Source organism: Pelecanus crispus, chromosome 8 (genome assembly GCF_030463565.1).
Source record: "Pelecanus crispus isolate bPelCri1 chromosome 8, bPelCri1.pri, whole genome shotgun sequence".
NCBI lineage: Eukaryota > Metazoa > Chordata > Aves > Pelecaniformes > Pelecanidae > Pelecanus > Pelecanus crispus.
In genome coordinates, this window is record NC_134650.1 from 11,930,523 (window position 1) to 12,073,984 (window position 143,462).

At 43.4% G+C, this 143,462-nt stretch overlaps 5 protein-coding genes and 1 long non-coding RNA gene across 12 annotated transcripts; 1 reads left to right on the forward strand and 5 right to left on the reverse strand.

Annotated features, from left to right (window-relative positions):
- Window positions 1-4,591: 4,591 nt before the first annotated feature.
- BNIP1 (BCL2 interacting protein 1) lies at window positions 4,592-9,413 on the reverse strand. Of its 2 annotated transcripts, XM_075715534.1 has the most exons (6): window positions 9,330-9,413; window positions 9,097-9,189; window positions 8,778-8,869; window positions 8,213-8,314; window positions 7,325-7,443; window positions 4,592-5,216 (listed from the first exon to the last, which is right to left on the reverse strand). In XM_075715534.1, exons 1-6 carry the CDS (start codon window positions 9,411-9,413, stop codon window positions 5,020-5,022), a joined length of 687 nt encoding a protein of 228 aa, XP_075571649.1. In that variant the 3' UTR covers window positions 4,592-5,019. The 2 variants fall into 2 exon arrangements, with proteins under 2 accessions (XP_075571649.1, XP_075571651.1); XM_075715536.1 differs by lacking the exon at window positions 8,213-8,314.
- Window positions 9,414-10,586: 1,173 nt separating this feature from the next.
- CREBRF (CREB3 regulatory factor) lies at window positions 10,587-45,861 on the reverse strand. Of its 4 annotated transcripts, none has more exons than XM_075714897.1 (10): window positions 45,836-45,861; window positions 28,493-28,670; window positions 27,389-27,514; window positions 25,444-26,527; window positions 24,815-24,916; window positions 20,959-21,153; window positions 17,720-17,909; window positions 17,221-17,294; window positions 16,697-16,819; window positions 10,587-16,455 (listed from the first exon to the last, which is right to left on the reverse strand). In XM_075714897.1, exons 2-10 carry the CDS (start codon window positions 28,499-28,501, stop codon window positions 16,340-16,342), a joined length of 2,019 nt encoding a protein of 672 aa, XP_075571012.1. In that variant the 5' UTR covers window positions 28,502-28,670; window positions 45,836-45,861; the 3' UTR covers window positions 10,587-16,339. The 4 variants fall into 4 exon arrangements, with proteins under 4 accessions (XP_075571012.1, XP_075571010.1, XP_075571011.1 ...); XM_075714895.1 differs by lacking the exon at window positions 45,836-45,861 and adding an exon at window positions 37,908-37,946; XM_075714896.1 differs by lacking the exon at window positions 45,836-45,861 and adding an exon at window positions 37,432-37,463.
- On the forward strand, window positions 38,442-49,244 carry LOC142594092 (uncharacterized). Of its 2 annotated transcripts, none has more exons than XR_012831243.1 (3): window positions 38,442-38,511; window positions 45,094-45,151; window positions 46,404-49,244. It is a non-coding gene; the product is annotated as an uncharacterized LOC142594092 (long non-coding RNA). The 2 variants fall into 2 exon arrangements; XR_012831244.1 differs by lacking the exon at window positions 46,404-49,244 and adding an exon at window positions 45,558-45,828.
- ATP6V0E1 (ATPase H+ transporting V0 subunit e1) lies at window positions 39,715-53,781 on the reverse strand. Of its 2 annotated transcripts, none has more exons than XM_075714899.1 (4): window positions 53,637-53,781; window positions 51,257-51,304; window positions 45,836-45,963; window positions 39,715-41,151 (listed from the first exon to the last, which is right to left on the reverse strand). In XM_075714899.1, exons 1-3 carry the CDS (start codon window positions 53,738-53,740, stop codon window positions 45,870-45,872), a joined length of 246 nt encoding a protein of 81 aa, XP_075571014.1. In that variant the 5' UTR covers window positions 53,741-53,781; the 3' UTR covers window positions 39,715-41,151; window positions 45,836-45,869. The 2 variants fall into 2 exon arrangements, with proteins under 2 accessions (XP_075571014.1, XP_075571015.1); XM_075714900.1 differs by lacking the exon at window positions 39,715-41,151 and adding an exon at window positions 45,160-45,208.
- Window positions 53,782-55,189: 1,408 nt separating this feature from the next.
- Window positions 55,190-59,465, reverse strand: RPL26L1 (ribosomal protein L26 like 1). Its single transcript, XM_075715515.1, has 4 exons — window positions 59,428-59,465; window positions 58,160-58,332; window positions 57,262-57,402; window positions 55,190-55,361 (listed from the first exon to the last, which is right to left on the reverse strand). Exons 2-4 carry the CDS (start codon window positions 58,325-58,327, stop codon window positions 55,233-55,235), a joined length of 438 nt encoding a protein of 145 aa, XP_075571630.1. The 5' UTR covers window positions 58,328-58,332; window positions 59,428-59,465; the 3' UTR covers window positions 55,190-55,232.
- Window positions 59,466-65,069: 5,604 nt separating this feature from the next.
- ERGIC1 (endoplasmic reticulum-golgi intermediate compartment 1) lies at window positions 65,070-102,246 on the reverse strand. The gene is made up of 10 exons (XM_009485931.2): window positions 102,170-102,246; window positions 100,794-100,855; window positions 93,907-93,979; window positions 83,120-83,214; window positions 82,345-82,469; window positions 79,721-79,825; window positions 75,696-75,756; window positions 74,381-74,481; window positions 71,651-71,773; window positions 65,070-65,853 (listed from the first exon to the last, which is right to left on the reverse strand). The coding sequence occupies exons 1-10, from the start codon at window positions 102,244-102,246 to the stop codon at window positions 65,746-65,748; spliced, it is 930 nt and encodes a 309-aa protein (XP_009484206.2). The 3' UTR covers window positions 65,070-65,745.
- Window positions 102,247-143,462: the final 41,216 nt, after the last annotated feature.

Below are 143,462 nucleotides of genomic sequence, written 5' to 3' on the forward strand. Positions count from 1 at the left end.
TCAAAAGTAGGACTTCAAATACAGACTTGATTTCCCCTCAATTCTTAGAGGGGGAAAAGAATAAATAATATTACACTCTTCATTTGTTTTCCCACAGAGAGTTATCCTGTAATATTTCTGTATTTGCTGACACTATAACCAATAAATAAGTCAAATAAAATCAGTCTTTTCAGCACAGTTATGCCATATGTTAAAACTATTTCCAATTCTTTCCCTCAGGTCCATGGTTTTTTGCAGTCACTAGAAGTTGACCTTCCTTGAAAACATACATCTAACTAAATGCTTAGGAAGTGACCTTCATGCCACACTTCAGGGATGTACTGGGGAGATGCCCACGATCCTGGCTATGGCAACACGGCTACCCGGCAGATGCCTGCTCCCGCCCACAGGCTTTCCACCATGGCCACGTAGGAATGAAGACCAGGATCACATCTGCATTCACAGCCCGATAACCACATGCTGGCAACACAGCTAAATATCCAACAGTGCTGTCTGGCTTCTGACACACTGAGGGCCAACTTCCAGGCATTTTCCCCTTTTCCACAGGTGTTCAGAAAAAGAAAACTGATCTCAGTAGGTTGGACTCCATAGGCAGGACCTGACATGGACTCTCACAAACCAGCAAGCTCTAAACCTCTAAATCCACTGAGGCATCAGAACTGCCTCATCGATAAGTGGCTCCAGCTACACAGCAAAATACCCACAGCCTTTTAAATGGCTTCAGCCCACTTTGCCAGGAGGACCCAGGTAGTTAACCACCACTCAGCTGACGAGCAGGAGTTCATTATCCCACAGCTGCTTGATTGCTACCAGCTGCCTGTCTCAGCCCCTGAACTCCAAACTCCAGGGCAAGGAGATTTCAGGCCCTTTTTAAGCTCATAGTAGGTCCTTGCTGCTTGTTTTAAAGGCATGTTATTCTTTGAAGCAGAAAGATTTTCACTGCAACTGTTTTGCAACAGTGAATCCCACTATCAGCTTGCAGGACCACATCTGATACCTGCTGCCTGGGGGGGGGAGGAACGGTCCAGGTAGCAACAGGAGCACTCCTGTTTGCCTTCACTTGTGTATGAACCCTCCGGCACAGCCCTGAACACTTCTTCAGAGCCCTCCTTCTTCCTCTAAAGCTCCCCAAACACCTGCTTCTGCAGTCTTGGAGCTCCTGGTCTCAGGAGGGCTCCAACCCTCGGCCCCCAAGTCACGTCCGAGCCCAAAAGTGCAGAGGGAAGCAGAGGCCATCCTCTTCTCACCATCCTGATGAGTCTGCTGCACTTACCAGGGCAAACTTGAAGGGTGAAGCACCTAGGAAAATGCTACTCCCTTTGAAATAAATTGGTGTGACACCAGTTTTTACCCTTTACAACACAACTTCAGGCATGCAGCAAAAGCAAGACCCTGAGACACACCATCCTGCGCGATTCAAACCCCATCTTCATATTCAGAGGTAGCCACAGAGACCAGCGGGCTACCCAAAAGGCAGAAGATGCAAATGTAAATCCCCCTGTAGACACGGAAGAACTGGGCAGGTCCAACTTTCCACACTCCCTGGATAAACATTGCAAGCATCAGACAACAAAAAGCCAGGCACAACCACCTCCTCTTCCCACGGTACTGCTCCCGCTCACTTATGCAAAAGATCAGATACAGAGACCTACCTTCAAGCCAGGAACAAGATCTGTAGGCGAGGAGCAAGCCAGACACCATGCTGCAGCCTAGAGGTACGATGTTTGAGCACACCCACTCAGCCATCCCCAGCTGCAGGCTGTATGGGCTGACTGAGGCATCCCACCGTGCCTAGAAGGGATCCAAGACACCTGCTACCAGCTCTGGCTCTCCTCTGGCACCCAAACACCAAGCCAGGGTGTACTACTGAGCCACCACTTGGGGTGCTGGCCCCACATGTTAGAGATGGTGCTTCACCAAATTGACCTTCTTACCCCAAAGAGGAAATAACATTTATCTTGCTGTCTCCACTGATTATTTCTTTTTAGGTCTGTGGCCCATCAGGAGCCTGGACACTTTCTGGCTGCCTATGGAAGGAAACAGTTCAACTACCAAGTGCTGCAGATCGACCCATTGCATCCTGGGGCGGATTTCTACTCTTCCCCTCTCCCAAAAGGTCCAGTTGTCCTTGATCTTTCTTGACTTACTTCCTTTGTCTCTCAGGACTGTAAATTGACAATCAGTTTATACAGAGCAGGTAGGTATGTTTACAAAAGGACTAAATTATTTTTTTAAATGAAATCCGGATGCAACAGAAAGCAAATGTCATAAGGAAGGTCCTTAAAAGTTATTTTTTGCCCTCAGAGTGTTCCAGCAGGTCAAGGTCTGAAAGCTAACACTTCAGTAACAAGACGAGAACAGAGCAAAAACCAAGACATTCAGGAACAGACCTTTTATTTTCCCTCAAACTGCTACATTACAATCCCCATCCAAAAAGATCACCCCTTTAAAACAAACTTTACTGAAATTCTCAGCACTGTGAGAAAGCTGCTGTTTTTTTAAGGTTGATCTACGTTCTGACAGGAGCACATCGCATAGATAAACCCAGTGAAACTTCCTGCAGACAGTCGTGCTGCATCACTGCTTACAGCAGAGCTCTCTCCTCTGCTTAGCGTCCCAGTATCTCAGAGATTAGCAACAACCTATTTTTATATTGCATCCACATGAGGGAGGAAATACTGAGGCAGCTGATGTTTGACCACCTGCAGGCACCGTGTTCAGAAAGACGAGACTGTTTTCAAGCTGGCTGAAAAAAATAAAGCTGCACGGCTACATCTGGCCTAGGAGCAGTACGTAGTCCATAAAAATGCTCTGAAGTTGCATAAAATGGCGCTGCACTGCTGATTTGGAAAATAACAACTGCTGCACAGCAATTAATTTGAAATGCATTTATAATCTAAATAATCTTAATGTCTTAAATATTATTTGTATTTAAAGCCATATTTTCCGAGACGGGGGGAGAAGCAGACACACTTTTATCACCCTTTGTATGTTTGTACAGATCTGTGCAGAGGGGCACAGGGCCGACTGGGCTCCAGAGAGGGCAGGAGCCTGACACTAGCGATGATACGTGTGAAATGCAACACTACTATCACTGAGCTGGATGGAACTTGCTCCATTGTGGTCCCAAGTTGCAGACTACACAACGCTCTCCTTGGTTAGCAGCTGCTCATCAGAAGACTTCTTCCAAAGCAAGGTTTTTTTTATTATTAAAAAGCACACATGCGTTGACTTTGTGAAACTTACCTTTTTTAAGCCAAGTAATTTCTCTCTTATTCAAAACCAGAACATGCACATTGTCAATTTATTTCAATCTTTGTGTAATTCTGTATCTCAGGAAAGGCTATTAGGAAGGCTGCACTGAAATACGATGAATAAACAGTATGGGAAAAGCCACATCCATTCTGTCCAGTCTGCTATTACAGGACTTCCAGGGCAAGGAAACGCTCTCGACTCCCGTGCAGTAGTGCCCTCTGCGGGATGTACAGATCCTAGTGCAGAGGTTTCCAAATCCCTTCTTACTACACCAGGAAGAAAGGCTCAGGTATCAACTCTTCAGACAGAGCCCCTGATTTTGAACTCGATTACAAATTCCAGCTTTTCTTGTTTATGCACATAGCCACACAATCACCACTTCAACTGTCCTGTACTCCGGTTTGGATTACCACAACCTACTGCCACTTCTCTATTTAACCAAGCTTGTAGCAGCTGCCAGCAAAAGGGTAAATTATGACTACTGATAAGACCCAGTAAATTAATATTACAATGACAAGATCATCAACTGGTCACCTCTTCTCTCTAAACATACTACTGAGTACTAATTAAAAAGGTAATCTAGCCTGAAATAACACATAAACTTACATACTGCAATTTGCTTGATGTCATATTTCTTAGGATATATGTAGCACTGCCTTTTAATTAAAAGTTTACTTCTAAGTACTAAATTAAGGCAGTATTTAACCATTCTGTGAGAATTTCCTAAACAGAATGTTAACTTTACCAGTCAGCTCTGAAGAAGCAATGAAACAATTTCCAGAGGGGAAGGCAACATCAGTTTTAAGAATATTGCAGTGCAGTTTTTGGTACTTCAAGGTACTACATGGAGTGTGGCAAGTTGGTATATATGCTATTAAAGGAAATCAACTCCCATTACTAAAGCACAAGAGATAGGGAAGGTAATCATTGCAAAAGATTTTACTAACTGAGAAAATATCAACCATATAAGCAAGAAAAACTTTCAAACTTACAACTTGGCAGTATTTTGCAAATATAAAGTATTAAGTGGAATTTTGTAAAGACAAGGAGCAAAAAGGCTGTTGATTTCAACAGATTGGCAACATAATTCTCAAATACATTGTGTGAACTAACAGTAACAAATGGGGCTCCTATTTTTGCTTTGGTCAGGGCCCTCCCAAAGCCAGAGGAACAGAGCCCAACTGCACGTGTGCTATGCTCCCAGAAAAAACAATCCATAAGCAACCACTGCTATTAAGTATTAAGCAGAATTTTTACCCTGGAAGTTATTCAGGCTCTTTCAATCCATTAGACTTTGTTTTTAAACAAAACTCAGTTTACATGGATACAATTATTAACGGAATGCATGTGAGTTTCTCTCTTCCATCCTTCCTCTTACTCTCAGCACCTTACACACAGATGTCAAAGCAGCTTCCAGTCCAAGCCAAGGACAAAAGTTCATTTCAAGGCAAAACAAAGAGAGAAAGTTAAGACTGGCACGTTTGAGTGCCTACCTCTTCAAGTGTTTGTCTGGTTCCCCAAACCTACAGGCAAATTGGTGTTTCTTCTTTTCCACACCTTGATCTACCTGCTTCTTCCTGACTCGTGCTCATTTAAGCTCTTCTTAGGCAGGTCACATGCTCCATGGGGACAGTATAAAGTCATGCCTGCTCTAACGCTCTTTCAGCTATTGCAATATCCCTTTATTATTTTATTTAAAAGCCCTACCGTTATTGTGCCATCTCTTTCTGATCTTTCGTAATAGTTCAGTTCAGCTTTGGAATTTTACAAAAATGGAAAGAGTCTTTTTTTCAAAATATAGAGCACTGTGGCCAGGAATAAGGCAAGGGCAAGAAAGATTAGCAGCTTGTCCGTCAGTTCCCTGCGATTGTACTTTGTTATTAGCTTTCGCCCCAGCTGAATTGTCCCAGACATGGACTTAAATTCTTCATTTGCTTCCAGGATGGTTCGTGAAGAATTGGCTGAAATTAAGGGGAAAAAAAAAAAAATCAGCTGGTTGCGCTTCAAGAATACATGGCAAAGGATATAAGCATGCAATATTTGGCAATACAGATAGTGCCTGTGAGATCCTCCTGGGTCAGACTGACTTATGGGTAAGACAAATGCAGACTGTGTTCTTGCAGAAGCTTTCACAACTCAGTAGTCCTGATGTGCTAAGGAAAAATGCAAAGCAAAATAAGAGTACTGAATGGCTTAAAGGCCCTACATCCTGTTCCTGAATTTTTAATTTTTAGGTTACCAGATCAAATCTAGTTCACATTTTTTATGAACAAAGTCAGTGCTACCTGAGGGCTCGCTGGAAGCACAGTGAAATAAGAACGGTGCTAGAACCACCAATTTAAGAGAAAGAAATCACCATCACTATCAGCATCAGTTCTAGCAGCAGCAGGACAGGTCAATATTTGAAAATATTAATTGCACAAGTGAAACTGTTCCCCCAAGTCAGAGCAGTAAATCAGTGTGATTCAGATGCGGCTGCAGAAAGCGAAAAAGCAGCATGCAGCAGTAAGAGATCCTTAATTATTCAGTTCAAACAATTTAAATGGTTTTTAATAGTTAATTTTGACAAACATACTTCAGGGTTTTTTTTTCCCAATAAAAAAGAGAAAATCGACTAGAGGAAAAGTGTGTTAATCAGTCTCAACAAAAGACAGAATTTGAGAATATGCCAGAACAGCAAGATGGAACATCGGTCCCTTTCAACTTCTCTTTCCCTGAGAGAAAACAAACAAGCAAACAAACAAACGCCCCAAACTCCTCAGCCTTCCTCCTTTCAAATTACCAAATGAAAGCAAAAACCCAGGAGTACCCTTTTTCTTGTATTATAGAATGCATACCCTGTATGACAGTGAATGCTGGTGTATCACTCTATACTGAACTGACTGATTAGAAAAGGTCAAACTCCAAGCATGTTGTCTGGTTCACAGAAACAAGCATAGTAGAAATATGTCTGTAATATTTTGCAAACCATTAAGTCCCATCTTAAAAAGGCATTTTGATCCAGGTGAAAATAGAAAACTTGTTTCCCATCATTAATGACAAAGCAGAGCTTCCCTACTTCACAGCCGCATGTATTCACTCCATACTAGGAAAGTACTTGCTCAGAAAAAAGGAAATTCTAACTACTGATTCAGAATTTGCAGCTGGGTTTTGTAAATGAGCTTTGATAGTTTTTTCTTGATGAACTCCAAGTGCTGTTCAGTCAGAAACGGGGTGAAAAAGTGTCTGCCAAACTGTCTTTTTAATGGGAGAAGAAACATGCTACTTTTGCATGAACAAACTGTGCCCAGCTGCCATCCTCAGATGGGGGCAGAAAACGAGGAGGGCAAAAGTTGTGTTATTTATCCTTGTCTTTAAACTGTTCTCTCTTCTGCCCAAAAGCACAGCTAGTAAGAGGCCCAGGCAACACAGATCCGACTTCTAAATGCTTCATGAATCACCAGTTCTGACAGGTCACTTGATTTATTGTCTTAAGAGTCTAAGCCAAAGAACTGGGTGAAATCTTGGTTTCACAGTCCCTGATGCACTGCTGACAGAGCAAGTGACCTTGGGTTCAAGTCACTTGATCTCGTCGTCTCTTAGTCATCCCAGCTGGAGACTGGGTGAAAACAGTCTTCCAGCCATACTAAGTTTCCTCTGTGTATGGACTTGTACCTATGCTTTTATTTTCTCTGCTATTACCAAATGCATGCCAGGACAGCGGCACAGAGTAACACCAAACACTCTCTTAGCACCGTATGAACTCACATTGCTTTTACAATTGCTTTTATATGAAGCTAAAACAAGAGCTCCTCATCCTGTCCTCTTTTCCTTATTTACTCATCATCATGAAACAGAAATTCTAGCAAACAGCTCCACACAACTTACGTTATTATTTTCTATTTATGTCCAACTGTTAGAGGAGCTCTGCTGGACAGTCCTTTATCATTGTAGTACGTTCTCCTACAGCAAAGCAGGTTTTTCACTATGCTCCACACCATGTCAGTTTGCCTCTCCCCATCCTTATAGAACTGGAGAAAGTCACTTCAATCATCCAATCCATACCCAAACACCCAAATAACATCTGTACCTAGGGTTTGCACAGTCTCCTCACTCTGCTGGACTTGCTGTGACATCATCCTGCTAATGCCCATCAGGCTCTCCGTGATGTTACTTGCACTCTCTGCCAGACTTTCCTTTGTAGTCTTCCTGAAAAAGAAAGGGAAAAAGTAAAGCAGGAAGGGATAAAATTATGTCTTTGGGTACTGAGGGGAAAATGCTGCTGCCAGGGAGCTTAGATCAGAGCTTAGCACCAAACATCTCTGCCGATGTACAAAAGACACAAGTAGTTTTTACTGCATGAGAAATTCAGGTTATCTTCACTAAATAATCAAAAAAAATGATCACAAAATATTAAAGTCATGAGCCAAAACAACTGTTAGTGGCTCAGAATCTCACGGGGGCCCGTATTTCACCACTTATTCATCCACGACTGTACAACTTCATGAGCTGGTATGGAAGCACTGATACAAACTACCACTTTATTATCCTGGATATCCCATTTGTTGCTTCATGATACTAAATACAGCAACTTTTCAATACAGAAATTATTTAAGCTTGCATCCACTTTTGCATGTGAAAACAGCTTGCATAATGATCCATTACTTGTTTATAACCCTGATTGGAATTAATGTAAAAGACAGTCAGAAAAACTATGAAGGTGAACTTATCCCCTTTTCCGTTTAGACATGCCAATGCCAAGAAAACCTGAAATTATCACAATCCTTAGTTTATATCACTAAAATGATTTAAATCATAATCGTCAGTTTAAATCTCCACAGAAGGTAAATGCACTCATAAAAGCTATGTTCCAGATACAATTAAATAACTTATAAACATGATATCAATTTAATTTAAAACTAGTGACTATAGCATATGCTGTTTAAACCTCAGATGGTACAGTGGGATGGTCTAATACCTTTGTCTTAAGGAGTCTCCTCCCTGCAGCAGTTGATCTTTCTCAGAGTTGTCGATAGCGATTTTGCAAGCTAGATTTGCCTTTCTCCAAGCTGCCTGATTGCTGAAATCACAAGAGTACAATGTTGTGACACGATGGGAACACCTTGCAAGCAGAAACAATTTTCACAAAGCAATCACCGCTGTAACTAAGCACCCTGGATAGGTGCTTGGACTTTCCCTATATTACATCACAGAATAACAATATACCATCCTATCATTTCCTCTCCTAAGTGTATCGTTTATGGAGCAAGGGAAGAAGAAAACTGTGCCAGCTGTCAAAAGACAGACCCTCAAGCCACCTCCTTACATGCTCAACCGCTCAAAGGGACAGAACATGGTTAGAGAGTCAGGACAGGAGAGAAGAAAGGAGAAGGGAGTCCTACCCTTTCCATCCCTGATCCTCTTTCAGTCTTGGGCAAAACAGCATCATGTCAGCAACTGTATTTGCAAAACAGGATCCGAAAGACGCTGTACAGAAGTCAGATTATCTCTGGTTACAGGGCAGCACCGGCTGCCCGACCCACCTGAGCATTTGTTTCTTATGGTTTTCCACTTCCCGCAGTAAGGCTTGTTTCTCCGACTCTTTATCTTGCTCCTTCGCCATCTGTTCGAGCTCCTTTGGCAGAAAGTAGAAACATGAAAATCTGACCAACAACCGCTGCCACCTGCAACTCGCACAGCCCACCCCCGGCCAGGGAGTGAACCGACAGCTGACTGAGGCCATAAGCTACCACCCCACAGTCGGCACCCCCCACCGCCCGCAGGCAGCCCGAGGGCAGGCCGCACGGTGCGGGCCGGGAGCCAAGGCCGGTCACCGGAGCGGCCCCCGGCCGGGAGCCTCACCTGGATGCGGCCGCGGAGGTGGCGGAACTTCTCCTTCACGGCGGCGTTGAGCTCCGTGAGGGCGCTGAGCGGCCCCGGGCAGTCCCGGATATCCTGGAAGACAACGGCCCGGTCAGCGCGGCCCGCGGCGGGCATCCCCCAGCCCGGCCCAGCCGGGGCTCCCCGCGCAAGGCGGCGGCGGTGGCCCCGCAGCCCTGGCAGGGGGAACCCGCCGCGGGGGCGGGCGGCGGTACCTGCACGGCCGCCTTGATCTCCAGGTCGAACTTGACGATCTCCTGGTGGCAGACCCGCACCGGCACGCAGGCGGCCGCCGCCATCTTGGGAGAGGAGGCGGAGGCCGAGGCCCCGCCGCCCGGCCCGCGGGCGCCCCCTGCGGGCGCCGAGGAGCGGACAGGCGGCAGCCGCCGCCCCGGCCAGGGCCTCGGCCGCCGCCCCGGGCCTTCCCCGCCCGCCCCGGCCAGGGCCTCGGCCGCCGCCCCGGGCCTTCCCCGCCCGCCCCGGCCAGGGCGCCGGGGAGCCGCCCCGGGGAGCCGGCCCGGGCACTCCGCTGAGGGGCCCGGGGGCGCTGAACCTCCGCTGTGCGGCCAGCGGCTGTTCCGTTCAACAGCGGCGGTTCTGGGCCGAGTAGCGCGTCTCGTGTTCTCTTAGTGCTGCCGGTGTTGCAGATTTTCTAGTTCTAAGGGTAGCGAAACGTTCTTTCGTGCGCTGTGTAAAAGCATGAAAAGGCGGTTTATGAGCTGATGAGGGCTAAGGTGGGTTCCTTCGCCCTCATCGGCTGAAAGAAGGGCCCAGAGCAGCACCGACCGTGACACCCAGGAGAAGCAACGGTAACACCGGGGCTGCACTGGCCTCAGAAGCTGCACGGTTTGACGCCCGGCAGCCCTCCCAAGGTTTCTGGGTGGACAGGCCTAGACCGGTAAGGTCTTTGAGCCTCAGCAGCAGGGAGGATGGCTGCTGTCAGTGAGGAGGCTGGGGGAACAACATGAGGTACCTTTTGTAGCCCTGAAAGGAGGGGAGGCAACGCAATGGCCCATTTGCTTTTTCTGCAAACTCCCCTGGTGCTGTCTTCCCCCCTCCTGCCCTCAGGCCGTGCTGTGTGACAAACCAGGTTGGCCAAAGCTAGGAGTAGTTGTCATGGCCATGGCAGAAATCCAGTCAAAGGACCTGGTGGGTTGTAGTCCAGGTTCTCCTGATGTTCCCACCATGCTGACCCAGCAGGCGTGCCAGGCAGCTCTTAATACGAGTGCTGACCGGGGTGGGGGGAAACCAAGTTATTTCCTTACCTACCTATGATCCCTTCCAAAGGAAGGTTGCTGACAATACCAGCAGACCAAGGGCAATTGCTTCAATGAAGCACACGCCATTCGCTATCACTCCACACGTATAATGATTCGAGACGATATTTCCTCCACAATTTTTATTTTAAATTACAAAGGATGTTGCATACATTGATGAATTTGTATCTGAATAGAAGTGCTAGGGATCAAGGGTGACAGAGTAAACAAAGTCAATAGTTTAATTGTGCCTCTTTTCAAAAAAAATAAAAACTGCACAACTATTAACCAACATTAAACATTGCAACTCTTAACAGATCATGCTTTTAACAAGGTAAATTTATTTTCTAACAGAGACAAGACTTTCAGTAAGTTTTTCTGAGCTCCAGTTGGAAGTTGATTATAGAGTATCAAGGACAGCATTACAATCATGACCCCAAGCATAGGCAGAACAGGATGCCATGTTTTGTTTAAAATGCCTTTTCTTTTTGCCTGTCAACTACTTACGTCCGCATGTGCCATCAGCCTTAAGAGTTCACCCAACCACAAATACTGAGCAGTAAGTTTTACTTGGACATAATATTCTGGGAGGATAGATGACTCAAATCAGAATGCATGAACATCCATCGTTGTAAGAAAGATTAATAAAATTAAGTGCTACTACTAGGTTCTGTTTCTTAATCAGAAGATTTTCATAGGGCAGAGTGTGCTTTTGCCAATACCAAATCCAATCCAGAAGTTTTCCTTACAGTAGCTAGCTAACTCACCCAAATTTGACTTACACAGATAGCCAACTACAAAATATTCTTAACACAAGAAAAACTCTGAACACTGATGTTATCTACAAAGTTCGGAGGGTTTTTTTTTTAAGGGGAGGGGGGGGAAGTGTGGCTTAAAATAGCTCTGGCTCCACAGCTCATTAGAAAGACAATAAATGCACAGTCAGTATTTGCTCTTGTGGAAGTTCATGAATGTCTAAGAGGCTGAGGATTATAATTCAGTGCGCACACACACCTTCTTATCATGCTAGAAGCATTGGGGGAAAAACCATGGCATGTTGTGAAATGTAAATTGTAGAAAGAGAGAGACATTTTTGTATGCTGCAAAGAAGATATAACCTAAAAGTGCCATCTTTCATTAATGACATTTAAGAATCCCAATTTATATTGGGAGATATTAAAGAGTGGTGTTTTCTCAACATACTAATGCCCTTAACACAGTTACAAGAAGAATCAGTCACTGAAGCAGTAACTGTTTGAAATGTACTTCACATGATCCCTGGGGTAAACACAATAAACCTCGTCTGTGTGCAAGGCTGTGTCAATAAGCCAAGACCACACCTAGCAGCACACTTGACTAGATGATTCCAACTGAAGCCTCCAACTTAAAAAAGAAAATAAAATAATGATTAGATGCATTCTTGAAATTCAGGTCTCAAGGCCAAATACAGATCCTAACATTCGCGGTACATAATTGGGTTATGCCTCAACAGAATTTCAGGAAGACTAGCAAGCACATTTGAGGAACAGAATTGCATTTGCTGTTTCTGCTGAAGGCAACTTGTATACAACCCTTTGAAATTCTCCTGACAAAGCCTTTTAGAGCTTTAAAAAAATAGCTATGTTTAGATGATTTATGGAAAAGAAAAGCACATCCAGTCTTTATATTTGTGAATTAAGCTAACTGTTTTATTAATGAAGGCAAATATCAGGTAAATACAGGGGGGGATTTTTTTAAAAATAAAATCAAAACTGACACGACTGTATTTCAGAAGTGTCTGGTTGCTTTTATGTTAGTTAAAAGACCCTTCATCCATTTTAGGGTTTTGGTTGGTTGGTTTTTTTTAAAAAAACCCCCACTTTTTCCTGGCCCTCTTAGTATGGAAAGAAGTCTATAAAGAATTAGGAACTGAACACAGCTGAGCCTCTCACATCAGCTTTACAGCAATGCAATTTCATTAAATCACAATGATTTCAACTGGTATGTTAAGAAAATCCAGCCCATCCACACGTAAACATAGCTTTAGTAGTAAGTCTTTGTCATCCAAAAAAACCTACTCACCAAGTATCAGTAAATGTGTTCAATAAACCATAAAAGGAAGATTAGCAAAAGAGGTTTAGGGCTAAAAAACACCCTTCATGAGCACCCCCACATTTTGCAAGGCCATTCAAAAACTGGTCGTCCATATAAATACAAAAGGACTATTATTGAGAGAAACTGAAATCAGATCTATCCAGACTTTCCTCAGGATGCTTTTATCAGTTCTGACTCAATTTCAGAAGGGTTAGGTTTGAAGAGTTCAGAGGGAATGAAAAACATTTAGTTCTAGATGTACAAGTAAGGCACAATATAAAGCCACATCATCATCTGTCATGAAGGAAGTAGGAAAGGATGCGAATCATACATGGTACAGTAGAACAAGCAGTCCATCAATTCAAAGTGTGGCACCTAAGTTCAGACTGACGAGATCTCAACAAGAGCAGTTATGACAGCATGCTTATTTAATATGGAAACAAATTCTAGAGAATCCAGTGTATCAGAAAAAGGAAGAGCTTTTGTCTGTATTAAATCAAAAATGTATAATTGTTTTTGGATATAGGATTAAAAGTGAATATTCACAATGCCTACACTCAAAAACAAACAAAAAATCCAGGACTTCATTAAGATCCACATACCATGTATGAACACTGAAAATCTTTAGAAAATGGTCTTCTCTAAAGATCATCCAAAAATGCATGCCACAATTGCCAAAAAACAGAACATGTACATTTGTTGGTTTTTATACCCTTATAAGATTTTTGTTTGTGATAAGTATACACTAAATGTATATATTTTAATGACACTAGAGGAAGCAGATTGTTACTGGCATTAAAGTACAACCATTTCTAGACGGTTTAAATGCCACAGAGTCCCCTGGTTAAAATGTAAAGCTGCACAGCTTGCCTATGTCACCTTTATGATAAAGTTATACCAGCAAAAGGTCTTATCTTTACTCTACATTTTACTGCCAGGTTTTATTTATATCAAGTATCGCTGCAGCATTCTGACCAGCCCAGAGTTAGCAGCAAGTGGCAGGAATCATATAAAACGCAGTTTCTTTTTTTTTTTTTTTTAAACAAAGTGCTTTTCTAAGATATACATACATATAAATAGGTACAAAATAAAGTGTCAACATTAAAAAGCTCAACTATTTAAATGCTTTAACTTAAAATAATACATAGAAAACACTGAAATGCAAGGGTATGGAATTCACTAAAGATTCAAAGTCTACTTTGAAATGCGAGACCAAAATCATATTCTGGTTTTCAGACAAAAATAAAAAGCTATAAAGTTGTATTTGCCCAGTATTTCTGAGCAGTAAGAAAGGGCCTTTTTAATACCTTGTCAGTTTAATTTGTCACAGAGGTTTTTACCTGATTGCAAAACTGCTCTCTCAATGTTTAGAAATGCTGCCTTGTCTACACAGTTTGGATACAGCATTAACGACCTCTCGTATCCGAGCAGTGCGTTAACACCGTTCATCAGAAAGGAACAACAGTATTCAAATCTTGGTACAGACATGGCCTTAACTTCACAAGAGACATTCTCTGTCGGGGTTTTATGGGCCATATGCATCTCCGGAACAACTGCAACATCGGCAATAATTACAATAGGAATACATCTGACCCACTGTGTAAAGCAGCAGCCAACTCTCGCCTCACCCTAACGACAAGAACACCTGAAACAAACCCACCCACATTCCACTCAGATTTTGCAAATCTTCAGTGGATTTACAAAGTTTTGCTTAAATTGCCCTGGGTATTTGTTCAGTCTCTTGTAGGAAAGATTTTCTGTACAGCTCAGTAGTGGTATTTTGGCCTCCTCCTCCCTTTTGAGTCTTCCAAAGGATTTAGATACGAAGTAAGCTGTGTGCACACTCACAAGTATGTAGCAGGACTGCCACCTTCATCGGCCACTCTTACTGCACTATTACTGATTCAGACTTTCTTTTTATAGTACAAGCTTGGATATAAAAATAATCTACTTATAAACAAAAAGGAATCACAGTACAAACAAACTTAGACAAACTAGAAGTGGAGAAATTCCCCAAAGGGAGTGGGGAGAAAGCCTTCATGGACTTTTGCATTTTTTTTCAGCAGCTACATTTGAAAATATTTGGTATTTCTATTTTCAGTAAACAGTGTTTTGTCATCTTTAAATAGGGAGAGAAAGAACAGGGAGGAAAAGGGGGGGGGGAGGGGGTCCATGAAACCAGAGAATGATCTTGCCTTGAGATAAAGGACTTTCTCATCAAAGGCTAAAGCTTTTAATCTGTACGTTAACACTGACTACAAAGCCAACTCTTATTAGCAGAAGAGCAAATAAGAACTGTGTGTTAATATTCCTCAATCATAGAAACTACTGAATTAACAAGAATAAGTCACATATAAGTTTGAAGAAGCTAGTTTCGAAATACCTGTACAAAAATATAAAAGTCTATAAATTTTTTTGTTTTGTTTTGTTTGAAGCCTGTGTTGATCCTTGGAAACATCACATGCATAATAATACATCAACTGGAAAAGTGGCAACTAAGGAATTAGATATTTGTAGCTCTTTTTTCTCTTTACATATATACAAATTACAATAAAAATAATTTTATTTTGGTTGTTTGGTGGAAGTATACTACAACAAACTAAATATTTTTTTTTAAATTCTCAAAGTTGAAAACTATTTTATCAATAGCTTACTAAAATCCAAATATATTAAAATCTCCTACAGTAAGTGCAGAGAAAAAAGATTTTTTTAAAGACTCCGAGACGGCCACCAACTTATCTACCATGGAAGCGAACTACAAGAACAGCAAAATAATATCGTTATGTATGAATGCTCCTTCTGTAGATAATTGGACCCAAACAAAAAAATTCACAGTTCAGTAAGATCCCTAACCCTGACCTTTAATTTTTTTTTCTTTTTTCATTTGTTTTTACATTCAGTACAGTATCATATAAGCTGTGCAAAACTTTACTTAGACTGGCAGTTCGCCATATCAGTTGCATTTGTCTTTGGTACAAAAATAAACAATCGCATTAATGTGCAAGTATTTGTTTTCTTCCGGCCAAAGTACCGAAATTGAGTTTTCTAGAGCCATCTTTTATACAATACATAGACTCTGTGGCATATATCTACATTTTCAACATATTCCTATATACATTCAAAAATTTTAAGAGCTGGAACAAATACATTAAAACCTATAATCTTACCATCTATACATCTTGGTTTTTCCCCTCAGGGTTTTCTTCATACAAAACTTTACCAGCTTATACTGATAGCTCTCCCCCCAAAATACAAGGCACAAAGAATATACTTTTTTTCTCTTGCTTGCACAGACATTTAAATACTATATTAAGCTCAGAAAATTAAAGTCTTATATGGCACACTAGCTCTAATGCCACGTGTGCTATGTACAAGTTAATGGTTGCAAAGAAAGCTTACTGGTTTTTTTAAGAAGACCAAAAGAAAATTCAATTATTAAAAAAAAAAAAAAACCCCAAAAAACCAAACAACCCAAAAAACTCCCTAGATTGACAGCTTTACCAAAAAAAACCGCTTCCTCTTATTTTACTTGGAGCATAAACCTGTCACAATGTCTGGCATATGCTAAAAACTTTTACTAGCAAAACCATGTTTTTTCTTCTAAAACAAAAGTAATATATTCTGGTCCTAGATAACTTAATTTTTAAAAGAATACTCATCTCTGTATTTAAGCTTAAAGCAGCTTTGAAACTATCTGGTTTATGCTCCAAAAATGCTATTAAGCATTTTATGTCATGCTTTGATTTGTTTTACTACATTGTTATTTAAAAACAATGGAACCTAATTGTAAGTGTTTACATAATGCTAAACTGACATGCAGACCAGAATGCAATTTACAATGAAGTACTTGACAACACAGGTAGAATCTGACCAATGAGAACAGCTGAAGTCATATCTTAAACTTTCGACATTGGTATTCGTAGCCCTACAAGGCCGCCGGTGGGGTCTCCTTCTGCAGTCTTCTCTAAAACTTGATTCACAAATTCTGATGTCTGTCCAGCTACAGGTAGTCCTAAAAAGGGAGGGTAAGAAAACATGCTGTAAGGTTACTATTCATTGCACGTATTTGTACATTCCTTTAAGTAATACAAAGCCAATGAACGCTTTGGTTAGTAACTAACCAAAAGGCACAGACAACTGAAGTTAGGAAGGGCTTCTTTCTTTTCTCTATTCCAGAAATTGTTTGCAATCTAACATATCATAGATTATATGTCTCTTCACATACACGCAAATACATTAAGTTTACTGCTTACCAAGAGTGTCTTTAATAAGTACGTTCAACTTTTGTTCCATGTTGACTCCTCTATCATCTTTAGGTACCTGCACTCGATTAACTATTTCTTGTTTAATGGAGTTGATCACAAACAGTAAGTTATCTGCAAAGAAAAAAACCTGGATTAGATTTACAGCACATTCCCCCTGGAGCAAGAGAGATCCACAGTTGTCCACACTGTTATCTGTAAGTGTCAAAGGTGTCACATCACACTTACTGTAAAATTAAGATGTAATAGTTTACATCTGTAAACATATTTTCAAAAATTTCTACATTACATGCATACATTTACATAATTTACATCTGTAAAGTAGCTCAACACTGCAGGTAACCCAATTTACGTACACTTCATGGAGTGGACTGTTTTTGTACCAACAAAATTGTTGCGTTTGTACCAACCCTGTTTTCTCTATAAACTGCCAGGTATGACCCAGGTTACATGATGGTGCAAAACACAGACTTGTCTGAACAAAAGAAAATTAAGATGTGAAGAGTTGTATTTACCATATTCCGTGTTGAGACCCCAGAGTTTTACTTTATTGGCTTCATACTGGGCTTTCTTTTTTAGTCTACAAGCCCTATAGTAAGAAGAGGGGAAGAATTAGAACACTAACAAAAATTCGAGTACTAAGAGCATCTGTTTGTTTGCCACACGAACTTATCAACCAATACTCCCAGAGCTGTGACGTACAAGTATCTACTCACTCACCTTCGCTGAAAGCACTCTGCTACCTATATTTGCTTACATTTCACACTTACAGATTTTATTACTGTATCCATCATTTGCCCTGCAGCTAAGTAAGCCAGCTTCCAGTGGAAATACATTGTTATCTAGGGAACAGGCAAAACTACACCTCTGAAGGGCCAGTTGCCCTGCTTTTTGATAAACTGGTAATTAGCCCATTGCAGAAGAAGGAGCTAGAGGCAAAAATTAGTTAGATCTTAGCTGTACAGCTGTAGTAATCCAAATTTACTCCTCCATGTAGCGTTATCCAATATATACCTGGAAGCCAGCTTGTTCTTTTCTTTTCTTGACCTCGGTCTAGCAGTTAAGGGAAGTTCACTGACTGGCGTCAGGTCACTGATCACCTTATTCAGCTTCCTCAGTTCATTACCAATCTGTAGAAGTTTTCTGGGGTTGGGAGTCAGGTCTTCTACATCAGTCCTCCGTGACTTCTTTGCTGCATATTTTCCTGTTTTAAACATCCAGAAAATTGGGTTGGAAAGTGACACAATATGTACACAAACCTGAGAAAAAGTATTCTTAAATATGTATTTTTTTGGGTGCAGTTTAAGTTCCTTTGTTCGTTACAAGAGAATGGACTGGAATCATGTGATCCCTATGGGCTTTCACAATACAAAGAGCATTCCCAGACAAACTGCTTTGTACAGTTCGTATCATATCCAGATCAGATAAGAGCAAATACTGCTGGCCAGGCTACTGGATGTGGTAGACAGTATACACACAACTGTGCTGAAAAATGCATGTCACAAATTCAAACCCAGTTGTTTTTCCCCAATTGTAACTTGCTAACTCATGTGTTCAGCCAATATATCCTCTTCCACACTCAAGTTGATTAAATTCCTAAATAATCTTATTGCTAAAGTTCTGTAGTAGGAGTGTCAAGGCCTGGCACTGAAATGATCTTCAATGATACTGAGCTTAAATAAGCCACATAAAGGCTAGTTAACCCCTTTTACATGTATTTGAAGCTATTTAAGGTCTAGTTTTCCTGAAGAAATACACATATTCAAGACAAAATCTTTATTCCTTAAGATTCTCTACCACTGCTATGTGTCTTTTTCTAGATTTCTATTAAAAATAGCAGTTGTTACAGACAGTTGCATGAAAATTTTAATAAAACTAACAAAACCTGTTCCAGAAATATTTGTTAGAGTGCTGCTAATTTAGTGTGATTTATCTGAGGTAGTAGATGACCTTAGTACATGTCTGTATGTGAAAATAAAAAAAAACCCTTCTTGTGTTATATTCTGTAGCTTCTGGATGTTAAGTAGTGTTTGATCCTACAAATGCCTTGCATACACACCTGACTTAAAAGTCACTTGCTCCTCCAAGTGTCTGGTGGGACCCAGTCCTTGTATTGGGTTTGCGTGGCAAGGTTTTGGCAGCAGGGGGGCTACAGGGGTGGCTTCTGTGAGAAGCTCCTAGAAGCTTCCCCTATGTCAGATAGAGCCAATGCCAGCCAGCTCCAAGATGGACCTGCTGCTGGCCAAGGCCGAGCCAGTCAGCAACGGTGGTAGCACCTCTGGGATAACATGTTTAAGAAGGGGGGGGAAAAACCAAACAACCTGACACAAACTGCAGCTGGAGGGAGGAGTGAGAACATGCGAGAGGAAGGACTCTGCAGACACCAAGGTCAGTGAAGAAGGAGGGGAGGAGGTGCTCCAGGCACCGGAGCAGAGATTCCCCTGCAGCCCCTGGTGCAGCCCATGGTGAGGCAGCTGTGCCCCTGCAGCCCATGGAGGTGAACGGTGGAGCAGATACCCACCTGCAGCCCGGGGAGGACCCCACACAGGAGCAGGGGGATGTGCCCAAAGGAGGCTGAGACCCTGTGGGAAGCCCGCACTGGAGCAGGCTCGTGGCAGGACCCATGGAGAGAGGAGCCCAGGCTGGAGCAGGTTTGCTGGCAGGACTTGTGACCCCATGGGGGACCCATGCTGGAGCAGTCTGCTCCTGAAGGGCTGCACCCCGTGGGAAGGACCCACGTTGGAGTAGTTTGTGGAGGACTGTCTCCTCTGGGAGGGACCCCACGCTGGAGCAGGGGAAGAGTGTGAGGAGTCCTCCCCTGAGGAGGAAGGAGCAGCAGAGACGATGAGTGATGAACTGACCACAACCCCCATTCCCCATCCCCCTGTGCTGCTCAGGGGAAGGAGGCAGAGAAAATTGGGAGTGAAGTTGAGCCTGGGAAGAAGGGAGGGGTGGGGGGAAGGTGTTTTAAGGTTTATTTCTCATTACTGTATACATGTTCTCGCTCCTCTCTCCTACTCAGTTTTGATTGGTAATAAATTGAACTGATTTTCCCCAAGTCAAGTCTGTTTTGCCTGTGACAGTAATTGCTGAGTGATCTCCCTGTCCTTATCTCGACCCACGAGCTTTTTTGTTACATTTTCTCTCCCCTGTCCAGTTGAGAAGGGGAGTGATAGAGCGGCTTTGGTGGGCACTTGGCATCCAGTCAGGGTCAAACCACCACAGTCCTCAAGGCATGTTTGGTTATTTGTTGTTTAATAACAAGGATAGATATAAGCCTTCATAAGAAGGAGCAGTGGTAGGGACTTTAGGTACTGTATTTCACTACAAGATAAATAAGCATATAAAAACTAAGGAGATTAAAAAAATAGTTTTCTTCCCTGAATAAATCTACAGGTAACAACAAAAAAAATCTTTTGGTTTAACAGAAGGTAAACTGCCACGTTAAAGATAGCAATTTTCAGCTGTAAGGGAACATTAACGTTACAACCAGGAAAGTTGGTTTCATTTTCTCCTTCAAAGCCAAAATCAAATGGAGCAGCCTACCAAAGAGGTCCTGTGACAAAAACTCAAACATTACTCCTTAGAGTGGTTTGTTCTGTGTGATGTTAGTCATGCGTGAGGTACAGCAAATTGCTCATCAAAATTTATGGGAATAAACCCCAGTTATTAGACCAATTGGGTTAAGTTTCTAAGAGGGTATTTTAAATAAATAGTTTATTCACAGAAGAGTAAGTGCTTCACTGTGCTGCATTCACACAGGTGGGAGAAACAAGTAGGGAGGAGCAAAAAGAGACAGTTGCGCCTTACTGCTTGTCCTTTAGTTCATACTGCAGTTAACGTGAATTTTGCATCTCAGATCACTTCCAGCTTACTTCTAACACAAGCAAGACTGAAACTAACAGCTACGAGGAGCAAATATCAATCAAGTGACCCATCCAATATGTTTACAGCATCGCACTGAGAAAACTTCGAACTCTTGGGGTTTCTACTGAAAGCCCTTGGAAGTTAAAATTCTCAATTCATCCACCTTCCTCTGGAAGAAACCACACTGAAAGTTACTACTGTATGTTCACTGTGCCTTCCTTGGACACTGCGCAGAACTCTGCTAACTGAGCAACAGACTTGCAGTGTTTTAATCATTTATTTTCATGGCCAAAACACAACTTCTCAGCACTTGCAAAGATGGGAGTTTGGCTACTGAAGGTGTCAGAATGAAAGGCATTCACTCGTAACTAGGACTCCATTCTTACCATGATGGAGACCATTCTTCTGATACATGTTACTTGGTAACGTATCTCGATTCCACTCGGATGGCCTCAGCATTCTTTCTTGTTGCGATGGTGTTAGTTGCTCACTGTACTCCCAGAAGTATCTTCGCTTGCCTCTTTTCCGAGAAGATATTGCAGTCATTTCTTTTAAATCCTCCACAGAATCATTTTCATACCCTAAAAGGATGCATTGCATTGTTTATATAATGTTGACAAAACCGTTTCTAGCCCTTTAACAGTAGACTGAGTGTTCAAGTTAAGAGCAAAACCACAGACAAGGCCTGTTTTACATTATCTAATAGACTTGGTTTTCAGCATCAACTACTACTGGGTACTTGTCTTAAATCCAGGGATAGACATTGAGCCAGTGATGGTGCTTCATTAGTTGAAAAGAGACAAATTATTTATGCAGTGAAAGCCCCTTTATGTTCTTTTACCCCTTAAGCTCTATTGCTCTTCTCCCCCACAATCTCACCACTGCAGAGTACAGACAACAGCTGTTGGAGAGTGTTCTTCCATCCTTAACAATTTTCTCCATGAATTTGCAGGAACATAATCCTAACTCGCCTCCACATTTTAATTAACCTCTAATCAAAAAGCATGGAAAGAGAAGCAGATAATAAAGATGGATTAGCAAAACACTAATAAAGAAAGCAAAATTATTCAATCATAGAATATTCTCAGTTGGAAGGGACCCATTAGGATCATCGAGTCCAACTCCTGCTCTTGCTTGAGTTTGAATACCTTCGGGAAATAAATCAAACCACCCATCTCTATTAGACTAGAGGAATGGGGCTCTGCCATCAGGACAATGACCTAAAGCCCGTAAGAAAAGACCATCTAAATTGAAGGGATCTGGACACAAGCCGTTCAATCTCTTCCTCACCTCTTTAGTGGGATGAAGAGAAGTGATCCGCAGTAAAGCTACGCAGTATTTTAGAGGTATATTATGATGCACTTGATATGATGAACTGTTCATGAAGTACATAGAAACTGTAATGCCACTATCCACATTGCATAAATATTTATACCATAACTATGTAAACACAAACCACAGTTTTTAAAATCCTACATATGCTTTAGAAAATAAAGACAACCTATACTAAGGTTAAAAAAGCCACAAACCACTGCATTTTCTTTTGTACTAAAATGCTATATAATAGTTTACATTTACTTATAAAAGAATGCACTTCAAAACATCACATACACTGATGAAGCTTAAAGAAAAGCCAACCACTGAACAGACTGTAAGCTTAACAAGCCCTGACCCCATATGCTTGAGCTCTGCTTCATCTTTTAACAGTAGCACAAAGAACACTTTCTTCTTTTTAAAACAGTCCATTCAATTAGTCTGTTTGCACTTGAAAAAACAACTGAAAGAGGAAAACCAAACTTTCTTGCTTTGGTCTGACTCTCACCTCATAACTCAAAGTATGAATAAAAGTTAGGTGCGCAGAAGGATGAAATCAGTTCTAAAGTTCTGTTTCTGATCACTTCATCAACTCATTTACTTTGATTCTCTACTTTATTAAAAAGACAGTATTTTAAAGGCAAATCAAACAATGAAACGTGCTTTATAAAACTTTTTTCTTGTATAACCAAAATGATTATGACAATTTACGTTATACTTTCAAATACCATATTTTAAACTGAACTTCCATTTTACCCAAATGCTGTTTGACCCAAGTATCAAAATACTCTTAAAAAAACCACTTACTTTCCACTTGAAAAAACATGCCAAGATATGTAACTCATTATATAGATATGTATAAATTTAGCCCATCTTCATGATAACACAGAATTAAGCCAACCGATGAAAACAAATCTTTTTAAGAGCTGATGTGTACAAACGACAAGGTTAAAATCAAGACTTCCTGTTTGCTTATTTAAACTATAATTAAGTTAGCAACTTAAATTACGTTGACTTAATGCATCCTGCCTTGCAATTCTAACATTGACCTCCTATAATTTTAAAGTTACAGAGAATAATCTAGTGCACAATGTCCTAACCTAGTCCATAACATACAGGAGTGCAACAAATCTGTTTAGCTTTTCTGCACTGTATTCATCTTCCTTGAATTCTTCTCTTAGCAAAGATCATATAGCAGTCTCACTTTCTTTGGCGGGTTTCTAAGAAATCTGAAAGGGTTCTTGTATTTACCTTTCAAGCCCTTTGCAAGTCCCTCCTAAAAATCTCTGTTGACATCCTATGGTTTTAGGTTTAAATTCACCAGGGTTAAATTAATAAAACAGAGAACAGGATAGACATGACTTCTGCATCTTACTAGATTAAAAACAAAACCAGAAAAACCCTTCTCTTTGCCATTTAATCATACTGACTTCTGTCAAAGCATTTATGAGTCTTTTTCCCCCAGCTGATGGTCCAGGTGCTCAGAATAGATGCAATGCAACTTCTTTAAACAATCTCCATGCCTCTACAAGCACTTTTCCCTTTCAGCTGTTTCTTCTCCAGTGCTACTGAAAACTGAATCAGTTGTTACAACTCCCATTTCTGGACTCTCTTAACTACTTAATGGGAGAAGAAGTCATTTACAAATATTTCTATTAAATGAGATAGGTAAAATATACTAGTAATGGCAAAAAAAGTCAAAGTGCTAGAACAGGCCTGGGCTAGTAATTCCCGTAATAAATTACCTTTGCAGGTGACAAAAATTGCTAAATCTGTATCATGATGATAATAAAAACACTGTTGCCCAAACTTGCCTGACAGCCAGCGACATTTTTAGTTATTTCTCCAAGTTCCTGAAGTTCACTACATCTTAAGTATTTCCTCAGACAACACTGACACTTTAAGAAAGCATTTCATGCACTCCAAAAACATACATGAAGAAGAATAAACAAATGCAAGCTGTGTATCAAATATATCAGAGGGTCAGCGATAACAAATAAGTTTTTGTCCTTTCAGTAAATTATATCTTCACTCTACATTTATCAACTGATTTTCCTTTCAGTACTATGGAAGGTTAAATCTTCCTGTACCATGCCTACTTTTAGTAGCTTTATCCACACTATTTACGTTTACTCTAAAGGTAAAAAAGCAACATAAAGTACAAGAGTAACATAATTAAAATACCTGCAGACATTACCTTCTACTATAATCAAAACATATGGTGAAACTTTTAATATCACCATACTCGAGGTGAATGGCTTCATTCACTTAAAGTTCTAGTAAGCTTGTATAAGCCAAGTTCCTCAGCTACTGTATTGCACGACATAGCTGTATTTAGAAGGTGACACTGATTGCTTGCCAGTAAAATTTGAACAAACGGCAAATAGTTAATGTAATTCCACCAACTGAAATCCCAGCTTTTTAATACAACATCTTTTTCAGGGTTACCAGGCTTTCTGTGCAACATGTCTCCGTGGGCTGCACAACACTGTGCAGTACAGCAATCATTACTGAGCTGTAATAGCTACTCAAAGCCCCAGAAAGTAGCGGGAGTTCAGTTCAGGAGGAGGGAGGAAGAGATTTTAAAATGCTAATAAAAATGTGTTATGTACATGTAAAAGTAACATAAAAGGCATAATGCTTAACAAGTTTAATGCCAACTCAGGAAATCTACTTAGAAAATAATTTAATCTGAGAGTTCATTATGACAGACACTGACAAGCTTTAGGGAAGCCACTGTTTTTAAAAAGGCAAAATTTCATCTGCTTTCCCCCCGAAGTTACGTATTGCATAATGTCTGAATACCTTAATTCTTATACTCTACTACAAAGTGAATATTATAATACTTTCTACAATAAAACTAATACTTGGTTACAGTCCTATCCCTTTCCCTTCAGATTTTATTTTTAAATGTTACCACTTTGTTACCTTCTAGGTGAAGGTTAGTTCTTATTTCTGTTGTTAAGGCTCCATTTCTACATGCAGAAGACAGGAATTCAGTATCCTTTGAAGACCCACTAAGTGTTACTGCTGCAAACCACCAAGAAACAGTTCTATTAGTTTCAGTGGTAGGTATTCTTTGGATTCTGTGGAAAACTGTACCTACAGTAGGACTTAAGTGATTATTAAATTATTTCCCTCAGGCTCTGATTTCATAGCAGCTATTGAGAGATACAACTCTGGATAAATTCAAAGCAGCAACCTACTGAGGCACTAGAAAGCTCTGCACATCCTATCATCAAGCCACAAAAAAAGACAACAATTGCAGGTAGTTGCTCTATGACCTGAGGCTACAAGCTAGGTTTCCTGTATTCTCTATTACTATTTTTGTTGCATGACCACAGTTTATGCAGTTTTCCTCAAAACAGGGCAATAGAGATCTTATATAGTTTTCATTAATTACATTTGGCAAAGCACTTAGAAAATCTGGGATGAAAAATCATAATTTAAGATCAGCGTTCCTCATCTGTAACTATAAAGCATTGAAAAGCATTCTTTCCCCCTTGGCATACAAATCCATTAACCTCCATGTTAAAAAAGCCCAACATTGCTGGTACCTGGTTCTGAGAAAGTATCGCTAATGTCATCATCTTTATCATCCTCATAATCTTCTTCCTCATCATCGTTTTCAGACAGCTCATGTTCACTGCCGAATCCTTCATCATGGTCCTCATCTTCAATATCGTCCTCATCGTCCTCATCTTCCTCGGGGTCTCCTTTGGCTGACTGTTCACCCAAACTGTCTGTTACAAAAAGAGAATAGTTGTGCTCTTCTTTCTTCTGTGAAGAATCTGACACCGAAGTGCTGGCAGAAAGACTGCTCTCTCCCACAACAAGCCCTGGGGTTTCCTGGGGTGGACTGAGGAGCAGTTCTTGAGTCTCTTTAAAAGGCAAAACAGGAGGCGTACTGTGACTATGCGGGGACTCTATTCCTTTTCTTTCTTGTCTCTTTGCTACAGCACCACAATAGCAGGTGTTCTCCTTTGCTGCATCAGCATGCGTCTGGCTCAGCACTGGTCTGCTCTGTGGTAAAGGATTGATCTTTACTTTTGCCTTTTTAACATAGTCTTTACATTCAACATGAATGTTCACCTTTTCATTATTGTACACATTGGTCTTCACCATGATTTGTGTACTGGAAGCAGGCTGAGTTGCAGGTTTGCTCGCCTTCTGAACACAGTCCGACAGAGGTGCCTCAGCCTGAACGTTCTTGGAGGAACAGACTGGGGCTGCTGCTCTGGTCGCAATTTTTTTGCCAGGTAACAAAGAATTTAAAGGGTTTTGCTTTACACTAAAGAGCAAATCAGGGTAATAGAGTGAATCAGAAACAGGTTGGGAGTCCTCACTGTTAAGCTGAGCCAGTGTTGGTGTTTTGCTTATCACCTCTTCATCTTGATATGGGCTTGAAAAGTCATCAAGGCCCAGGTAATCCACCTCTTTTGTTCCCCAGATGTCACAGCTGGTTAATTTAGTGTACTTAGTTAAGTCTTCACAGTAGGTGTCCCACTGCTCCCACTTTGAGGTGAGAGCAGCTTCTTTGTCCAAGATGTCCGTAAAAGACTCCAAGTTCTCAAGGTCCTTGCAGTCCTCCATTGAAAGTAAGTTGTCTCTGGAGCTTTGCTGATAGTCCATTTCTCTGTCCTGTGCATAAGACGACAAGTTAAAAATTAGTACAAAAAAGTATCAATCATCTCTGTCCTCTACTTAATCTAGTATGGTGAGCTTAATTCCAGTGAAGTGTAAGGCAGTGAAGATACCTCAACTTCCACCTAAAAGCTTCTTTTGAGGGTCAGAACGAAGTCCAGCTTCCAAGCTTCAACAGCAGATCCTTCTGAAGAGATTGCTAAAGATACAAGTCAAATGCTGCTGGATTCTTTTTCTGCTATTGCAAATTCATCTGGTCATCAGGAACTAGACTAGTACCAATATCCATGTATTTAAAATATGAAAGACATCACAGGCAAGCTGTTCTAGTCTCTATTAACCTAGGTCAATCTTTGCTGTGTGCTTAACAGAATATGCTCAAGTTCACCAGTCCCTGGAAAACCTCATTCTAACATGATCAATTAATGACTGTGAGCTACCTTTCTCCTCTGATGCAGGGGAAAAAAAAAAAAAAAAAAAAAAAAAGAATGCTAGTATAAGTAGCTCATGAGTCAACTTTTATTTTGCTTCCCCTGCATTCACAGCTTGGGTGAAGTAGCATATAGCTGCTCTTGCAGAAAAGATTGTAAGGAAGAGTCTCAAGCACCATTACATAATGTCAACACAGCTTTATTTGAGACTTGTATATCAAGCCTCTCCTGATGGCCAGCTTTAACAAGCGTCTATTGAGGAGGCATCATATTTGCTGGACAAGCAGTTAGGCTCTTCCGTAATCAGTAGCTAGAAGTAATGAATAATCTTCTAGCATTCTTGAACAAATACCCCTTTATTACTGCACGAAGTCAGGGTATTAGTCAAGGAGAGGATGTTATGTACACACACAGAAAGATGACTTACCAGTTCATACATGAAGTCTGGATCTGAACTGCTTGCCAGGAGATCTGTGCTCATCAGAGTCTGCTCTGAAAACACATGGCTCCGAAAGGCGTCCCCAAAAGGAGGGTCCATTCCACTCACACTGGGCTACAACAAATTGATACTGACATTTGAAGCATGCTATAAAAAGGCATATTCTTTTCTTCAACAAAACATAAAGAGTATTGCCATTTCATCCAAGTCTCTGAACTTGTGCTATACTTGCATCTGGAAGGTTTTACCTACACAGATAAGCATGTAATTTCTCAGAGCGAGAGAATGCTTTAAGAGCAGCGAACAACATGCAGCTCTTTAATCAAAGGACACATTTGTATTCATCATATAGCTGCAAGAGCATTGCTCATTCATTCTTTTTTTGTTGGTTTGAAATTCTCATGCGTTTGCCAAGTTTAGGGATACGTTAGCATTTTTAGAAGAGGAGAGCAAGTACTGGCAAGATCCGTGAGTATCAATAGGCGCTACACGCTTGCAGGGCCTTCACCCTAATACAAACCATTTTGTACTAAAGCAGAGTTGACTGTTTTTAGAACCATTAGAACTCATAAAACTTCCACCTGAGATTGTAACAAAAGCAAAATTTATTACAATTAAATCAAGAGTGTTACATCTCTCGAGAACGAAGTGGAACTTTGCAAAAAAACATTATGCAGGATGACTGGGCATGCAGGGAATGGGCAGCAAGGCTTTCTGCTACATTTAATTCCAGACCTCTATTTCTCTTCTAGACACACTTGCCCTGAGGGCTGGGAAGGGAGAAACACTGCACTGCTGAAAGTCATTCAGTGTGCTGATGTGTGAATCACGGCAGTAATAAAAGGCTGCTCTCCAGGCACCCACCCTCATCAAGACGACAACTTTGCTGAATCCTGCTGTGTGAACAAATACAGTACCAAGATCAGCAACATAGCTTCCACCACAGACACTACTGGGACCCCAAAAATATACACCACTTAATCTCTTATAAATTCTCCCTGCTAATGCCAGTCACATTTGCTGTTAAACTTTTTTTCTTAAATAAGGAAGCAAAATTATTTACAGAAGCAAATAAAATCATAACAGACTTACCTGAGGCATTTCCAAGCCCAGATTCCCCAAATCCAATTCCAAACTTCTTGTTTTAGTCACTTGTAGATTCCTTTCCAGCTTTACTTCAGTCTCAGTGAGTTTACACAATCCATGCAATTAAATTTTTCCTTAGGATAACTTCAGTTCACCCTGATGGAGCTCTTCTATTTGTAGACTTCTGTGTAGAATAAACACAGCAAAACCCCAAGGAGGTAAATAATCCTTCACCAAAAGGTAGTGCTTCGAAAACAGCCAAAGTGAAGTAAAGACAAAAATTTCCCCTTAAAAGTGATTATTCCTCATGCTGGAATGTACAGCAATTTTCTTCCCCTGCCATCTTTCATCGAATGAAAAGCCACAGATGTCACAGAACATAGTTCCTACAAAAACCTTTTTGGCTGAGTTACATTTGTTGCCTTTTTCCTCACTACCAAGACCACGAGCTCTACAGACATATGAAAAGAAAAGCCTGCCTAATTGGAAATAATGACTAGCATACTGCTGGGTATACAAGAGAGAAACAATCTTTATGACTAATACAACAGAGCCAATAAATTTTAAAAACGTCTCAGGCAAACATCTCCAAGTACTAATTTCAGAATAGGCAGTAATACTGTTTCAGCAGTTCTCCTCCTTTTCTTAAGAGATTAATCCATCCAGTATCAGATAAGATTATATCAATCACTCACACAGCAACATCTAGTGGTAGAGAGATTACAGCAAGCATGCTCACCGTCCAGCAGTAGAGGAAGGGAAGAGACAGACTTCACCAACGGAACAAATTAGAAATTGTGCCAAATTCAGAGTTGCCTAACAAAATATTTCTCCATTAATTTCAAGTAAGGCCATGTTGAAATTGGCCCAATTTACCTGTTAGTAATTTACCAGTTTAGTATTTTCTATAGACCCACTGCTACTTCAGATGTATATCTAAAGACTTTTCTGAGCCTCATATCCTGCTCAATCCTGCAGTTTTTAACAACATAAGGAAAAACGGAACTGTACAAAACCAAGCACCTTAGCACAAACATCAGTAACTGTATCTACACTAAAAGTATGACAAAAGAAGACTCATAAAATAAGCAACAGGAAGTAAAAAAGAACAATGATATATCAAAAACAACAGTAAAAAAATAATCCATGGTATCAAACCTCAGTATCTAATGTAACTACATTGTCTTCAAGTATGCTGCTTTCTTACTGTCTTGCTTGCCTGCAAGATCCCTACCCTTATATAAAAAGTCTCTTTAACAAAAGAGCAGCATTAGAGGAGCATAATCAAAAAAATGAACTATCATACTTGTAGAGTTTTTCAGCATTTTCAGTTAACATGTATTTGTTTCTTTGAGCAGAATTCTTCACTCATGGCTCTTAAGTCAGCCTTTGGTGCAATCTGCTCAGGCTATGTTTATTATCTTGTTTTGAAAAACAAACAGTAAAGTAAAAAGTGTTCTCCTGCAGCAGAGCTAAGCTCAGAACCCTCCTTCCCCCAGCACATGACAGCATCCCCCTGATTATTCCTACTTTCAGATACTATCTCAGCTATTTTGTTATATTCAGCATATATACCATCAGACTGTGGTAAAAACAGACACTATGCAAAAAAGTCTTCACTTATCAAAACATACTTCTTTTCAAATAGCGGCTAGAACATAAAGAGCAACAATTACAAGTCCAGTTATACACAAATTCTCAGTAAAACTATGCTACCACTGCCAAAGCAAGCCATTCCTTGTAGGGCTCTGTGTCGAATAAGAGAGTTCCTTCTGAGAAAATTTTCTTTATGCTCTAAAATTTCCGGGAAACTATTTTTACTCACCTTAAAGTGACATTTAAAGTGAAGTTTGTGCCCCAGGGCAATGTGCCTCAAGAACCCCTGTCTCCCTTCACCCAGCAAAGGCCACACCACAGCAGAACTAGTCCTGCCCATGCTGTTAAGTGGCACAACCAACCAACTCACTTTTCAACCTGGCCTGATCTAGGAGAAAGGGCCTGTTCTTTAAAACAAATAAACAGACAAGAAGGATATAATCTTTAATACCAATCTACACCTGAGTAGTATCTTTCTGTCTTTCCATACAGAGTGGCAGAGACTGATGGGTTTTTTTCAACAGAACACCAGATTAATACTTTGACGTCAACACCAGAACACCACCACCACCATCTGCGTTCACATGGGAGACTGTCGAAGTTCTGCCCCTGCACGATATAAAGGGGAAAGAAACAAGACGTTTGCTGCTTCTTCACTGGCTATTCTTTGTCATGTTTTTGTTGGAACACCTACCTCAAGCCATTCCACTGTCTTTCATACACAACTAGGAAAGGGGGAGTGAAACTTAACCTGTACTGACACTGATTGGAGTAACAACCGACCAATGCTTCCAAGTGTCATGACCAGGGAACTTCTGGAGCATTTACAAATCCTCAAAACAGACCTTAAACATTCAAAATACTTTTACCATCTCAAAGACTGGAGTAATCTTTTAGCTATGAACTTATAGCACCATTTAAGAATGACAGCGTATGTCCTCCCAAGTCAAAGCAGTATATCACCTAATCTGGTTGTTCCCCTAATTCTCCTTATATTTAATTCCTGACATTTTATAATATTAATATTTAAATGCTATATGAATCCCATTAGGATCTATTCAAGTATTCTACAACATAAGGTTTTTCTTGGTAGCTCTATGGACGGAGGAAACATGGTGAGGCCATAAAAAGAAAGACGCTGCCTCAGGGAGCTGCACAATCTAGGCATGCTTCATGCTCCCAACAAAGCAGACCTACTTCCAACTGCTTTCTGAATTTCCTAGAATCATCAAGATCTTCATTAAAAGACTCCCAGTGTTCACACTTAACTACCGGTGTTTTTTCATGAACTGGTAAATTAAGATGTATAGTAGAAGTCAATGACACATATGGAAGCACAGATGTAAAATCTGAACTCATTGTGAAGGAAAGTAACTTTGTAGATCACAGCTGAAGTCCCATTTTTACAGAATTTATCATTATTGGCACCCTCATCTCAAGACTGAGTTAGAATAGAATAGTGCAGTTGTTACGTTATTTATAATGAATACAGATTTGAATGAATTGAAAGATCTGTGGCAGAGCTGAAGAATAGCAGTATAAGAATTACTGAAGATAAATATAGCAGGAATTTCTGCTTTAGGACAATTTTCATTAATGCCTTACATCAGCCCTTCCAAAATGCAGAGATACAGAGGTGAAGTCCTGTAGTTGCTTCACAGCAACTGAACCGCAAGTGGAATACACAGCCGGAGGCACTGGGCAGGGTGCCGCCACTCCTTTTGGCAGCAGCCTGCAGTTAAATCAGATTAAGGTGATTAAGGAACCAGTCCCTGAGTTGGTTCTGTGTCTGCAGATTCTTGAGTCACATCAGTGCAGAGCTGCGCCCCCCCGCTCCTGGGAGAAGGCTCGCTCGTTCACTTGGGCGTGAGGAAGGGCAAGCCATCTCAGGAACTGCTATACTCACCTAACATTTAAGAATTTGGGGTACTGATGGAGGCACGCAGATGTACGTTGGTTAAAATCCCCATCAGTCATCACTAAGTAACCAAAAACTGTTGCATAGACTTAATAATTAATTGATCTAATGACAAATCCTAACAGAAATCCTCTACATCTATATTTACTTTTTGAAAACGTGCATTTAGAATAGTTTAATAGGGCCCTAAGGCACCCAGGAAGACTGAACTTCAAACAATCTGACGGCAGGCTTATTACATGACATTATTGATGCAGCAGTACATTTAAATTGGCAGACAGCAGGACCTAAACTCAAAATGTGCAGCATTAAGGAGACGCATGGAAGTGAACATGCACATGCCACTTCCCTAGACTAGGAAAACACCCCTCTGTGACAGTACATTATCTCCAAAAAAGTCCCTATAAGAGAAAAACCTAAACTGCCAGTTTTCAGCTTGACAACTCTGAAAGTCTTCCTCAGTCACCTGTATGAATCATTTGTACTGTAGCTATAACTAAAGTTGCTATTTCTGTCTCAATTCAGATGTATTTTGTACAATTTGAAAAGCACACAGAACGTCGCTATACCATTTTGTTGATTGTACAGTGCTTATTATCACAGCAGCTAAATGCCTATTATAAATACATTACATGAACCATTACACTTTTCATGATGGTTACTGTGCATCATATACAGCACAGTCTGTCAAAGTTACATTTTTGATACAAATAAAAAAATAGCATGTCACGAGACCCTGCCAATACTAAAACTACAAATTCAGGCTAAAACATTCAAAATGCCAAACTCTGAATTTCAGAGAATGCACAAAAAATATGCCACATATTTTAAAAGAACCATTATGCAGCGTTTGCTGTATCTGGACATTTTACGAAGTACTACAGTTAGAGATGCAAGAAGCTGTCCTACCCCTCTTTTAAAACTTTTTTTTCCTTCCACAGTTGTGCCAATTTGTTTCCTATGACAGAACATACTCTGCTTGAAGCGCAGAACGTATTTTTTCTTAGTTTTGTTTCTGAGTGTAATGTTCTTTTTTTTTTTTCTTCTTTCTACACGATTCTTCAATTATTAACCAGACTTAAAAAAAAAAATCTTTTTACTTTTCTTCCCCACCACAAAGACACTAAGTTTTCTTTTGTGGGTGAAGTGGGTTGGTTTTTTTTTTTTTTTTTTTTTTTTAGTTTTTTTTTGGTAGCAGGTGAGCAAAGACACTCTTGTAAAAGGTCTTCCTCTTCTTCCACCCACAGTAGCCTCATTCACCTGCTCATCTAAAGAAGCCAAGTCCCTCTGCCTTCTCAGTGAGGCATTTGTATTAAAATGCCAGCATAAGCATCTAAGGACATTATGCCCTTTGCTTTCTCTATCCTGGAGACCAAACAACAGCTGCTTAAAACACCCAAATCCTAAGTTTGATGGAGCACTGCCATTTGAAAGAACTAAACACGCAAAAACTGTTTCACTTCTTTTAAGCCTCTTCCCTTCAGGAGAGGGAAACTGCTACTTCACTGTCTTTGTTCCTTTTCCTCTGCTGACCTTCCCCTCCCCCCCCAATATTATTTTTCTAATCCTACTTGCCCACAGCAGACAGACTGCAAGATTTGGAAGCCATACCACTAAAGAGAAGCTCTGGTCTCGAATCACACACGCAACACCTCAGGTCAAAGAGCTGATGAATTACCAAAAAGAACACAGTACTATGTTCTTTGTTTGAATTAATACCCCTACACCTCAATGCCAGCTACCCAACTTTGGAGGGGTATTCCACTTCAGCACGACTGCGTAAGCAAATAGGCAGATGTCAATAACTAATGCAAGAGGCAGAAGAAAAAAAGATTGTGGTTGGTTTTTTTTTAACCCAACAAACAACGTATTGCATTTACATATTTTATAAAAACTATGCCCAGAATAATATATTCCTACTAGAAGCACTAGCTCTTCTCTACATTCTGGAACAAAGACTGAGATTTTATTATTATTTAAGTGCCAAGAGCAGGACGCGCAGCATGTTAAACTTATTAGAACTCTATTAAGACACTTCAATTAATTTAAAAAGTGTTTTATAGCTAAAATATGAATTGCTTAAACCTTTATTAAAATACCACTGTAGGGTTAGGAGAGTTGTTCGCACAAGAGAGTTAGCAGTAAGACTAACATTCAAATTTTTTTTGAGCCAGAGATTTCCCATGAAGCAGAATGCGGCCAAAGCAAAGACAGGAAACAAAAGCAAAACTAGACAACTATTTAGCTTACGATCTCCAGCAATATTCTACATCCCTACATGACAGTTGTTTCTGTATTTTTTTTCTGACAGTGCAAAGTCTTTCAGGGTAAGAAAAAAATGAATTTTATAGTTCCCAGAAAAAAAACCTCTTATGATGAAGGAAATGGTACAATCTAGCCTACTCTTCATACTGTAAAATTACATTTTGTTATACTTTGTCAGAAATGGGTTAGCAGTATAGCATACTTCAAAGCCAGCAACAAATCAGAAAAACCCATCAGTCAAAATAGTCCAAGAAGTATAAAAAAACCCCAAAACCTACATAAGAGTTCAAAAACAGGAGGGTTTTTTTATTTTAATATAACAATGTAATCAGGGAAATTACTATAGCAACGTCTAAACGGTAAAATCTATGATTTTCAGAAAACTTTTGGCTTGACTTTCAAGCCAATGCCAACTTTCAAGCACTTCTTATGAAGAGCCAAATATCCTTATCAAACTTTTATTTTCATTTAATTAGGCTTCACAAACCACACAGCATGGACATGCAAGTCATGGGAATCTAAACCAGTGTGTTTCTTTATTTATACCACACTATCTATCTGTTAGTCAGACAGAAGCTTCTATTTATTCCCAATTCATTCCTGCTAACACTGAAGGGACTTCAAACCTTTGTCCTTCAAAAAGCTCTTTTTCCACTCATTATTTAAAACAAACATGGCAAGGATGTTCAATGGCTGGATACCTCTGCTGCAGATTTCTCTTATCAGTTAACTCTCCCATCAAACACAGAATAATTCTTTGCTCAGGTAAACTACTGGCTACAAAGCGCTGTATGAGTTCTCCGAGTTATTATTCACACCCCTAAAAAGTACTAACACTGAGCATTGCTATTTCTACAAGAAACCTTTCCAGCTAAAACAATCACCCAATATATTTCCTATAGAAATTCCAACTTCTCATTTAAGTTGCCAACAATAAAAATCGACCAAGTTTCTAAAACACCTGTGTCTGCCCCTCTATAATTCTTACTATGAAAACATACGTGTAATAATAATAATAATAATAATTAACCTTCCCCACGAGGATGCTTAGAAGCCACTTGGTTAAGTCACCTCAGCCCAAAGGCTAACCAACATTTTATCACCATCTTTAAAACATTTTAAAGCGTTTGAAAGATAGTACGAGAATCTGATTCTGTTTTGCAGGTTATGTATTGCATGATTATTTTATATATATAATAATAAGTTACCCTCAAGTGGCAACAACATAAAGATTACACTTATTTTAAACGAGAAGTTAACATTTCAGCTAGCATAGCTGAATGACTGAAACTGTGCAGCCTGTTGCGTAGAGAAGCCTGAAAAAGAACATGTTTTATATTGCTACGTGACACTGTGAATTCTGGTCATTAAATTATCTTTGATACCCGATCAGCTACCTTAGGCGATGCCCTGAGAAACGCTGCGGGCTGGCCTCGCCGTGCTGCGCGGTTGCATTAAGGCACTGCCAACTCCCAGGGATGAGATCAGGGCACACCAGTAACACCGCGGCATCGTTACATAAAACAACGTCCAAGCTGTGGACCTTCAGGACGGAGGGGAAATAAAGTTGCAGCTTTGGTCCTTGGTGACATGAGGGGCTTTCGGCAAGCTCCCCCCGACTCAAAGCCTGCGTGAACTTAATCCAGACCCGGAGAGGCGTCAAACACCGTGCGGGGACCGCCCAAAGCCAGAGACACACCCGGAGGCAGCTCCCGAGGCGGCCCGGGGAAGTTCCCGGTATTTTCTAAGTACAGTCTGTAGGAACTGGCTCACAGCAGGAGGCGGGAACGCGCCCCGTCCTCCCCTCGGAGGAGGGAACCGGACCGCCTGGGTGCGGGCACCGCCGCCCCCTCTGGCTGCGCACCGGCTGCCGGCCGCCTTCGGCCGCGCCTGCGGACCCCGGCGGCCCGACCCCCAGAAGCGAAAGATGCCCCGAGGCAAAGCGCTCCGGAGGGACGGGGCCGCGGGCACCCTCCGCAGCCAGCGGCACCGCTGCAGCCCCGTCCCTCCCGCGGGCAGCGGCAGGGCAGCTCTCGCCCGGCCCGGGCCGCCCCGGCCCCCGCCGCGCCCCCGCCCCTGACCCACTAACACACCTCCCAGCCAACATGGCCGCCCCGCCAGCCACCGCGGAGCGCAGCCTAGCCCGGCCACCACCTCCTCGCCCCGCCCTCCCCGCCCGCTCAATGGCTCGCTCCTCAGCCACGCGCGCTCCCATTCGCCACCGCCCACGCCGCTCACCCGCCCAGCGGTCCTTTCAAGCTAGGGTGAGGCGACATGTAAACAAACCCCCTTCCGCCGCTCCGGAGGGGACCGGCGGCGGCCCCGGGCCCCCCGGGCCGCCCTGAGCGCAGCCCGGGCCGTGGCCGCCCGCCTTGTGGGGTGCTGGGAGCCCGCGCCGGCCTCCTGCCCGGCCCCTGCCTGGCCGAAAGGGCGCGGAGGGCTCCCCTGCCCCGCGGGAGGCAGCCCCCGCCCTGCGGCCCCCGGGAGGGCTGGGGCGGCCGGCGCGGCCTGTCCCGGAGCGCGCCCCCCGCTGCCGGGGACAGCCCCTTCCCGACCGGCCGGAGCTGCCGCCCACCGTCCGCCGGTGAACCTCCGTGCCCCCCCGCCCCAGTCAGTTACATAAAGCGCCGGGCCGGAGCGGGGGGAGTCTCTCCCGCCGCCCTGCCCCGCCACTCACTGACCGCCCCGCCGGCCCGGGACCCCTCCCCGCCCCCCCCGGCCCCGCAGCCTTCCCTGCGGACCGGAACCGCCCCGCTGGACGGCAGCACGCCCCAGGCAGAGAAGCCCCTCCGCACCCACGGGTCACCCCCTGGCCGTCCCCAGCATTCAAACAGGTCGAAAGCGCAGGAGGCGACTACGACCCTGAAAAAGCAACAGAGCTCAGGAACTGCCGAGCCCTCCCGCACCCGATCCCCGAGGCGGCAGCGCCGACCGCACCGGCGCCGCGTACCCGGGCAGCACCTCCACCCGCACAACCAGCACGACCGGTCTCCCCTGGCAGGACGGCGCTTTCGTTTCCCTGGCGCTCGCTGCGAGACTCACTTTCCTCGCAAAGGCGCGGGCCGCTCCCGGGGGACGGAGGCTGGAAGGGACGCTGACAACTCGCCGCTAAGCCCGCGCCCCGTCCCCTGCGCAGCCTGCCGCGTCCCTCCCCAGCCCCTCTCACCGCGCCCTCACGCCGCATCGGTGCAGCCCCCCCAGCCATCGGGCCCGGAACGTCAGCTCCGGGAGCCGGCGGGAGCCGGCCACCCCCCGCGCCCAGCGGCTCTCCCGCAGCACCGGCAGCCACACCCCCGGCGGAGCGAGGGCAGCAGAGGGGGCGGCGGGCTCCCGCCGCTCCGCTCCCCTCCGCTAGGCACCGGCCCCGTCCTCCTCTCCTCGGCGCCCGGGAGCCGGGCAGACACACCCCTTTTCCCGCGCCCCGCAGCCCCCCGCCCGGCGCGCACACGCTAACACCGCCTCCTCCCCGCCGGGGCACCCTCCGCCCGCCACCGCCCCTCCAGCGGGGCGGCGGGCCGGCAGCCCCGTCCCCGCGGGCGGCCCGCAGCCCCCCGCGCTGCCCTCCCGCCTCCCCGGGGCGCAGCTGCCGGCCGGGGCCGCTGGCAGGCTCGGCCGCCGCCGCCCCCCGCGGCCCGCACTCACCGGGCGGCCGGGGCTCAGCAGGGGGCGCCGCCCCGCGCGCTCCGGCCCGGACCCTCCATGCGGCTTCGGGGTTTGTTTTGTTTATGTCCCTTCCTGACGGGTTCCCGGAAATCGCGTGACTCGCCCCCCTCACGTGGGGAGGGCGGGCGGGAGGGGGAGGGAGGGCCGCGCCAGCCAATCGCCGGCCGCCGCCCCGCCGGCCAATAGGGCGCCGCCTCGGCGGGGGCCTCCCTCGTCACGTGACGGCGGCGAGCCGCGCGGGTGGTATTTAAGGCAGGCGGCGGGGCTTCCCCTGCCCCTCGGCACGCGCCGGCCCCGCTCCCGCCCATTTTCGCCCCCGTCCCAGGGGCCGGCGGCTGGCCTCCAGCTGGAGAAATTAGTAAGTAAAAAAAAACCCCAACCAACCAGCCATTCTTATCTTACTCTTCCATTGTGTAGACGACTTTCTGCCTTCCACCCCTCTGTGATAACAAAACTAAAACCCATCATGAAAAAATCCACTTTTTTTTTTTTTTTTCCTCCCCCCTGAGACTTTGTAAGATGATTCTGGAAACAAGGGACCAGCCACCCACCTCTGACAACTAACTTAAAGTCCTTTGCAAAGGTAAAATGCTTCCATGATTTCCAGTAGAGGAAAAGCAAACTTCTATAAACTTTTCAGAACGATTTCCTGTGAGGGGCACAGATGCAGATATTTGAATTTCCTAAACAATACAAACAGAGGAAGTTAAAAGCATCTGAAATGACCCTGACCTAAACACTTGCTCTACATGCTGCCACCATTTATGACTTTGAGTCTTCAAGACTTGACTATGGAGCCAGTTTCTTTGATCTTCCTCACTTTTTACCTTCCCCCAAAATACCAATCCACACGCAGAGATCAGGCTGTTTCCCCGCAGACCCAGGCTTTCTATCCATTTCAAGCACCAGCAAGCTTCCTTCATATATACTTTAACATTTTGCATTCTCTTCTGTTGTTACGAAGCAAGAGGAAACTGTTAAAGGCTTTGATACCTGCATTGCTTGTTAAGCACCAGTGGCCGAATCTGTCTGCTCTGATTTCCTGCAGTCATGCAAAAAGAAAAAGAAATTATCTGAAGCAGTGTTAATTTCTGGCACACATGGAGCAGACCATTCCATAGTCACAATGCAGACAGCAGGTCACACAACATTCAGCAGAACAGAAACAAAACATTATTTTTTCAGCTTCTTCAATCATGCCACTACCTGGTTATCTGTTTCAGAGAAAATATTAACCATGTGGATAAAAGGAAATTTCTTTATCTGTAAAGCACCTAAACAAAAATTGAACTATGGCTTGTTTGTCCAGGCTTTGAATAGCTCTTCACTATTAAATTCACCACAGTGAAACACGCCATGTGAACTCTGTTTCGCTTCTCCTCCATCTTCTACAATGATCGATAGCTTAGCACCTAAAATAGAAAGCTTGTTAAAGAAAGTGATAATACCAATATACTAATACCACTATTTGCCACTGGATGTTTTCTTTTTTGATGCCTCACTTTAGGGTCAATATGACAGGCAGATCAATATATTTTAAAAACTGTTACATATTCAAAATTATCAACAATGTCTTGAAGCATTTCTGCTCCCCACCTCATACAATGTCAACATATATTATCTTCCACACGCTTTAAAAAAAGCCAACCAAACAACCTAAGCTTCTATAAAATCATTTGGTTTCCAATTTTCTTAGGAATTATTTGCCACAGTATATAGTGTACAACTTACTGCATGTTAAAATACAACTTTCAGTAGTAGGTAACTTGGGGGGAAAAAAAAAAAAAAAGCAGCCCTATTCCAGTCCCAACAGTTGCTATGCTTATTTGTAATAATGGACGCATTCTTAGTTCCTTTGCAATTCATGCTGTCCAGTTTTTGAACACTGCAAGTTACAGCATTTTGTCAGGATCTTGGAATTTCCTGTATAGTAATGAGTACTATCCCACTGAGCAAGTTAACAGTGCTATCCAAAAGGAAAAAGAAAAAATTAACCACTCCATTATGTCCTTGCGCATAACAATAAAACACAGTAAGGAATAATTACAATTTATCTGGACATGATGTAAGGAGGTAAGAAAGTATACATGAAAACTCCTGTGCATGCAGCAGTATTTATATCCTTTGAAGCTGTTCCTTAGCATGTGACTTACTAGATTCACTCCCAACCCCGTGGACTCAGCTGACATTGAGAAGCCTCAGCAATCTTTCATCTCTGGCCTACACTGTCATGTGCTTTATCAGGTCTACAATTCCATGTGCAAGTCAGTGTAAAAGAATTGCTATGTTTTCTGTTCAATTCAAATTGCTTGTTACTGTATGTAGCCACCAAAAAGGCCAGGGAGTAAGTCGATCTATCACAATTACTGTTTATGCCTCAAACTGGGCATGTTACCTCTGCTGCTGAGTCCCACTAGTATCAGACAATGGGAAGTTCCTGGAAAAGAGGCTCTCGAGCTAAGCATTCATTTCTTCCTGCAGACCTTTCAGCAATTTTAGATTACAAACTTAGTCCTATTTTAGAACTACCTGAGAGGTCTTGTTGCAGGCAGCAAGAGTGCTCATCTCATCACATTATATGACTTTATTACAGGTTATCCACATCATCTACATTTCCTCAGCTCAACTCTAGCTAACTACTGTCTGACTAAAACCACAGAAAAGCACATCATAACGGTTAAACATGGCACAAGAACATTTTGTATAATGCAGAGGATTAGTTTTATTTCTAGGCATGAGAAATTTACAACCAAATTTCCCAAGAATACAACTCATTTTAAAAGTAAATGCCATCAATGTGCGGCACCACTGTTTCTCCTTTCCTCATACAGTTTCATTGCATGCATTTTTTTCAAGTGCAGTCAAACAGAACATGGGTGAACAGCACAGCAACAGACAACCTAAGATCTGTAAGATACACACAGTGTTCCTATAGAGCAAGGAAAATGAACAGGAAAGCTGACTCTATGACCCATAAAAACTTTAGAAATTTTCATCACATCTCAAGTTAACAGACAAAAATTTACAGTACCAAACAGGAGTATAAATTGCATTAGGCAAGCTGTTAAACAGTACAGTAGGAAAAAATATAGGGCTTTGAACAAGCCATTTGAAACACAATAGAAAGATTAAGGCATTAATGCAGGCTTGGTATCCAACCAACTATGTTAAGGGCATCTTTGGGTCAGTGGAGTTTTTCATCTGGATGAAATCTCTTCTTTACCTGCAAAGCAAGAGGCAACTTAATTATTCCTTTCCATGGAGACAATTTACTAATTGAAGACCTGGTTGCTAACCACAACTATTTCCATTCCACAAATGCACTGAGAAATGGTCAAGAACTGTAGATAATTCATTTATATGGAGCTTCAAGAATAATCTCTTTAGCAGTTTCATTTCTGAAGTTACTGCAAGTAGTTTTAGTTACATTATAAGCTGGCAGAACAACTATTTTACTAGAAAGTTTTCAATGCTGCAGCAGCATCCAGTCATCTGGATGATAGCCCTTCTTGCACTTGAATGAAGGAAGTTCCTGGTCTGAGATCACAGACTGTAAATTGACAAAGTTAAGGAGAAAAGGCAGTGTTAGACCACATTGCTTAAAAAAGGCTACAGCCCGTATTTCCCAGAACGGCCACAGAAGTTGGCGTATTCTTACATACTGCCATCCAAGCCATAGACTTGATTATATAGACATCATCATCACTTGAATTGGGAGGATACTGACCGAAAAGAAAGACCTAACTTCTCTAATTTGGCATAGATCAACCAAGTCAGCATCTATAGAAGATCCTCTCTAGAATGCAGTAGCCTCCTGCATGCATTTTCAGCCTGCTCCGTTGGTCAAGTAAAATGGCTTTGCTTAGACTATTGTCATTTTTAAACAACATCTCTCCACTCTGGGAGTTAGCATTTAATTCTCTTTGCTTTAACTCTTTGCATTTCCCATACTAATCCATCCAAACCTCAACTGAAAGAGAAGTGGGAAGCAGAAAAAAAGTATAGTACATGCACCTTGAGTGCTGGAAAAGCACATCTTAAAAGCCAAAAATAACTGGTCAAACAAGAAATGGTAGCTGTATTTATGGGATTCCGTGCAGTGTCAGAGATATATCCCAACTCTTTCAGACAGAGTCTAATTCACAGCTCCTGTCTAGTGACAATGTGGTGGGTTGACCCTGGCTGGATGCTAAGTGCAAACCAAAGCCACTCCATCACTCCCCTTCTCAACCGGACAGGGGAGAGAAAATATAACAAAAAAGCTCGTGGGTCGAGATAAGGACAAGGGAGATCGCTCAGCAATTACCGTCACGGGTAAAACAGACTTGACTTGGGGAAAATCAATTCAATTTATAGAATCATAGAATCGTTTAGGTTGGAAGAGACCTTTAAGATCATCCAGTCCAACCATTAACCTAACAGTACCAGGTCCACACTAAACCAATTAAGGGTAGACTAGACTAAACCATGTCCCGAAGTGCCACGTCTACCCATTTTTTGAACGCTTCCAGGGATGGTGACTCCACCACCTCTCTGGGCAACCTGCTCCAATGCTTGACTACCCTTTCCGTGAAGAAATTTTTCCTAATATCCAACCTAAACCTCCCCTGGCGCAGCTTGAGCCCATTTCCTCTCGTCCTATCGCTAACTACATGGGAGAAGAGACCAACACCCACCTCACTACAACCTCCTTTCAGGTCGTTGTAGAGAGCGATAAGGTCTCCCCTCAGCCTCCTCTTCTCCACTAAACAACCCCAGTCCCCTCAGCCGCTCCTCATAAGGCCTGTGCTCCAGACCCTTTACCAGCCTTGTTGCCCTTCTCTGGACACGCTCCAGCACCTCAGTGTTGTTCTTGTATTGAGGGGCCCAAAACTGGACACAGTATTCCAGGTGCAGCCTCACCAGCACCGAGTACAGGGGGACAATCACCTCCCTGCTCCTGCTGGCCACACTATTCCTGACACAAGCCAGGATGCTGTTGGCCTTCTTGGCCACCTGGGCACACTGCTGGCTCATGTTCAGCCGGCTGTCAACCAGCACCCCCAGGTCCTTTTCAGCCAGGCAGCTTTCCAGCCAGCAATCAAAACTGAGGAGGGTAATGAGAAATAAAACCAAATCTTAAACCACCTTCCTCCCACCCCTCCCTTCTTCCCAGGCTCAACTTCACTCCCAATTTTCTCTGCCTCCTTCCCCTGAGCAGCACAGGGGGATGGGGAATGGGGGTTGTGGTCAGTTCATCACTCATCGTCTCTGCTGCTCCTTCCTCCTCAGGGGAGGACTCCTCACACTCTTCCCCTGCTCCAGCGTGGGGTCCCTCCCAGAGGAGACAGTCCTCCACAAACTACTCCAACGTGGGTCCTTCCCACGGGGTGCAGCCCTTCAGGAGCAGACTGCTCCAGCATGGGTCCCCCATGGGGTCACAAGTCCTGCCAGCAAACCTGCTCCAGCCTGGGCTCCTCTCTCCATGGGTCCTGCCACGAGCCTGCTCCAGTGCGGGCTTCCCACAGGGTCTCAGCCTCCTTTGGGCACATCCCCCTGCTCCTGTGTGGGGTCCTCCCCAGGCTGCAGGTGGGTATCTGCTCCACCGTTCACCTCCATGGGCTGCAGGGGCACAGCTGCCTCACCATGGGCTGCACCAGGGGCTGCAGGGGAATCTCTGCTCCAGTGCCTGCAGCACCTCCTCCCCTCCTTCTTCACTGACCTTGGTGTCTACAGAGTCCTTCCTCTCACATGTTCTCACTCCTCCCTCCAGCTGCAGTTTGTGTCAGGTTGTTTGGTTTTTCCCCCCCCTTCTTAAACATGTTATCCCAGAGGTGCTACCACCATTGCTGACTGGCTCGGCCTTGGCCAGCAGCAGGTCCGTCTTGGAGCTGGCTGGCATTGGCTCTATCAGACATGGGGGAAGCTTCTAGGAGCTTCTCACAGAAGCCACCCCTGTAGCCCCCCTGCTACCAAAACCTTGCCACGCAAACCCAATACAGAGAAACTCAACAGGAGGCTCTGAATGCAGAGGCACACAACAGCAAAAGGCAGAACACTGCAGCCTGAACAAGGTAGCCACCTCCTTGCTGCCCAGCTCACTCAACACTACAAGAGTAGTTCAAACAAGATCGTGGGGAATAGTATGTCCTGGAATAGCACATTTCTAGCAAGAAAGAACATAATATTTAACTATGATATTTGAGGATTATTATATGCTTTTACTTTTTTAAAGCATTCTTTTCCACAAAGACAAGAACCTTCATTTTATTCCAAAATTAAGCCAATTAAATCAGGTGTATCAAAGGTTAAAACAAACTGCTTCATATAACACAACACCGTGCACTATATAGGTCTCAAATTCTCCGTTAGTAAGTTTAAAAATGACAGGTCCTCACAAACTTTCTAGCCATCCTAGAACACACTGGTTCCCTCTCTTCCTTGGTACAAGTTTACCTCCAGTTCTCTAGAAAATCCTTCACCGAAAGGGAGGGGGAAAGCCCTGAGTCTTTTAGCAGGTGCCTAGAGTCCAAGAGTTGTATCTCATCTCCAGTTTGTCCTTGCTAGTTGCAACACAGACTATTTATCAGTCAGATACAAAAATTGGGCTTCCTTCTTGAGGTGTTCACTTGTCCAGATAACTACATTTCAGTTTCAAATCCCAGGCAACTGAATTATCCTATGGGATTCAGGGATCTGTATGCCCATTAACAGAATACACTGGTCTCTGTTTTAGCTAACTAATTATGTGTTAACACAAGTGAAAATGCACCTAGGAAATTCAGCTTGACTGACTTAGCTAATTACAGGCTTCCACTTGAAGCAGGGCCAAGTCTACCTTTAGCTTCTGCTTGCTGCTTAAGAGAGACGATACAGACACACAGACACGCCACAGTCTGACACCACCACCACAGTTCAGATGAAGCCTACTTTGAAGCAGTGGAGCTTTGCTTCAGGGTAAATGTTCGGGATGCTTTGCAGACAGCATTTAACTGAGCTGTCTCTGTCTGCTGCTGTTGGACTTCTGTAAACAGAAGTTAAAGTAATAACAGCAAGGGGGTGCAGCTAAACCTAAAAGGACACCACCACCACCCCTCCACCCCCCCCACCCCGGTAAAAAACTAAGCATGTCTAATTATTCAGTTACCAGCATAAAAACTAAAATAATGGGTACTTCTTTCCACAGCTATCCTTCATTTGAACCTCCAAATGCTGCCGTTCCAGAGAAACCTGAAGTCTTCATGGTACATTTCGTACAAGACTGTATTTTTGCTGGTCATGTCAGAAAGCATGCCTAAGAACTGCAACAACAGCATTCCAATAGCAATAGTTACCCAGATAGCAACCACAGGCTCATCTATGATTAAAGTTGCACACAGGCTATCATTAAAAACAAAACAACCCAAAACATTCAACTGTAAGCTCAGTGTTAGTGCTATACATTTACAGGAAATAAAGAACCATTCTAATTGCAGTTCTCACTCTGACTTCCCAGATGAATGAGGGCAACTGTACATTGCCTTGGAAATCAGGACAAGTCTTAGATGAAATGGTAGTAGGCTTGAAGAGAGGTTTAACAATTGTTAAAGATTAGGAAATCCACTTATGCTAGTTATTAAAAGACACCCCAGCCCGATTTTTTTTTTGTAGGAATAAGAAATGTACTGTTCTCCTTACAAACACCTGCTTACTGAACACAGCACCACATGACATGACAGCAGAGAAAAATAACTGTACAAGAATTCAGTCCAAGCTTTTCACAGTATCCAGTCAAGATTAACATCCAAAACATGTTTTGTTGCAGCCTATAGAAAGATAATTTCTCCTGCAAAACAGCTAGCAATTCTGAACACACTGCTTACACTACTGTTCAATTTCTCCTGAAGCTTTAACATACTAAATATATTAATAAATCTGATCATACTCACCTAGTCAATAAATTGCAGCAGAGGACAGACATCCTTAAGGCCAGTGAGATTTAAGATACCAAATTGTTTCATTGCTTAACTGCGGCCCAAAGAGAGGGTTGAGTTGAGCCAGAATCGCAATCAGCCAACTGCAAGACAACCCCCCCCAACCCAAAAGAGAGAACATCAGCCAAATTACAAACCTTATGACAATGGAAAGGCTTGTCCAGAGCACAAGTACTATCAGAGAAGAAAAGACAATTTTCAGGAAGGTTGAGCATCAAATAAAAATCTTACTCAAGCTCATACATGAAGACCAGATACCAGCAACAAAGACATGTTCCAAATCATTCCACAACTGAAACAGTAAGTTGTCCTGTTCAATTTAAAGCAACACAAAACCACTTGACACCATTTCTCTTGTCCTCTTCCTTTGACAGGAAAGTGTTTTGAGGCGTATGAAACTCAGGTATTTGTGGGCTCAGAAGATAGACACATAAGAGACAGACCTTTTCTCTGTGCCTTTGAAGCATCCTTTAAACAAAAACCTCAGAGAAACATACTTTCTCTCATTTGCTCTTATTTTCAGTGTATGACAACCTCCCCTGGCAGACATGGTATATTTTTCATCCGAGATTGAACAAAAGTGAATTTAAACCTGGCACAGAAGTCAAGAAACAGGGACCTGAAGCAAAAGGGTGCACTGCTACAGGAATACACACACAAAAAAATGTTAAAACCCACAACAACAAAACCAATATGACAATAAACCCCAGATCATCAGCAACAGCAGCCTTGTCATCAGAGCAGTTCACAAACCGGCACTGCAGAAGCCATAGCCAGAACCGAGAACAAGAGGAATGTAGTTTGTGGAAAATATCCAGGAAAGCTAAACAGAAATAAATATTCCACTGTTAAAAGATGTATTTACTTTGTAAATATTACAAGATTCAGGAAAAGCAATGGATGCTTCCATGGATTTAAATCTATGTTAAATACTAACTATATAAACACATTTAGTGAACACACGGGCTCATCTGTCTGCTATTTCTAGAATGCTTTGTAAGGAGGAGAAAAAGCAAAGCAGCTTTGTAATGGGAGCTGCCACAAATGTATCAGAGTGCTTAGGCAGTCATGGAAAATTCCACAGAAACCTTGATGCTTTGACCAGCCAACGAAGTGCAAGTCTGCTGTAAAATGGCTAGAACAGCCAGGGGCAAAAGATGTGAGCCAGACTTAAAGAAAACACATCAATCCTCCTAAAATTTACAAACATTTATTTTCAATGCCGCTTTCAGTTTTGCACAAAGTACGACTCTAGTTAAAATGACATGCTGAGCCTGCAGCAGTCTATCAGTCATGCAAGCCTTGAAATATGTAGCAGGCTCTACAAAGCAATTAAAGCATCAGCAAGACACCACCAAGCAAAGCCAATAACCTTTTAGGTTGACATGTTTCTACTTTGCTATCCAAAGTGATGACAACAATGTATTTTGAAACCATGTTAATCATTATGTTAAATTTACTTAAGGGAAAGCAAATTAGCTCTTAAAAATACCACCGAATTTATGTTGCAACTGGTAATTTTAAGATACAAAAGACAGACAGAAGGGGTACCAGAGCACTGTACCATCTGCCTTTAGCACCCTGAACTAACAGAAGGGGGAGGAGGGTAGGAACACTAAAAGCCTGTTAAAGCACATTCTTCTCTTTCTCACTGTACAGAAGGAACTCTATGCACAAATATCTCACCTCTCTATGCTTCCCGAGTTCAGACCCAGCATGGCTGTGAATTAAATGAGCTGGAAGCACATTCAAGATATTGACGTGTCCCAGCTGTATAACCATGCTTTAGGCAAGCACTGTGCAGTTTTCAAAAGCTATTTGTTGGGACCATGCTGGATACCCAAGCTCCGAGCCATAGTGGCATTACAGGTCAATAGTATATTCCTCCTCCTTGCTCTGCTAGGGCCTAATAATTTAAAGCAGTAGTTAGGCGCTGAACTCTATGACTCCCTTGCATTCAAGATAAGCCATGAAAAAGCTTTTCCCACGTTTTGCTTAAGCAATGCTGCTTTACACAATAATCTATCATGACAACGCAAAACAAAGCGTGGCATTCAAAGTAAAACAAAGCAAGCCTCTGTATCCAACATGTAATTTCTAGAGTTGCTAAAATCAGGTATGGCACTCGAGCCACCCACAGGTCCTTAAATTCTACCAGATACCGCTTACAACTGTTAGGGTTAATTACCCAGCTCAGACAAGGAAATTAAAGTCCCTCATGTTCTACCAGGAAGATTTTTTAAAAGGTCTTTCTACCATAACTGCCATCTGTCTATGCTGCCTATTACAAATTAAGGTCTTGCTATCTCTGTTTAAATGTCAATTTGGGCAACCATATTTTAATCCTTTTAGAATCAGTAGCAAATAATACCATTTTTCAAGGACCCCGTCCTCTGTTAGAATATCACAGTACTTTTCAGGAACTGCTTTCTAAACAGCAAAATACATTTAAACTTGGACAGTACCTTACAACATGGTGTAACCTGTAATTTCTACAGCAGTAACTCCTTATACTTTGCATTATATTTGAACAGGTTCCTGAGGCTCGTGTATTCTCCCTCAAAAGGCTGCTGGGTACACTATCTGTACAGAAATTATGCACTTACCCATGCAAAAATGTTCCACAGAACAACCAAATTAACACCATGTGATAAATATACTTATTCAAAATGATCACTGTTAAATCTAAACACAGAAGAAACAGCTTTAAGTTGAAATGCGATTGACTTCAAATTTAGTTAGCGCAAATTCAGTTTTATGCAAAGCAATTTGTCAATCAAGTGGTGTTTAATGAAGACAGGAAATTGTTTTTTCCCTATTTTCAACTGGAAAGGTAACTCAAAGAGTATGAAAATAGGTCTAGCAGAGTTCTGAACTCTAAAAAGAAGTAGGTAACAGTACAAGCCACCTAGTAAGGACACTCAAAAACAGAAGACCATACCTGGGACAACACAAGTTATTTTAACCCTAACATATCCAACAAAGAATCCTCAGAAACCATTCTTTCAGACTTCCTTCAAGACTGGTATGAAAAATTAGTCTCTTTCTTTAGTCTCTGAAATTTTTTTCAACACCTCCCCCAAAAAAGGATATGGGAAGAACAAACTTACATATGCTTGAATAAGAGGAAAGAAAGATTGGACCAGATGATCTTTCAAGGTCCTTTCCAACCAGGGCTGTTCCATGACTTTATACAGAATTCATGGCACGGGGAAGACTGTGTGATGAGGCAAGTTTTATCTTAGAACATAAGGAGAAAAATCTGCTTTTTGTTGTTTTCTGGCAAGCAGACACTATATATGTAATTTATGTTGTTGTGTGTAACTACTGATGGTTTAAAACATAGTAAGATTTTACTGCTTCTTTTTTCAAGTGTAATTGGAGAAAGCCAAAGGGAATACAGGAAACAAGTTACAGCTCATAGAATTACAAAAGAACCCCCTCACTGGACATGCAAGAACAGACTATAAATCATGTTAATGACACTAGATTTAGGTCTGTTTTGGTACAAAACCCACTAAACTTACAAGTGAAATACCACTATGCATTTGAAGAGTTCACAGCATTCAGTCAGAATTAAGAAATTCTACAACAAATACATTCCACCATAGTCCAGAGGATTCTGTAGATGCCACATGGCCTCGACTTCAAGGAAACTGTCCTTCTTCAAACAATAAAGAAAACAAAACCTGAGCTTCAAGGATTTTGCAAGAGTAGGACATTATTTCTGTTAAAATACAGAGTAGGAAGAACTTAAGTGAGAACCTCAAACTTAAGCAAAACCAAACCCAAAACACCACTACCCCACCAAAAAAAACCCCGACTTACTGTAACTTAAACACAGTAACCTAGTAAAAATGAGCATCCAGTTGCTCTTTCTTAGCCAGCATTTAGGACCTGCCGTGAGACTGGGCTGCTACATACTTTATGTGCAGGTAAGGACGCCTTCAGAGCACTGAGATTGCCAAATTTCAATCCCAAATTCAAGTTGCTGGCACCACAAAGCTCTTCTCCAGTTTCTACATCTGCTCAGCAAAACTTTAATTTAAAAAAATGTCATAGATACAAAACACAGAACCATGTTTGCTGTACTTTTACAATTATCCAGCAGAATGTTTTCTTAAGACTTCATGTGTCAAATACTCAAAAAAAAAAAAAAAAAAAAAAAGGCCTCACCTGTATAAAACCTGAATATCACATTATTAAACTAGATCAAACCTGTGGAAGCCTGTGCCACAGGCCAACTCAACATGGAACCAAACGGCCCCTCCTGGAACATGCTGACACTGATAACACAGCTTTTGGCTGCCAGTTCTTACAAATGAGTCTTGAGATTAGAGATGCATTTCTCTAAATATTCATGTTAAGCTCCTTAGAGTAGCATAAATAATGTCTAAATACTTCAGGAAAGTACAAGTACTATTCAGGTTCAAGTGGAACTCTGAATAATGATTTTATTACAAGTTAACCCTAAAGATCTAATCAGCCTTTTACCAATATACTTCCCATAACAAATTCTTCCCGAACACCTTCCAAAGTTATTTCTGCATAGCACTTTGACAAGATCATTCTCTACAGTTTTAAAAAAAAAGAAGGAAAAAAAAATAGAGATAGAGAACAATAACCATGCTTTCTCCAGTTACAGCTGGCTTACTTCTTGACAAAAAAAAAAAAAAAAAAAACCCACCAAAAAACCAAACATGGTATGAGGAGTTCCTCAACTAGTCATTTTGTTATTTCTACTAATTCTCTTACAGAAAAAAGGCAGCCTCAAAATATGCTGTGCATTTAAAAAGAAAGTTTTAATATATCAAAGCATCACAAGTTTGTCACAAAAGTTATTTGTCATATATAAAAAAACCCCACGTATTCGGTTTTCCCTCCACTACTCTACCAGGTTTTGAGAATATATTCAGCCAAACTAAGTAAGGCAAAACTCATCAACAGTTTTGAATTAGTATTACCTTAGAAATAAAGGTAAAGGTATAAAGAATGAAAAAGGCAAAAAGTCATTGCTCTAATGTGAATCAGAAAAATTCTGATGCCATTATACTTGTGACCAAATAAGCCAGTGAATTGGAAAGAAGTAGTATCAAGTCAACGCAGAGCGCTATTCAACAGTTACGTGTCAGAAGACAACAAGAGGAATTCAGGTTTGTTTTAATTCAGGATCCACCAACAGGAAAATGTTTTCATCAGGTTGAAGGTCTGTAGAACTAAGAATTCTAAGAGCTGTCAAAGAATACCATGTTTCTAAATCTCTGTGACACATTTGAAAAGCTTCTTCCTAAATGTCTTGAAGATATAAAAAAAAGGAACTTTTGATTATATCAGAACTGTGCCTTGATTAAGAGGCAAGACATTATTTATACTTACAACAGGTAGCAGCAAACAGCACAGGTCACCAGCATTGTGTTGATAACACTGCAAAAAGGAAGGAAAGAGCTGATTAGATGTCATGTTATGACTGACCACAAGATACATCGGAAAAAAAAAAAAACCAAAACCACCCAGCAAACAAGAACGAGTTCAACTTTGATCATATGGAAGGTGACTCAACATGAGTGTTCTGACTTCTTCCAGCTGAGTAAGTTGCAGAGGCACAGCTAAGACTCTGCAAAAGAACTGACACAACTCTGGCAAACAGAAGTATACAGCTGTTATTTAACAAAAAAATCACTCCGAAGAGGAGCAAAGTCTTATACAGTCAGTGTCCTTGCTCCATTTCACAGTCACTTCTACCAGCAAGTCAGTAAACTACTGAAGCTGGATGTTCTAATGCTAACAGTAAACAATAAACATTTTCTCCATTTGCAAAATTCTGCTTACAGAAAATTTCAGTATCAAAATGTATCTTTTAATTCTACATTATGAATGAGGATTTTCCAAATTGAATAGAAAATAAAATCTCAAAGCCACATGAAATTATCTGTAAGATAAAATTTTCCTTTCTTGCTGAAAGAAGACTGTGTCAGAAACCATAGTTAAACTGAAAAGAAGCAAGAACCAAGCAGCTCTTGAAATTGAAAATGGTAAGAATGCAGCTATACACACACGATTTTGAAATGGGAAGAAAGGAAATTAGATTTGCTAACAGTGAGTGATCTATGCAGCTCACGGAACTTGGTAGCAAAGTGGAGGGGTTTTTTTCCCTTTTGAAATTATAAAAAGGCATTTTCCTCTATGTATCACCCCCCACCCCCCCCCGAGAAACAAAAACTCATGCTAGGTCAGTAACTTCCAACCCTTTTGTGACATGGGTAACATTCAATATTTTTCATCAATACACACCCACCTTGTCAACTTTCAATGAATGCTATAAAGCTAACATAGCCTGGATTAAGCTTGAGGAATCCCTCCTTTCCAGGGAGGCCCAGAGTCATTGGGAGCTTTAACTTATGCAATATGAATTATTAGGTCAGTTAAAGTTTGCATTGACTTCTTTTGTTAGAAAAAGAGCAATCCCATTCAGAAACAGGCTTTGGGTTTCGGTTTATTTTTTAAGAAGATGAGACATTAACAGACTACATAGTGTTACTGTAGACATGCTATAGAATCAGAACACAGCAGTGCTCTATTCATATTTGTTAAACAATCACATTTTGGAATAACAAGAGAACATCCGTTGGTGACCCACATACTTTAAGGACATGCCTGGAAGACATATTTCCAAGGTATTTTGGAGGACGGGCAAGTTTTCAGGCACAAAATGCACTTCAAGTTTGAAACTGAGGCAGTAAATGTGAGAGCTAAATAGAACTTGAGGAAAATTCCTCCAAGTTTAGATAAACAACTAAGAGAAAAGACAGTTGGTACCTGTGGAGTGGAAGGGATGTCAGAGAGAGGAAGAGAGATTAAGAAGTCATTATCTCCTAGGGAAAAAGAGAAAGACAAAAACTTGTCTACTTTTTAACCTGAGCAGCTAGGATCACTGCAGGAAAGACGTCTCTGCTTAGATGCCCCTGCTTTTGTCCTCAGGCCACCACAGCTTCAAGGCCACTAGCATACATTTAAGCACAGAACGGAGATCTACTCCAGCAACTTTTTCAGTCTCATCCAGCGTGAAACCAGAGGATGGTGGAATAACTTTGAAGAAGTCGAGTAAGAAAAGAAAAAGGAAGTTATTGCTCAAACGCCATCTAACTTAACAATGGACCTCCCTGCCACAGGACGCTGTGTACGCAAACGTTTACACAGGGGCTTAAGGGGAAAACTGAGAAAAGGGGAAAACTGAACACCGTGACGGATTGTTAAGGCACGGAGACAGCGCTCCTGGCTCCAGCCCCACGCTCCGGAAGCCTCGCAGGCGTTCGCTCCGGCCTTCCGCCGCTGGCTGGATCTCGGCTGGCAGCGGCACCTGGGCCCGCCCGCCCCCCGCGCTGCGCCAGTACGGCGACGAGGAGCCCGCAGGAACACTGCGGCAGGAGGCGGCGGCTCCCGGCCTGGCGGGGCGGCGGGCACGGCGCTGCGGGGCGCCGCGGCGGCCGCCAGGCCTCGACGGTGGGGGAAAGGGGAACGCGAGAGCGCCGGAGCCGGAAGGCCGCTGCTGCCCGGCGGGCCCGCAAGGGCACGGCACGGCACGGCACGGCGCGGCGCGGCGCGGCGCGCCTCCGCCTCGGGGTACCGGGCCTGCCTCTGCCGGGGGCCTCCTCACACGCTCCCCCCGCCACGCCTGAGAGGGAAGGGAAGGAAGGGGAAGGGGCCCGCCGCCCCCCTCAGGGCGGCCCCGGCCTCCCGCCGCCCCCCGGTCACTCACCCGCGGTTAGGCCCCTTGGGTACGAGCCACGGCAGGACGCCGCCGACCACCCCCCAGAAAACGCTCATGACGATGATGGGCACCGTCAGGCCACCGTACGCCATGGCCGGGCTAGCGGGGGCGGTGGCGGAGCGAAGCTGCTGGGTCCGACCCGGCGCGGCGCCTCCCCGCCCCTTCCTCACGGCCAGCCGCAGCGCCCCGCCCCGCCCACCCGCCAATCAGCGTCCGCGACGTCACCGGAGCCCGGCTCGTACCTGGCAGCGCGAGGGGCGCGAGCGCTTGGCCCCGCCCCCGCGGTGGTCGCCGGCAGCCGGGCCGCGGCCGGCCCCGCCTGACCCCCCCCACCGGCCCCGCCTGAACCCCCCGGCCCCGGCGCCGCTCAGAAAGGCGGGGAGAAGAACCAAGCTTGCGGGGTACGGGGGCGGCTCCTTCCGGGCTGCGGGCTGGGGGTGAGCCCGGCGAACAACGGGAGAGGGCTCCCGCAGGAGCGCATCGGCCCGACGGCTGGAAAGGCGCCGGGAAGCAGCGAAAGGCCACCTCGCCTCGGCCGGAGGCAAAGAAAAAATCTTACCGAGCAGCATGTGCACACGCGTGAGCTGCCAGGGACAAAACCTCTGAACCTACGTAAAGGAAGCAACGCTCAAAGCCCACCTCCTAAAGCGGCCTTCGTATCCATGCCTATGAGTGACTTCAAAAGTGCAGTGTAATTTTCCTCGACTCCCAGCATCCCATTCTTCCGATTGCAGTGTTGTTCGGGCAGGAGCTGAATTTTTTTTCCCCTCTGTATCAGCAATTAGGGGGCCATGCACTGAGCCGGTAGAGTCACTTCATTGCAGGGCCGTTTTCAACACACTGCAGCACCTCTCAATTATCTATGTATACAGTGCTAAAAACCTAATTTCCTCTTACAGGAAAGTTCATCCAAATAGTGTTAGCAACAGCACTGAGGCTGCCTTCACTCCCACCCTTTTCAATCCAGACAGCTCTACCTCACCAGCACAGGTGAGGTAAACCCCCCATCCTCAAGCAACTGCATTAGTGTAAGACCCGGAGACATCACACAGCAAATTCAGTGCTGTGGTTGGCCACAACATGCCCAGGGAACCTCTAAAATGTCATCCTTTTCTGTCAAATTCTTAAGACAGTTGAAAAAATGTAATTTAAGAGGTTTACAGAAGGAGATTCATGGCCAGAAATCGCTTACTTCAAAGGTCTGATAAAATATTAAATATATACAGTGCACAGAATTAACATGTTCATTTAAACCCATGAACACATCTAAATAACACAAAAGATCAGTGGAAGAGACAAAAGTACAATGGTCACTGGATCCATGTTTTCAGGATTGCACTACTTTCTACATTGGTTAAAACATTCCTGTATGGGGAAAAAGTCTTTAGTTTTCCTAAAAGTAAAAAAAGGTATAAAAAGCTTTTTAATTTAGTGGAAGTATTTTTTTTACACAGCCAACACCAAAACATGAGAATGAATATTTAAACACTAACCAGACACACTGTACCAAGACTTTCTAAAGGAGAAGACACAACAATAGATTTAATTTTAGCAGTTCTTTAATGGTGTCAAATAGGAAACCATCTATTCTTGCATCTTTTCGATTGTTTCTTCCTTGTATTTGCCCTTCTCCTTGCCAACCTGGCGAGATTTTGCTTTACGCTCCAAGATCTTTTTGCGATCTTTGTCCAGTTTTAGCCTAGTGATCACCACCTAGAGAAAAGACAAAAAAATTAGTGTCTCTTCAGTGTTGAAGTACAGCAACCTGACAGAACTGTGGTAACAGCACGGCCCAGGAAGATCAGCTCTGGCACACAAGTGTTATTTCCATGGACTATCTCATTTGGTTTGAGTAGAGCCGAGGTACTGAATTACCTCCGTATTTCACAATTTTCCCAGGTACGCTCAGGGATCAGAGGATATGCACAGCTGCCAAAACATCTGCACAAACTGAAAAGCAGCCAAATTTCAAGTAATTACTTTGAAGTAAACCTAATTTCCATTATGCTGCCCAAACACGATGGACACTACATCCACCTGAAACACAGCATATAGCTGATCCCATGACCACAAATGCAAGTAATGGATCACTATTTTAATTTCTCCATGTTTTAAAGAATATTACCTAAATTTTTGAACACTGGAAAACCATGCTGCTGCCGCTGACTACTATCCTATCACTGCTGTACCATTTGGAATAGCCAACGCATCTGGCTGAACTATAGGCAACAGTAAAAGTTCATGCACCATAGCGCGTGACTCACAGACTCATATACAGACTCTTTAAAAAAAAAACGTGCTATTGAACAGTTGAGAAGTGGCCAGGCAATTATCAAGTATTACTAACATGGACACATAAAGGTAAATCGTGCAGACCATTTGCTGCCACAGCCTTAATGAGATTTCTAATAGAGCAGCAGCAAACTGAAGCTCTGATTTTCAGCCCATAAGCAGCCTTCAGCACTCTCTGTGCCCCCTCAAACTGGCAAAGAAATGTGTTAATACTACTAACAGGAGTACTTTAAAAGTACAACTGACAATCAAATCCTAGAAAAACCATATAGGCTGCAGCAGGGCTGCACACTCCTCCTTGGTTCCCCTGTGCATTTAGGTGTCTCTTAACGGTAATCCATTCCTATCTCTTTATCTAGGAGAGGCAGAAACCGTTCATCCACCCCACCACAAGTTTGCAACAAACAAAACATTCTTCTGTTCCTTTTGCATTAATAACCAGAATCTTTATGCAAAGCTTTATCAAGGTCCGATTCCCAATTAGAGACAACTTTCACAGAAATAAAGGACGAGCACAAAATTCAATTCCTTTTACCACCATTGGCCATTTACCACACAAGTAGTATGTACACTGGCTCAATGGCAATGTCACCTTGCCCATCAAACATTGTTACTGCACACAAGTCATTATGTTGTTTTGGAATAATTCTGCTCTGCCTCTGCTGATCGTACCAACCATTTAGACCAGAAAACCTGTTACAACTGGATTTCTTCCACCACCAGTTCAGTATGTGTGCCCACATGACAAGGCTGAAGCAGACTAATTTCACCTGCTTCAAACCAGGTGTTGTCTAGTTGTTCTGTTTAGCTTGAAATGTTTTCCTATTATGATCTAAACAGGCTTTGCCTGGTTTTCACAAACTCTAAACATTGTAAGTCACTTCAGGCTAAAACCAGATTCAGAAGAACTTAGTTCACAATACCCCACAAGAGCAAATCACAACTCTGAGCACCTATCTAAACATTTCTAACACCTCCTTAACCAGTGCAAATGCCACATAGCAAAGATGAAGGGTTGCTCTAAACCACCTGATTTGTGCTTTAAAAACACCAAGCTCTTCAAAAACTATTTTTGTCAAGACTCTGTAAAGTCTCTAGCAGCTTCTCCACCAAATAAGCCCTAGAAACATCGAGGAGTTCTTGGTTTCAACTGTCACTTCTCTCCTATGACACCATAACATTTCCTTGTTTATTATCCCCCCCGATGCTGTAGTATCTCAATCCATGTGCTATAAAAAGGTTCCACTCATGCCAGCAGCAGTGTCTTCATTTGCCAACAAGCTCTCCTCATGCATTTCAGATCTCACTTTGTGCACCGTACCTTGCTGGGATGGATCCCCACATGGACAGTTGTGCCATTAGCCTTCTCACGCTGAACACGTTCAATGTAGATGACGTATTTTTTTCTGTACACCTGGACCACCTTGCCGATCTGTTGTCCTTTGTAGTGTCCCCGGACAACCTAAACAAAGATGTAAGAAGCACACTGTCCCATACTTCAAAACTACCCCTTAAACAATTACCAGATCTTAAAAAACACTATCTCATTATCCCAACAGAAAACCAGAACCACACAGGTTGAAATCCCAACTCTGCTCTTTCTATACACATGCCACAAAGACATCAATTACTGGACCATTTCAGCAATCACTACAATGGAAAATATAATGGATCAGAACTGTACTTTTCCCTCATTTTCCCTGCAGTAAACCCTAATGAAGGAACTCCATATGTTTTCAGAAGGCTAATGGTCAACTTCAACAGTTTTTCATCTTATTTTTTTCACCTACCGCTGCATTTTATGTAAAAAAAGCCACTTAGCTTGTATTCATTTATAAACTATCTTTCAAATATCACAGGTAGCAAACAGTCTATAAAAAAAGAAAAACAATTCTTTGTTTTGTGCTTTATTGTTAAAAGCCTTTAATCCAGTGCGCTAACCAATACATGTAACTAAAGTGCAGTAAAGTTGCCCGCACACTTGTGCTCCTTTTATTTTCCCTGTCACTGATGGGATCTCAAGAAACACTGAACAGGCTAAGTCCATAGTCTATGACTACATTAACTTGCATTATTTCTGCAAGACTCACAGCAAAGCTCCAGCACCAATTTGAATCTGTCTAGCCCTTCCCTTTTGCACAGGCTAAACATGAAAACCAAAACACAGACACAATTTCACATGTGAGAGCGCAACTTAAAAGACAAGACAGTGCAGCTACCTGGACTTCATCATCCTTTCGAATGGGCATAGAGCGGACGTTGTATTTCTGCCGCAGCTCCTTGGAGAGCGGGGAGGACATTATTTTTCTTCGAATGTGAGAAGGCGCATTGAAGTGTCGTTTGCGGTTCTTGCTGCGGTCTGAGGTCACAAATGGATTGAACTTCATTTTGGCTGCATGAAGAAAAACAATAGTTTGAGGAATGCTTATAACTCATAGAAACTGTGCTTTATCATCTACCCACACAAAGTATGCTAGGACACAAAAAACCCAATTTTAACTATTTTTAATCCCACCCCCAGTTAATATACCCTTACAAACTGGACTTCAAATAAGGTTTAAGCCTCTTCCCTGATGATGGCCCTGTGATTGACAGATGTGCCACACGTGCACATCAGACCATTCTTTCTAATCCAAAGCTTGCTGTTCTCAGAAGACACCTGACTGACTAGTCCTAATTTTGCACTGTAGTATACACTGCCTTCATTTATAAAGCAAATGTGTATTTTGGACTCGCAAAGAAGGCACTCATACTGCTTAGGTATCTCGAATAATGCACGCCGCCAGGTTGGTACACTCAGCAGATCTGCAAACCCAAAATACCTTTGGCCTTCCTGAAATCTTAACTGCACTACAAGATAGTCTGTCATGGCACGTTCATCCTGATTGACAAAGGCACGTCCATTAAACGACGCTTTTGCTCAACCCCACAACTTCCAAGTACCACACACTTGCACTTCCTGTGCATGCCAGCCTGGGCTGTACGGCAACTCAGAACACCATACGCTGCCTGAGCTTTATTAAGCGAATAATCCATTACCGAACAACAGACCAAAGGAGCCTGAGCTCTCCACGGCACGCCCGAAGGCAGCTCCGGGGCAGGCCCGCCCCACCAGACGCCCCTGCAGCCAGACTCCAGGGCCGGGCTCCCCCCGCCCCTGCCCGACACACGAACGCCAGCAGCGCCCTCACCCTCGGGGCACACCCGCCTCGGGGCCGGCGAGCCCGGGCCAACCCCGCTCCCCTCCCCGGGCAGCGAGCAGCGAGCAGCCCCCTCCCGCGCGAAGAGGGCCTGGGCCGCGCCGCCCCCGCCCCGCAGCTCCGGGCGCGGCCGCGCCAGCAACGCCCGAGCCCCCTCCGCCCCCGAACAGGCCCCGCCGGGTGCCGCTGCAGGGGCCCCGCCGCGCCGCGGCCAGCGGGGCACAGCGCAGGGCCGCCCCGCCCGGGATGGCGGCAGATGGGGACAGGCCGGGCCGCGCCGCCCTTACCCCGCTGCTGCCGCCGCGACGGTCGCCCGGAAAGAGGAGCGCGACGCGCTTCCGCTTCCGCTTCCGCAAGCCGCCGCCGGGATCTCGCGAGATCCTGCGCGCGGAGCTGGGGCCACCTGCGCCCCCTGGCGGCCGGCGGCCACAGGTGCACCGGGACAGCGCGGGGCGGGCGCCCGCCCGGTACCCACCGGGTATCACAGCCCCGCTGCCCACCCGGGCTCCCCCGGCGCCCCCCGGGTATCACAGCCCCGCTGCCCACCCGGGTGTGCCCGGCACCCACCGGGAATCACAGCCCCGCTGCCCACCCGGGCTCCCCCGGCACCCCCCGGGTATCACAGCCCCGCTGCCCACCCGGGTGTGCCCGGCACCCACCGGGTATCACAGCCTCGCTGCCCACCCGGGCTCCCCCGGCACCCCCCAGGTATCACAGCCCCGCTGCCCACCCGGGCTCCCCCGGCACCCCCCGGGTATCACAGCCCCCTGCCCACCCGGGCTCCCCCCGGCGCCCCCCGGGTATCACAGCCCCGCTGCCCACCCGGGTGTGCCCGGCACCCACCGGGAATCACAGCCCCGCTGCCCACCCGGGCTCCCCCCGGCGCCCCCCGGGTATCACAGCCCCCTGCCCACCCGGGCTCCCCCGGCACCCCCCAGGTATCACAGCCCCGCTGCCCACCCGGGCTCCCCCGGCGCCCCCCGGGTATCACAGCCCCGCTGCCCACCCGGGCTCCCCCGGCGCCCCCCGGGTATCACAGCCCCGCTGCCCACCCGGGCTCCCCCCGGCACCCACCGGGTATCACAGCCCCGCTGCCCACCCGGGCTCCCCCGGCGCCCCCCGGGTATCACAGCCCCGCTGCCCACCCGGGCTCCCCCGGCGCCCCCCGGGTATCACAGCCCCGCTGCCCACCCGGGCTCCCCCCGGCACCCACCGGGTATCACAGCCCCGCTGCCCACCCGGGCTCCCCCGGCGCCCCCCGGGTATCACAGCCCCGCTGCCCACCCGGGCTCCCCCCGGCACCCCCCGGGTATCACAGCCCCGCTGCCCACCCGGGCTCCCCCGGCACCCCCCAGGTATCACAGCCCCGCTGCCCACCCGGGCTCCCCCGGCACCCCCCGGGTATCACAGCCCCGCTGCCCACCCGGGCTCCCCCGGCACCCCCCGGGTATCACAGCCCCGCTGCCCACCCGGGCTCCCCCGGCACCCCCCGGGTATCACAGCCCCGCTGCCCACCCGGCTGTGCCCGGCACCCCCCGGGTACCATACCCCCGCTGCCCACCCGGGTGTGCCCGCGTCCGCTCCCGCACCCCCTCCTTTCACCGTGCCCAAAGTCAGGACTATTTAGCAGCAGCTACTTCTTCCCAAATCCAGCCCCTCCCCGAACGGGGATGCAAACAAAGAAACCGCCAGCGAGCGTCCTCCTCCCCAGCCCGGCCCAGCCCAGCCCGGCCCGGCCCGGCCCAGCCCCGCCCAGCCCAGCCCGCCCAGTCCAGCCCAGCCCGGCCCGGCCCGGCCCGGCCCAGCCCCGCCCAGCCCAGTCCAGTCCGCCCAGCCCAGCCCGGCCCAGCCCAGCCCGGCCCGGCCCAGCCCAGCCCAGCCCGGCCCGCCCAGCCCAGCCCAGCCCAGCCCAGCCCAGCCCACCTCCCTCAGCCAAAAGCGGACCGGTTTCCTTTTCCAAGCGCCTCAGCCCAGCCCGTGCTCCTGCGCCCGTGTGTACCGGCACCTGCATCCCCGCCTCCGCAAACTGACTTACCTGCACAAACTGCTTGCATTTCAGGTAGATTTGGGGCTATTGCATTTTTTTCAGGACACGGATTCATTTATTCTCAAGGAAACTTATTTATGGCAGAATGTGTTATTGGCAGAAATAAACCAATCAGCCGGGTGACAGACACTTGATTGGGTTTTGGGTTTATAAAGATAGGCTGGAAAAGTTTCTGGACTGTTGAGTTGCAGCAGGCTGAGAGTTGCACAAAAGCCTTTCCCAGCACCTTTAACCATCTTCTGTGCAGAGTAAGGAGCCTTCAGCACCATCCTGGCGCTTCTGGAAATCTGAGTTCCGTTCTGTACTTGAGTTTAATTGGAAGCGGGCAGGATCTGTTCTTTTGAAGATGTTGTACAGCAGACACCAACTTAAGTAAGCAATACCAGAACTTAAAAGGAATTGGTTTCTTAATATGGTGCAGATATATAGTGCCCAAATTCACTGTGTTGTAACCCTTTACTATTTAATCTTTAATAACTGCCTCAGACACTTATTTCTAAATACTTAGTGAAGTAAGGCTAAAAGGAAATTAAAGAAGGGGGGGAACAAAACCCAGGTTATTTTATATACACCAAGCGGAGCAGTGACTAAAGCCAAACCCAGCAAGTGCCAAGCACAGTCCACTCACCTCTCATTAAAAAAAGGGAGGTTAGGACACTTGGTACTGTTCAAAACCAAGCACTGAATGTCCAGACATGACTCAGTGCTGATTACAAAAGAGCCTCGTGTTAACTTTCTACACAGTGACCTGGCTTACAGTGATTTCATTGTGTGATAACGCTTAGTTCACTGAAATAATAATTATAAAAAAGCGAAAAAAGCCCTTTTAGATTGATTTTGCAATAGTAGTGCAACAAGAAGCCAATCAAAACACACGAGAGTTTTATTTTTAATTATAGAACTAAAAAGGCTAATATTTTATTAACATAAGGTTGCAAATTAAAAGAGAAATGCCAGAACTCCTTAATCATCTCCACTGTAAAAATGCAAAAGACTTGTGCTTTTAACATCACCATAACGTACTACAGGACTACGTCCTCCCTCCCCTGCCCCTCTCCCTTCTTCCAAGGACTACTGAAAAATAACTCATTGACATATTTAATCTGAAACTTCAGACAACTGTTCTAAAGCAGTTACTCATCACAGTCATTTTCAGCCTGAACGATTTGTGTATCTCACAAATAAAAAACAACTTTAAATGAGAAATATTCAGAAATTATTACCATCTACACTGCAGATTTCACTTTTTACAGAGCAGTAGTTGAGTGCAAGTATTTGATAAATCATTCATAAATGCACGTCTTCCAATCTATTCTTACCCCATTTCCTTTTTTTTTTCCTTAAAAAAATAATCTTCAGCAGTTCACGTACTTCCTAGAATATACCTAAGCACAGCTATCCCTAAACCTAAAAATTTTAACTCCACCATTGCAAAGCATCCTATGCCACAAGTTCTCACCATAGGATGGAGTGTACCTTTTTTGAGGGACTTATTTAAACTGGAATATATACAAGTTCTAAATGTTTTACTTCCTACAGGGATGTCTGTCTTGGAAAACCACAAATACTTCTGTCAAAATACCAACTTGAAAGAGCAAAGTCAGGAATATGGATGAACACCTACAATCAATGGTTTTCCTTCCACTATGGCTTGAAATTATTTTGTTTGCATTGATGTTTAAAAGCATAACTAGGTTCATTTTGTCTCTAGAAAGTGTTTGAAAATAAAAGTGAAATCTAATGAGATGTGTATGCACGGGGCAGGACTGCCGTAACAGTAACTACCTCGCTTTCACATTTGGAGAGATGAAGAGCAAATTCTTCTGTAAACACATGATGCAGCATCATTACACGACCCAAGCCAGCCATGTCTGAAGGACAAGCTCGCCACAACTTACAGCAGGCCCAGAAGGTAGCCTTGGCTGGGCAGTACTCGAAGGCTTAGACCTGGTTTAAAGAACTAAGGTGCAGACTGTTTCTTCAGCAGAGTTTTGCCAGAACTTGAGTACAATTTGGTTTCCACATCTAGCAAAAAAAATGTGATTTATTAGGTTATTGCAGTGGACGTTTTGGCAGAGAAAGCAGGCACACTGAAGTATGCATCTGTTATTTCCAAAAAAAGCCAAACAATTTCACTGGTCTGGTTTAGAGAACTGGCCTGGACTGCCCAGAAGATAGCGTTTAATTCAGAGGATGGGGAGAAGGTCAGAAATAACATGCCAGGGGACACAAGGAATCTGCAAACAGCTTTGCTTGTTTGTGTCCAAGAAGTTGTACCAGGGAAGAAATTTCAGAAAAAAGTAACGCTACAATCCATCACACTACAAAGACGTTCTCTTGCAGAGCTCAGGATGCATTGCTAAGATATTAAAAATGACATCCTTGTGATCCACTGGGTTCACAAGCTGTGAGCAAAGACTCAGGAAATTCAAGAGGAAAAAACTAGGACATTTTTGCTGTAAGCTTCAGCTGGCCACAGTGGATTAGAGGAAATCCTTCAGCCAACGAGAGAAGCAACTCAATGGAAAATCCCGGCTCCCACCGGGCAGCCACCGCCATCCAGTGGGTACTGCTCACAGGCGCATGGACGCACACACTGAAATGAAGACAAGCATCTCATTTTCAAGTTGATTTTTGTAAATGGAAAAAAAAAACGTATAAAATCTATCCATACATTACAGATACAGGAAGTTACGCAATCCAGTTTACACCTAAAGTAATAGCAATCAGTCCATAACAAAAACAGGGAAAAAATTCCAACACTGTAATTTGTCTGAAGTCACCACAGGGCAGAGGACGTCAGGGGTAGGGTGGTTGGCTTCTTCTTTTTGGTGTGTGGATAAAACTGGCTACCTTCCCTACTTCCAAAGCAATGAGACAATTTCAACAGACATGTATTAGGAATACTTTTGAAATGCATCTGACTCTAGCATTAACACTGAATATTCAAAGATTCATATTATTACAGCATAATAGTTGGATACTTTTGCCTCCAGGAAAGGGCAGTGGGCAGTAGATATTATCCAAGAGAAATCCTGCACCCGTCTTAGAATTTACAGCATTGATTGAGTTAAAGATTTTTATTTTATGATTCTTATCCATCCTGGAACACTTAAAATTTGTGTATCCTCAGCTCAGACATTTACAAAGCATGCAGAAACTGTTACTACTCAAGGAACTTTTAGGAGGCTATGGAAGATGTGCTGGTGGGTATTGGTCTAATTTTAGTGAACTCATGTCTACCATTACATGCAAGCCACACCTGGCAGTAGTTCTCCCCTCACACCTCCATTTATTGGAGGCCTCAGAAGACAAGGCTTGAATGAATGGGCACAGAAGCTCAGGTACCATTTTAAGGAATAAAACAACTACGAGCAGGGGGCAGCTTGTGGGAATGCCTGCCCTGCTACTGGTGTACCTGTGGGTGAACAGTGTCAGTCTAGGGCTCAGAAAAGACACCTGACTGAATTTTAAAGGAAAAGGGAGACAGCTTAAACCCTGAAAAGACAGACTTCCTGTGTTTGACAGGTGTATTCAATATACACACACAAAGCAAGACAGTCAGCCGTGCTCATCATCCACCCAGAAGACTGCACCGTTTTTCTGAACACATAGAATATACAGCCCCTTTTCAAAATAACAACAACAACAATAATAATATTAATAAAGCAGAAGTGCAGAATCCAGACTGTTGGGTGGTCTGTTTAAAAAACATAAGAAAGAATAAAAGCTAATGCTGTAAAGACAACTATTCCCTTTCAAAGCAAAGGCCACATAAAACTGTGTTGCTCAGTTTGGTTTTTACTTCATGCCACCTGTAAACACAAGACTGGATATTCAGTTTCTGGGAAGAAATGAAACCACTTTTACATCCAGAGTAAAAGAAAGGCCCTTCACTGCCTGGATGACAGATTACCCAAGAAAAGGTAGCTGGGGGAATGCTTCCTCTTCTCATTTGTTCATTTCATTAGAAAGGTCATATCTGAACAAAGGAGCTTTCAAATAAAAGCACAAAACATTTCTTGATGTCATTTCTGCCCTCTGTCTCTAAAGTGTGCTACGGGGACTAATACTTTCCATTCCTCTCCAACAGATACATCACCTTTTTGGCACCACAGGTGGAATTTCTTCCTAATGTGTAATTCTGCCTTATACAAAAGTGATTGTCTAATCATGCAAATCCAACAGAATTCCAAAAAGTGCCACAAGACAGCTCAACTCTTTGCAATCTACTATCTAGTTTGTACGCTGCCATAGGAACCTCCCAGAGAACAGACTGTCATCCTTACTTAGAACTGATGGTGTATTTCATATATGGCATTTCAACCTCTCTGGGGGAGAGAATCGAAATCCATGTCCTGATTCCATTGATTTTTCACTCTCAGAGCTCTGAAATGCATGGAGATTTCTTTGATTTGTTGAAGACGTCTTCACTGAACAGCCTGATTAGAGAAAAACTTAACTGATTCAACCAAATAGAAAATAAAGACAAAAACAGGTAGTGGTAGATTTCTCAATCTTTGCTCCTGTCCTTGGAGACTAGGGTGGAGTTTCATCGCTACTGCATTTTCCCTAGCTGGATCTTCTTCCAGGCCTCTGATGCTGTGAAAATGCAGGAGTCGAGGATCCCAGCTACAGTAAATGTTCCTCCAATGATGGCACATATCTGAAAAGTACAGAGAGAGGAAACAGGTTTGTCAGTGATGAGGGAAACTTTTACACAGCTTGAAACTGGGGGGAAGGATATTATTGCCTATTGCTAGGGTGTTTTCTGGAAGCACAGTAAGAACTGGGTGACAGTACTGGCGACGTAATTACATGACAATCATTCAGGAAAACCATTCCCTACAGTGGAATAACTTAGTGCTATCCTGAACTCATTATAGCCTGAGCCAATCATAAATCCCAGCTCCTAGGAGCCTACAGCATGTATGCTGTTCCGTTCTGGGCTAAACTCCACCTAACAAAGCTTTCTAGAAGCTCTGTGTTGCTCATATCTTCCTACTACTGTTTTCTATTATAAATACCACGGCCTTGGAGTGTTTTCCCTATTTCACAAGATACAGCATTTGCAAACAGCAAAAGACACTTAAATAGCATGTGAAGGACAGTGACTAACAGAGAAACCTAGCTAGCAGTGACACCTACAGCTAAGTCTGTCTAACACTTTCCATGACAAAGGCTGCTTACAAAAGCACTGCCAACTTAACTCTTCGTGGGCCAAATTTTTCCATGCAAGACGTCTCGGGTTGAATTATTTAAACACCAGTAAAAACACGTAATCATTTTCAAGAACAAAGTTAGGGAAAAAATTAATCTCCTGATTAGCATAACAGCCTACTTCAGTTCCCAAGTGCTAGAAAAACGCAAAAGTATTCCGACATGTTAAACCAAAGGTACTTTGGCTTAGAGCACCCAAAATCAGGGGGCACCAGTTATCGACTTTGCAACACATTGCTTCAATTCCCTTATCTATGAAATGGGGACAATGCCAAACTTGCCTCCCAGGGAAACTGTGAAGGAAAACACATCTGAAGGGTTCAATACTATGACAATAGCCGTCTCTGAGTCCTTGTGGAAACATATCACTTGTACTCAGGACCAGGTTAATACAAGCCACCTGCTAGTAACAAGACAGCAGTCAAATACCGTAGGATGGGAAGAATCACCACTCACAGGGTGCCAGCCCACCCCGTGCACTGTTCAAGGCAGGGTTCACATGGAAAGTATGATACACAATAATGTAACCTAGTAACATTTAACAGCCAAGTTATAATTACACAGGACCTGGCATTTCCCAACTCCCATATTTTTTACTTCATAACTGTGATGCTCTTTTAATTTGGTCTTTTACGTTGCGCAGGATTAGGTGGTTCTGAGAATAAGAGACACCGGGTCAGTGAGAAGAGGACAAGATACAGAGCTTATCTTCTGAGAAGGGCCTGCCCAGGAAAAGGGGGATTTTGCTGTGAGCTAGAAGCCAAGAGAGAGAGAGGAACCCCAAATCAGTAAGCCAACGTAGCAGGGCAATGCAACTGACACAGAAGGGAACCGGTGCCACACTGGACCTACTGTGCCATGTCTCCTCTCCCACACCCCATAGACAAAGTTACAGACAAGAGAGTAACATAAGAGCAGCAGCGTTCAGCTCATCAAGGAGTTAGCGGTGGCAACAGAACAAACAGTTCATTAATGGTGAGCGAAGGCAACAAGAAATAAAGCACTCGTTTACATGAGTATTTATAACCGGGATATAGGCGTTTAGTGAGCTCAGTGAAATGAGGAGCTGCAGTAAACGTGGCTTTTGCAGGACAGTTGGCATTCCAGCAGATAAAGGCTTCAAAAACCAGAGTACCAGCCTGAGGCAAAGTTAGTATTTTTAGTGAACAAGTCCAGCTCCTGCCCTCTGTGCCCCCCCCTCCTTGCTATCCCTTGGAGCATGACGCAGGGTGACTTTTCAGGGAAAATGACCGCAATGGAGTTGGGTTATTTTCAGTCTACAGCAGCTCAGCTGACAGGAGATGTTACACCACAAACAACAGAAAACCCGTCCAACACTAAGATTTTGCATCATATGGTAGGAAAATCTGATTTCAGTGCAGCAGTGCAAGGGGTTGGGGAATAGAAAAAAAGTCTGCATTCATCTGCACAGCTCTGTACTGCTGAGTGTTTATGAGTCACACACACCTGGCATTTGCTTGGAGCCTGCCTCCCGGCACGCACACAGCCCTCTTGTTTCATTGTGACAAAAAAAAGGCAGCACCAGGGTTGGTCTGTAGGTCAGCACAGAAGCTGCACCACTGCGTTTCTTTATCATCACAGTTCTAATATGTATGGAGCGTTGCTCCTTAGCAGCACTGAAAGAAGTTAGGCATCATGCACTTATTTATATTTAATGGAATTTTACACCGGGAATGAGCTGCGTTTGGCTCCATGAGGTTACAGTTTGACTCGGGCCCAACCATTAAAGCAGGAAGGAAAAGGAATACAGAAGTGTAATAATTACAGCAGTGAGAGACCATGCAATGTGGAGTACATATGAGGGTTTTAGAACAGAATATGATTATAGGTTAGTACATGCAGGCTGAAGTCTAAAGGAAAACACAAGTAGATATGTAAGAAAAGGCGAGGCTGCAAGGAAAAATGACAGAAAGGCAAGTGTCAGATACGTGAGTGTGGACCTCTGGGATGTCTTAAAATCTGAAAATTACTTTTTAGGATAGAGGGGACCACTAGGACTCCCAGGTAATTCCTAGTAAGGTAAGCTGCAGAATCCCACTCAGAGGTTTCTGGCTGACCTGCAGCACAGCTTGTAGAACAACACTCTCTTGGTTTTAAAAAAGCCACAGGACTGAGTCTATGATACATGTTGGTAACAGGTTCCATGGCTGAAATAATTCTCCCTGCAACCATTTTTTCCAGTTTAATTTTTTTCACACCTAGAGGGCACACGAGTCCTCTTGTATCAGGAAAAAAATTCTATTCTTTTCTTTGGATTTTGAATACTTCACCAGAACTTCAGCTTGTTTTCTGCCTGCTCTCCCCTCCCAGCCCCTAGACTGAGCTCATGATAAAACCTTCTTTCAGTTTTGCCACTTAGAGGAACTCATAAATTTTCAGCAGTGAAACTTTCCCCCTTGCTCCATCACCTCAACCACGAGGCCATGAATGGCTTCTCTTTATGGGGAGATGCCTTGATTTTAAGCAGTACAGTTTAACAGGCAAAAACTACTGTGTTTAACACTGTGCCAGGTGTCTGTGGTTAACCCCGGGATCCATGGCAAATTCACAGCACAGTGACAGTGGCAGCACTGACCCACAAGCAATACAAATCTTATTTAGTACTGATTTTTTTGAAGCGTGACATGTAAAGTAAAATCTGTGCTAAACCAATGCCTTTTGTCCTGCACAGGAAGCACCTCTCACATGGTACAGAAAATTAGGATAATTCTTCATACCACAAAAACCCAAGGAGCAGGCATGAGTTAGAGAGGGTTCACTGGGAACACTGCTATGGTGTTATAATGCTGCTAAAACCAGCGCTGAGGTTTTTGGGGGGCACACTCATTACTAACAAAGAGTATCAAATAACCTTCTCAGCAGCAGAATGAGATTCCTTTGGCTGTCTGCTGAACAGCCAAAACCCCTCTCTCATCTGACCACTCCACATGGGATCGCCCCTCCGTAGCGTATTCCTCCCTCCAACATGGACACCATTTCCCTGACAGGTGGCCATGCTTAGCCACACACTGTGTTACATGTCTAACTGCTAAAAGTGTCTTTCAAGCCCACAGGATCCTCCTCCATCCCCAGGACATGTTTAAATTTACTGAAAGCCACATGGGTGCCCTAGTAAACAATCTGCTCACTAAAAGGAGTCACAGGTGATCCCCCCCTACCCTACAGCCCCTCTTGTGGTTTTTAAATTAAGCAGCTGCTGCTCAGAAAAAGCTGATGCTTTCCTTGGCTAGCCCCGTTCGGCAACAACTCCAGATGCCCCAGCACAATCTCTGTCTGGACCTCAGCCCAGTGCTGATTATCACTAACTGGTATCCAGAGCAACTGTGATGCAAAAGGCCACGCTGGAGATACAGGAAGGGGCTAAAGCAGTGGAAAGGACAATGGAACAGATCATGTCATCAAAACAGAGCAAGGAAACCTAGAACAAAAGGTGTTTTGATCCTCTGCAGCACCGCTCCCCCCCTCCAACCTTTTCAATGCCACCTTGAACGCTGTAAAGCTTTAGGTGTAGCACATACACAGCCAAGGCTGCACTACTGTAAAACATTCCTAGCCTAAATGAGAGCAAGAGCAGGTCATCTGTACCAGGGCCAGATGGTCCAGACCAGTAGCCACAGTGCAGCATCTGCAGCAAGGTTCTGCCTTTAAGTCAGCCGCATCTGAAAAGGGTACGGCACACCTGTCTGATGTACTGCATAACAGCTACTGCAGATATCAGTATCATCCACACATCTCCATAGGAGGGACATTCAATTGGAATGGCCCCAAGTGAGCTGCTTGAGACTACAGCTATTTATAAGACCAAAGTAGACAAAAATCAATTGTAAAACTCTTCTTCAGCAGTCTAGCAGCCAGCACGTGCCTGGCTAACTTTACAGACATGATGGGGTAAAGCTCTAGCTGGGCTCATGTCAAATCCAAAAGGTCATTGCGGCAATCAGTGAGGAAAGCCTCTCCTGTGGACTCCTTATGTAAACTCTGAAGTACGGCACCAAATTCCACAAAGATGCTATTTATATGCATTAGAATGGCATATTAGCAGTAAATCAATGCTAGCAACACTCATGACAAAGAATAATGCCAGCTATCGATCCTTTCCAAACACTGTTTCCTATTAAAAACACCTCCACACACTCAACCCCAAGATGCGTAAGAAACCTATGCATATGAGAGCATATTGTTAGGGAAAGAAGTAGAGACAGTATGAGATGCCAAGTCATAAAATGCTGATGTCTGACCTTTTTTAGGATTATGTTTTGAAACCAAACAGACGTGCTAAGAAGAGAAGGTCTTAAACCATGACATTTAGATTTTGCTTCAAGTCCCTTTCTCTTGGTATTTGTGTATCCTAAGGGATCACACGCATTTCTGAAGTGAAAGGAACTTCGTGTTCATCAGAAGCTGCAAAATCAAAATCTTTAAGCGTAACACAGCCACACTGTTTATGTTACTTCCAATTAAAATATTCAAACAGTTTAAAAATCAAAATCTGAAGTCTTCATTCCAGCCAATTTATCAACCACTTCGCATTCTACCATGCCTCACTGGTACAGCAGACTGCAGCTTAAATTTTAAGCCAGCTCCCCCAGGACACATTTTTTTAAAGTTCTGGAAGATCTTTAAATAGCTCTTTGCCTAACCAGCAGTTTGGACAGTACAGCTGTGTTATAGATGCTACTATCAGTACTGCAGGATGTTATCTGAATAGATCAAAACATAACTCGTCAGGAAAACACCTCTGGAACTTGGTAATGCAGCTCTTCTCCACTTCTACCCAGGAGTAAATGACTGGACCCAGCATACCCATATTAAGCCAAGCAGCAGCACTGAGTAAAACAACTGCCCTGCATTCTCTGCAAGTTAGATCTCATCATTAGAGAGACAGTTTATTGTAGCGTGCTTTACTACATACCACATTAGCTTTACTTCCAAGTTTCTGACATGCTGCAATAGTGCCCATCCTGCCTAGACAGAGTTTGGCACTTCTGGAATAGGATAATTTTCTTTCTTCTTGTGCCTAGCTATTAAATCAAATTGTCAGAGCATAGGGCTTACCAGTTACCTCACTTGCACTTCAGTACAATTGCAGTAATGTACTGCTTTATTTCAATCATGTCACGATGCTCTGAAGCAGAAACTCAATTCTTCTGGACAAGAAATGCTCAGAAGAGAAATGAGAGGCAGGCAGGAGAAGGGAGAATTAGAGGTTTAGAGTAACTCACCGATGTGATAAACCTGTACAAAGGCTGCCGCCTCTCTGTGTATTTCACTGTGATGGGACTCAAATCATAACGAAACCAGATAGCTGGGATAATGCGGCCAGTGTGACTGTAGGCTACGTACTCCTAGAAAAGAAAGTGGGGGAAAAATGGCAGAAAATGTGAGCAATCTCGTTCCAGATAGAGTGTCTGCAATAAAACTGCTTCTGTGGATCTGGCCCTTACTGCACTGTTTTGTACTAATGATCAGACTGAAAGAAGCAAACAGTTAATTCCTGTATGATTTCTCTAGCTTAGATCTGTTCTATTTAAATACAAGCAGTCTCTAAGGGGTTGCAGGTGAAGTTTTTGTACTGTCAGTATGTAAATCATATACTGGGATATTCATCAAACAAACAGAATTGCGTTTGCAAGAACCTGAAAATCCCTTCTTGTCCATGCACTCAGAATAGCAAGCAGCAGCTCCTGTCTGTGAGGCCCCCTTTGCATTGGGATCAACAATGTGAATGCTTTGCCCACTCAGTATGAATCACGTAGAGCCATGTTTAAAAATCATGCTGAAAGCCAAAATGAAACTGTATACAGAAAATTAGCGGCAAAGGTTCAAAAATATTCCAAGCTTGTTCAGGAGAGACATCTTCAGATTGCCAGTGATAATCTCCTTTAATGCATTTCTTCAATAACAGGTACAGTGCAATCAGTCAGTAACAGGACAACACCCCAATAAGACATACTGCACAATGCAATGTAGAACAGATACTAAAATCAACTTAGTATCAAAAGTCACATCTTGTTGAGCTAATATTTTGCCTGTGCTCTCAGTGGAAATATGTATCAAGTTTCAAGGATCAGGACATTTATCTTGACAGACTGAAGAAAAATCAAAGCAAAGGAGGCTGGGGACTCAGCAATCTAATGAGAACCATCAGCACCGGCATGGCACACATTGCCTCTTTACCCAGCTGCTCTTCCCTTCTTTAGCCCTGTGACGTGCCTGCCAACTCAGATGGCTTCTTCTGTTTTAATTCTCTCCTTCACACCGAGGCAAAGACAACCTCATATACTTCAGAAAGATGAAGAAAGGACAAGCAATAGGACACTCATGAGCATGATACAAAAAAGATAATTTTACTTTCCATGAGCTCAGAGGGAGCTTGTGGAACAGCATCTATCTCCTTCATTAATCTCATATAAATCCCAAATTTCCCTCTATTTAGTTTTTTTCCCCATGGATGACAAGAGAAGCAGAATGCAGCTGAAATCTTGAGTCATAATATTTTCAGGGCTTTTATTGCGGAAGTTCTGTAGTATATCTTGGGACAGTGGCTATCTAGGGAAGTGAGGAAACAGGGTCTAGGAGGTAAAAGGGGATAGGAGACAGACGGTCCACACTTAAGACTCTACCTCTTCATACTAGTCAATCTGTGCCAGAGTATTCCAATGGCTTCTGATTTCTGTTTCTCACCGATCAGTATGGGAGTCAAGGACTAAAGCACCAATAAGAGAATTTTTTGTTTTAATGAGAAGAAAATGCAGAGGCAGCACTGTTCCTCTGCACTTCAGTTTTGATAGAACTGACCTCATTTTTTTCCTTCCTCTCCCCTCTTCCCCACCAGCAATCCTGCCCTAATGAGTCAGCCTTGGCCGAACGCCCCCATTTGCAACCATGCTCACAGAAGTGTCAAAAGCTCCTGCTGTCTATTTTCCAAATTACTTTCAGAACTTGTGTCACAAGAGTCTTATCAGAACAAGAGTTGTGACATTAAGCAGAGCAAATACATTGTAATCTGAATAGAGGGAGACATCCAAATCATTGGGACACACTGCACAAGCAAGCCTAAAAGTCACTAGACAGGAAAGTTAATCTAAGAACTAGTCCGTGAGAGTGCATGCTTGATTCTCAGTTATGGTAAACTAGCAGTAATTAGATATTATAAACAGATTCTGGACTTCCACTTAGCACCTGAGTGGCAAATAATTTTAAACTGAAAGAGGCTTTTTACCTTAAAAAGTAAATAGGGTCGTCTTCCCCCCCCCCCCCCAAGTTCAATACATTGTATTATTAAAATACAAATATCTTCATATTTAATGTAAATTAATTCAAGAATTATAAAGTTGCAATAACTATCATAATCACTATAATAAAGTAGGCACTGTGAATTAGTTAACCAGTACAATTTGCTGCTGCAGGTTCAGTGGCTTAATATCTGAAATCAACGTATGTAAAAAGCTAAAAACTGTGCTAACTTATTTGTCTGATACATGTATCACAACTGAGACTGTTCTATTAATAAAACCATGTGTAAGTGCCATTTCGTATGTTCAATTGGATTGCAGTTTCCATCCAGATGCACCTTGACACAAATCACAAGAGCTCCTGCAGCATGTCAAAACCTTCCACACAATTTATGGAAATCTAGATCAGTTACACTGATATATATGAGAAATTCAGGAGTAAGAATACTTTTCTCTAGAATTAAAACAATACCACCACCTGTTCTGACAAGCCCTCACAATCCCAACCCTGGTAAATGCCAGCACCAGGAGCAAAAGGAAGGCCCACTCGAGCTTCAGTTCCTCCTTCTCCCAGCAGAGGCTACTGCTCACCTACGGACAAATGTACATGACTGCAGAGCAGAGGAGCAGGAGGGAGGAGGAATGATGACTGAAGATCCTCCGTGCATCCACTGGGCTGCAATGGGGAGCTTCTCTGAGAACTACCTGCTGCTTTACCTTATTTGCTACAGTATATTGGTATGAATATCGCTGCTTGCCGCTCATGTCTTCGTACACCGTCGGGACTATCTTCAATATGTAATCATGAGATGCAAGAGCTGCGGTCAGGAAAGGAAAGGAAAGTATAAGTTAGCATTCAGAGAAAGGAATCACAGCCTACACAACATTTCAAAGTAAATGTGCGAAATCAACGAAAACAAGTCAGTCACAGAAAACGTATCTCCCTCCTCCTTATCTCAGGTTCTGTGACAAAGTGACAATTTCACATCCTACATTTACATCCTTTGTACAAAACTTTGTAAGGTACTTGGATGACACCAGAACCTGCCCACCAGTCTAAGACTTCTGTAGCACCATGACCCACAGAGATGAGTGTGGGTCACTTGAACCTTCCTAACTGCTTGCAGCTATAAATGGTATGACTTACCACCACCACAGAGCTGTCCCCGTTAAATCAAGAACTAGCTAAGGTTAGAGCCCCAGCTCACTGAGCTTCTTTTGACAGAAAAAGCTGAGGCATGACAACCTGTGTAGTCCCATTCCTTGTGCACCTTTCTTTCTTTCTCTTCTTCCTTCTCCTACAGCTGCTTAACAATTATTAATTCATTTTTTTTCATTATTTAAATGGCTTGTGCCCTTTTTTGTGTCTGCTGAAACAGTTCTAAACCAGAATTCTAAATGATTTCTCTGCAGGGTCCTTTGGCCAAGTATAACACAATGACATTTGGCTCCTGGAGGGGAAAAAAAAAAAACTGCACCAAAACCCACAATTGTCTAGCTTCAGGAACAGCCATAGAAACTTTGTTCCAAGAAGTTGACAAGACTGATATCCTGTGGGAGCCTGAACACTTGAAGGAGAAAAGCTACGCTGAATTGTAGCATGCACTGGAGATTTCTTTTTGTGTTGTTGATCATAAAGAAGGGCAATGAAAATGTCTATCCTTCCAGCCACAGGGCAGAACTTAAGGTAAGCGCTAACTCGCAACACAAGAACAAGGAAAAGTTCTGGTGGTGGTGACAGCAGCAAAGGGAAGCTGTAGAATAGGATATGGATAAGAAACTCGGTAGCTCTGAGTTGGTCATAACAGAGCTGGAGACAATGTCCAGGTTGCAGAATGGCTGCAAAGGACCTTTTGGACTAAGGCTTCTCTATGGTACTGGAGAAAATGGAAATGTCAGTCAGCAATGTCTGGATCATTTTGGTTGAAGAGGCAGATTAAAGACTTTTGGATACACCAGTGTTGCATGAATGGCCCTGTTTTTTCCCTCCTGCAGAGAGTGGCTAAGACCTGTAATCACCAAGAATACGTACGATTCGAGCTGAGTTTGTCTGCTCCCTCCAAGGCATTGAACGCTCCATGAACATTATGGACCTGGAAAGCAAAAAGGCATATGAAGAAACTATGCTCTGACTTGGTACTCTTGACCTTTGCTTCCCTATCCTATCCTGTAACAAGGAGATCAGCCTGATTCAACCTTTCCAAAAACAAAGCCTCAATCCAGTAAAAGATGACTTGAAATGTCTTTCAGTGACCATCACCACAGAGGTTGGTTCCAAGTAAAAAAGTTTATTTCACAATATCTTACAAGATGAAACTCCAAAACCACTCCAAAGCCAAAGGAATTGCAGTTAGAAGAGGCCAGTTGTGAAATTTCATTGTGAGATATTTCCTAAGAGCTTTGCATAGTTAACTGTGAAATTAATTTATCACACTGAAAGGGAAATAAATGGGAGTCATATTCAGGTTAAAACTCAAGACTTCTACTGTAAAGGTAGCTCATGTCAGAGCAGTTGGGCTTGTACAGCTTTAACTCATTAGCCCAGCTTTCACACCACACACACTATGCCCCTGGAGATTGGAAGGACACATGCCAGCACTGCCATTCATTCAGCTTTTCCTGCAGCTGGTCCCAGGCATGCAAGTATCTGTTTGCCCAGAATAACAGGATTTCCATCCCATGCCTTCCACATACTATGATCTGGACTCTGATGTCCACCAACAGAATAATCAATTTGTGAACTCTCTAGACAGGGAAAACCCCACAGCAACAGCTGTAGATTAAAGGTTGCATCATTCACATAATGTACAGTAAGCTATACAGAAAGGACAAATAACTCCACAACCTAAAAATTCCTGACCTTAAGCCAGACAAGAGGGAGGAATAGTTTGGAAGAAGTATTTGGTCATGGGTGTGACAGATTTTCACCTCGCTAACAGAGCAATGCAATCTCCTTCCCAGACCCTCTCCACAACTGATAGCATGTGAATGTATTTGTCTCATCCTAATGGCTGTTTCCCTATTCTGAATGCTACGGAGTGGACGATGGTTTGGAGGAAGTAGCAACTGAATCTGCTTCTCTCCTGAGAAAGAAAATTCTAGAGAGACAAATCCATCAGCAAGTTCAACTGGCAAGGTGCTGGTAACAAGCACAGAGCAAAAGCAGCAGCTGAACCTTCTACAGTGCCTTTCAGTCTGCCAGCATTTCAAATATTTTACACAACAGCAAAACCATTTCCGAACTACACATGCAGACTGCACATATTCTTTACTCATTGTAAAAAGCATATGAAGAAAGAGGAGTCTCTGGACTGGGCTACAGTATTATGTCCCATTCTTGATACAGCTGAGAAGTCTCTTGTAGAACATCTGGGCCAGAGACTTTAAGGTCCACTTCAAACACTCGAACAGAAAATATTTGAGTAGTTATTCAGCAAACAACTGTATCTATCCTGTGAGGTACCAGTGTATTTGGACTTACATTCTTATCCTTGGCTCCCCAGCATCCACACTTCTGTTTCTATGTAAAAGCTGTCTGCTCTGCATCTCTCTACCCAGTGACACACAGACAAAGCCACCAGACATCTCCACAACTGCCTCTTTCTGTGCCATCAGGTCCTTTGGTGCATCTGCCTCTCTTGTCTTTGCAACACAGATGGCATTTGTAACTCCCAGTCTGATGTTTTACCATGATTTTCCTTGTGGAATATTCTAGACTCCCATTACCATACTTGCTGTCCGTAGATTGCTAATTACTCTCTGCTCTACAAAGTGCACAGGTGTGTTCCTTAGGGGAACATACTTGTTTGTACCTTGTTAAGTACCTGGAGGGACTTCAACAAGGAGTAAGCTTTTGGCCACAGTAACAAAATTGCTTTGCAACAGAGAATTTAAGTGAGCCTGTTTAGCCAGATGTTCTCAGGACTGTCCTGCACTACCAAGGCCAAATCTAGTGCTTGGAGTAGTGGCACAGGAGGCTAGTCAGTGGTTTAACAGTGTCAACACTTTATTCTCCTGCAACATGGACCTCAAAAAGATGCTTGCCAGGGTCTTGAACACCCTAGGCTTTAACATCTACAAACACATGCAAAGACATATAACTGGACATATAACTTAGGCAGAGTCCAACAGCAGGCTAAAATAACTTCCAACCTCGCAACTATCAAGGGAAGACAAGACCTCTCACGAGGTTAAAACTAGGATTATTCAACACCATGATCTAGCACTCAACAGAATTCTATGATTAAAAATATATAATCTCCTACTGTCCACATCTCTTTTTTACTGGGTTACCTGACATGCAAGAACCATATTGGTTTGAATTTTGGTCTCATCTACACGAGGGAAAAATCTACAAAAAATCTGCCACTATTGTGCATGAACTACTGTTGAAGAACTGAAGCTCCTTCAATGCCAGATGAGATTTAAATCTCTATTTCAAACAGACTGTTTTTTCTGGAGAACACAGCATGTACCTTAGTGGATCATTCTTGCAGAGTTGGTAACAACCTACAGAGAACTAACTCCCAGCACATGACACAAGCGAATGAGAAGCTCCTCACCCTCTTTAAGAAATATGAGCATATGTTACACCAAAGCAGGTGGAGACAACCCAAAATATTCAAAGGTGTACCTAGATAGATTGAAAGCTCTCCGTACTTGCTGGCTCTCTACGGTGCTTGCTCAGTCTTGGTAGCACCTGTTTAGTGAACATATCTTTCTTTAATTTGTGCTGTTGAATGCACATTTGCCTGCAGGATCAGCAGCACCTACATGCTCCATTCTTCTGTATGGAGATGATGAGTAGTTATTTTGAACTTTGAAAATACTAATCAGAATTTGTCCAAATCAGGAGCCAGCTACATGTTTGCTAGACAGGTTTCTCACCACCAGAACTGAAGACGCTTGCTCCTTTGCCCCCAACTATCCAGGCTTCTCATATCATTCATGCTGATTCACACTTCAGCTCCATTACTCAAAAACTCCATGATAAAACAATGGGAATGCTACCTTAGAGCACTGATTTCCCATGCAAACTGCAGAACTCCCTATTAGCACTTACCTAATATTTTTCATAATCTCAGTGTGCTTTACAGACATTAAGCCAAGCTTATTTATATGCTAATATTTCAGCGTTCCCACACAAGATATTTCCTAAAAGAAGCCGGGAGCAGAATCAGAAGACTACAAAGCAACGCTTAGACTTGTTAGCATGAAAAAGGGTTTTGGAAGTGGGTGTACAAGAAGCAGACTAATGAGACGTCTGTGCTGAGGAAAGAAGATTACAGAGAGACTATGGGTAAGCAATGTTTAGGGTGAGTCGCAAACTGGGTGTGCACATATAACTCCCACCTATGATGCTAGCTCCTTGGAAGTAGGCTAGAGAAGTGCTGTAATCTGTCCTTATTGAGAAATCAGGAATTATTACATAACTTGCAACACCTGGTGAAACTCTATCCACTGGGCAAGTACACACATTCAGCTTCTTCCCAACAGGGAACTGGCAGTTCTAAGTCTAACTTGTGTTTCATAGAACAAATTTGACTAATAGGTGTCTGCTATACAAGTACAATGAAGTGAATTAAAAAGAACTTGACTGGTACCATGGTAAACACAGTAGCAAGCACACATCTTCCCTTAGCATACTTAGTGCTCCTCTGCAAAGGCAGTCAAGATTCGTTTGGTGCATTAATACTGAAAACAGTACCACATAGGATTTTGCAAAGCCATGAATCCTCATTTCTATTCCCTGCAGGAAGACAGCCACATAGTTTCCCAAAAGCACTTTCAGTTTCAGATGAAAACAGCAAAGTTACTCTATGACTGGCTACTGCTCCTTCCTGAAGTGGTGGCATGTAAACAGTTTGCAAACTCTTCCACACTGAGTGTACATTGCATGAATGCAACGGATGGGCTTGCTTACCCAGGCAGTCCTTTCTTATGTCCTCCCCACACTGTACATGGCCCTTCCATAAAACCAAAGTGTCTAATATTAAAGGTCACTCTCATTGCATTCATTCCCCTAGAGCCAGGGAATTTTCAGGGAAGAGAACTCACCTGTAACTTGTCCCCAAATGAGAGCTTGTGGATGATGTGAGTCATGTCAGGATTCTGAGGCTGCGCAGTGGCACTGTGTGTTGACACGTGAAAGTTACCAGGGACCTAAAATTAGTCAAGACAAGGAAGACAGGATTTCACATTTTATCCCTCAAGGCATTGCTAGCCTCTGTGATATGAAGCGGAAATGCCTGGATCCATCCAGCCTGGCAGGCTGTATCTACTCAGCAGTGGACCGCCTCTGGCATGTCAGAGAAAGGCTCTGAAATACCTTCCTGCACTTGACCAACACCACCATACTGCATACAGAGCGGAGATCAGTTGCGTCCTGCAGCCCAAGAGTCTGGCACCCTCACGTTGCTGCTGCTGCTGACTAGGAGGTGATGAGTGGATCACTCCCAACTTCAGGGATTCCTAACACTTAAGGCTATGTCTTTCATCCCTATTAAAATAAGATTCATGTCTTTGACAGGCAACAAACAGTTGCTTAATGTTTTACTCCCACATCTCGCATTTGTTAATGGGGCCACTGCTGCAGAACAACCCAAGAAAGCTGAGGATATATTCTTATTGTAGTACTGGTCATGAGCAACCTTACATTTGAGAAGATTGTGCGTAAGAATGAGTTTTATATAAAAAGAGGAAAAAACCTACCAAAACCAACGGGGCTTCCCATACAAACTAAGCTAGATCTTCAGCTCTAGCAATAGTCCTTCCAAGTACAGGATTTTCTCTTTCTAATTTTTTAAGCAGAGGGAAATACAAACTTCTGAAAAATACAGATTTCACCTAAGGACTCAGTTCCAAGACAGAAAATGAGCACTGGTGTCATTCTGACGGGATCACTCTAGCATGCACACACTTTTCAGGTCACTAGCCCTACTCCATGAAGTCATTCAGCAGATTCAGCTCAACCACTGTTTATCGAGGGTGCAAAAATTTTTTTCCTATCAAGAAAAGGTTGGGAAATTAAGCAACACTGAGGAGCAATCTGACATGGCCTAAGACAAGAGTGGGAGGATGGTTATACAACTGGTGCCCATTGCACTCTCTGCAGAGACACCTCACCAGCAGGGCCACGGGAGGCCACATGCTGGTTCCATGTGCTTTCAGGAAAGCTAATTTAAATGACTTGAGGAACAGCAGTGCACTCCTGGGAACACTTTCAGGTGTGGACACAAGGTGTGTCATACACAAGCTCGGTAAACAGGGTGGCAGACTCTGCAGTAAGTAGTACACACAATCATCTCACTGTTACCTTGTCCTCCCTCTTCAGGTTTGAGAGTAACACCCAAGTGCAACCCTTGGTCAAGTTTCAAAGCCTGGCTATGTCCTACTCCAGATACCAGCTCATACAGAAGCCTGTAAAATTTCTGCCAAGGGACTGCAGACTTCCAGCTCATACATGAGAGGTTCAGGTTTTCAGAGCCAGAAGTCCTGGGCCAGGTCCCCTCCTCTGACAGCAGTCCCAGCCGCTGTATGAGACAATGCTATTAGTGGCCTTTCACAGATTAAGCCGTGAAGGGAGCCCCTCACTGCCACATACAGCAACCCCCTTTTGAGTTGCTTTGGTGAGCAGAACACACCACATCTAGAAGACAAAACCCCAAGTATTTCAGCTCTGTGCTTTGGGAATTAACAGAACAAGAACTACCTTTCAAGAAGCCCTTTCCCAGTTTTGTGGACTATCAGCTGCCAGTAATCTTGGTGGCTTAGAGGTGAGGAAAAAAACGTCCTCTTTTTAAGTCCCTAATCTTTTCCATGCCACAGAATCAGTAAGAGGTTCTGCCTGTTATTTTTAGATGTGATTTAACGTGACCTGAGAGGAAAAGAAGGAAGTAGGATTTTGTAGCCTGTGGTACATGAGGAGGCATGAATAAAGGGTGTGCCCTTCTTAGGACATCAGTGGGCCCCACCACTGCCTCCCCCACCCCAGCTAGTCATCTCCAGCATTACATAGCAAGATTATTCAATTCTGAACGCTCCCACCCCAGAGAGGAGCCTCCTCCAGGCCTAGATTTTCATTCTTTGAGACAGAAGCGGAGCATCCCGACAAAGCATGCGCAGAGGCTGCATGCACATATTCCAAACATCTCAGCACGGAGCCACTTCTGTTACACTGGCACCCTCTAATAGGGAACATTCCTGTCATTCTGCAGCTCTCAGAACAAAAGAGCACTTGGATAGAGACGTTGCCAAAGACCTCTGCACAGTGAGTCACATTTTGGAGGTGCAAAAGTCTTGACGAGTAAACATAGAAGCCATCGGGCATTCGTAGGGAATTCATACATCCCCCAAACATTAGGCTGCTGCACTGAAAGAGACAACACTGGCTGCAACACAGAGCTGTTCTCTGCTGTTAAGCAATGCTATCTCGATTACCTGTTTCAGAGAACGAAGCAAAAACCTGACCTAGCACAGTCTCTGTGGGTCTAATTATGCAGCCTCCTCTCCCCACACTGTTCTGCAGCACCGAGAGACTTAACCTTACCACTGATTAGGGACATGAATGTACACTCTACAGGAGAGACGCTGACACACAAATTTTCATGAGCATTTTAGAAATGGATCTTGCTAGCATTTCCCCAGCCAGTGCACACTCACCCCCTGTCATTCCTACTCACCTTGTTGATGCTGAAATGGCCCTCAAACCTGCAGCCATCCCCATTATTGAGAGGTATCTTCATCGAGTTGTCAATATGACCCACTTCGTGCCTTCCCATTTCATCTTGGATGTCTAGTCCAACTACTGCATGGGTGGGAGGGGAGAAGACAAAAAAAATCAAAACAAGAAATAACAAGGTTGCACAGGAAAAGCATGCACTGCTTTTACTGGGAAAAAATCCACATCTTTTTTCCTGACATTTGACTAAACTGTGCTAGTAATGTCATTTGTCAAATATTGTTATACCAGCTCTTCAGAAAGAACTTTGTAACCAAACTTTTCAGACTGCCTATTTGACACAAATATAAGTCCCATATCCTGCCAGCTGACTGCAATCTCAATTACACAAATAGAAAAACTTCGGGTAGACAAGGCAGGTGATTTGTGAAAAGCCAACAACTAGCTGGCGCATTCAGAGTTACAAATGAAACTTGGGAGGTTTCTTGCTTCCAGACATGAAAAGGTTGCTATGAAAAAAGGAAATGAGATTTAGAAAGAAGCCAGTGAGGGAGGCCAGCCACTAACACAGGCTGCAGAGTGACACAGGGTCCAAGAAAAGAGGTGTCCTGGCCTGGAACAGAAAGCGATGGGGTATTGGCAAAGGCTGCAGCTACCTGATCTCCATCCACCCTGTTAGAGAAGAAGGGCCACTATACCAGTTTGGGCCCATTTCAAGTATTACTTAAAATAATAATAAAAAAAACCCCAAACCATAAGTGAAAAGGGGTACTCACATTCACAATGCAGGTTTGGCAAACTGATGTTCAGATTCACTTCTATTTTACCTCCACTGTCTTTGTCTGGGTCATCCACGTAGAGCTCATTAACTCTGGAGGACAGAAAACACAGGTGGGTTCAGGCACATAGCTACTTTCCACAGGAAAAAAAGACAACAACTTGCACGGGAAGGGAAAAAAGGAGACTTTGAAGCAGGGGGTTTGACTGTGTGACAGCTGCAACAGAGTAACCAAGACAGAGAGCAGGAAAAGCCCTCCACAACTGCATGGGGACAAATCACGATTTAATTTTACGTCTTGCTTGGCAAGTGCAGGAGGCTTTAAACAAGTCCCTTGCACCAGCGGAAAACAAAACTCCTGCTCTGATTTATGCTTCCTGCCCCATTCTCTAACCTGAGTTTCCAGAGGTGACACAAAACAAGAACCTAATGTTGAAGAGGAGGCAGGCTAGCGTGCTAGTCCTCCGCATACTCCTTTTAGGAAAGAGGGAAGCACGCGTTTTTCGATTTGTTTCATAAATAGTTTTAGAGAAAGGCTGCTCTCAACTATCCTACAGGAAAGCTTATTTGCATAACTAATTGCCTTTGGTTATTGCCATCCAATTGACAGCGCAGCAGCAAGAGAAGGCAGCATGGCATACTTACAGCTCTCTCTTTAATATCTCATTTCAATCTATGAATGATAACCAGAAGCAACAACTAAAATTGAGGAGCAGAGGATTTGAGCCAGGAACAGATGGGAAGAAACATCCTGGACAGCAGGATCTAACACACTATGCAACAGTCTCCCAAAGAGTAATGTTGTTTCATAGCACCCACAGTGCTGGCACATATTTCACAGAAGACAAAATACAGAGTAAAAGGAATACAAGAGTATAAATATTTATTGTTGGCAGATACAATCCATCTGACACCTAAAAAAACCCCCAAAACAAACAAAAAAAAAAACCCAACACAAGCACAGCCGACTTAGCTGAACGGTCCTAGAGAATCCACTCCAGGGAAACTCACCACACTGAACTGAGAAGATGGCGAGATACCTAGCAGCTCTTTCTCCCTCAAAGTCCAACACTGTTCAGCCTCATCAAATAAGAAGATCTGGCAATTTATCTTCCAGTCAGATAGATTACAAAGCTATGGGAACTTATGTTCAGGCAAGCTAAATGAAATAAACTACCTTCACTAGTAAGTGCTCTGTATTATTTTTATTTAATGCTCAAAGTGCATGAAACCCTTTGACAAGCCCTTGCTTAAGAGTCTGTATGCTAATAGACAAACCAGACTAAGGGCAGCTACAAGACAGATTCAAAGTGATTTTGCTGTGGTGATACATCTCTGGACCATAATGAACTGTTTGCCCTGTGGATTCAGAAGAAACAAGCCTTCACACTGAGAAACACACAGCTGCCAATTTTTTTGGAGGTAATTACTCACAGGTCAGTGGGGTTTACAGACACTCATTTAAAACCAGCACAGCATTTGTCTTCAGCTTCACAGCCCTACCTTTCTCTGTTTTTAATTGGCTTGACAAGTTGCTTGCAATCATTACTCAACGTATTTTTCAAGTGATTAATAAAAATGACACAGAGGGAGGGGAAGATTGCTCATCAGTGACCTAGTTAGAAGCTTCTTGGCTGAGCCCTCCTGGGTGGAATGCATCCAATCTTCTATGTGTTTATTACTGGCAGATTGGGTAGCGATCGGGATTAAGTCATATGTCCAAATACGGTTGTGAGGAGCAGCTCCAGCCAGGACAGGCATTAATCCCCCAAAGCAATGCACCTTTCTGCACTCCCTGAGTCCTCTCATCAAGATCCCAGTTGCCAGCCAACCTGTTTCGTAACAGCACCTGGCTTCTTCCCAGCTCTCTGCTGTCTGAGATGTGGGCCATGCCCAGCCAGCGCCACGGGCAACTTGATGTTACTGGCAAAAAGGAGCATTTGCACCAGGGCTGGCAGAGAAGCGCATCAGGTTCGGCAGCTCAGCTGAACATCCCAGGTCTTTGAAGGAAAGCTCTGGGAAGGCCAATATGTGTATTTGCTGATTTCCAATTCTGAACCTGTCAGAAAATGTGCGGTCAGGCATGGTCTGTGAGCAAAGGCACATAAGCCTTTCAGTGATAAGTGAGTGAGAAGTGGTTGCTGGTAGGAGTCAAAGAATAAGCTGTGCACAGGGAGCCTATGGAAGCTCTTACATAGGAAGGCAAGTGGTGAGGTCACTCAGTTGCAGACTGGATCACTGAGGCAAACAGAAGTAGGCCAGTTTGTCCACGTCACTCAGCCCATTAGTCGCAGATAAAGGAAACTGGTTTCCTGTCCCACACTCCGGTCACTGGACCAACAATTCCCAACCTGTCCCTTGGGCAAGGCTCACGGCCACTTCCTCCTCCTCCTCTTTACCTAGTAGCCCCCTGCCCCTCATGTTCCAAATTTCATAACCCTACCTATCACTCCTTAGACATCTGACCACTCGTGACAGTCTGTCCTTCATTCCCCTCCCTTGGGCCTGCAGTGCCACCTTTCATGGAGCACCCTTCCTGCTGAACCCTGCTTCTCCCTCCCAGCTCCAGCCACTGCCTCCTCCTGGCAGCATCAGCTCTTGCAGAGGGCCCAAGCTAACAAACCCAGCAAGGTTTCTTATCAGGGGCTCCAAAGCGCACCCTTTACGCTGACCTGCTCCGTTACTGAGGTTCCTCTCACTATGGGGAACCAAGGGCATAATGACAACACCCCACAGGCTATGCTTGCTAGGGCAAACCTCAGAAGAAATGTCATCATTTTCAACAAACTGGAAATTTTACTCCCAAAATACATTCTGGAAACTTCACAGGTAAAGCAAACTTCCAGGGTCAAGGCTACTCTTTCCAGGACCTCCTCCTGAACCACCACGACCTAAGTCTGGATGGAGCTGGCAGAGAACTAGCACTCCTGCCTCCCTCGCTATCCTCCTCCCCAGGGCCAAGAAGCCAAATTGCAGACAGCCTTCCCATTATTTAGTCAGACAGTCCTGGGATGTTGGGAAAAGCACTATTTAGCACTATTTACCACCTTTAGCAACTCTCCCTGAAGGGATAACGTCTCCAGTGGAAGAAATGAAGTTGGCTCTAATTTATAGCCATCCCTCCTGAAACATAAAGTGTCCCAGGAGTAACAGTGCTTGATAGTGAATCTGGGATGGTCACAAGGGAAATAAAACCTGAGGTCGGGCAGAAAGACACTGTAAACACAGCTGCTTCTACAGCTGTTTAGAGAGGCAGCGTATGGGGTTGTACTGTGACTCCAAAGAGGGCACATACCTTCCCCTCTGAAGACCCTAAGCACGTAGGAGTTAGTATTTTACTGGTTGCTGTTAAGGACTATTTGAATAAAAGTGGCACAATAAAGAAGAGGTGAGGTGCAGAGCTACAGAAGTACAATGAGGGCAAAAGGACAGGTGAGACGTGGACCTCTCCCTCCGCAGGGCCCCCCACCACCGATTCAAGGAAAGGGAGGAAAGTTTCTCCATGCAGCAGGAGCCGTGATCCACACAGAAAGAATCTGTTTCACTTCTATAAAGAGCCACTTCGAAATACCTCACATTCCTGAGTGGTGCTGCTGCACTTGTCAGTTGCTTATCCCATTTGCTTACAAACTTGCAGCATTACACAGAAAAAGTTGGAGGGACTCTTCAGCTAAGATTGCAGATCATGCAAATGGCATGCGAGAGAGAATGAAAGGGGGAAACAGTGACAAGAAGGCTCAGCATTTCTTTAAGATTTTATCCAAAGAAAGCCAGACCCGTTCTCCATGCTTTAGGACTTAGATTTATGACACAACAGCTTTGTTTTCCCAGAAACAAAACCTCCCCAGTAACTTATTTCCACCCAGCAGCCCTGGCCACTAACATCAGACACTTCAGCACTTCAACAGCTGAAGGGCCTGCAGTCCTTTGAATACAAGAGGAGACACACTGCACTGACCTTTCAGAGCTTCACACACTGCCTGGGCGCTCTCTAAACACATCTTCCTTGTCCTCTGTCCTCCTTGTCCTACTCTCTGCTTCAAGTTCTAGCCTTTTTTCTCCCTCTTTCACATCAACCAACCAGGCATCCTCCTCACCCGTCATCAGCCATACAGAAAATACAACCACTTACTCCAGCAAGCTGCATTTACCTTTTCCTTCAACACCCAGGAGGCACTCTCTAGTCTCCAGGACTCTAAGCCTAAGAGGGAAAATAATTATTCTTTCTTGAGGGAGCCCAAAGCTTCTCAAAAGACTTTCTCAGGTGAGCTCTCTTGGCTCTGCTTGCCATTTCAGCTCTAATCAACCACCTTCCAGAAACAAAACCATCCAAAGCTGAGATTCTGCACTACCTTCTTCTCAGTTGTGCCAGACCAGAGAAGACCCAACATCGCACAAACAACCCACCTTCTTCTCAATTTGTGCAAAGAAACAACAAGCAGGTCGGCAAATTCTCTACTGTGTAATAAATTGTGCATGTCTATTGCTCTGCTATTTGTAATCTTCCCTCTATGCCCTCAATCTCGATCAGTTCTTCGTTGAGAAGGTCTTTGTCCCAGATTAGGTCTTGGCCCAGCTGTGAAGCACAGAAAACATACTGTCCTACAAAGGAAGGAATTACAGTTCTCCAGGAGGCAGGAAGAAGGAGAAGGGCTCGAAAGACGTCAATATAGATTTGAGTCAGAAATTGCAAATGACATCATGACACGACCTTCCACTTCCTGCTAACCCACACACGTACATTAGGACAAACGGCACAACAACACTTCACAAATATATAACACCTTTTATTAGGTAATCTCGAAGTTACTACGCAAACATTAATTAAGCTTCTTAGCACCCCTGAGAGGTAGTCAGCTAAGTATTACATCCTTCTACAGAAAAGTGTCTGTCTCGAGGACAGTCCATGGTGAGAGCAGGACTACAACTCCCATTCCCCTCCGACTACTATATTGTATTCCATATGCTGGTTTAGCTTGCTCCAGCATTTCATCTGCCTCAACTGGATGAGCTGGTGGAGTTGGAGTTGCATCTCCAGCTTAGTGCCTGGGACCCGGATCAGAACATATGAGTTGTAGCATTGCGCTCCTGGTGCAGATGGCTTATCCTCCGAGGTTAGAGTTAGGAACTGGGGTTGTTTAGCCTGGAAAAGAGGAGGCTGAGGGGAGACCTTATCGCTCTCTACAACTACCTGAAAGGAGGTTGTAGTGAGGTGGGTGTTGGTCTCTTCTCCCAAGTAGCTAGCGATAGGACAAGAGGAAATGGGCTTAAGCTGTGCCAGGGGAGGTTTAGACTGGAAATTAGGAAAAATTTCTTTACGGAAAGGGTGGTCAGGCATTGGAACAGGCTGCCCAGAGAGGTGGTGGAGTCACCATCCCTGGAGGCGTTTAAAAAACGGGTAGATGTGGCACTTCGGGATATGGTTTAGTCTGGTCTACCCTTGATTAGTCTAGAGTGGGCTTGGTAGTGTAGGTTAATGGTTGGACTGGATGATCTTAAAGGTCTTTTCCAACCTAGATGATTCTATGATTCTATGATTCCAGCAGCAAGAACTCTTGTTGCACCAGGATCACACTCTGCTGCTTACGGCAGGTGCAGCTTGATCCTGCAGGTTATTATGAGAAATTTTCATGGGCCAAGAGCCACAAGACACATTCAACATACCTTGGAGAGCTAAGGGACAAAAAGCTCTGAAGGCAGGTATGATAACAATTCTGCTTCACTGCAGGGTTGGTCTTGGGCATGCAGATGAATCCAGTGTGAACAAGCGACGCTGGTCTCGGAAGCTCCTCGTGTTTTGCTTCCTCCTACATTCAGGGTACCTCACAGTCTGCATGAACAGTCAAGTCATGCTGCATGTGATGTGGTCCCAGCATAGGAGGTAGGCTGTGAGATATTCACAGACTGGACAAGGTATTTTTTCGTAAAGATTAAAGCAAACAGGTGTCCCCAGTGAATGATCTGGTCACCTTAAATGAACAAATGATTTGGACATTGCTGATGATTTATGCCTTTATGCAAAGGCAGTATCTTTATGACAGATATTCTGCCCTCCAGATTAATTAATTGCCTTGTAGGGAGGCACAGCCTTCCAAGTGGCAAACTTGTCACTTCAGTCTGTTCAGTGTCAGTTACTTCATTTTAAAAAAAAAAAAAAAAAAAAAAAGAAAACACTGGCAAGAATGGTCTGTTGCTTTCTACAGTGTGCTGTGGCAGGTGAATTATTGTTGAGCAGCTACATTCATACCACAAGTATCATATGCATACCCTCCTACCCCTTCCCCTGGCTGCCAATGCAAGGCAGACTAGATTAGTTAATTACCTCTTTCCTCCTTAATGATGGAATACTTGGAAAACTCTTATTGATCCTACAGAACATAATTCATGACCTAATTACAGTGATAAAACTGCAGGATTACCATCTTGCCAGCTATTAACTTCTAGCACTGATCTGAGTTAATTAGAAAAGAGATAGATGATTTCTACGTTCTGGATTTGCAACATAACAGCAAGATGAATGAGGAAGGCCGTTAAAAGTATGCCAAGCAATTTCTAGCCCTCAATCTACTCTCAGCTGTCAATCTACCACTGATCCTGCCCAGGAAATACCAGACACATTTAACACTTTAGCTTCATTTCTTCAGCCATTTGAGTAATTTGCTCAGTGGGACAACTGTATTTGATACTGTCTATTTTGCAGAGGTTCAAGTGTGGAGCATGGGCCGCCTTTTATTTATCTTTTACAGAATTGAGGAGATTGATCTAAGTTCTTGTTTTGGACCAAGTCTTCAGTCACTCTCAGTCTGGACAGAAAACAACCAACCAACAACAACAAAAAAATCAAGATGATCCTTGATTTCCAGAATTAAACTCACCCTCCCCTTAACTGCAATGATGGGTTGTGGCTGAGCAAAGAAAGAAAAGCCTCTTCCCTCACCAGCCCTTCACTGTGCTTTTCCTGAAAAGGATGCAGCCCCACCTAAGAACCAAGCTTTGATTTCCTTCATGGCTGCTCAGAGGACTACCTGTTAGGGCCACGCAGTAAATCTAGAAGATGAGAAACTAGGAGTTTTCTACCCTACTCAGGGCTCATCTACACAGGAAGCTAGTCAGCAGCAAAATAGGATGTGCATTTATAACGTAGTAGCTATGCCACATGAACTTCCTGCATGTCCACTGTAACGTGCACAGTGTCTTAGTTCGGCTTCCTAACTGAAGTAAGCTCCCGTGCACAGACGCAATTTTAGTGCTCATTAGAAATGCCCACACGAGTTATGACATAGCTACTGTGATGCACACTTGTCTTCCCCACATAGGTAATCTGTTTGGTTTTAGTGTTATGACTGTTATCCTCAAGATGAGGGTGTAATTTCTTGGCTTTCTGCCACCCAGACAAGTCTTTAGCAGTTGAGACTATAAACACTAAGACAATGGGCTGGTCAAGGAAATACAGCTTTGAAGTTGGGCAAGAGTGACCAAACTGAGATTTCTAGTAATACCAGGAATTTAAGTTGCTACAGTCATATGAACATAGAAGAAAGTCCAACAGTGGCTAGAAGCTAGCAAGCATTAGGGGTTAGCGTGGTGTGGAGCAGACCTTATTTTCTCATGTTGCAGCATGAGTTCAACAAACCACACCAACCTCTCACTTTAGATGCAGATACCAAAGAAACCTCCTGTTGGTGAGAGTTAGACAGTTAATTCTGTGGGTACCACTGCTGTTGAGGTTGCTGCTGACTTGCCCTGAAGCAGCCTGCCAATGCACACACACCATGCACAATTACTCGGCATAATAGGGCTATGAGGTAAGCATGAGTCCACATCAACGAACCCGGTACGTCTCTGATGTAAGGCACCAATCCAAGTGCTCCCGATTTCACCTTGCCATCAAAAATGCGCAGCTATCCCCATGCAATTCAGCTTTGTCAAGTGCATGACTGCTTTAAGGGAAGTATGACACAAGAGGAGAAAGACCGATGCAGTCTCATAGCACAGCTGGCACTGGCAAAGCAGGAAAGCTCACCCTATGTAAGCGCACACTCTAGTTAATCATTCAGATCCTGGCTGACACTAGGAAGCTTCAAGCTGGGAGAGATATCTGTTGTAGGAGACTCTTAGCACAAAAGAATCTCGAAGCTCGCAATAGAAGTTGGTGGGAATTGAATAGTTTGCACGTAAGGAATCTTCCATATCTTCAAAAGTATTTGATTCATGGGCAAACAAGGCTCAAAATACCTTTGTGAGATAGTATCTCCCCTGTAATTTGCTACCACCCAGTTTAAATGGTGGCACAGAGTTCTCACACTGTTTGTTCCAGACCATGTACAGCTCCACACTTCTGCACCCGTATTCTGAACGATGAGACAATACTGCCTTGGAACACACTGCCAGTAATACACACTTGAAAGAGAAGCACAAGAAGTTGGCAACATCTTTGAAAACCTTTAAGGTACTGGGTTTCCCAGAAGAGAAAGCAATGGGTAAGAAATGGAAAAAGAAAAGTTTACTTCTACTTTAGAAGTTGCTGAACTGGGAAGCACTTTGTTATGTAACTTTCTGAAGTATTTCCGCTGTTACAGGGGGAGCCTATTCACAAATGCTGTGGGTGATCTGTTCCCAGCAAGAGAGATTTTGATGACCTATAACTCATCAGAAGGAGGTTTTCATATTCTGTGAGCTATTGTGTTGGACGGTCCATGACGAATCAGTTTCCTGCATTCATTTGTCTGTCTCTTCCACGACATCCTCTCTAAAATTTTACTGCTTTATTGCTTACAAACACCTCCTCCCCACGCAGTTCCTGCTGGGAAAGGCAGTTTACCATTTCTCTGAGGTTTTAATGAGAAACGTGTCAGCTGAGCATGCAGAACTTATAGCACCTCTAATATTTTTGCGGAAAATGCATCATCTTGCTAAGAAAAAAGCATGAAGATGCCTCAGAGAATCATACAATTTTGTTGTTCAAAAAGAAATCTCTAGTCAGGAAACTACCACCACATAAAGGCACATGCACTCAAATAACTGGATCAAAATTAGGTAAATATTACTAACTTCTCTGCTAAAACATTAACCAAAAGAAAAAAGAAAACCAGATGAGAGAATGAGGTCTGAGAGCAGGGCAAGAAAAGGTACTATTTTACTTGAAGCAATTTGTCCAGCTTTTCTCTATTTTTTTAAAAACAAGAAAACCAAGAAAACTCAGTTCCTGAGAGAAGTGGGTTGATCAGGTGACCCTAGTATTTTACAAGCAAATGCACGGAACTAAATTCAAAGAAGCAGTGAGTAAGAAACCTAAGATACCATCTTTGAAGTAACTGTGCAATGGCCATTAAAAATTAGCTAGAGCTAGATTACACTACTGTCTTAAGGTTAAACATTACTCAAGGTTAAAATTATTCTTGAAATTATATTCTTGACCCAAGTCAGAGCTGCACAAAAACAATTAAAAAGCCACATGGTTATCAGAAGCCACGTAAAGCATGGTCAATTTAAATATGGTACATGAGTCCAATGCATTTCAGTGCTTTTTTGCTCAGCAGTTGCTGCTCTGTTGCTATCTGGACCATCACGTAAGTCTGACAAAAGTTCCACCCTTCCTAGCTATCCAGGAACTGTGCATCACAGTCTAGTGAGCTCACTGCCACATCAGCAGGATGATGGAGAATGTTTCCTAGAACCCAAAACAAAGGTACCTGTGTTAATAGTTACTAATAAAAGTTTACTTCAAGGCAGGAGGAGCATGAGAACAGGAATAAAAAAAAAAAAAATCTGATTAACTAAAGTACTTGTTCTATGAGAAATTTTTTAAAGGGTAAATTATTTGAATTTTGCTCAAAGCAAGGTCCCAAAGAGGTGACCTGGGACAACTTGTCTTCAGACACAAAACCTGTCAACTAAGTTTCCAAGTAAGGCTCAACAGGTGAAAAGAAAGAAGATAAAATCTCACGCGTGAGTAAAGCTATCTGTATGTATCAGAGTCTGAGATTTAAAAAAAAAAAGGTGTTATTAACATTAAACTAATAATCATTCATATTTTATGCAATTCATTTTTCCAAAAAGCATCTCCAAAAACATCCAGTGAAGACTGGCAGAATGTGATACCCATTTTATCCACAGGGAAGCAAGAGGAAAAGAAAACGTCTTGTCAGAGTTCTCACCATATCTGCAATGGGACCCCACAGTCGCAGAGCACAGACCACCTGGATTCAACCAGTAGGCACCACACATTTAAACATACGGTATCACTGATGAAAAATACACTAGTTTTTGAGAATCACTTTGAATCTAACAAGTACAAAGGAAAGAGCCTATTCAGGAAGAGAGGGGAAACAAATCTCAGATGAGGACAAGAAATCAACAGCCTAAGGAAGAAGAGGGAAACTGCAACTGACTGGCATTGATCTTAGTATTCAGGCTACCTTACACCTGATCACCAGAGAACTGGAAAGGGTCAGAAGCTTTTGATGTGGTCTGTGGTCACATGAAAAATATCCACTGTGCTCAACAGAGAAATCCTGTATGCAGCTAATAAAGGATCAAGCAGGTCTAGAAGAGTTTTTTCTAACAAAAGTATTTTAGAACCAAGTTTGCCTAGCATACTTTAGTAAATTAAAAAGCTGAATGACTGACTGAGAATTTGGACTCAACCAAAAGGAATCCAAAAACCATTAGACAACTAGCTGACCTAGTGAAATTACAGGCACATTTTTCCAAGATAACAGAGTAAAGTTGTAAAGAATCATATACACACACATTCAAACAAAGGAAAACATGATTTTTACTTACATTTCAGTGGCTATGAATCCGGTGAGCTCAGACAGGAAGAGAAACAGTATGAAGAGACAGCAGCAAACAGAGACTGGAAAAGAGGCAAGGAGAGGAAAAGGTTAGCTTTATATCTCTAACAAAGACAAACTGTTTTCACACAGGCATATTATTCCCCCCATGGATATGCCACCCACACATGAGAACTAACACTCTTTAGAGACAATGACCCAGACAAGGCCATCAGAGCAGTGACTTCAATGGCATGACAATACCCAACATCCTGCTGGGTATCCTAATTCTTGGGCCACCTTTTCCATCATGATTTCCATTTTCCCATGGCTCCTGCGTTCTCCATCTCCAGCACACAATGTTGGCCTGCCAGCTCTCCCTCCTTCTTGACAAAGCTGCTTGACAATATGATTTCTTTGGAGCCCTTGCTCCAAATGTAAGTTTATTGCTACTAAAACCTCCAGAAAGAAAAAAGAATCAATGCCTCCTTGCTTCAAAAGCATACAGTCAGCTATGCGGTGTTCTATGGATTAGGAGACATTTTGGTTCTTTGTCAAGTTCTAAGGCTACGTGTAAGTCATCTCACAGCCTACATTACCCACTAGATAGAGCTCATACAGCAGAAACATGGCAATAATGGACTGGGCTAGCCAATACCCGATAGTTCTCTAGTTTCTCCATTTGCCTTCACAGAGGGAAAATTCCCAGTGAAGGAAACACAAAGTACCTGGACAAGAAGTCCCATGTCTTTCCTAACAATGCCAACCTAGAGTTAAAAGGAGGGATCCCAAAGTAACTGGCATATTACTGGTTACTCTTCGTCGGGAAACTGTTCAAAACATTGTACAGTGACATTCATGCAGCAGTGACACAGTCATTGACCCACACAGGAGGGGCTGGAAGGAAGGACAGCTGTAAATCCTATTGAGCAGGGATGATTGGAGTAGACAAGGATGTGCCAGCTCAAGGAGACAGGGCTGCAATGCGTATTTGTATTAAATAAAATACCCAAGTTCACCATGAATCACTGCACGAAAGAGTAAACCAGGAAATGGCATGCTATTCCAGGGCTGTGACAACAGGAGTACAATCTGGCTCACCCCTCAATCCCAGCAGAGTTACAATGACCAAGCACCTTTGGAAATGACCCCTTTACCATAGCCACTAATTAGGATTGAGAAATACATAAGAAAAACCCTGTTCCTAAACTTTATTCCACATGACCTATACTGCCTGAATATCCATTCCTTTGGAAAGCTCAAGCAACAACTGGCTGGGGAGCAATTTTATCATACAATTGTGCCTGTCCAAACTCCCTTGGTAGAGAATGTGAGAGGGAAGGGAAGGAAAGAGGAGGTACTTAAGGCAAATACCGAGACAGACCCTGGAGTGATCTAAAGCCTTGTGCCTCATTCTTCAGATTAGCCAGTTTATAGTTCCAAGGAAAGAGTAATGCGTTGCTTCCCCTTACTCATCAGAGTCATTTCAAGGGTGGGTTAATTTACTGACCCTCTGAAAAGTGCAAGGGATTAAAACAGATGCCAAAAAATCCGTTGGCTAGGGTGAAGAAAGACAGAAAAGGGAAAAACAAAGTCAAAGACCAGTAGGAAAATGGGAAGCAAGAGGAGGTTTAATTTCTAGAGAAACCTCAGATGGTCACACAGTTGCTTCCAAGTCTTGGCTGTCAAGACACAGAACACCACTGCTGTAACCCAGCTAAGCCACTGGCATAGTGCACCATGCAGCGCAGGGGAGGAGAAAGGTCTACTTAAAGCACAGCAGCAAATTCTTGTAAGAACATATACACCTACATAAGAGCACAAAAAAAGCAATGTAGGCACAAGACTGGTTGATCCAGTGTTTCTTACTGTTAATCACTGAACAGCAGAGACACAAGATCTCTGATCTTTGGCAGTATGCAGGGGAGAGTGTTTGACATAAAGACAACCCTTTGTTCTTTAATTGCTTCCCATATTCCTCTCTGCTTGTTATCATCCTGTAAAGGCTTTCCACAGCATCAGCTAGATCCCTCTGCTCTCCAGCACTTCTATGCAAGCCTGGTACTACTAACTGTAAATCCTCTCCCAGAGCGTTCCCTCTCTCTTCCAATTTTTTAACTTTCTGCTCTGCTATTTCCATCATCAAACTATCTTCTCCTTTTCCAGTATACAAAGTACTTGGTCCCTCAAGTTCATCCTCCAATGCAGCTCTTGCAGTGAAGGCTTGTAACAAGACTTACCAAATACAGTACAGCAAAATTCCACTAACCTATATCTTAAAAATCCTGTAAGAATGCCCTGAAACACCTGGCAGGGACTGACTTTCAAAGCTCCTCAATGCTTTTGCCAGTCTTCAAACTACATAGTCAGTTTTCAACCTGTAAAAGAAATTACTGAGGGTGGACATAAAAGGGTATATAAGATCATGAGCAGCCTGAAGGAGATGAATGGGGAACAACCACTCACTGTCTCTTCCAGTATGGGAACAGGAGGGAAGGGGGAGGTTAAAAACAAAAGGAGGTTTTCCTTTACATAACACCTAACTAAATTCTGAAAAATCTTGACTATGGATGTTGGGGATGCTTAAGAAAAACGTGTATAAGATTTCAAAAAGGAATCAGACATGCCCTGAAGAAGAAATCCACTGAGGGCTACTAAACACAAATGAACCACCTCTAGCTCAAGAAGTTCAGAACTGCCAACTGACTGAAGCCTGGTGACGTGTTTAACCTGTCCTCATGCTCCTTCTCAGGCATCTGCTGCTGACCACTCCTGGCAAGAGGATACTAGGCTACACGGACATTTGCACTGACCTAGCTAGCATGGCCGCTCTTGTGTTAAACTCTTCTTGTACACACACATTTTCAGGGCAGGGGGGTGTCTTTGGCATGAGACTTACGCGAAAGTCTTATGTGTTAAACTGTCTCTTCAGACAATGTTTTTTCAGACACAGAATGTGAGCTCCTCTCCTTAGCGTGGAGGGCAGGCATATACGATGTTCCCAGCATAAGAATTTACGCACACAGTGCTTCAGCTACTTATTTCATAGTGCATTTCATTGCTTCCATGCAAATGTGCAGTTCCTGCCACCCACATTTGACAACTGTATTGTATTTGGGAAAGTAGATTAAAGGCTAGGATCAGACAGAATAAAACAATTAATGCATAAAGCTTAGCTTAACTGCAAGAGCACAGCACTGTTCCCACAGAGCTTGAAGGACCATCTAAGATGGGTTTCTTAAAACTCTAATATCATAGCACAATCAATAGATCAAAGGTTGCTGGTGTTAGACACAATGGAACACACTGCTGCTGGCTAATCAGTAATCCCAAAAGGATGGGAAATTCTCCCAAGTTTTTTTTCCTGTACTAGCTTTGACAACCTAACCTTTTTGTACATATCCCTTCTGATACATACACCATCTATGTGCATTCTTGACTCTTCCTCCCCACCCCACAAGAAATGAAAGAAACGCAAAGTGTTTAACACATCATACAGACTGAGAACGTGGATCCATGTCTATATTAAGGCATAAAATTAATAGTATTTATTGTTCAATGGAGCAAACTGCTATGAAGTGCAAGGAATGGGTCTTGTTACAGATGCCATGTGAATCATAACTTTGATATTTCCTGATGTGTATTTAAAACTCCAGCCTCCAAACAGCATAGAGTATTTCTGGATAACATTACCATGTGTGCATACAACATGTGCATGCAAACTATGCATGCACACTGACTGTTAAATAGCACGATTGCTACAGCAGCTGTCTGAGTTGCAGGCCCTTCTCTCAAGAAGTCCGACTGCTCCTCTCCAGCCAGATGCCAACTGTCAGCCAGCCAGGGCACGTGCTGCTGCTGCCTACATATCCAAACATGGCCAAGTTGTCACCACATTAGTCAGGTCTGTTAGAATGGCCATGTGCTGACATCACAGACATGCTACACAGAGGTGGGAAGGCCTGCAAACACTGGCACAAGCATCTGGTGGAAGACGGACAACAATGATGTGACTGGCTGAGTGGCACAGGGATCGCAATGCTGCCTGAAAGAAGAGATTTTTATTGAGAAAAACAAATGAGTAACTTCTGCACACTTTTCAGAGAAGTCCACAGCAGTGGGTGTGTTGTTCTATACAAATCTCACTCCACTAAATTGCAGTGGACTGTTCTCAGTTCCTTCATTTCTACTGATTTTTGATAGCTGGAAGGGTTGCTACACAGATTTGAAATATCTTGTATGCCGCATTCACTGCAACTTTTGAAACTACAAACCCATACATAACAGAAAGACTCGATAACCCTCCAGTTAGCTTCTGAACTTGTCTGTGTTTGAGGTCGCATGCTCTTCTCCACAAAAATACCCTAATGCTTACTCTCCCTGAGCTGCTTCTTTCCTAGAGGAGTTGGCCACTTTAGCCCTGGTGGTTAGAAGCAGAGCTGGTACCTTCCATCTCTTTTCTTCTGTAATCTGATCTATTCCTTCTTCCTTAATAAACATCAAACTTTTCAAAAAAAGGCCTTTTTACAATCCAGAAACAACCGTAGGAATCCTGCAGTAAAACCATTCCTATTCCAGAAAGCCTTCAGCACCAGAAGTGATACTGAACTAAAGTTTCAGCAGAAATCATGTGGGAAGGGCCTAAATTAATAGTTGGCTACTGCGGGCTATTTTATATCTGCTCTGTAAACCTCGGAAGACTTAAAGAAAGCCGAAATACAGTAGCAGCCATAGTTGTTTCACATATTTACTAGACCCTAAAAGATTTTTTTACGAGGCAGAACCTTCCCCTACCCCCAAGCCCCTAATGTTATTACAAGCTGACTTCCCTAAAGCATTTATCACAAAATCATGCAGCCTTCCCAGGCTTCAAACTGGCATGGTAATGGGCTGGTCTCATTCATGGCCTCCTACAACACGCAAGATTACTGGCTTTCAAATTACAAGTCACAGGCTTGGTCAGACAGAAAGCCCATTAGGAAAGCTGCACAGAAGATCCTCACATGCAAAGCCACCACAGTTTGTTGGTTGACTGTGTGGTTCAAAAGCTTATATCAGCCTGTCTAAAAACACTCTGACAAAAAGAAGGAGAACCAGTTAGAGAAGAAAATCAAAGCCTGAGAAGCTGCAAATAACAATAGAGAGAAATGTCAGCTAATAATTTTAAGTAAGAGTCACAGCCTTCAAGCCTTCCCACAACAGACTTATCACTTGAGCTGTTTACTGCAGATCAGAAAGCCTAACACTGGATGGCCTTTGATGGTTTTTTTTTGTTTCTAAAACATACTCTTTTGCAGGTGATTCATAACAAGACAAACTCTCAAAGGGAGCCCAGTTATACTGTGGGAACTCTTAGTTTCCAAAACAGAAGAGAAGGCAGGATCACTAACAAGTTCAAAGTGTTCTTTCAAAACACTACATCTCATACACCTCTAAATTAGCAAACAGTTTTATTCAAGCCCTTTGTTCACAGTTTCAGCAAACCTAAAAGGGAGTCAACATACAAGTAATTCAGTGGTCAGGACAACACAGAGGACAAGGACTCTCTGAAAGTAAATATTTAGAGAAGCACAGAATAGTTGGGGCTGGCAGGGACCTCTGGAGATCATCCCGTCCAACTTCCTGGCTCAAAGCAAGGTCAGCTAAAGCAGGCTGCTCAGGGACGGGTCTAATTGTTTTGAGTATCTCCAAGGATGGAGACTCCACACCACTCAGGGCAACCAGTTCCAGTCTTCAACCATCCTCACAGTAAGAAGTGAGGAGTTTCTTCAGCTCACAAAGGGCTTTCCTTTGTGTCCATTGATTCACTGCTACTGACTCAGTTCTATTTGATGCCTGCTGTCACCAAGGGATATGACATCACTCATGTCAGCAATGACATATAAGGCTACTGACCCATCTACAAGAATGGATGAATGGAGCACAGCTACATGATCAAAGGAAATCATTGTTCAATGGAACAGGAAAGCTGCATTAGGCATCTAATTACAGGCCTGGCAGGATCAACCTGATCAATGTTTACCACTCTGCACAGTGCACTCACTGCATATAATTGTGTGAAATTGCATTACTCAGCCTACAGCCTCCCTCAGGAGGAGGAAGGAAGGAAAAGGGGCCCAAGGCAACAGATTTCTATCAGCTGAAGTCTATGTATTGATATACAGGAGTGAGAGTGGATTGCTATCGGTGATTTCTGACCAAGCAATTTTTCTTCTTTGAAATCATGGCAAAGAACAACAAAATAAGATCTCTGCTCATTAGTCCCACCTACAACATCAGATTAATCCCCCAAGTACGTTATGAGAGAAATATGTGTTTCCCAAATCATCTTCACCACTGGCCACTGCGTATTGCCACCCACATTGCTCCTTACTGATCCAGAACCTGGATTCCCTGTTTGCAATAGTTTGGTTCCTCACGTCTTTTGAGCAAGCAAACGCCTGGGTACACTAACTGTGAATGCAACTGTTACCAGCTGATTTTCAGACTGACTGAGGGGATGCCTATCAGAGAGAGGCAAAAAAATCTGCAGTCATTCCCTCCACCAGTGTTTGGAGCAGACTCACAGCTTCTGTTCATGGGAAGACACTAGCAAAAAGCCCTCTACCTACTTCAGTAGCTAGCATAATGGGTATTTCAGTGCTAAATTTTAGGAGCTCCTTTTCATGACGATACATCTTTACTACTTTTTGTTGTTGAGATCCTGAATCCATGCAAACTTCTCTGCCATTTAGCACGGCCTGACAGATTGGGCAAAATGAGCTGTCTCAGCAACAAAGGATACCCTTTCTGGTGTTTAATATCCCTTTAAAAAAATTGCCTGGAGACAGAGAAGCCAAACGGTCTTTAATTTTAGACCGGGGGTATGCAAGGACATCAAAAAGAAGTGTTACTTACTAATAGCCCCCGTGTAGGTTGGCTGTGTAAGGTCTTTTGGCACCTTCCTGTAGATGTCAAACCTGAAAGAGGAAAACCAACAGCCATAAAACAGGTGGAACATTTCAATACATTTCATGTCCCCACAGGGACGAGCGATGCCGCAGTTTTTCCATCCAGCTTTCCAACAACGTTTTTTCAGTTCGCAGAAGGATATGAGAAGGGGAAACAAAACAAAATAAAAAATCCTTTTTCTTTTTTACAATTACATAACTGCGCTCCTTCTTGGCTCCAGTTTTCAAAGCGCTTCTCTCCACCTCCCTCCGCCTTGCTGTCATGGATCTATGCAATCTGAACTGTGAGAGGTGCCAGGGAAGAAGTCATGTTGGACAAGTTTATAGACCACCGTAAAAGGAAAAGGATATTCTACAGGCTCCTGATACTCTACAGACTCCTGAATAAAGACGCCTGGCACAAAAACAGTGAGACACAGCCTACATTGCCCCTTGTAGTTTGTATCCTGCAATAGCCAGAAATTGACAATATCAAAGTCAGAAATCAAGATGTTGAGACAAGAAACCTACCCTTGGACACTGGATACACAAGAGAAATTAACCCAAGAAGTTTGCTACCCCCCCAGCAAAATCTACTTTAATATTAGACTGTTGTTTTGATTCAGTCATATCTTTTAATATCCATATGGCTCAGCTTTACTATTTTAAACTCTCCATGGTTAAACTTTCACTGCCCTTATGATGTTAGCTGTATTATTTCCTACAACCTTGTGTTCCTGCATGTCCAGCCGCAATGCAGCTCTGACATCAGTTTTTCCACCACTCAATAAAAATTAATTAATGCATTAAAAACACACACACACCCTAAAGAAGGAAGTGACTGGTTCTACCCCCAAATGGACTTTTTTTGGATATACCACAAGTGGGTGAGATTTGATGTTTTTTCCAGCCCTTTAGAGGCATGAGACACACCAGCTTCCAAATTCCTATTCTATACTGCACCAAGATGAAACATCCCCATGTTTATTCAGTAGTTCCTACTAGATCAAATATTATAGAGTTTAAAAACTAGATCATCTTTCTTTTCTTCACTCTTCATCTGTTGAGATCACTTACAACTTGGAGGCACCCTGTGTGAACAAAACAGCATTTGCCTTGCACAAGACTAGAAGGACACTGTTGCTGTGTTTTATTCAGGAGTTGAAGCCAGAAGAAAGAAGGGTAAGAGAGGGAAAGAGAGCAGCTATAAAGATAGTTCACCTACCCAGCTCAAGTCCTGAACGAGCTATGTAATCACTTAACTGTTCCAACAACCCACTGTGATGACAGAGCATGCTGCACAGGATATACACTGGAGCTATATGTTTTTATGACTCTATTCACTGCCATCTCCTAAATAGATTAGTAATATGCCTGAACCAAACAGTCCATTTATGGCTCTCCAGCTGCCCTGAGAACATCTGGAAAGTGCTGTTTACATTCTTTCCACATACACCAAAGCAACAGCAGCAGCGGATGGTCAAGCAACCCGAAGTAGCTGATGACATCATGGTCTCACAGGCAGAGGAAGTAGCTGCTCACAGCCCATTAAATGCTGAAAGCTGGTGTCGTCTTGCCAAAGTCACAAAATAGATCAACAAGGCTAAAAAAGCAGAGAGAGAGCGTGCATGAACGTGCAAGAACTGCTAAGTGTGAGTGAACAATTAGAAATAGGAATAGCTCTATTCTGGATTCAGTAAAAACAGCAGCATGTGGATACTATAAAAGGAAATTTGTTCTTACGATGAGAAATATTTACTATTTCTCATATTAAAATGATGACCCAACACAGGATTAAAAAAAAAAAAAAAAAAATCTAGCTTTTTAAGTAACTCAGTGGAAAGTTGATATCATGGCAGGATTCTCTCCTCTCAGACTGCCATTTTAATCACGTAACTAAGACCCAAACCCCACAAATTAAGTTTTACGTGGCATTAAGTAAGCTAGGATTAGGCAAAGACACTACAGAAAGTGATCAATGGCTTCCAGCCACATTTCTCACCTGGCTTTAAGTGCTTAAAAGGCAGTCCACCCACTCTGTGCTATTCTGCTTCCCATCTCTTCTACCACAACATTATAGTCCCTCTCTTTTCTACAACTATGACACACATATAAAAAGGCCTTTAAGGAAGTCTCTGGACCTGATTTGCCTGGAGCTTTGAGAACTCTTGGGCCTGTATAGCTTACAGGCTCAAGCCTCCCTGCAAGCACAGTACAGCACATTTGCAACAGTTGTCACATGAGGCCCTTAACGCACTTTAATGTATGAGCACAGTGAGCGTACACAGCTTGCTAGGTGAAGAACATCAGGCAAACAATGTCCCAGCCTTGAACTTACAGTCTCGATGCACATACAAGAGTACAGAACAACCCAGGAGAACTGCATAAAGCTTTAATGGCTTTGTTTTGTAGAATCAACACATTTTTAGATAAGGACAGACACTAAGGAATAACACAGAATCAAGAGTGGACAATATATGCAAAAGAGGCAATGAGAGCAGACTGGATGGTAGGGAGGAAGGAGGAAAGCTCAGCTGAGATCTTATGGATGAATGCAGAAGCTTGAAGAACGACATCCAGAACCTGACTCAAGCAGCAGAAGGGAAGGCAAGCAGTGGAGGTGTATTTAAGCTTGCAGAAGGATGCTGAAATGATCAAAACATTTAACATTAACTGCAAGGGAATGGAAAGAGACAGGCTTGAAACAAGAGACAAACCCTGTTGTCTAGCTTTTGCTCACTGACACAATACCAGTAAGTCCAAGAGACTACCAAACCAAAAGAAAAAGGACTGGGTATGTGCATGTATCCTGGGAGAACATTCATCTGCTTAGAAAATACATGCTCTGGATTAGGAGGGTCTATACTTTGGTAAAAGAAAAATAGCGTACCAGGCATCTTCCCATAAAGCGTCTGATACTGGCCACAGCTTGAGAAAGTACAATTTATTTAGTCTGATCCAGGATGGTGAAAACAGTAGTTGGGTTTATGCATTCAGAGAAGGGCAAGTTGGAAGCCCAAAAGGACAGCAACACATCAAACTTTGAAGAGAATGATGGAGATGCTGGCACAGACAGGGAACAGAGCTATCTTGCTAATTCTGATTTTAACTCTGAGTTAAAAGAAGATAAAAATTGCAGAGGATTCAATAACAGCTTGAAAAGTATGTTTGTGAGACACAAGAGACACAAGAGATGGAACCCCAAAGGTGGCCTCATTAATTACATATAATTTTAATAAATAAGTAAACCAAGTAAACTTCTCAAACAAATCTGTGAAGTTGACAAGAGTTATTGTAACAGGAGACCCTAAGCGCCAAGAAATCAGAGAATTGTGAAAGCCACAGCTCCTATCAGACCTAAGGGTTAAAAATCTGATTAACTTCCAGACTCCACTAGACAAACCCCTCTCCTTTTGCCACCAGCTTCTTGCCTGTCAGAGCTCAGAGCAATTTCAGGGGATCACTTACACTGTCCTGGGAAGAGAAAAGAATGAGGATTAGACACCAGAGATGATTTGCAATGTATGACAGAGGCGGCCATGGAGTTGTATGCATGGCAAAGGAGAACAGGTTTTACTAGCCCTCAGGTCAGATGTTCCTGCAAGCACCTGCAGTAAAAATTCCAACAAGCCTCCAGGTTCCTGAGGCATTGGTCACTTGGAAGAGTATTTGTACCCTGGGAACGGAGAGGAACCTTGTGCTCTATATATCGCAAAAGCTGCCTTACAGATTTCTGGCACATTCAAAGCAGTGGAAGATATCACTAACACTGAAGGAAGACTGGATGTTCAGAAAGGTTATACCAGCCAGCTCATAACACAGGGAGACACACTGTACTACACTGTGAATATCCGCTTTGATAGTCTTGTAGTCATATCCAAAATGACCATGAGAAACCAGGGTGTAGATTTACAGTATGTTTACTGCCTCGCAGTAACTGTTAAGTGAGCTCTCTTAACCTGCAGTATTGCGCATCAGTTTACCCCACTTTCACGCAGGGATACATTACTTTACGCTTACAAAGCATACACATGTACAGTTTCCACTGGACAACCAGCACGTTATTTATATCTAGCTTTTGGCAACTTTCTTCCTTCACTCAGAAAGGCAAGGCTTGTAAGGCGAAGTAATACCTTTGAGTCAATCAACTGACACAGCTGCAGAGTGGAAACAGCAAACTTTTTGCTATGAAAGCTCTTCCTCCAGGTCATACATATCCTCATAAAGAGAGGGCTGGACCTTGCAACACCAGAATACAAGGCTAAAGATAGAACTAGGCTGTCATCTGTATAACAAAGGAATTTCCTGACACATCTAGTGTATCTATTGTCTTTTCTTTCCATGGAGAATTTGTTTGCAAACAAAGAAATAAAAAAAGGCTGTTTGGCAATGTCAGAGTTTCACAGGAACCAACATTCAAAACCAAAATCACGGAATGCTACAGTACTTTTTTCTCAATCCAATACTGAAAGGACATAACCAAAAACTTTCTTACCTCCCTGACAGGAATGTCAACAAACTGGTCAAACAGCATTGTGAAGAAGAGCAGCACAAGAATCATTGTTAAATAGGATCAAACAGAAAATTCACAAACCTTAGCATGATTTAAGTGGAGTCTCAGGCAGAACTCCGGCTGTCTGATGAACAGGTGTGCAACAGTTCTCTCAGAAACATAGAAATTACATGTTCGGTCTCATCTTACTGCAGTTGCACAAGTGGACAGCGAGGTAAAATTGCAGACAGGGGCACCTCAATGGAGCCAAACAAAAGGATGGCAGATTTTCAAGTGCCAGTTAAGTATTAGATGGATTTCAAAAGCTTCTAGACTAATATGGGCTGTTGCTATCCAAACATTTTTTTTTCTTCAGATAGAAGTATATGCTCTTTGTGTTCACTTTTCAGGATCTTGTAGAGCCACAGAAAGCATCAAAGTGTTTAACAAGCCAGAGGCAGATGCAGTAGTGCTCACCGGAGTGGGACAGCCACAGACAATCATGTCCAGGGCAGGCTATGCAGAGGCAATGGTAGGTCAAACCCAACAGAACTAAGCAAGTTGACATCATCAACCCTGGGGTGATTCCTGACTTTCCTTGCAAATCTATGTGACTGACACCACAAGGTGGGTGACAGGAAGAGCAGAAGATATCTACGCAAACACTGCAGTTTTTTTTCTAGAGTAGATACTTCAAATGCCTGCCCTGAGAATGGGGGATGAGCTCACCTCCTCAGCAGGAGCTGCTACGGGTAGGGCTTCCTGCCAGGGCGTGCTTTATATACACCTGAACAGTTTCAAGTCTGGATCTGAAATATTTCAGGAAATTAAGTAATAGATACATTATTTCACTGAAGGTTTCCACCTCTCCAAACAGAAAAATCCTCTCCAACATCTTTGGAGCCTGAAAGGAGCTTCAATAAAATACTACAGCAACATCTCTCTAAGATGCTGTTAACTTTTTCATGAGCAAGCAGTAAACAACTTGAGGCAATAAAAAAACCCAGTACTTGTAAGTGTAAGAATCATAGAATCATAGAATCGTTTAGGTTGGAAAAGACCTTTAAGATCATCCAGTCCAACCATTAACCTAACACTACCAAGTCCACCACTAAACCAATTAAGGGTAGAGTCATAATGTCATGTTTCCTGGCTTGGTGGCTGGATTAGTTTTTAATGAAAGTAAAAACTAGGAATCATTCAGGTTGGAAAGGATCTCTAGGATCATCAGTCCAACCATCAACCCAACACCACCATGCCCACTAAACCATGTCACAAAGTGCCACATCTACCTGGTTTTTTTAACACTTCCAGGGATGACGACTCCACCACCTCTCTGGGCAGCCTGTTCCAATTCTTGACTACTCTTTCCGTAAAGAAATTTTTCCCAATATCCAATCTAAACCTCCCCTGGCGCAGCTTGAGGCCATTTCCTCTCGTCCTATCGCTAACTACTTGGGAAAAGAGACCAACACCCACCTCACTACAACCTCCTTTCAGGTAGCTGTAGAGAGCAATAAGGTCTCCCCTCAGCCTCCTCTTCCCCAGACTAAACAATCCCAGTTCCCTCAGCCGCTCCTCATAAGACTTGTGCTCCAGACCCTTCACCAGCTTCATTGCCCTTCTCTGGACATGCTCCAGCACCTCAATGTCCTTCTTGTAGTGAGAGGCCCTTCCCTGGGGAAGCACTTCCCTGCTCCTGCTGGCCACACTATTCCTGATACAAGCCAGGATGCTGTTGGCCGCCTTGGCCACCTGGGCACACTGCTGGCACATGTTCAGCATGTTCGACATGTGTTGAACAACACCCCCAGGTCCTTTTCCACTGGGTAGCTTTCTAGCCACTCTTCCCCAAGCCTGTAGTGTTGCATGGGGTTGTTGTGACCAAAGTCACAAGTGACTTTGTGACCAAAAGCCACAGCACTTGGCCTTGCTGAGCCTCATACAATTCGCCTCGGCCCATCGATCCAGCCTGTCCAGATCCCTCTGCAGGGCCATCCCACCCTCAAGCAGATCGACACTCCCACCCAGTTTTGTGTCATCTGCAAACTTACTGAGGGTGCACTCAATCCCCTCATCCAGATCCCCACTAACTAGATGGTGGTTAAATTTGAGTATCTTGTAGCAAAGGGAAACTCTGACACCTAAAGGAGTTCATATCAGAGAAGGAAGAACACCAATTCCTCCTTCAGTTTACAGGATTTGGTGTAACCCTCAAGCGTGCCCACCCCTCCCTGGCACAAAGAAAGGAGCAATGCACTGGCCATGTCACCTATGGCAGACATTCAGAGCACAGCTTATAATCCTCCCTATACTACTGACTCTGTGTGGAGTCACTGCAAAGAGACAGCAGATGCTTTAGCTCTGTGGAGCACTGAAACACAACTCTGGAGCAAGCAGCAGTAGGATGCTTTCGTGTACCCTTCTGCAAGGTCCGTTTTTACTGATTTAACTAAGGGGCAAGGGAAAGATTGTTTTGCAGCTCTTGGACTGTATTTTGGATTCCAGTTAATCAAGCAGCCAAGCAAAAGTGCAACACATTCACATGGGGCACTTGGTGACAGAACAGAATTTGGGCACCGTAAGTCAGCGGCAGATTAATTTTCATCCCTTTCCGCTCCTCAGATGATTCAGAAATTTAGCTTTAATGATCACAGACAGGGGAAAAACATTTTTGTTCTTCAGGCAGATTATGTTTTTCCCCAGAAGAACTGAATATTTAGTCTCCTCTTTGAGGCATACTGGCTCTATCATAGGTACTTTTGCTGCACGTACTGAAAGGGGATGGTGTTTAGAGGACACAATCATTCATTACAACAAATTGCACTTCTGATGTCGAAGACAATTAAAAAAAATTTAAAAAAAACAGTATCATGGTTGACATTCCACTTTCAGCAGGTCAACAGTGGCGTAAATACATCATGTCATCTTGTCTTAGCAGCAAGGGTCCGTGGCTGTGATTCACACAGAAAAATGTGGGTGTTTCAAGCAATGCTTGATTCTCCACCTCCCATATTAATGAGCTTTTAGAAGCAGCATCTATTTTTCAGCAGATACCACATTTGAAGTTGAGGTCACTAATTCCTGGTGACATTACTCACTATCAATGAGTCCAGTGCAAAGTGAACAAATACCTTAATTTACTATACATCAGTAGCTTTGAGATCTCTTTGAAAAAAAGAGATGGCCTGGTGCTGCTAAACCAATTTGCTTCATTAACAAGTAGCTCTACTTGAAGTGACTTGCAAGTACAACACATTTAACAGCAGAAATGTAACTTCACTATTAAGTTAACCAAATAACTGAAAATTTTACAGATTTGACTAACCTAGACAAAGGGGGCATTATTGAGCACAGATACAAAAAGTTAACTTTGAAAATACTATACAGATTATGTTGCTACTGCAATAAGAAATTTGAAGAACTGCAGAGCCAGTGTTGGAATACATGCCGCATGTTGGAGACCCAGTGCTGGACAAGTGCTCATACATTATGAGAAGGGAGCAACACCTCCATCATAATCTATCAGATACCATAATGTCTCTCAAAGAGAAGAAAAAGGATGTGGGGGAGATGTCCCTAGGGTTTCCACGATACAGTGTAAAACCCATATAAGAAAAAGCCAACTGGTGAAGCCTTGCAGCCTGACTGTCCCAAAGGGCTTTTAGGGTCAGCAAAAACTCCATCCACGATTCCTTCCTTCTTGCCAAGAAACACAACTGCTCTGAGGAACAGAGACGCTGCAGATTGAAAAAGAGAAAGGCAAGGCACCCATGACACATACACAAAGGGACAGGTTGCTTGTCTGAAGAAATGAAGAATAATATGCCTTCCCAAGCTGAGATAGCTTTCTGGATCAACAAAAGGCCTTGGTCAAACATTGTCTCAAGTTTAAATCACAGCACAAAGGAGCAAAGAAATAATAAACCCTGTCTTCAGTGGCAGTCAGCACTTCAGTAGGAGGCTGTGGGGCATCAATACGGGCTGTATCACAGGTTTCCATTGAGATTCCCTCTTCTCACACAATATTTAAATATTTGCAGTACAGGTTAATGCACTCCCAAGATAGCTGCGTAAGTCAGAAAGCAGGAATAAGTCCGTCTTTTCAGAACCTTTTCAAAAGCAAGACTGTGTCACACTAAAACCACTGACCCTTTCGTATACCAAGAAAGCAAGCTCAAAAACCTGGCACGCCAGTTAACACTGAATTTGTAGGCCAAGCTCTCTGCTCTACAAAGAGAAACAAAATTAGGCTGGCCTTTTAAGAATCGTTTCATGCAAGAAATGTTTCCTTGCCACTGCACAGGGGAATACAAGCCAGTTAAAGCAGTTTTCAAAACTTGCTTCCCCTTGTGCTTCTACATGTGTGCTGGTAATGTCTTTACCCAGTTTAACAGCAAGTACCACTGCAGATCTATTCAAGTGCAATATTGCTGCTGTTTTTTCCCATTTGTCAAGTCCTTCTTGCAAACCAAAGAAAAGCAAGTCAGAGCATGGCTGCAGGCCTCAAACATCAAGAATCCAAAACAGCTTGATGTCCGTATTTCTCCACACACACGCCAATTCCTGACTAAAGTAACAAAAAAGCTTGCCTGTTCCTTACAAAGTCCATTCATTATGTACACACCAGTAAATGGAGTTACAACGTGCAAAAGGAAATTTCTACCATTACACACTGTACTTGCCATGTTCAAGAAATACAATGACACAGAGGTATCCCATGCAGAGTAGACACATTAAGTTTTAAGAAACTAATTCTTAAAAAAAAAAAAAAAAAAGGTGCTTTTTGTCAAAAGAAGATAAAGCACTCTATTTGTTAATTATACTGTGTTTCTTTTTCAGGTGGATAGAAAAATTGCTGTATGGTGCATTTCTAGGAACATATATTCATTCAAAACAACAACCCCAGACTGCTTTTGATGAAAACTACATGCACTGTGGAAGGTACACAAAGAGCAAGGCAGCTGCCAAACACAACCTTGGACAGTCAAACCTATGCGAGCATCTATCTCACCTTCCACAAGAGTCATCTTGAGGCAGCTCTGTCTGATAACAGGTTAGAAAACATCTAGTGTCTTCTCTTCTTTGAGAGCATCTACCATTTAGACATTATAAATAAATTCATTTTTAGGCCACATCCTTCTGAATTACACAAGACTAATTACTGCATGTAGACATCAGTGAATCCAGCCAACTAACAATTTCTATTCAGCTGCCATTAAAGAGACTAATCATCGTTAACTTTGAGAAGGATTAATTTTCCCTGGAGACAAGGGCATAACCTTGGGATTTGTCACTCTACACACTTTCATTCTTCCTCTTATCATTTCCTATCTGCCTCCTCGAACATTTCTGTTTTACTGCTATATTACAGAGATATGATTCATAGAGCAGAGATGGTTGGTTCAGTCACCTTTATTTGGTTTCCCCACAGGAGCTATAGATCTGATGCACAGGCAGACAACTAGCTCTTCCCACAAGATTTGTATAGCTGTATCTATTTTTAAGTTTGTCATTTCATGACAGACTAGGCGCATTAGCAGTTCAGGAAACCAAGGTGGGTGTGAAGTGGGGAGAGGAGAATGAGCAACCTCAATCCCACTTCAGGAAACATGTTTAAGTGCACATGAAATGAGCTAGAACAGTGTCTCTGAAGAGTTTTCAACCAGTCCGAAGTACGGACTGCCACACAACTTTCTTTCCTCATATTACTGCTGCTACCACCTCTGGAAGAAGCATCCCTAGAGACAACAGAAAAGTTTACAGACTATGATTCATTCAACACCTGCTGCTATTAAGGCTCTTAGCAGAGATATTGCTTATATTTGAGAATCCAGCAATTCACTTTGCATAAAATGCTTTATCATTTATAAGGAGGACATGGGAAGCAGGAAGAAAATTAATCATGACAAATATAAATTGGATTAAGTCCATCTGACATTCAAAGACGACTGTGCACAAATAGACTCCTTTTTCTCTCTCCAGGAAAAGTTTAGCAGAGGTTGGTGTTATAAAGGAGAGATCAGAATTCAGTCACCATGTCTGTCCAGAAGTTTCCTTCTGACCCCCAAAATCAGTGCAGCTTGGAGACAGAACAGAGAAAAAAGAGACGAGAGAGAGAGCGAGAAGAGGCCATAATGGATATCTTCTATGTGAATTCATGGAATCAAAAGGAAGCTATGGAGAGACTGTTGTCAGAGCAAGATCATTCAGGCTGGAGACTAATGGCAGAAGGGAAACACCCTTCCAGCAGTACCCACTGGTATCTCTAGAGAAACCTTCCCACCAAAGGCATGCTGGTTTGTGTCAGGGAGCATTTGCATCTTTACAATCTGCTGACTACTCAGGCAAAGGGATGTCCATCATCTAACCGAAGCTTAAGAACCAGAAGTACAAAGTGCATAAGAGAACACCTGCCTCCCCAACAGCTCAAGGTACCACAGGGTCTGTGTTCACAGACATATTTTAGAGGTTTTATGAAGCAACTAAGCAAAAAGAGCTGGCTTACAGAGAGCACCCACTGAAACACCCAGTAACTGGCTCTCCCCATACTCCACAACACAAACATGAAGTAAAAGAGATTCTCAGGCTGTAGATACTAGAGTAATTAGAGAAGAAATTGCTGCCCCAGGACTTATCTCTCGGTGCTTCTTTAATCGAGACAGACATTTAAAAAAAAAAAAAAAAAGATATTACAAGGTGCTAGAAAAACTAAGAGAAACTAGGAAAGCATACAGAATACTCCAATGCTACTAGAAGAACAAAAGATTTAAAACCAAAAAATCAAATCACTTAGCTATGAGCTTAAAAAAAAAAAGTTGTTTAACAGGCAGCAACTGTTCCTCTGTTTCCTTAGGTCACTGCCCTCAAATAATTACTTTGGGACAATTCATCCCTGCTTTGTCAAAAAAGCTGCCTTAACAGCCTTTGAGTGCTGGGCAGTAGGAGCAGGGCAGCCACACCAACTGAACAGCACAAGCCACCAGGCACTCAGCCGTAGGTAGTCGCTGCAGTAGCTTTTAACCTCTTCAGAGGCCATTTAACTCTAAATAAAAACAAGCAAGCTTATACATACGCCCTCACTCCAGACAGGCACCTCGAAACACAGAGCATACCTTTCTGGCTTTGTTCCTTCCTACTAAGCACATCAGAGTAAGATCTTTAAAAGCAAAGCTGTTACTTTTGTATAATGGATAAATCTAAAACCACCAATTTAGTTTTCTATGTGACTGTTCAAGCCAAGGGAAATGTAAACGTGTAACAAACACCACAGCTGAGTCAGGTTTGCACACACAGTGCTCTTTTGATTAACAAAAGACCACCCACTTAAAAAATAAAAATAAAATCCCAGGCACCTGTTTGAAGTTGTTGGGGGGACTTTATTGTTCACAGTTGTTAAATCCATACCTAAAACTACTATGACCAGGACCAGAGAGAAAAAGATTAACCTCTTTTCTTGCTAAATTGATTTTATTCAATAGTGTAACAGCAGGCTGACTCCTAGGATATGCAGACATGGCCTGAAAGACCAGTTACCCCATTCCATGTGCCTAACGGCAGAATTATTTGAAATAACCAAAACAGCAAAGAAGATGGCCCTGGAGAACAGCTTGCATTTGGGACAACGATGATAAAGGAACAAGTGGGGCAAGACTCCCCTGCCTAGTGACCCAGAGAGGTTGGACATCATCAGACTCCCCTGGGAGAGAGGAGAGGAATGAGCAGACGGCCGGACAGGTGACACAGGAGACTACTCAGCAATTCTGTGGGCTGGATTATGTACCCCAGGTGCTTGAAAGCTGCTACAAAAAAAAAAAAAAAAAAGAGTCAGACCTGGTCTGACTCATGGTTTGGAGCAAGTCCCTAAACTAGGAAAGCATGGGCTTGAGAGAAGATGAGTCGGAGGGCTGGAGATCTCTAAACAACAGCGAGAGGGAAGCTATCTGAAGTGCCGCGTTCCCTCCGAAGTAATGTCAGAACGCAAGAGGGTCGTCTTCTCTCAGGGACACCGGAAAGAGCATTAAAATCAAACTACAAGTTTTAGACAGTAGAAGTGCTGTCAGAACTAATTCTCTTGGGTTATTTTGTTTGTTTTTAATTGGGGAAACATCAAGAACAGCACGTCTTTGTAAATGAAACTTCTGTTACTTTAAGAAAGCAGCAACTCCGTATACATTTTCAACTTCTTATGGTCCTTGCTGTACCTGTTCTGGACAAAAATCCAGAATTTTCTTCCACATATCTATCAGAGAAAGAAGAATTTCTACACACCAGTAAATTCACTCTAAAACAGTCCAAAGGAAGTAGAGGAGCCTTCCTCTATAGACTTATAGGAAGCACTAATTTTTCTATTTTTATGGAGAACTATTAGTTCAAGATTTCATTCTGAAATCCTTTCTTTAGATCATGCTGCTTTTCTTCCCATCCAAAGGCAGGCAGGTGCTCTGACAACTCTGCGAGAACACTTAGCTCCTACACAATCCAGCACAGATAAAAAGTAATAACTCTTCTTCTAACAAAGTTGGCGAAACCTATCACTCTGTTTTATAGAGTGGGAAAACAATGGCAAGAAGTCAGCAGCAGGGGAAGAAAATAGGAACTACTGACTCCGAGCGCTTCATTTTGCAACTGTTAATTCTTTGTTTAAATGAAATTTCTACGTTTCCTGTCTGATGGCAGATGAGAACATAATGTACAGAGAGCAGCTCAGGACAGCTTCTGGGACAGCCATGCTGCAATCCTGCGGATGGGATGCAGCAGTGGGAGCCAACAGACCTGCACTCTGTTCTGCTCCAAGCACTGACTCACTGTGTAATTTCTGTTCCAGTCAATGAAATCTTTCTTCCTCAGCTTCTTCATTTAGAGTGGCACCTGGTGACATTTGCCCACTTTCTACAATTGAAAAACTGCAGAAATATGAAGGATTTCCAAGGAAAGTTCAAACTTCTTTGAACGGCTGTACAAGGAAAGCTCCACGAAGATGTGCTAATTAAAACAAACTGGATGTGTACTGCAAGAGCTAAGCCTTGGTTCAGTAACAGGGCTGTGCCTAGAGTGCACGTTTACAAGCAACCTCCATCAGGAATGGTTTTGTGAATTTACACACTTCAAAGCATGTGGAAAGTAAAATAAGTGATCCTGTTAATCTAAGTTTCACACAGAAAGTAAACACTGAATATACAGCTACCAAAGCATGGCCCTGAATGTGAGTTTGAGATGCAAATAAAGATTCAAAGCCGGACTAATAAGCCGATACTTGTAAATACCAAGCAGTTATTAACACATTTTATAAGATTAACACCTGCGTAACAGCAGATAGTATACAAACATCATTAAGTAATCAGCTAGTCCTCATTTACACACAATAGGGTATTAACACACATGCTGCAGAAGTTGAGCTTTAATGGGCAAACTCTCAAGGCTTCAAAATTACATTGGAAACTGTTTAATCCTGAACTACTTTGAGCAAGCTCTGATATGCGAAGAACCTGACAAGAAGGTGGAGGGGTTAATGTGGTTTTAAACCAGTTTATCTGTACTGCAAGCAGGTGAGGACTGCAATTTTCAAATTCTGTATGACTGACTTTTCACTCACATCACCACACCAGTTTTCAAAGCATGATCCTCCAAATAATACTTTTTTTTTTGACCTGCTGACTCTCCACACTGTTAAGCCCAGGAGTGAAATGCAGGAATAGGTTTCCTTGCCAGCCAGCTCCTCCCTCTTAATTCTAGTTCCAAGAACATAATGAAACTAACAGAGGAAGTTTCTGAAACAAGGAGGAGTACCAAGGACAAGAAAACAAGGTTAGCCAGGAGGATTGTCATTAATTATATAATCCAGTCTTTGGATAACTGGACATTTAGGGAAAGGGGCTGAGAGAACATCAGCAGCATCAGCCTCTGCAGCATTATGTCATCTGGTCTGCTCCTTACTTAGCAGGTACAGGATTTGTAGCAGGGGGGGAACACAAACCCATTTATTTCTAGGACAAAAGACTATGAATCCCCACAGCACTTGCAGAAAGAGAGCACAAAAAATGAATACATTCTGCTCCCGTTTAAATTTCTTTCTTTCCAAGGAGCTAGGTCTCTTGTTTTCTCTCTTCTGCCAGCCTCCCAGACTCCATTGTGCTGTCCTGCATAACACCTTTTTGTCAACCATGTTCTAAATTTTGTGCTCTTATTCTTTCAGTGCATAAGAAGTGTGTTCTCTATAGCCCAGGAGTATACACAGCAATTGCTATTGCTGAAATACACCAAAAGTGCAGACTATTTTAGGTGGCACTGAAGATGGAAGAGAGGAAGCAGTACATCACTTTTTTTTCCAAAATAAAATGTTAGGCTCAAACATATTTCAGAGGTAATTAGGAGGAGGAAAGTATTTATAATCTCAAATACTCAATGGTGGAGTCTTGCCAGCAAGCATATTATTTCCTTTTAGGCAGTGAAGCAGGTGTCAAAATGAAGAATGGAAGAGAAATGTATTTTTAATAAAGTGAGCAAACTATACTCTGCTTCATCAAAACAGGAGAAAAGTGTCATGAAGAAAAAATGTTCAAGTAAGGGGACTGGTATTTACGGATCCAGCCCTTCACTGGACTGTAAGCGTGAGGGATTGTACTTCTGAGTGGTAGCACCATATTCTGGGGATCAGAAAGAGAGAATGGAGGCAGAGAGAATAAGGAACAGGATTAAACACATATGGCTGCTCCCCAAACTAAGTGAATTGTTCAGATACTTGAATGTCGTAAGTAGACTGTAACCCTTCCTGTTGGCGAGCCTTCATCCCCCTTGAGCTGAGATTCTTGTTCTTGCAGCTCCCCAGCACATCCCAGCGCCTCCCACCACAGCATCCCCCAGACACTTCCTCCAGCACCGTCCCTCACCCATGCCCTCCTTTGTGAGCCCCCCAGTCCTGAACATCTCCCCCTTTCCCAATTTGAGACCTGCCAGCTCAGGATTCCTCTACCACCTGCCATGCTTCTCCAGCTCCATCTTGCTGCCCACAGCTGCTGGTTCCAATACTGCCAGTGCTACTGGTCTCAGTAGCCAACTCCTCAGCCCACCCCACAGACACAAAGTCCTGATCTCTAGCAGACACTTAACAAAATTCAAACTTGGACTGTGATTTCCAAGAAATTACCTACAGACAACTCAGAGCAAAACCAGGACACAGCTATGGAGAAAGGAAGTTGTACTATAGTCTTTCCCATAGCTTCTAGGAATCACAAAACATAAAGACTCTGTTGCTGCCTTGTACCGCTGAACACACTGAAATAATGTCTGGTAAGATTAATTTAGCATGAGAACTGTGTAAATTTTATTTGTGGATGCCGCTTTCTGAAAGGTTTAAGTCCCAGCGGCACTAGGACAGCACACAAATCAGAGATTTGTACAAAACAGCATGAACAAATATAACATATGGAGAAGAAAAAAAAAGGGGGGGGGGGGGGGGGGGGGAGAAAATAGCTCCATCTTCATAAGGCTTCCCTCAAAAGCACACAGGCCAATCCATACCCTACTGCGTGTCAGAGAGATTTCTCCCTATCAATAAGGGAAACTCCTAGACATCCACTAGGCTCACCATATCATGCTGGACCAGGCCAAGAAAACCACTCCATGAAAAAATTGTTCAGCCACTGCTCTGCGAAGTGAGCGACCAAAGTAAGGTCCCGTTGAAACAAATCAGTAACTGAGGCTCAGAAAGGGATTGCTACTTGCCTGAAGCTGAGAAGAGTTAAGAATAGCAGAACCCGACTCCAGGGAGTAGACAATGGCATTCACTGCTATATACACACACAACACAAAGTCTTCCTCCCCCTCCAAAGCAATTTCTGTAGGACAAAAGCCATTCTTAATACACAAGATCTAGGGACAAAAACCATACCCTTTCCTAGAGCATCCAGCAGGGATTCAAAGATACTATATTTTTTCAGTATCTAACCTAATAATATCAATAAACCTGCAGTGACCAGCTCAGGTTCTCCTATTTATATTCCAATCTGAGGCGACAAGAATTTCTAGATGTGCTTCTACAACTCAGTCCTATTGTTTTGTTGCATGTAACCGTATTACCTACAAGCAAGTACAACTCAAATGTATCACCTGGCTTCCAAGTGAAGTTCCTCGTTTTGACTCAATTTCCAAGAAACATCCATATTGATGCTACCCCACTACAAAAATGTGACCGATAAGGACCCAAGATAGAGCTGCAACTTGTAGTTGGGGACCAGGTTTACCAGTGTTTGTTAGTCCAGATATAACTTGTTATAAGGCAGCAGCCAGATTCAGATTTCAGTTCAGTAGGGTCACATTTGATTTAGAGTGATGTGGAATCTGAGTGAGGCTCTGAGACTTCACCTTTATCAGAAAACACAGTCATATTTACGTTACTGGCTGTACTGGTGTTTTAGCAGGCTCTCCAACCTTGCTTTATTCACAGCACACAGTGGTCTACAGAAATGGACAGCCATTAGGGAGGCAAGTGATCTGCCCTAGGATATGACTGTTAAACAAATACTAACCAACCATGACTGCCTGAAATCCTGTTAGGAGTAATACATGCCTGTCTATATTAACATAACATTTTGAAGACTCCTCTATTAAATGCCAATCTTTGTGGCTTCTCTGGATTAAACTAGATACATCTCATTTGGAAACATCCTTAAAACCCAAACAAACAAAAAAGCAAACATCCAAACACGCACAATTCAAATGCAGCCGAATGCACTGTCCATCTATCTAATTGCAGTCCCTACTTTTGTGTGTGTGTCTCCCATGATCACTACTAAAATACTCCAACATTTCAGTATAATGAAGATTTTGTAGATTGTGGCAAAACTGTGGTTAATAATTTTTTGGCAGAACAAGTTTTCCATTTTGGGGGCAGCTGACTCAGTACAGGAATACCTAGACAACACTTCAGGGCTTGTGCTTGGATAGAAGACAAAAAAACCAGATGATTCTACTATTTCTTCTTTCATTGCAAGACTATTTGTTTCTCACCACCTCCACCATTTGAATTACATGACTAAAAAATACACATGCACACTTCAAAATACAAGTTCAACAACTTCGACAGCTTCTCACTCCACACTGGTGATATTGCTTCAACTCTGTTTACAGTGTGATTCAGTCATTTTCACAGCAATGAACTATGATGGCATGAAGAAAGCATCTGTGTCATCAACGAGTGAACAAAGGAGGACAGTTGAAGTTCAGAAGAAACAATACAAAACTTTCCTACAAAGCCAGACCTTAATACTTCTGTACTTACTCAGGAAAAGTTTTCTGCTGCAACTGTATTTTAAGTGAAATAATGCATTAGGGAGACTTAGGAAGAAATATTTATATGCGTACATGCTATGTATAATCAGTCATTTGTGGCATAAACATCAATAGACTGTCTGTACAACTCTGCTTGCCCATCTGACTGCTGTGAGTGCAGAATAATTTCTCAGGTGCCCTCAAAGGGCTATTGTTGAAACAAAGTTAGTCATGGTACTGCCTGGCACCAAAATCAACTTTGGTAATTACGTAAGGTGGCAGCAATACCACTTGGAAGGCTTGTTTACCAGCGACATTGCACAATGTGAAGTGGAACATGCTTGCCAGATGTGGCTGCAGTTCAAGATGAAAATACACTTGCAGAGGTACCAGGCACTCTGAAGGGATAAGCTACCGCTTCAGTAGCTAGAGAGAAAAAGTTCAGGTCACTTCCAAGTGTAGAGAGGCAACTATCTAACCAACACAGAACAACATTACAGCCAGTAGTTACAGATGTAGACGTTAACTCAGGAAGTGCTGGTTACCAGCTCAATCACATACAGGATTTAAGATTTTGAACAAATCATTGCACAAGTGGCAACATCTACAGCTGTGGAAGCGAGCGTGACCATGCACAGCTTAGTACAGGTCACATGCAAACCTTTCTGATATGCTATTGCTACACACAAACCAGCAGGCACAACTCATCTAATCAGGAGAAGCTGTACCAGCCAGCCCTAGCTGTTTATTCTTCTCCCTTGTCCTCCTTACATTGTTTCAGCCAAGAACACACCTGCCTGCTGCTATCACCACCATGTACCATCTGTAGGAGAGGCACCATGAGCTCATTTGTAAAGTAAGTTCAGCAAGTAATTTTGCCAAATGAACTACTGTCTGTTAATGCAGCTAGTTAAACAACTTGCTGGGAGAGAGCAAGGAGGTGGATGGAGTGCAGAGCACCATGATCCGATGAAAAACACGGAGATGGTTGAGACTTCACAAAGAGATTCCAAATTAAAACTCCTGAGCAAATATGTACATTTCCACTAACATCTGATATTTATTAGGCAGTGCCAAAAAATCATGTAGTCACCGTTTCTGCTTAACAATCTGCAAATGTTCAAACACCATCCAAACAAATCCCATACAAGTTTAAGTGAGATTTGAGGGGTTACAGGAAGATTTTAAGTCGTGACCCTCACAAACCTGTTGAAAGAAAAATGGTAGGATTACAAGACAGCTTTGTTCCTTCTTTTCTTAAGCCTGAAGACTAAAATAAAGCTATTTTCCTTAGGCTCACAAGTGAATGAGAAATTGTTGTCCAAGGGGTTGCTTAGTTTGGAAAAGATTTTTCTCCTTAGACTCCAAATCACCTACAATCTACCAGTTTGCCCTTACTAATCTGGTCCGGAATCGAAGGCGGACAAACAGACCTCCCTGATGTTTCTGAAGTAGTCTGTATCACCGGTTTCGCAACTGTGCCAGGTCAGATGTCTTGAGCATCAGTTTGCATATTAGCCATCGCAACTCTTGGGTCTAAATTAAAACCAAACATACTGCCTCTCCTAAAAGCAATAAGGTTGGAAGTGTGTCAGCTTTGGTTAAGACTGGGCAATTTGATTTAAAAAAGACATAGACCTGCATGTGTCCCAAAGCAACAAAAATGTTCTTTATATCTGAATCAGAATACTCACATAAAAAGTATCCTTTATCACAGATGTGCCAACGAACAGCTGACTGTGGGGGCCTGTCACACTGTGCAGATGGAATAAGAGTCTTTGTCGCAAAGAACTTCCACTCTAAATCAGCATTTAAACCTAAATCCCTTCTAAGCCTGGCTCCTTTCCCATGACCTCCAAAATCCAGGTATAACATAGTGTTACTTCATTCAGGTTATCAAGCTGTAAAAAACAATAAAAAACCAATAAAAAAACAACCAACCCCCCAAAAAACCCTAATGAAAACATCGCAATGATTAATCGTGGGAAATAAACTCTAGACTTCTCAGTTAAATATAAAAATAAGGATTTACGGATATTTGCTACTCTACGCCAAAAAAGTGGCCAGGGCACAACTGAGAATTGCCCACAATTAGAACAAAAACTTGATTTCAGAGTGGTCTATTTTAGTTTTTCTCAGTCTAATCAGTTAAAGCTACCAAAAGTTCAGAAGTTTCAGTATCTGCCACAAAGCCACCAGTAACTCATGCAAATAGGCAGATGCCAAAAAAAGCCAACAGATTCAAGAGAACTTGCAGCAATGTTTCTCTCTACCATGTCCACATCCAGTGCACAGAAGTCACTTCATTTTTACTTCTGTAATTCTCAACACCAGAGCAGTCTAAAGTCCAGCACTGGCATTCGCTGCTGAAGCTAAGTCTCCCTGTTAAATGGATCACACAACATGTCAGAAACCTTCTGGTCCGCAATCACCATTCAAGATGACCCAGGCTTACAGTTCAATCCAATTATGATTTTAACCATCCACAGATGCTGCAACTAGGCAGGTGACACTGGGTCTTAAAGGCTCGAGGGGGAAATACCCTTTCAGCTCTAGCGATATAACTCAAAATACCCAATTAAATAGGTATGAAGCTGCTTTGCTGACACAAGTTCTAACAAACCAGGGGGAGAGGCAACAAGGAAAAATCTGTCTCTCTCTTGCAGCCAAATAGGTTTTAAAAAATAAGAAAGAGCCAGGCATTCCGGAAATACGAACTGATTTAGTAGTTCTGTAGGAGGGCTGGCGTCTCGTGATATGCATTGAACAGACCTGTACTGAAGGCTCCAATCTGGAAGCTGAAAACTTGGTTCCTTACCAACATCACAGCAGGACTGTAGAGATTAGTGCGAATGAAATGCTTTGAAAAATGAAAAGCATTAGTTAAATACTAAGTATTATGAAAACCCTAAAGATACTTGGGACAGAATAATTGTTATTCACTTGAAATTACTTTACTGTGAAAACATTAATTTATTTATAAATTAAATGCATTTTATCTTAGCAAAGGGAACCATTGATAAGCCAAGAAAACAGAAGTCCTACAGCAAAAAAAAGTACAGTACAAAAACGTACAAGTAACAAAACAAGCTACTTCCATATCCGATACCAACCAATATGCCTCGGACTCTGACCCATGAAGACTACTTCCAAGAAACATGTTCAAGCACTTTGGGTTCTTTCAGTCTGGCCAAATATGAACCCATAAATCTAGGAGATAGGAAAGAGATTTAGTCACATGGATGGAAATGCTTTCTTTGACTTTAGTTGGTGAAGAATAGGTACGTTTTTGGTTATGAGCTGTCTTCACTACTTGTCATTTTTGTCTCTGTCTTCTCCAGATGAGGCTGTGGCAACCTATTACTCCTAGAGCTATTTTGTGTGGAAACAGAGCTCAAGTCCCAAACTTCTAGCTGGTCTACCATGCATGTCTCTACAACTAATGTTAGCTGTCAATGTCCTGCCACTCTGAAATATCAAAAATAAAAGCTCTAAGTGAGGGGAAGATACAACAAAAAAGGAACTTGCCTTCCCAAATGCCCTAGCATAGCATTTAAGGACAGTAATTTCTCCAGATGCATTAGCAACATAGACCTGTGAAATCTGTGGCCTCCAGAAGAACACAATGCCTTTCCACTTGGAACCTCTGAATTCTGGACTCTAGAAGATATGTAGGGGCAATTTTAAAAGTTTCTTAACAATCCAATCCTCTAACCATACATAGGCATAACACCCACTTTAAAGTGTGTGCTAAAGACAGGGTGCCAAACTGTACCTGCCAAAGAGAACATCCAGTTGAAATCTCTGAAAGAAAAACCTTGCATTTTACATGATGAAAAACATCACCTCTTAATTCAGAAACTTACTACAGGTGGTAACCTTATTTCTCTAAGAGTATTGTATTGTATGTTCTACAGTTGTCAGGAAGTAACTGTAGATTTTTTTTAACGTATGCATCATACTTTACCTACGACAGTGAAATTTTCCAACATCAGCAGATTTTGTTCCACTGACTGCACAATGCACAAAAACTACAACAGCTAAAAGACAGTCTCTAACCTTTGCAAAAATTTTGCTCCTGAACTCTGTTCATGCTTCTAAAACAGGAAAGTGGTTTGTTGCACTTGACAATAGTTTCTGCATACCTTTAAAGTTCTTGTTATCAACTGCAGTCTTTTAAAATTTCATCTTTGCAGAAAAGCTGAACTTCAGTAAGCTTACGTTATTTGAGAAGGTGCTTTGAAGTGTCTATTTCTAATCCTCCAATCTGAATGGCAAAGAAGTCATTTGCAACTGTGAATCTTTAAAATGCAGATCTGAACTGATGCTTCTATGTTTTTGTAACTCATTAACACAAACTGCAACTCAGCCTTCACTTAACGTCTTTGTTCCATTCCAAAGTGAAGCACTAGTGCTGTCTCTTAAGATGACTGCTCTTGGTGAGCCAGTATTTCCACATGCGCATTCTGAGACCCAACAAAAATTGCATTTTAAAGACATCTGAAACATTTTCTTTATCTGCTATTACAAAGTGACAGCCACAACCCGGGATCCCTTACTGTTCATGTACTGTACAAGTCTGAAAATAGACGGCAATGGGATTTGCAGCTGGCAGAATGGCTCCAAAGCTGAGAAGAATTTTTCTACCAAATTTTACACAAAAGCAGAAACAGGGCTCTGGGCCCCGGATCCCACATGATCCAGCAGATGCTGTTCCCAGCTTCAGCAAGTTTTCATTCAGAAGCAACTGCCTCCATGTTCAATAGTGCCCCATGGATCACATACAAGATCCTGTTAGCCTGTATAAATGAGAGGCCTGATTTAGAATCACAGCAAAAACAGACACACAACTTTTGTCTGGGAGAACTAAAAACCTGCAATATCACTATTTCCCCCTGCCATCTCAAAGGGGTGCAAATGTATGGTTCACGATGGTCCTACATGAGAAGCATCAAGCAACAACTGTACCTCTCAATTCCCCAAAGCCTATGTATTTTTTATTGTTAACATTTGTTATTGTTAACATTAACATTATTGTTATTGTTAACATTATCATTTATTAATGTTAATGCTCTAGTAAAACCTACATGAGAAAACTCATCTGCGCATCTTCCCCATGGCATCTACGAATTTGGAAAGTTACAAATCTTTAGTTCAGGAATGGCTCAGAAAGAAAATGAATCCACAGTTACTATTTCAGCTCCGTTTGAGCCAAAGGGGTCTTTTTCGCTGCTGTTTTGGTATCTCAAACTGACTGCTGTGGCCCACGGGATGCAGGCGCTCCGCAAGGCCAAATCCCCACGGCTCACACCTGCTCAAAATGCCAGAGCCGAGGGTGGAGGCGCCGATGCCGCTTCCTAGCCGTCAGAGAGCCACGGCACGCCACTTTTCTCACACGTAGCCTCACCGCAACGAGCGACCTCCTAAAGCCGCTGCGGGACCCGGGGACCTGCGGGCGGGGAAGGGGCCCAGCGCCTTCACCCCGACCGCGGCTGCGGGGGCCTGCGCAAGGCGCGGCGCGGCGCGGCCAGCCCCGAGCCCCGCTGCTCCACCCCTCCCGCCCGGGGGAGCTCGAAACTCCACACCCCGCCTTTTTGCTTTGCACAACCGCGTTATATAATAACCGCCGCTCGCCGGGCACAGCCTCCCGGTTTCCCACGTCCCTTCCCTGCCCAGACCTACTTCTTCACCCATCCATCCATCCCTCCCTCCCTCCCTCCCTCGGGTTTCACCTGGCCCGCAGCCGCTGACGGGCCCGGCCCTCGCCTCGCTGCTGCGGGGCGGCCTCACGTAGGCGGCTGCTCCCGGGCGGGAGGCGCCCACGCCGCCCGCGCTGCCTGCCCCGGCCGGGGGCGGCGGGGCCGGGGGAGGCCGGGCGGGCAGCGGCGGCCCCGCCAGCGGCAGGCGAGGCCGGTCGCCGCGGGGCGGGCGGGCGGCTCGCCCGGCCGCACTCACCTCCTGAAGTCAAAGGGCATGTTGGTGGCGGCCGCCGGGCAGGCTACGGGCCCCGCCGGCCCCGGCCCCGGCTCTCGCCTCGCTGCCGCCGGCTGCAGGGCCAGGAAGTGACGGGCCCCGCCGCCGCGCAGCACCAGCCCATTGGGCGGCTGGAGCCGGCTGCCGCTTCCGCCGCCGGGTTACGGGCAGCGGCGGGAGCGGCGGCCCTCGGGGCGGCGGGGTTGAGGGCTGCGGCCTGCGGCCGGCCCCCGCGGCGCTCCGCGGGCCTCGCCTGCCCCAGCGCGGCCCAGCCCGCCGCCTCGGCACCGCCCCGGAGCCCGCGGAGCTCCCCGCGGTCCCCTCGGCACCCCGCAGCTCCGAGGGGCCCCCTCGATGCTCTGTGCCCCGCCGCTCCGAGGGCCCTGCCGGCCCCCCGCCAGCCGATCCGGCGGGACTGCCCGGGCCTGCAGGCTGGAGCACGGCTGCTCGCACGGCTGCGGTGCTTCAGGTTTTGTCGGGCACCTCTTGCGCTCTCAGCATCGCGATAATAACAGTTTGTGTTTGTGAATGCAGTGTGGGCTTTTCTCTGGAGACAGAGTCAAGCCACAGTGCCAGAGCGGGGAAAGTCTCATGCTTCCAAGTGCCCATAGAGGACAGAGGAGCACCCCTGCACCACTGAGACATGCACCCCTCCCCGGCAGAGGACGAACTCCTTCGGTGCCAGCATGCCTCTTTCTCTTGAAAATCTCTCTGCAGTTTCATTGGAGGCTGTGGAATTAAAATAAGAAAAAGCTCCCCATTCTTTAGGCAAGACATTTCCCCAGCCTTGCCTGAAGTACGGATGCTTTTGTCTGTCTGCATCCCTGCCGGGTTTAACACGACGCACATGGCTAATCCCACGCTGCTCCATACATCCACCCCGGGGCCTTTCCCCTAATAATGTCGCCAGCTAATAGCATCAGTCAGGGACTTTTTGCTGCAAGTAAAGCGTGACCACTGCTGTACTAGAAGTGCTGTCACATGTGGTGCACGTTAGATTACAGTGCAGGAACAAAATACAACTACTTTTGCCTTTTAAGTCTAAAAGCAGGGCAAACGAAAGAGGGAAATGACAGCAATCTAAATATGCTGTGTGCAGCATACTGCTTTACTCATTCATTCTGCAGCTTTCTTCCTCTTCCTCCTGCTGTCATCATCTCTGTACTTAGAGATTCACATCTTTCCATTTTTTCCTTTCACCCAGAAACAAGGCCCGTACCTGGATTAAAAAAAGAAATTCAGATTGAAACAAGGAGAGAAAAACTACCAAAGACTTAGAGCTGTTAATCAATGCCATAGTCTTTCAAAGCAAGAGATAATTCATGCTGGGAATACTCAAAACTAAACTGGAGGAATCCCGGGGATGAGATAACGAGGCACAATCCTTTAAAAGCCCCCAGGGAATAGATAAAAATACCTAATTGGATTTTTTTTGATCTCAGACATCTAAATTATCCAACCGCATTGTGCAAGCATATTCAGCAGATTGCTAACTGATCAGCCGTGAAATCCTGCTGCACTTTGCATTGTGCTCCAAAATTGAACAACCCACTGAAATTAATGAGACAATTCTCATCTCTCATGAGGTCAAACCAATTACATAGGCATAGCCAGCAGGTACCATCTGTAGTGGAAAAAACAAAACAAAACAGTACCTATCAAGTTAGAGTTACACAACCAAGTGCTCGTCTAGGCTCCTGGCAAGGCCCTGATATCATTAGCTATTATTAACTGTCCTGTGCAAAGGCATCAACTCTCTCAGGAGCCAAGAGGGTGCTGAAGTGGTTACAAAAGCACTTCACTTGTATGGTAGACAAATCTTGAGGTGGCCTTGAAGAGTCGTTCCTTTTGCAGACTCGAGGCTCAAGAACACAACACAGTAAGAACGCACATTGTGACAATTTTATTTGCAACTAAAAGGTCAAACTCTGAAGAAAGTAACGGGCTCAGAGCAGCGCCAGGACAGCTTTCCAATTGGGTCCAGCCCACTTTACATCCTTGCCAAGGGAAGAAGAAGTTAATGCCCGGAGATAAGACCCTCGTCACAATATTGTTTAATTACATAAGGCTTCTAGTGAGCATGAGATAAGAACAGGAATTTGTCTGCAGTCCAGCTGGGTGCGGCTGCTTACATCATGTTGTGTATTAGAATGGGAACTAAAAGCACGGGTTTATTCGAGGTGGTTGTCACATCATTAGAACTGGAATGAGTAAACTGAGACTGACAAGTGATTTAAAAGTTAACTCTTTTCATGTGAGCAGTGAACTAACATTTTCCTGACAACAGGAGCCCTAAAACTATCGTTTCTCCTTAAATTGTACTAGAAACATTAATTGAGCCAAACTGCTACTCTGAAATCAGTAAGTAAATATTTTCGGAACTCTTTTATCAATGAAGAAACTGAAGCAGGGGGTGAACTGACTCACCTAAAGACTACAGAATAAGATCAGCTTCAGCTCTTAAAATTAGCAAACAAGTCCCTTCATTCCTAATTCTGTGTTCAGAATTCTTCTTGCAAAAAAGAATATTTTCCTCATTCCAGTTCACTTTCTTATAGATAAATCAGATCATGGATGACTCTACCTGGATTCCTAACTAATGCCTCACAGCAACAAAACTGGTACCTCCTTTCTATAAAAAAAGTGGCCCAAAAGTGCTTTATTTGAATCATCTTCGTGGATATTTACTCCATAAATTCGTTGCTTCTCCAGGTTTCCTAGATATTCCTCATTTCTAGATGATGTGCTATTCTTTACTTTTAACTTCACATTAATACAGTTTATATCAATCCTTGATAATTTTGATTATCCCTATTTTGTAATCTCAAAATTTCCTCTTTCCCAAAAGAGTACGACCTTGATCCTTACCCGCTCAGCATGGGTTTGGATAATATAACATCTTGTAACACTCATGTATGATTTCCTCTTTTGTTTTGTTTGTGATTCCTTACACACGGCTGAGTTTTATGTTAGCCTCTGGCTTGGGCTACAGCTCTTGCACTGGGAATGTATTTTAAGTGCTGTGACTGGGTCATGAGCAGCATTGTTTGCTAAAGGTAAAGCTGGGTACATACAGTCATCGTTTAGGTCAATTAGGTTTCGTTCATCAATTGGGAATGTGCAGTGACTTAAGGAAGGTGCAGTGCTTATTCACATACACCCCTTGCGCTACTGAGGTGTCTTTGCTCCCAGCTGAAGTGTAGGTTTTTTGTTTGGGACATTGTGTGGCAGGGTATGCACCACGAGATTTTACCCTTGTGCATTTATTTATTCACAGGATATGCTTGTAGTGCTCGTGTCAGGGTGGGTTGGGGATTAAAGTGAGCGCATTGCTTTGCAGGGCGTGTTTACTTGATTATGTGTTGTATTCTGCAGGGTGTGTCGCTGACTGCATGAAGCATTAAACACAACTGCCATTCAGGAAAAGGAAGAAACATTTTAGAGAATGAAGAGAAAATGTTATAAAGCATTTAAAAATATAAATAACAGCATGTGAGGAAATCTTTCTGAAGGAACAGGATGCGCATGTAGGTAAAGAATTCGAATACAAGTGCTGTGCGAAGTATAATCAGTAATGAAAGCTCAGCCCTTCCTCTTAGGATTTTAGTAAGCTACATGTTGACAGTACTTTCCAAATACCAGGGAACAAAAAAGCAATCTTTAAGTCTTGTTGCAGTGTAGTATGTGTTTATCATTATCATGTATGTTATGCTGTCCATCTATTCTTGTAAGACTGGACTTTAAATGGACAGTAGAATAAATTAGTATCTACTCAACTTACTACGTGAGGTCCTTCGTTATTGAGTATCTGAGCTTTTTCCTTAAGAAGACATAACAACCACCTCTCTTCTTCCTGCTTAATATGCAGAAGAAATAATCTGATTATTTGATAGATCATGGGGCTGGGTACAGCTGCCGTGTGTATGTTTGATTAGGGAGAAGGGGGTCTGTGCAGCCATGTGGCCTCTTCCTTGTCCTGTGGCAGTGGGCAAGCACATCATTGGGCAATGCTAAGGGGAATCTACCACCCTTAAAGTCCCAAGAAAATTTTCCCTGGTTTTAATACGGTTTCTTTTCGTTTGCTTTACTTTTGGGTGCCAGGAATTTACTATGGGAAAGTCGCAGTGAGCAGAACATTTTTGTACTTTTTGTACTTTTTTTGTATTTTTCTTTTTCCATTGCGGAAATGAACTCCACAAAGAAGTTTCAGCTCCTGTCACAGGTTTACTTCATGCTTTCACAGCATCCCTGTATTGATTAGTGTTTAGTGTAGTTCAGGAGACTGCAAACACATAAAAGGTCATGGCCAAAGGGACATGCAAGTTAACAGTTAACTAGAGCAAAGTCCCATAACAGAGGACTTTGAACACTAAAACAGGGGGCCAAATCTCAAAGAGATTTGGGGTTAGCAGCAAAGAAGAGTTGAGGATTAGCACCTGATTCTCAAAGGGGGAATTCTCTGTAGTGAGTTAAATGCCTAAATTGCCTGTACAATAGAGGGGAAGAGTTAGGAACCTAAGGACTTGAAGTGCCCTTAACTAGTACACCGAATGGCGAGATGCCTACGTCAGCCAGTAGGAACTACTTAAGAGAAGGGAACATCTGAATATCTCACTGTGAAACTCTGATACAGGACCAAAAAGTGTTTGCTTATGGGTTTAAGTAACACTTTTGGCATGGACACCTGAATCAGTCTTCTCAGTGAAAATATGCCTGGGAGTTGAGCCACCCCCTCTACTTTAAATACTCACCAAGTGCTGAAGAGCACTGCCCTGGAAGCCGGTTCTGGACCTTTGAACAGGGAGTGCTGCGAGAAACTTCAGGGCGTTCAGGGGAAGGGAGGAAAATGTGCTCTGCCCAGCTTCTGAAAGCTGAGCCATGGTGTAACCAGGAGCACAAAATTTCTTGTGCCAGAATAGGGTGCCTGGTCAGGGCTCTTAGCTGGGAAACAGTGGCCATGTTGGGACTGGGATGCTGGTGAAGGGGTCCATGACTTACTAATGTTAAATAACTATAAGCACATAAGCACTCATGAGAGTTCCCTTCTCCTACTCCGTCACAGCATGCCTAGGAAATTGTGTCCTTAAGACCTTACTGGCAAAAACTCCCACCTGATTTCTGGATGGACTTAGGCAAGAAGTAGCTGACAGAATTCAGCCCACCCAGAGCAGTGGGGCTGCTGGGCACAAAAAGGCGCCAGACCTTTTGGCACATAAAGAAGCTTTCATCAGAAACTGTAAGCACTTACAGCATCTGACGTAGCTGAGGAGGGGAGGCAGAGCTTTCCTGGGTTGCTCTCATGGGCACAGGCGCCAGGAGTCTGCATAAGTTGCACTTCAGTGCCTGAGTGCTATTTTGGATCTCTCCCAGAGACCTTGCACCGGCATGCTCTCAGTGAGGAGTCAGTGCGAAAGCTCAGGAGGGGCTGCAGATGCTAAGTGCCTGGCTTGCTGCATCAAGAATGACCTTCTCAGAATCGGTGGCTTCTTCCTAGGTATGAGCTGTGGAAGCCAGCTTGGGCATCCAAATGCAAGGTCAGGCTGTGCTCAGGTCTCTGTCTAGCAGCAGGGAATGCTATCCTGTGGCCAGCAATATGTGGAAATCAGCATTTTTCAACAAAATGAGCATGTGAGGATTCAATAGCACTGGGTCATCACAAAGGCCCTCAGGCAGTAAACAAGCTAACCAAACCAAAACCTTGACAAGGAGAAATTTTTCAAAGAAGGCGCTGGAAACTTTGTTGGAAGACTTGCCAAATCCTACCGCAGAAATCTGTGGGCAGCCAGTCATGCTACTGCAGATTAGCAGGTTCTCACCCATCATTTGACCCATTGGAACTGGCCGTGTGCGTGAGATGTTGAATAGCACTTCACGACTTACTTTTGGCATGCTCGTCTGTGCTGCCTTATCAGCTTTCTCAGTGGTTTCCTCTAGATATTGTGTAGTGTTCAGACAGCTGAGTAAAGCCAGTGGGACATTTCAGACTAGAGATACATACTCTTTTTTCATCATTTTCATAGTAAGGATGTAGAATTTTAATTGCTGCTTCTGTGATTTGCTAGCAGGCTGCCTCTTCTGCAAATGACACTTGTGTTTTCGTCATTCTTGCTCGGTTGCTTGTCAGTTCCTATGATGGTCAGTGGATTGGGGAGGCTTTCTTAGTGCTAAGGAGTCTGTTGCAGAAGTCAAGGCGTGGCTAGAGAAAATCTTTTATAGAGGGGTTTTATTTACTCTCTAACGAATGAAGCCAGAGGTCCTTGTCTCTGGCCTTGTGTTGGTTTTACCTGGAGCCCGTGGACTCAGCATTTCTGAAGTGTCATTGTTAGGGTATGATTTTTCGGTATCTGGCCTCTGATTTGCAGTGGAGTTAGTTTTGGGTGGTCAACTTCAGATGACTTGCGATCCAATCTAGCATCTATCCTCAATGCTGACTTCAGCAATCTGCCATTTGGCCAAACAGAGACTCCAAACTGGTGATTATCTCAAAGTGGTAGCTCTAGCATATATGAGATGGAGATGGAGAGAGTGCTGTAAATACACACAGCATGCAAAGAAGCATGGGAAGATATGAAAGAATGAGAGAGAAACTGCTTGAGAAGTGAATGCCCAGCAGAAGGGAACTGGAAGAAATGAGAGCAGATATGTAGGCAGACTTGTGCAGGAACTTAGAGGTGAGGATAAGAAGTTTCAGCCTATGGCAGAAGCTAAGAGGAGATGTATCTGGGGAGCTGATTCATCAGAAACAAACCTCAAGTGAAAGGCCCCTTTCAAATGACAGTGTGCATAATCAGAAATCACCAAACCGAAGTGACTTGAACAGATAAACATGTACAGAAAACTCCCCCTGCCTTTAGAGGAAGCCAGGCCTAGCAATCTCCAGACTTCACCCTCACCAAAGATGACCCCTTTCACCCCGTCTCCTATGGGGCCACTTCATGGTTTCTTGCTCAAGCTTCTCACAGAAGAAAGAGCAAAATACTGCCCTCCTCATGACATGATGATAAGCCCGCAGTGCAGTTAGCCGGGGTTTATTTTAATTGGACTTTTTTACTTTTTTCCTGGCACTTTAAAGTTTATGAACGGAAAGGATCAGTCTGACTCAGAGACTGGGCTACTTCCAAACATTAATCTTAGCTGCCATATGTTAATGTAGTTTGGCTCTGCTGCATCCTATGGTGTAAAGTAAAATGTCTGTACCCTTTCATCTCTGGTGTCGGAGGCTACTAAAGGGAATATGTCAGAGACACGGGCAGATTGTGATTGCCTGACATGCAATCTACAGGTGTTTGATGAGATTCTGTGAGTAAGAAGGCCTAGAAAACATCCATGTTATGTTCTCCTGAAATTCATATTTTATCATTCTGCAATATTTGTTGCCAAAATGATAATGTCCAGGACAATTCTTTGGCCTGTGCTGACTCTGAAATCTATATACAGGTTTTGGTTATCACAGTATTGAGCCCAAGGTAATAAACCTTCGCGTATTAGGCTGGGTTCAGTGGTACAATATTTAGCCTCTTCCCTTTTGGTTGGCTTTTGTAGTATGGGTATAACAAACACATAAACAAAGATGACTGTCCTGTTCATCATGATTTTTCCAGCACTGAAACATGAGTGTCTCATATTTGTGTTTCACTTTCTTCCATTCTCTCTCCCAAATGTTTCCATTCTATGGTAACTATTTTCAAATTTTATCCAGTCTTTGAGGGTGTACACTCAAAGTATTTGGTGTTTCCCTGCCCCTTCCTCATCTTACTCATGCACTCTCTTCCCTGAAATCATCATGGGAACAACCTTATGCAAAAAAAGAAGTTTCCAATTCTACTTAGTTCAATGGAATTTCCCTGCTGCCCTTTTTCCATATCAGCGGATGTTTTTTGCTAGTGACAGTAGTGTGAACAGCGTCAGGAAGATGAAAACTTCATTACAAGGGCATTCACAAAGGCTAACGTGAGCCTAATGAAACTAATTTTCCTAGATTCCCTCTCAAGCCTATGTGCTGGGAAAGGCTTCCTCCAGAGGCAATTCAGAGCAGTAACCACATTCCATGGAGAACGTAGGGTATCCAGAGAGATTATCTCCTGAAGCCTAAAACTTAAAAGCTTAAAAAGATTAAAATCCATTCTCATCTTCAGGGGAGTTACAGCAGACATATACCTAGTCCCGCTGTTGTAGATGTGTTGGCCTTTTGTGCTGACATGGCGAAAGATGTTGTCAATTGGGTAACCACTGGTTTATTGTACAGGACAACATCCCTCCATTCTCTTCCCAGCTCTGCAGCCAATTTTCTAAGCAGTTCTGAGCAGGGAGCCCTCTGGCCTTAGTTTTCTGCACAGAAATTATGTAAGTCATTATGGTCATTAATATAAGACTTTTCTCCAGGAGGACAGAGATTTGATAGACAGCTGATGGACATTCAACTATAGCTATCAAAGGCTTAAAGTTGAGATGTTGGCTTGAGATAATGTGGGTTAACAATTCATGAATAGATCCCTTCCACCGCATGAGAAGATAGACACAAGACTTTCCCACACTGCGGGGAAATTTTATGTGCACATTTTACATTTTTCTGTTTCCCGAATGCGGGCGCTGAAACAGCCAGGCCGACGTTGGTGAGCATATGACTGATGAACAGCACAGTACGTTCACTTGCCGTCCGGAGGCTCGTCAGAGTGACAACTTGGAGCCGTAGAAGATAGAGATGACTCATGACTGGAGCTTTATGTAAATGAGGAACCTCTTCTGTTGCGTCCTGTTGTACCAATGAGGCCACGTAAAGTTCACATGAGTGACGTTGCATTCCCATGTCCCCTCTGTCTTTGAGGCAGGGCAGGGAAATGGGGTAAGATAGGTGTGGTTCCCCCAGCGAGGGCAATAGGTCAAAACTGGTAGTGAATCTGAATGTGAAACCCCTGGAACTGAAGATTCCTTCCCAGAAGCAATGCCTGGAGAAAGTTTGTTGTTGCCTTTTGCTGTCAATGGCAAAAGTGATTGAGCCTCTTGCCACTGACTGTAAATTCTGAGGGGGAGCCAGATAAGGGGGAAGTAGTGAATTTAGGCAAAGCGTTCTCTCCCTGGGAATAAATCAGTTTTAGTAAGATTTATGGGTCATCTGTGACAGAGCTAATAAACTCATTTAGTTTGTCCAAAGCACGAGAAAAAGACCTGCTGCTAAGTGGCATAATACTGCATGCCCTCTCCTAATGGCCTTGTGTAGGCAGCGTATCCTAGGCAAGAGCAATGAGGAGGAGTGGAAGCGTGAAAAAGCAGTGCAGTTGAATTGTGTCTATCCAAAGCCACAGATAATATTATTCCAAGTGGAGGGCCAAATTCTCTGACTCACCCACATGAAAATCACGCTGAAGTTTACCGAAGACAATGGAATTAATCTAGTGTAAAACTAATATGAGAGAGAAGAATGCCAACCTCCAAAATGTTGACCTCCTTAGCTGTCTTATTTCTAGGGTGCCATGACTCATCTGTATGTATATGGCTAGCAGATATAGCATAGTCTGACTACTGCAGATGACTGCAGAGAGCCAAAAGGTATGAAAAAGTCGACAAACTAGAAAGGATTTGTCTTGCATTTGATATGTTGTTTAAAATCAGACAGAAGATTTAATTGACCCCAGTGGGAGTTTTGCTTGACTTAGGAGCCGAAATGAGAGATGAAAAAAAAAATCTACCTTGCTAGCCCAGAGCCCACAGAAGAGTGACTCCCTTTATTTACTCTGTGTAATTCTGTTCAGACAGATGCGAGTAACTTCCCTCAGATTGTTTCAGAGCCCATATCACTTTTTCTCAGTATTCAGCACGTTTCTTCTTATATATGATTATGATCCTTTTTCTGTAGATATTTTCTGACTGAAACACTGTACAAAATTTTTCTCATCCATTACAGTCATCCTAATTTGATAATGCTCAGTACATTTAGTTTATTTACCTTTGTCTCATTTTTTTCCTTTTCTAATTGATTCAGACATCCATCTGTGGCAACCAGTCCTACTTATTTTAACCCTACTCTTGTTAGTATTGCAGGTGCAGGTACAGAATTAATGCGTGCTTTGCCTTCCAGAGAAGTCTGCAGTAAACTTCCTAGACAGGTGATGAATTGATTCAACTCTCATTTCTCACTGAGTTTAAAGGTCAGTCTTATGATGCTAAGAGTTCCTCCATGAGCTAAGTCCTTCCTTCATATATTTTTGCTCTTTTCATCGCCTGCTCTCCACTCTGTCCCACAATGTAATGGCTAATAATTACGCTATTTTCAATGGTGTATCTCCTGGTCCATTGAAGGTAGGACTTTTTTCTCAGCAAAAAGCTGACTCATAAGGTATGCTGCCTTCTATCCTTAGAAAAAGTGAGTCACTAATGGATTTTTCATTATACATTCAGGTACCATAGACTGAAATTTTGTCTTACCAGTCTAGTCCTGAGGTAGTGTTTGGAAGTCTTTTTGATTTGGTATTTTAGTTATGTCTCAGTGAGGCTCTGTGAGGTACAACAGATGCTGCACAAGGAGCTGTTTTGTATTATATGCTATGAGTATTCCCATTAACTTCAGTAGTGCCAGGGTTTCACTCTTTGTGTGCTGTGTGCTTCCCTGGCTAAAAAAACCCCAAACTCCCTTTACACCTGCATCTTGACATGTTCAGCATCTGTTTTCACCCAACACAAATAGTTTACAGCTGTTTTTCAGAGCTGTGTGAAAGCTGAGAAGGCTGGGACAGAACTAAAATAATATGAATCCCGTTGGTACTATTGCATTAATAGAAATAGTCCTTTTGTTCAGGCAACACTAATTTGGTGATCTTTCAGACACTCAGTGAAGATTCACCAGCTGTCATGACGGCCCATGACACAAAGCTAAATGCTATTATTTCTATTTTATAAACAAGGGAATTGAGGTTGGGGGAGATTAAGTTGTGATAGGGAGGCAATGGAATTATTGTGGATGGAACCCAGGAGTCCTGTACATTTTTTTTCCAATGCAACAACATTTTGTATCAAAGATTTTGCTGTATTTACAGTCACTGCTATTTAACTTCAGGTGATGTCAACGTGATTGAGCATCTGGCAGAATCTGTGTAGGGTTGCAACATATTCTGCAATTCACAGCTTTTGCCTATCCATGTTGTATTCTGTTAAACTAGCTTTGCAGAGTATTTTGAGGGGCGAGGTCTGAATCTCTCTGATACTGACAGGAGCTGTTATTTAAAACTGTATGATGAAGATGCAAAAGGGATGCTGTTAGAGTGGTTGCTTTGTTCTTCATTACACAAAAGTGGATATGCTGCAATGACAAATTTGTAAATCATAGTTAGTTCCGTTCTCACACCACCTAATAACCTTACAATCTCTCTGTCAACTTCCTGAAGACCTTGGGAAGCTATAATTTGTGATAAAAATGGGAGTTAAAAAGTTACGTGTATATCAAAGCTGAAAATTTGTGGCTCGCTGACCTTTTCATTTTGAGCAAATGCACTCATTTCCTTTACGTCGCTTACTGTTTCCCTCTGAAGCTTGGCATAATAGGAAATCCTCCATGATTGTTCTCCTTAATCAGTGGCTCCATTGTGCCGGCTCCTGTTCCTTTCAGTGAGCAGTGCAGAGGATCTTTCCATGCTCCTAATGGGGCATCACCCTCTGTGCTGTCAAGCATCAGTGCCCCAGAAACTCAGGTGTTTCAGTTCAGCTGCCATGGGTGAAAGAATACCACGAGTGGTGTGTGCTAAATTCAGTATGCTGTCAGAACAAGGAAACAGCCCCTGATTTTTGGTTTAGAAGAAAAGAAAAAACAAGCACTCGCTGGATTTTACAGTGATATTTCCCAGTGTTTGTGATTAGGCTTAGATGAATAATGAAAATGAAGAGTTTGTAAATTTAGATTTTGCTTCATTTCCATATGTGAGGTAATGTCATTTGTTGTCATGTCACTGCTAATATTTGCATAGTCATCTGAGAATTATAAAGAAGGTGTATGAATCTTTAGGACAAATAACTTCTCCGGAAATATGTTCTGAAATGCCTACTAATTATGACTAGCACATAATTTTTCATTTTCTGATTTATATCTCTTTGTCATCCAGTCAAGGGACAGAAGTTCCACATTGTGACTGTACACCAAAAACCACAGATGGTGTAGCATTTGTATACATGCCTCTTGCTAAAAATTAGGCATGTATTTAGAAATAAAAGGTGTATTGGCAATGGCTTAAAACAGTTTGTGAAATAAAAAAAAGGCTAAAGTTGCCAAAAAGATTATTTGTGTTGGTAACCTCTACTTCGTAAAGCATAACATAAACAAAAACATAGTGACAGGCCAGTGCTCAGGAAGAGCTGATGGTTCACCAAGTCTTATCTTTGGCTTCCTGTTGCAGCACAGTGGTGTTGACATCACGTTCCTGCACATGCAATATGCAAAAAACAATTTTTGCTTGTTGCTATTGATTTTCTGCTGTTCCACTTTTCTCCAATAAAGCTGATGTCTGCAGGGAGCCAGGTAGTCAGTCAGTCTCTGCAGACATTTCACAGTACATCCAGTTTTTTGCTTTCCTATCATATGGCTTTCAAGTGCAGTTTGCAATAAAAAAGATAAAGCAGTGTCCAGAGGACTTTAGTCAGTGTGTAACCCATTCCTTACACAGAAAGTTCCCAGAGAAGACTGAGGGGGCTCGTACGACAGTGTGGTTGACAAAAATGGCATAACAACCCCAGGATGTGGCTTCATGCATTTATACTGGAGTCAAATCTCTAGGGAAATGAGGTTAGTGGCAGCAATGATGATAATAATAAATAATGCATGCTCCCCTTGGATCTTGGCTGACTATCAAGACAGACTTCCTGATGATGAGATGCATATGTTTTGTCTCCAGTCTCTTCAAGGTATCTGCAAGGCACCATTTTTTGCAATTACAAAGGACTGCAGATGAGAACATGCACCAGAAGAAGCAATCCAGCAGCATTTGTCCCAGACTTCTGTCTCTGATTTCCATAATCGTTCTCATCTCAACTTCTCAGACATTAGCAAGCCAAATCTCAGAACAGCTCAGTCAAGTGCTGACAGTGGTGGCAGTGGCAACCCAGAAGCCTGGAGGCTTTTAGTTTTGCCTGTCGTGCTATGCCTCGTTTGCATGAGGATGAGACAAGAGGGAGAGAGGTCCCTGTCACATCATGCTAGTTATAGATGGGGTTACTGAATATATCTCCTTTGCTTCCAGTAGGGACCGAGACTCTACAGGAGCACATTACCAAGGGTTCTTCATGAAGATTGCAGAAAGTGCCTGCCCCAAAACGTGCACAACCGTTGCCTGGGGAAGTGGCTTTCTGCCAATTGCCAAATGGAACTGAAGCAAGGCCGCAGCGACGTTTGTGGCTTTTCTGTTGGTCTTGTTGCTGGCAATGCCATGCTGCTTCAGGTAGAAAAGAGGAAGGGCAGCCCTGGGGGGGAGCACTGGTTTGCTTGCAAAAAGGCTGGTCTCACCCCAGACCGCTGCTCTCCTCCACAGTCATTCAGCTTCCGCTGGCTCCGTTTCTCCGCAGTAATATGGGACCAGCTGCGCTCCCCTTCCTCCCAGGTGCGGTATGGGCCATTCTGGTTTCTAAGAGAAGAACAAAAAGCATCTCAGTGCACTGGCGTGTCTACAGGAATACCTTCTTTGCTCTTGCAGGGGACACCGAGTTTAATTCCAGTAAGTCATTAAACAAGACAAATAGGCTTTGAACAGACCTCCCCCCAACACATGACCTATATCCCTGGTGTGTGAGAGCAAACAAAATTCAACACATCTCAGCGCACTCAGATATCACTCAAAAATATTTCTTCATCTGCTAAAAGCAAATGGAAGCTGGTGTTTGCCCTAATTTGGGATTAGAATATACTTCTGTGCACTCCTGTCTAATCCCATACTCACCCGAGGTTAGACTGAATGTTTGTTTTGGCTTATTCTTCACATATTTAATAATGAAGAAACAAATGCTGCTTGGCCTATCCTCTCTGACTCTCAGGCTGATTTTCTGTTGCTGATTTTCATAATGTTATGGTTGGTCTCGTGACATTGAGCTGTTCAGGTTTAGTCACAGGTGCATTTATCTTTCTACATGACTTGTTTAAATAATGTACAAATGAAGCTAACGTTTGTTCAAGGCATTTGGTATCGATTCTTTTTTTCATAAGCTGCTGTTAATCAGTGTTGTGAACCAGGATGAATTTTCATGACATTAATGCTAGAGATTGATTCTAGATCCATTCCCCATGCATTGCTTTGTCCCAGCTACACTAAGAAATGAGCAGGACTTGCCCCGCTGGTCTCTCCTAGAAGGGAAGAAGGTTTCTCGAGCACACAGAGCACTAGCAGGGCAGCACGCATGAAGCCTGGATCAGTCTATCACTCTCAAATGAAATTTTAGAGGGGATTTGTTAGCTGATTCCTGTCGATAGCCCCTGAAAACTTGGGACAATCCCATCCTTAGACTGCATTGAACTGTCAAATAGAAACAGTAGATGATACCTTAGAAAGTCACAGTGAAAGTGGCAGCTTCTCAAGCCTATGAGATGCTCAGGGCTGTGACAGTGAGCACTGCTTAGGTGGCCTGGGGCAGAGCCCTCTGTTCTGCCTTCAAGGGAAAGAGAAGGGGGGAAGGAGTGCTGGTGGCACCTCTAAGGTAGCCCTCTCACGCAGTGGGAAATTGCCTGGCAGACAGAGCAGCTTTAGGACTCCCCTGGATATGTCTGTGAGCTCATCTCTACCTACCTACGTATAACGACCTGGCACTCTAATTGCCACATAAACCATCAGGCATCACTTTTGCCAGATTTTTTTTTTTCAGCCTTTGAAAACAAAGTTAAATATAACTATCCTCCTCCTACAGAGAAACCGAGGCACGGAGGATCTGAAGGGCTTGTACAAGGTTACGTAGCAAGTCACAGGCAGTAAATCACCAGGTGTCCTGATTTCCTCTCACCTATATGAATCCCTAGAACTCACTATCTCCTATAATAAAGCTTAGCTCAGAGTCTTATTTTGAGATTTAATTAATATGCAAAGAGCTTTGATCCCCTTTGATGAAAGATTCTATGTAATTTGCTATCATATTTTAAAGTAAGACCTCTAATTGTTATGCAGCAGTAAAACAAAATATGGATAATTCATTTGCTATTTTTAGGGAAAGAACCAAGTATTTTACTCCAGCAGTTTTAGGTTACAGTAATTTTCAAGAGAAGAGCCATGAGGTTTCTGCTGCTGTTGAAACATTTAGAAAGTGAGGATTAGCAAACATACAGTGTGTTCTGGGATACTGGCTTTGTAGGGGTGAGTTCCCCCAAGAGGATGACTAACAGCAGGATGTGGGACATAATTTGCATGTTCTCTGACTCTTCTGCAATCATTTGTGTATTGGATACTTGAATTATACATTACACAGAAGGTCGCCCACTTGCCAAGCTGACAGCCCTGCTGAATGGTGCATAGCCCTGGATGGGGGCTGAGGGAGGAGGGCTGATGTTATTTCAAGAAATGGTTAGTGTTGGGTTCAAAAAGAAATAGCTCTATGTATGAGAGGACTTGGAATTTGTCACTGGATACTTTAGGGGGTTATTTACTCATTCTGCACTACTCTCCTGCTAGCTCTGACTTTCAGGTTTTTTGCATCTGCTTCGGTACTTTTTCTGTGGTGAATATGATGCTGTTGATAGGTGCCATAAATCATCCCTACACACTCAAATGCTCTCTCTGTACAGGAGGTTCAGCGTGGGCAGTGGCAGATTTCCCCTGCTCTACCTGCTAAGGCTGCCTCTGTTTTTTCTTAGGGACACAAGAGAGTTCCCTGCTCTCATTGCTGCCTACTTGAACTAGGTTTCTTCACTGATGCAAAGACACCAGCGGGTGCTTTTTCTACTATCCTGCTCAGGAAAAAAGACTAATAAAGACCCACAAACTCATTTTTTTAGATCACCTGTCCAGGAGGAAAGATCTGAACAGCATCTGCCATAGCAGCTAGCCTGAGAAATCGTCTTCTGTATATTAAAGTTTCAAAGAGAGAAATACTGATCACATATTTCCCCTTTGAAACATTATTTTTCTGTCAGTACTGACCGTAAAAAACAAACGAAAAAAGGGAAATGATTCAAAACTAACTGACAGAGTGCACTCATCTAATCATCTGATTAGCTTTCTTGCTGATTGTCACACTACCTTGCTGCACCCTGGCTTAAAAGTCAAGGTCTTTGGGGCAATGACTGTTTTACTGGCTCATGTGTTTGTACGGGTCCCTGACAATACCCTAACTCAGACAAAACCGCCATTGCCTCGTGAGGCTTTGTGAGCTGCCCGCAGTATGCAGACTCTGAAAGTTGCTGGCTTGTTGGAGAAGGTTTCTGAGCCATCAGGTCACAGTTGAGGTGTCTGGGCTCCTGTGGGTCTGCTGCCAGTTGTGGGCAGGACACAATATAGCCAGCAAAGCCAGAACTGATGGTCAGGCTCTACTGGTGCTCCGTGCTCAGGTGCCCTCCTGAATTCTCTTTCCCAACCAAAAATGATGGCTTTAGTAACAAATTCCAGTAAGCTGAACTCATTCCTGTTGCTTTCTTCTGCTTAGGATTGGTTACCACAGGAAGACCAATGACAGTGGGAACCGTTCTATCAAATGCACTCTTCCGAAACCTGTTTTTCAGTTGGGGTCCATAGGAAAGATGCGAACAATTTTCGTCACTATTTCCATTGAGAGCTCAAATCTTTTAGTTAAGAATTGTTCATTAGACCACATTCACATTTCCCTTTCCCTTTCCTTTCCCTTCCCTTCCCTTCCCTTCCCTTCCCTTCCCTTCCCTTCCCTTCCCTTCCCTTCCCTTCCCTTCCCTTCCCTTCCCTTCCCTTCCCTTCCCTTCCCTTCCCTTCCCTTCCCTTCCCTTCCCTTCCCTTCCCTTCCCTTCCCTTCCCTTCCCTTCCCCACTTCCTTGCATTGGCCTAAATCCATGCTGAGAAAGCAAAGCAGAAACTTATTTTACCATTGGAAAGGCAATACATTGACAAGAAATGTGTGTAAAAGGAAATCCAAACTATCTATTCAGTGAGGCTTCCCTCTGTGACAGTAAATACTGAAGTTTTCTTAAAGTAATATGTTTGACTGGAAAGATTTTCCTTTCATTTCCACCCCAGAGGGAGGTCAGCAGTTAGGAAACTCCTAGCAACTACTGTTGTCCTGGATGTGCCCACTTTGAGCTCCTAGAGAGAGGAGGGATCATGATCAAACCCCAAATCATGTATTACTGCTGTTCACAGGTTAAGGGGTTGTAATGTTGACTGGGCTTTTCCAGCTCCATTGCCCATAGGTTCAGGTACCTCAGTTCCACATGCTGGTGGGTCATTTAGGACAGAGGTGTAAGGGAGAGAGAGGAGGGCGGGGAGTGGACCCGGAGTCCACCTAGAGTCCACCTCCACTTGCTTTGCAGGCCGTGGACATGTTTCTTCACTAAGCTGCATGCCCTCGATAGCAGAGCTAAGCCAGCAGTGAGGAACGTGGACAGGACCTTCAAATGGGTGTGGTCAAGGCAAGGTTTCTCCGCTTGTACTTGTGTTACTATTGTGGCCCAAGGTGCCTCTACCATCTGCCACTGAGCCACGCTTCTCGCCATACCATGCATTACGTTTGGAGATGACAGGTGCCACTGTTACCCTAACAGGGAGAAGAAGGACTTGGTTTCAAAGTCCGAAATGAAGCTGCGAAACCCCAGGTGGCCATGAGAACCTTTGAACCTTTCCCTGTGGGATGACATTTTTCTCTCCCTGTGCTCTGGACCGCTGGCTGACCATCAGGGCTTTCAACATGAAATGTGTTATGATGGGTAATGCTAGATCTGCTTTTCTTATTTAAGACCCAAATGCCTCCAAGGCTGGTGTATTTCTGGGTAGATAACCATGTGCCTTGTAAGCAATGCCATCAGAAATCAGAATCTCTCATCTCAACTTAGAGTTACGGAGGCAAGGATCTGTTCCCATAGCTGCCTCCTTTCCTTCTCACCGAGCCAGACTCCTGCCTGGTGTAAATCAACTTTTTTCTGTTGACTCTAATCCACTATTCCCAAATAGATTTACCAGGAAGACTACAAGCACTCCACTCCCCACCTTCCCCAGGTGCACTGCTTGGCACGGCACGTGCTGCTGGTCTGGTGCTGGGGAGGTGGCTCTGTGGAACCCGCAGTCCCATGATGGCTTTGTACAGTACTCTGATGGACTCCAGAGGAGCTGCACGCATTTACGCCAGGCAAGAGAGTGGCCCACAGCAGTAATTCAGATATTTTGTCACTGACACTTTATAAACAAAAGTCATTGGTCTCAGCGTAATGTGCCATCCTCCTATTTCTAACTAAATGATACATCGCAAAGTCCTCAGGGGGAGAGGTTGTGAGTAATGGCAATGGCACAGAGCCTGCAAGCCAACCAGCATGCCAAGCAATATTCCAAGAAAATATTTCTAAGTTACAGAAATTGCGTAAGTGTGATTATTATTTTTAAAGTACAGAAAACGAAGTCCAGTTTCTAAAAAAGCAAACACATATTTTTAGTCTTGCTGGTCTCTTGATCTTACACTAATGGGAACCATCTGTGCTGGGACTGGCTGACGTTCCTGGTAAATAACCTTTCGCTGCAACATTCCAGATGTTTCAAAGGCTTCTTTGTGAAGAAGCGTTTGCCTCCCTGCCTGTCACTCTCCCTTTCTGCCTTTCCTGTCCATGTTTACTTCAGGAATATGCATTCTTTTATTGAAACAGCTTTTGTTAAAAATAGCTTGTCAGGATTTTGGCTAATCTGCGTTATGATTCTTGACTGCTAGTGGAGAATGAAAGCTTTCAGTCCATAGTGTTAGTCCTGAAAGACTAAATCGGATATTTGAGAAGGAAGCTAA

What these genes read in the sequence shown, in the direction of transcription:
- RPL26L1 (XM_075715515.1), bottom strand. Translation starts at nt 58,327, where the DNA reads ATGAAGTTCAATCCATTTGTGACCTCAGACCGCAGCAAGAACCGCAAA. An exon ending in GAAAGGATGATGAAGTCCAG is followed by an intron (nt 57,403 to 58,159) that starts GTAGCTGCACTG and finishes ATCTTTGTTTAG; the next exon opens with GTTGTCCGGGGACACTACAA. An exon ending in TGGGGATCCATCCCAGCAAG is followed by an intron (nt 55,362 to 57,261) that starts GTACGGTGCACA and finishes TCTTTTCTCTAG; the next exon opens with GTGGTGATCACTAGGCTAAA.
- CREBRF (XM_075714897.1), bottom strand. An exon ending in CGATACTTTCTCAGAACCAG is followed by an intron (nt 24,917 to 25,443) that starts GTACCAGCAATG and finishes GGTGGTTTGCAG; the next exon opens with CAGTAACACTTAGTGGGTCT. An exon ending in GGGTCTCAACACGGAATATG is followed by an intron (nt 16,820 to 17,220) that starts GTAAATACAACT and finishes TTTTCTTTGCAG; the next exon opens with ATAACTTACTGTTTGTGATC.
- ATP6V0E1 (XM_075714899.1), bottom strand. Translation starts at nt 53,740, where the DNA reads ATGGCGTACGGTGGCCTGACGGTGCCCATCATCGTCATGAGCGTTTTC. An exon ending in CCCAAGGGGCCTAACCGCGG is followed by an intron (nt 51,305 to 53,636) that starts GTGAGTGACCGG and finishes TCCTTTTTGCAG; the next exon opens with TGTTATCAACACAATGCTGG. An exon ending in GCTGTTTGCTGCTACCTGTT is followed by an intron (nt 45,964 to 51,256) that starts GTAAGTATAAAT and finishes GTTGTCTTGCAG; the next exon opens with TTGGCTGATTGCGATTCTGG.
- BNIP1 (XM_075715534.1), bottom strand. Translation starts at nt 9,413, where the DNA reads ATGGCGGCGGCCGCCTGCGTGCCGGTGCGGGTCTGCCACCAGGAGATC. An exon ending in AGATCAAGGCGGCCGTGCAG is followed by an intron (nt 9,190 to 9,329) that starts GTACCGCCGCCC and finishes GTTGTCTTCCAG; the next exon opens with GATATCCGGGACTGCCCGGG. An exon ending in ACCTCCGCGGCCGCATCCAG is followed by an intron (nt 8,870 to 9,096) that starts GTGAGGCTCCCG and finishes TTTCTGCCAAAG; the next exon opens with GAGCTCGAACAGATGGCGAA.
- ERGIC1 (XM_009485931.2), bottom strand. Translation starts at nt 102,246, where the DNA reads ATGTTCTCAGGGCAGCTGGAGAGCCATAAATGGACTGTTTGGTTCAGG. An exon ending in GGATTCATAGCCACTGAAAT is followed by an intron (nt 83,215 to 93,906) that starts GTAAGTAAAAAT and finishes TCTGTCCTCCAG; the next exon opens with AGTTAATGAGCTCTACGTGG. An exon ending in TGTACAGGTTTATCACATCG is followed by an intron (nt 65,854 to 71,650) that starts GTGAGTTACTCT and finishes TGTACTTTTCAG; the next exon opens with ATATGTGCCATCATTGGAGG.